This window comes from Physella acuta, unplaced genomic scaffold (genome assembly GCF_028476545.2).
Source record: "Physella acuta isolate Inbredline_101_S28 unplaced genomic scaffold, ASM2847654v3 ptg000664l, whole genome shotgun sequence".
NCBI lineage: Eukaryota > Metazoa > Mollusca > Gastropoda > Physidae > Physella > Physella acuta.
This window is the reverse complement of record NW_026732183.1, coordinates 1-117,506: the sequence shown is the minus strand read 5'-3', so window position 1 is coordinate 117,506 and position 117,506 is coordinate 1. Positions and strand designations below refer to the sequence as shown.

Genomic DNA, 117,506 nt, shown 5'->3' with positions numbered 1-117,506 from the left:
TTTGGTAGAACAACACCTCACGCAGTTTGGTGCTCAGCGTTAGCTGTATGAGTCTTCGGCTATTAATCATCCTCTAAAGAAATAATTCACTTCGGAGAATGGGGGAATGGGGGTCCGGTGGTGTATTGTTAATGTTCCAAATGTAAAACATGATAAATGCAATCCTCAGTAAATGTAAGAGATAAATCAATGAAATGTATATTTTACGGTGTTGGTATTGTGAGGGGAGGGGGGAGGGGATGACACCATTTGCCAATAACAATTAATAATCTTGTCGAGTGAATCACGAAGTATTGTACTTGCAAACATAATGTGTTGATTTTTTATTTATTTTGGACGTCATACGAAAATGTTTTATCAATTTGGAGGGAAAAGACAATCACATCCACAGAAACGAGTTTATCAGAATAGCTGGAATGTTACTAATTGGCATACACAAAAAAAAAGTAGTGTGTAACCGACTTCATGCTGAAATAACCAGAAAGACTGCATGTAGGCAAACGTAAGAATGTAGGTTAGAGATGTGTATGTGGCACCTTTCCCACTATTTCATAACTCCGTAGCACAGCGACCTGAGCGCTACCTGGGTTCACACAGTGAAGAAGTGGAGACTGTTGTTTGCGTGTGAGTAAACTTCAGCCTCAATATTAACCACAGTCGACATCTATTTTTGTGGCACAGACGTAGGGCCGAACGTTTTTTTTTGCAAGGGTGTAGAGTTAAGACATGCAAGCAAAAGTAAGAATCTAGACCGGTGTGCTGCTCCGCCACTTTAAATTGGACTGTGTGTAGTACAGAGACATCTTAATTAGCTGATTACTCTGTTTACTATGTGTATGCAGAAAACTGGCTCGAGGGTTTCAGCTATTGCCAGGTGCACCACGCTTGTTTTATATGCCGGAACGTTCGCGTTCTTTGTGCACATTTCCTTTTAGGCTATTGGAAGCATCATTTTCTTTTAGGCTATTGTAACTTTCATTTTCTTTTAGGGTACTGTAATCGTCATTTTCGTTTAAACTATTTTAAACATCGTTTTCTTTTAGACTATTGCAACTATCATAGACTATTGTAATCATCATTTTCTTTTAGGCTATTGTAACTTTCATTTTCTTTTAGGGTACTGTAATCGTCATTTTCGTTTAAACTATTTTAAACATCGTTTTCTTTTAGACTATTGCAACTATCATAGACTATTGTAATCATCATTTTCTTTTAGGCTATTGTAACTTTCATTTTCTTTTAGGGTACTGTAATCGTCATTTTCGTATAAACTATTTTAAACATCGTTTTCTTTTAGACTATTGCAACTATCATAGACTATTGTAATCATCATTTTCTTTTAGGCTATTGTAACTTTCATTTTCTTTTAGGGTACTGTAATCGTCATTTTCGTATAAACTATTTTAAACATCGTTTTCTTTTAGACTATTGCAACTATCATAGACTATTGTAATCATCATTTTTTTAGGGTATTGTAACCATCATTTTCTTTTAGACTATTTTAAACATTTTCTTTCAGACTATTTTAAACATCATTTTTTAGACTGAAACATTTTTTTTTTAAACTTTGAAACTACAGCACGGAAGAAATAATGCTTAGTCACTTAGTGTATTGTTTAAAAGCCTAAAGCCATGAATACGACATATATCGTAAACCATTAAAACCGATGAAACTTTTGTAAAATGTAGATCTACTAAGCAATGAGTGTCAAACAGCTTTGACGTTCTTAAACAATTTAATGAACAAATGAAACTAAGGCTAGAGATGTGGCAAGAGGATAAAAAATAAAACAGTCCACGAAGGTTAACGTCAAGTTAAAAACACATTTTTCTTAACAACACCACCCTTCTATTCCTATCTTCGCAACATAAGAGTTATCAGCTCCTTGCCGACAATGAGGCGCTGTAAAAAAAAAAAAAAATCGCTGGTATTTTCTTAAAATCAGTGCAAAAAAAACTGCATAAATAGGATGGATAAAAAAAAAGCAGCCTGCAGTCATTGGGTTTTCCCAGAGTCGAAGCCCCACAAAGTAGGTCAACTGTCTCCGCGTACCACGCAACAATCATTTCCAGTATTGATGTCAAAGAAATAATCAGTCATGTGACTAGACGGGAGAGATCTTGCCATCTGTAAAAATCGATTCTCGAACAGCAAAAGGGGCCAACTGACCTAATCTAGGATCTCAGCGAGAGGAAAGTAAAAAAAAAAGTTCTATTGTGTGCGAATGTCTGGGGAACAAGTTGCGAGAAACATTGCTGATACATCTGTTCTTCAAAGCTCTTCAAATATAAATCAGCATTTTTTTTTTGGTCGTTTAAAAAAAAATTGTGCTCCGGCTTTAGAATTATTTTTTTCAGTCCAAGATCTAGTCGGGTTGTCAATACACGTAAAAGACGGTATTGCCGAGGTAAGGAAGGTATGGGGTGTTGGTTTAGAACACGGTCGTCTCACGGCCTGAGCTTGTATTCGAGTAGGTATACAAGTCAACCCAGCTTTGGTGTTGGAAGAAAAGCAAAAGGCGGCTGGGCGCTGTATTGGTCACACTTTATACGCCGTGACTACAGAAACGAAGGGGCATCTTCCGCATCTTACCCAATGACCGTCCGAAACGGTTAGTAACGTGTTGATGGATATTTATTTTTCAAACGAAATAAAGCACAATCTTCGCAAATAATAAAGTCAATAGCTAAAAGGAAAATAATTGATTCTTCATTATTTATCCAGCCTCCAGAGCAGAGTTTGGAAATAAACCTTTTCAATATAAATCGGTGAGGAGGGGGGGAGGGGTAGAAAAACCGAATGGGTAAAAAAATGTAAAAGAGATGCGAGAAAAAAACTTACCTAAAAGAGTTCTTTTAGCTACCTCCGATGGGCAGTCGTTGTAGTGTCGAGACGCCCACACAGTACCGAGGATTAGCAGGGATATTTCTACAAGGCCGACCACTGAAAAACAGTATCAGCACATCAAAACTATGTTACGGGAAACTACATCGGTTAATGTCATTTATTTGTAGCAACAAAAGTTCTCAAAACGATTCCTGTAGTTACTTTCATAGTAGTAATATTTATAAAAGTTATAGGACAGATAACAAAAGGTTATAATAAAAATGTCGCCAAAACAGTATTCAATCATGTTTTGTGTGTCTGACAGTATTACTGCTAGGTCCATGGTTAGGATTAGGGTTAGGTTCATTCGTGAAGTTACGTCATTTTAAAATACATTGTATTCTTCCCCTATCCCAGGGGTCGGCAACCTGCGGCTCGCGAGCCGCATGCGGCTCTTTTGATATCAAGATGCGGCTCTCCAGCTCCTTGCACATATACTAATAATCTTAATCAAAAAATAAAATATTTGAAATAAAAAACATGTTAGTGGCTCTTTAAAACCAGGGAAATTTTGAAAATTGTAACGTTTGGCTCTTCCGCTTCAAAAGGTTGCCGACCCCTGCCCTATCCAAATCGTGACAAAAAGTCAGAAACTCTATCTATATTAATGGCATCACACTTCAACTTTTGACTTCAACCTATACACTGAGCTGAGTAACTGCTAGATATATTGATCAATTCTTCGTGCTATTAACAAACTGCCCTTAAAAAAGTGAAACTATTGCAAAATATCAGTTTAAAACATTTTATATAACGCAAAAATGCTTCGTCACAGTATCTGCTCCCCCCCCCCTTCCATCATTCCCCTACCCGTCGGACATAGTCACAAAAGTTAAATCCCCCCCCCCTCCCTTTTGGAGTGTCACGTCACTTAAGGAGAATCCTTGGTGTCAGAATTAAATATAACAAAAATAAATACGGCATCAAGTAATTGCTTTATTTGCTTAAACAGTGTGTGTGTGTGGGGGGGGGGGGGGGGGAATTAATTACCAACGTGTAAATATGAAATGCGTTACTTCCCACCTGTCTAAATGTATATGACGTGCGATTTTAAGCTACTTAACCATAGTAACACCTGCTAATTATTTCAACTAATGCCAGTAATCAAACTTCTCTTCATTATTTAACAAACAGGTGCCATTGTTTAAAAAAATGGATCAGCCCACCATACACTTAAACTGATTAAGAATGTTCCATCAATTAATGTACACGCAGTACTCCACATTGGTGGAGGCTGGCATTGTTTTAATGAGCTCTATGACAACGTGCCGGCCGTGCATCAAACGCTGACTTAAACACAGTCATTAAAGCTCGCTGGTTTCATTGTGTGCGATGACCCTGCCATCGATTGGTGTGGGATCCTGTAGTTAAGAGGGGGAGAGTGGGGTGGAAGGCATGGAAAATTCAACGTGCCTAGCTCGGTTTACAACAGATTGCTGTAAAACTATTGCTTTTATTGTGGCATGTACATCTTTTTTCTCTATAATCTAGTTTAATAAATGCTGTTTACCTATGCTTATAATATTAATGATAATTATATGAGCAGAGATAATTAAAAAAACAGTATAACTTGATATAACATGAATATGCAAATCTCCCCTTCACACTAAACCAGCAGGAAATGATGCTTGATGTTAACCTACAGATGTTTTTGTATTTATTTATACAGAAACCTACTCAACCAAACGTCATTTCCATAATTTTCTTTTAAAGCAATCAATACATTTATTTTTCCAGCTGTCGAGAGCAGTTATGTTTTATAACTACAGACATAAATAACCCACTTACATATCCTATACACAACGGTATTTATTACAAAAGCAGAGGAGGCAGTCCGACTTTTTCGTTTTGTTTCGTTTTGTTTCGTTTCGTTTTGTTTCGTTTTGTTTTTGTCCACAAATCGCATCCCATCACCAGACGTTATATTCATACCGATATCAGCGATGCCTGAACCGTGAATCTGATGTGGCAGGGCGGATCAGTTTTAATCTTTTCCACAAATTGAACTTCTCTGGAATCGAACTCGATCTGCCCGCTTCGTTAAGTTCCATCAGTGTGACGCATTCGTGTCAAAGATGTTACATTATGATCATTCTAACGCAACTCCTATCGATCGATCACATATATTTTGAGGCGTTAACATAACAAAGCTTCAAATGGCTTGTTTTAATATATATATATATATATATATATATATATATATATATATATATATATATATATATATATATATATATATATAATATATATATATATATATGTTACACCGTTTCTTTTCGATAACACTGCCTCAAGGAGAACGCGTTAAACTCTTTATTTCGCCATATATACGTGTCAAAAACAGAGCAGCTAAAGCCACTACTACCATAATGACCAGTTTTCTCATAACCCTGTGGACGTGAATAGCATCTGACCACTGGAGAAATGGATTTCTATTAACGTTAGCTCGAGGAAGTGAGTAGGGGGGATAAAAATGTGTGTCATCTGTGGAATATTAAAGAGAAAAGATCGGCAGGGTGTACACAAACTACTGAGGCAGTTATGAAAGAGATAATACAGAGAATATACAGAAAAATATTTTTTTACATGTGTCGTGGTATGTGTTAAAACACCAACTATTCTGCTTGGTTTAAACTGCACTACTCTACATACAAAGGCAGTTGTAAAAGACATCATACTTTTAATAAAATAATAATAGTGCAGGCGCACACTTTAATATAAGTCAAAACTCTACTTATATTAAAACTTGGTTACACAACAGAAATTTGACAAAACTAAAAAAAAAAAATGTAACTGGTGTGAAAAATAAATGCCGGGTTCCAGATAGTGACTGCTGTTTATTTTATTTTTTTTAAGTTTCATTTTACCGAAAATAGTGTTGTCTTGTAGCCCTGACGATCTAATGGCAGACCTACACGGTGAGGCTTTTAACCAGTTCGACCAGCTCTAGAGCTCACCGAACACAGTGTTATCTAATAAACAAGACCAACGTAGGCCTAATAAGTGAGACGTCTAACCAGTCTGTCCAGCAGTAGAGCTGTTGTCTATAGCACTGTCGAGCTCAAAACTGCTCAGTCTTTACAGTAACGGTTTTCTGTATATTTGATGCGAGCTGTTGTTACAATAACTATTTTATGTTTTTTGTCGCTAGAATGATTGTAACAATAACTATTTTCTGTATATTTATTGCTAGGGTGATTGTAACAATAACTATTTTCTGTATATTTGTTGCTAGGGTGTTTGTAACAATAACTATTTTCTGTATATTTGTTGCTAGGGTTGTGTGAAACAACACGCATCTATACTGCTTGGTATGAACGGCACTACTCCACACAGAAATACTCAGAGATTTAGCGAATCATAAATATGACGAAGTACTTGTTGCCATCTTCCTGTTGTTTAAGCATGAGTATTGGTGCAGTTGTCCATTTAATTCGGCTAGAAAATGCTGTCTATAGATCTACATAAAATAAGTAGGGGGGGGGGTGAAAGCGAACACTAGTCGTTAGGATATGGGGAAGAAAACACACGTACACCATTAATTGGGATGTGAAGAAGAAAAAAAACCAGTATCAATAGCTGGGATTGGGATATGAGGAAGAAAGCGCAGCTTCAAGAATCATTTTTTTAAAGCATCGCCATTTCAGAACGGTGAATGGAATCAATGTTGAAACAGCGTTGGATAAATAACCAACCACGTAAAACTAACAGTGAAACAACGTTACTCATCCCGAGAGTATTGCTGGCTATAATTTAAAATCTTTCATTTTCTTTTTTAAAACGTTACAAAACAAAACTTATATTAAATTATTTTAAGCGTCCTTTATAAATGTTAACGCCCTGTCTTATCAGAGATCAAGTATTAACATCCTCCCACTTCATGTATTTTCTTTAAAATCGCATAAATGCAATAGGTTTGACCTTAGCATACCCTACAGAAATAAAAAAAAAAAATGGGTTTTTAAAAAAAGTGTCTAAATGCTAACATAATATGCCATATTATTGTAAGAAAGCAATCGATCTGTCAATAAAAGGTTATTGGCAGCTTGCATCAATCATTCTGTTTGGGTGCATTATTAACTTAGACAGTCGGTCAAAAAGTCAATATCTGCCGGTGGATATTATAAACCTCCAGCTCTTTATTTCCGAGCATGAGTTCTGTGAAAACTAATAATATTTTTTTTTATTCCTACATAGCTACGTCTTATTTAAGATTAGTATTATGATACGGCATATAACGTTTTAAAATTTTAAATTAGATCTATATCTGATAAATTGAAAAACGATCTAAAAACTATATCTGAAAACGGGTTCAGTATTTTAAACAATATTATATAAGAATTTTTTTTTATCGCTACAAGTGAATGTAACAGAATGAACTTTTTAATTAAGAGACACTGATGACATCTAAGCCAATATTCAGTTGCTCCAGTAACGTCAGACAGCGACTGCACTAAAAACCACTCGCGATATTAAAAAAAAAAAATAAACCTAGGGGGAACGTGTTGAAATGGATGATGATGATGTGTCTACACAGCCCCTGATACACTCACCCCTGCAATACGTCTCATCTAGAACTCACTTCGTGACCCCCGAGACGAGGTATATCTCCCCACTTAGGAGTAAACGTTTCTACGTGACTAGCCATTCATCAAACGGCACACCGAAAAAAAATTCCTCTAAGTTGCCCAATTCCACTCATTGATACGTCCCTCGGTCCAGCTTAAGAGGGTAAGGGCAAGGACACTAAGGACGGTGCCTTCAGTAATTGAAATAAAACTGCTCGGACCTACGCAAATAAAAACGTAATATTATTACGGTGTCTGTAATTACTACTATCTTTGCTCTTTAAGCCGCTTTGATAGAATTACTACTCACATGGGTATTAACATCCTGCCATACCTTTATAAAGTACACTATCTTTGTATTTTGAGTTGAGTGGCTATGACTGGACCAAAGTATGGAATTTACATGACTGACAGGAGTCTACTCACAATGTGAGGTCATTGTCTATTTCATGCTTCGGTTTTGTCAGTAAGTTTTAAAACTAAGCACGCGGTTTATTTAATAAATAAACGAAGTGCTATTCGTGTTAATATAATTTTAGCTTTGTTGTGTTTACTATAACATAACTAATTGTACAAAGAATAAATGATGCACAAAGTGGTAGTTCGATTCTCAACATTAATTTTTTTTTTTAAAAACAAAACGTTTTAGAACTCGGGTCTATACGTCTACACCGTCTTCATAAATTAAAACTGAAATTACATCTGGATGTTTTAGACGATCACTGCTCTAAACTAACAGCTTTAACGCAGATTAAGAGTTAAAGTAACAAGCGAAGCCCAGGTGTTGCAGTCACCTTCCCCCACCACCCCTCCCCGCACGTAACTGTCCAGTGTAGGCGTGCAGTATCACAGAAGAAACTCCAACATATTAGCACTCACGTGTGAAGAGAAAAAAAACCATTGGGAAGTGTAACGAGCTTGTGTTCCCTGCCCCGTTAATACTTCACAAGTGATGACACGGTCTAACACTATTTAAATAACCGGAAGCGCCGAAACGCTTCAGTTTGTCACTGGAATTTTCTCGAGTCTGAAGCAAGGACTTGTAAAGGTGTCGATGTTATTTGCTGGGGGGAGGGGGTGGGGTAATCTAATAGAGATATACGTGCATGTAAACCCCTCGACCGCAATACCGAAGGCATATGCATTTAGATAAATTTCGTTTTTATAAATCGAAAAGTAGCACTCTAGCTTGTTTCTGTTTGTATTACGAAATACTAGTATTTTATTTGTAGAAGTTGAATTGTAACTACAGTACCGAAACTTAAAAGGGATTTATTTTACAAGGTGACTTTAATGTGGCAAATTGTACAATAAACGTCAACCGCCTAACAAATAACATTTAGGCCTACAAATGATGTTTCCACTCGAGATTTCTAGGAAATTAAAGCACGGTAAACTGTGCTGAAGAAGGCCTTCAGTCGAAACTTCAGTAGAGTTAGTTGTCATTGTCTTAACACAGAGTCTTTTCACATTTTTAAAAAATATTATATTAACCGGAACGGCGTGGTCAGACGGTAAAGCACTCGACAGATAGCCCGAAAGTCATAGTTTGGATTCTGGGCTCGAGTTAATAGGGCTTCCTATGAGTCCATCAAATTCTCGTGGGTAAGACAGAAAAAAGTGCGCTCTACTTCATCTGCCCTATTGACCACCAGATCCAAAAGGTTAACATTAATTCATTATTTACTAAAACTAAAAGGAGATGTTTTTTACAATAATTACTTAACAGGTTTGTAATACATAGAAAAAGTGTGTAAGTGGCTTGACACAGTAGATACACTAGATATTACAAATATCAGTAACGAATAATTCGCAAAGTGGTATCCCAATTAATAAGGAGAACCCCTGGCCTAGGTTGAGGACTGAGAAGAACTTACCACATCTGCCGTAGAGGAGGTACTCAATGCTAGATCGCGGAGCGTGGGTTAGTATACTCCCTCTAGTGCTGACGAAGGCGATCGAGCACTCCAGCACCAGGCTCACCGAAATAAGAACTAAGTAGCCCAGGATCAAATCCCTCAGGTTTGCAGCACACTCCTCTGTTGAGGTGAAGTCGCCCACACCTCGAGCTACACCTAGAGCCACCAACCTGAAATAAAAACAATACACGTGTTACAACAAGAAGGGACGTCATTGCACAAAACAAACATTTTCCTTTTTCATTTATGGTATGTGTACCCCGACTATAAAAAAAAATATGTGGGGGTTTTAAAGAGTATCGGAAGTGAATTTAAACCAGTGCAACTTGTGTGTGTTGAAGAACGAATACTTGTACTATAGAACCGTATGTAAAAAAAAAATTAAAAAAAAAAGCAATTCGACAGGCATCGGACCGTAGGGGTTGTTCTTAATTGAACTCATCCGTCAAAATGGGATTTGGGGGGGGGGGGGGGAGAGAGAGAGAGAGAGAGAGAGAGAGAGAGAAAGAGAGAATGAAGCAAACTTTATTTTTTTTTTAATTCAACTTAAAATGCCGAAATTTGCTTGTAATTCCTGAGCTACATAGTCTAAAAAGCTAAATTTTATATTTTAAAAAAAACGGATGTGAAATGTTCTATTGTTCACACAATCGTATCCTTAAAGTTAAAGGAACTTTATAGGAACTGCACTTATATCCAGTTCGCTATTTCGCGGGTAGCACATTACGCTGTGCCAAAAATTTCATTATTCGGCGTGCGTTAAGAAAATTAGTAGTATCTCCTTTTGGCCCACCCTAAGGGCGAACATGTGCTTTCCATTTTAAAGGTAGATATCGTAGGAAGGAAACATTGAGTATTTATTTCGGGGTGGATAGTATTTGAAATATGCCTTTAATTTCAGGCATGTTTGTTTGGGGGGGGGGGGGGGGCACTGTCCCCCGAAGCATGTTTACACTGACCCCATACCTAACTATAAGAGTATTACGCCATAATATATACTATCGACTATACAAGTGAAGACCAATAGGTTGATTTTCAAGTTAGTTAATGGTTGGGGGGGGGGGGGGGGGAGAAAATACTTCCTTTCAGAGAAACGGGCCTCTAACATTTTGTAAGGACTGTCCTTCATACAAACAGACCGAAAGCAAAATGGGTTTTTTAAATGTATCAAATGAATTAAGTTATTCAGCAATAAGTATATTGTGAAAAGTAACACAGAAAGCTATAAGTTAACCTAATGCAAGAAAACAACATCTAATTACTCCTCTGACTGGACATGGAAGAAAAATAACACGCTGAACAAAAGGTAAATGTTCAGAACAATTCATCGTTGTCTTCTTCTTTCTACAAGTAACATGGGGGGGGGGGATGGTTTCCCAAACTACAAGAACAACAGCGTTGACTAACCGCAAAGTGGTCTCGTTTTAACTTGAAGAACTAAAGAATACAGAACCTATATTTAGTCTCTTCGGGTCACCAGTTCAAAAACTGTTAAGCTTTTGCCATTAAGTGTTCTGGTTTTATGTGAAACATGAGCTTTAGCATCCTATAGCATAACCAAAGTAAATACGATCAGACGTAAGCTGGGATGAGGGGGTGGATCAGATTTATTAATATTAGATAGGTAAACGATACTGGGGCAGAAAAATAAATTCGTCGTGAAATCAAATACGAGCTTTTATTGATTTAACTATCAATGTCAGCTTACAATACAAATAAGATTCATCAACCTCTTAAAGTTGAGGCATCACAGCCCTACTGAAGAAGATGGTTGATATGATATCAAAGAGCAGCAGTAATTTAACTCTACTGTGTACGTAATTTCACAACGGTTTAACAATTTTAAAAAGAATATTTAGGACTGTTTGCTGTTGTTTTATTTTGGTTTTTTTTTTTTTGCTCAGCCAAAGAAGTTCGTATTAATGCGTTGGCAAAGAATGTTTGACGATTTATCGTTTTACTGATCTAGTATCGCTCGGTAATCTTCTCTAATCCCTAAAGGTATAACGGCACGATATTGGTGCTTTTATAACAAAACCCAAAATGCATGTAGATCTCCACCCAGTCTTTATAAAAAGTCAACTATGGACAGTGCTAACTAGAGGTTTATTGCCTGAACCAACGACTCGATGCGATGAATGAAGAAATGTTACCAAAAAAAAAGAGGTGAAAGAGTCTTCAATTAAATAATATAAACACAATAGAGTACACACTTATCCACGCAGTTGTAGACCTTTATTTTTATAATCAATTGGTTGGCCAGGAAGTAAATGCCAGCGACAGTTCGAGCATACACTCATGTGAATGTGAACTGGAGCTAGGTAAGTCGGCACCAGCACTTAGTGCATAGACCTTAGTGAGTCAGGCTGTAACTGTGAAAATAGGCGTGCATGTTAGTAAACAGGATCTTTGATAGAAGGGCCTATACATGTTCTTGCCTGTAAAGAGACGGGTCTCAACGGTAACATAACTATAATAGGTATAAGTGAATTTGTAAATAAAAGCCAGAAGGATGATTTCGGGGCAATTTTTTTCTACTAATAGGTTATATATAGCTACTTATGGCCTAACTGCAATCATTACGCTAACAGCGATACCGACAAAAAAAATCTTGACATTTAACTGCCATGCCACTTTATAATAAAAACCGACAAACTGACCGATAATAAACGTGTTAAAACAAACGGTAGAAATTTTAATCGCGAAAAATGGTCCGTTAATGTCTGCATCAGATCCCAAGAGACATCATCTTTCTTTCATTCTCCCCTAGTGCTGAAACAAGGTGAATTATTTAGAAACTGGAAATCCAAGATAGGAGGAGACAGTGTCAACTTCAGCGTGACGTGGTACCAATTAAACGTGCTACTTCTATTCACATAGTCGTTGTTATCGTAATGCTATTCTCGTGCCAGTTAACTTTTGATCTCCAAGATGTTTACGACAATTCTAAAACCACACCTTGTAATTAAAGTCTACGTAAATAGCATTTTGGTTATTTTTTGTGAGGGGGGGGGGGGGAGAATCAGGGAGAGATCAATATACGTTGTCGCACAAGAGACGTGGCTTTTAGATCAAGATTTATGTGTACAAAGATAAATCAAGTGGAGGGGGAAGTGTGCGTATAAGAAGTGTAGATCGTGTTTTAACTTTTTTTTTTCTTCTCCCAATGCCACAGCACCCGCTCTATGCTTTGAGTGCAATGCATGCTTTAACACTGTTGTTGTTCCTTTGATAAAAGAGAGTACGATTTCAAGATATGCAAACTCGCACAACCCTGATACTGCAACAGTTTATTTAGCTACAAAATATATATTTTCCTATGTGTATCTACCATCTACAACAGGGGTCTCCAAACTACGGCCCACGGGCCGAATGCGGCCCGCGAGGTCCTCTCATCCGGCCCTCGGAGATCTTTTTGTACACAGAAAAAAATGTTTGTGGTAGGTGGCTGAGGAAAATTGCCACGCAAATGAGATGCATGGAAGAAACTCTGCCCCCCGAACTTATATTTGATAGTTAATGCGGCCCTCGGGCTGAAAAGTTTGGAGACCCCTGATCTACAATATGTCTACCAAAATGAATATCACATTTTCTGAAGCCTGTTTAGATGGCACCCCCTTCCTTCCATTGTTTCCAAGGTGCACGAATTGTTTGTCTGCGGTGAACTATCAAGGTTAATTTTTGCATGTCAGAAAACAGAGATATTCAAGTTCGTTATTTAAAGCCCTAACAATCGGTAGTTTACATTTTTTCAATGTCAAACTATATGAGTTAAATTATGAAAAGTCAACGTATTATCGATACATTTTCCCTGTTCTTTTGTAAGCGTGTTCATGACAGCATGTGGTTAGACAGTATTTTGTGTTTTAAAACAATAAACTTGAAATGTATGGTGTCGTGTGTAAACTACTGTACTAAACAACCACATGTAAACTGAGAGTGTGTCTTTCACCAGCTTTATCATTTGACTCTAGTTTACGTAGAAACGTTTTAATTTAAATGCTTAGTGTGTAGACTCGATAGTTCTCACGTTTAATCGAAAGTGTGAATACCAGGCGTTATCCAAAGGGTAACTGTTCGTCAGTAGATAAACACAGTAAGAAACACACCCTTGTTGATACCCATTCATATAAACAAATAAAATAAAAAATTGTTTCGTTTTCCTAGATTATTAACTTTTACCATTTCATTATACTACTTTTGTCTTTCGTTGTGTGTGTGTGTGTGTGTGTGTGTGTTTCGTGTGGTCTCCAAACTCACACATAACCCGACGGGAGTGGTTAGGGAGGCGCTAAGATTGTAGGGCTTTTTAACGGGAGGTCAAAATGACAAAATGTTCGGAAACCTCCGCTCTTACCGTAAGATTAGCGCTAAAATATTGTGAAATATGATACAACGCTTGTAAATTTCGTTAAATGTAGACTAATCGTCCGATTTAAAAGCTAAAACTTTTTAACTTCTTTTAAAACCTGGAACAAAACAAAAAATAAACCTCAAGAAAGGTTTAGATATAGAAAATCTAGGACTATGTTTACTGTTTAGGGAAAGAGCGATGTCTAGGGTAATGTTACACTGGTGTTGTTATCGGCGACTTGGCAAGTCTTGGTTTTAAAAGAAATGTACCATTATGTACCGTCGTATTTCCATTGTTGTCTCAGAAGGTCTGTCGCTACCAACGACACAACCTTAATGGACGTTAACTCAGCCGTGAAATTAGTATTAAGCCTTTATGGTACAGGCTGGTAGATACATCAGCGGTGAAGTGGACAATTTGACTATACACTGCTGAACGGTAACATGTGTGATGACTTAAAGTTCAAGAATAAAGTGTGAGTAGTCTGATTTATGATTAGTAAGGCTGATGTTAAAGAAAAAAATATTTTTTCTCTAAAAATGTTTCACCTAGCCTGCGTTTTAGAATGAACTAACATAAAATCACATTTTGAATGAGTTTAAGCTATTATTGTTTATTTTTTTAAAGAAAACAGATGATGCCATTAACACTCAAGCATGCTAAATAAGGAGATTGGAAAGAACCTTATACAGCAGCTGGCATTGCGGCTTGCATAATTTAAAAGCCCGGAAGACGGCACGGACGGCATTTAAGTAATTAGACAAACTATCAACATTTTTTTTTATACGGGAAGTATAAAAAATATTATGGGCTATATTATTTAAGTAATTACGGTTTGATTTTTTAAACAGAATGTCGGTTTTTATTGATTCGCGTTTTCATTTAGTTTGTATTGCCCAAATCGATACGTTAACCCTTAGAGATAGGGTTAGTGGGTACATTCTTAGGGAAACAACGGTTCTCTATTGGGGTAAAGAATAGAAAACGTAATCGATGATAACGATTCAAATTATCCTGTTGCGTTGGTCGCGTTCCAGCTTGCCTTTTAACGAGAAAGTGGCCTGATTGTGTGTTAGGTTTGAGGGTGGGGCATCGTGGTCAGTGATCACTTAATGAGCATTAGCCAGATAGTTTTTGAAAAGAAGTTTAAAGGATCTCAAGGTGTTAAGAGCAACTATTAGCGAAAAAAAGTCTTTAAATTAAGATTTAAATAACTACGTTTAAATGTATTTTTAAAAACGTGCAGATTAAACCCATTAATAAACAATGATCTTCGGGCACAACATAGAAGATCAAACAAAGCCTAAGTAACATAGATAAAAAATTATGACCAAACTCCTTAGCTAGCAGTGGTTTAGTAAAAGGGCAGTGTAATGACTATTCAAACACGACATTGATGAAGTCAATAATTACACTCGTAATTATTTTCTCAATCATACGCCAAAGAAATCAATGAGTCGACATATTTAAAGAGCAAATGAGTGCATAAGCACGCAGCATCCATTGTGCACTCTAACCTGCCTATATAATGTCAATGATCAGCGTCCGCTTCCGGCTTGTCTAATACCGACTAAGCTTAGGGCAACGCAAAATTTCGCAAGACAGGGAATGCAATCTCATCAAGACACACCATACAATAAATCAACAGAAATTGTATCGACGTGAACCCCTGTGATTTCGGAGAACACAATTTTGCTTAGCTGTACCGCTGGTTAACTAACAGGTTGATTTCAAGGCATCGTTCATATAAATCATCATACGGTAAACATCTAATTCAGTAAACTGAATTCTATGTATGAAATTATAATTATAATGCTTTTTCGGCGTGTATAAATATAATCAGAGATTGTACTTCGTGCTGATTTCCCAAAGTAAAAGTGTACACAGAATGATCTGGATGAGCCGCGATGAAGCCGGTATGTGCACGTGTGTGTAGTGGCTTGAAGTGTCAGGGCGTGCCAACTCCCAAAGGGTCCGGTTGTCGAAGGAAGTGTAAGCGTGATGTGTCTCGGTATTGATTTCAACCAATGAGTGGTGAGTCCAAAACGACGCTCTGGGGACAAGGTCTAAAACTTTTTTTTTTGAGTCTTCTATATCAGGATTGCGCAATCTGCGCTGAGCAAACACGCCACAAAGAAGAGAAACACGGTCCTTCTTGAGATGTAATTGTAAGGGGGTCATCCATAAATGACGTCACACTCGTAGGGGGGTCCGTAATTTTGTGACGATGTGTGATGAGGGGGAGGGGGGATCGGATGTTTCGACGTCACACTTTTGCATTATAAAAAAGCAATTTTAGAAAACGAATTTTTAATAAATTGTAATCGGAATTGATTAAAATACTCTATTTTGACAGAGTTCAGACAAGATTTTGGAAAAATATCGATGTTTTAAGAAAAATTCAACTGCAATTTTGAGGGGGGGGGGGGTTGTAGAATGAGGTGTGACATCATTATACAATATTTTTAACATTTCTTTGTTAATGTTTTGGTTCTTAAGTATATTAAGTATTGTAAATTACTAAAAAAAATTGATGTATAAATATTGTAATAAACTATAGCTATTGGTGATTGAGAAACCAAATAATCATACAAGATGAATATTTAAATCTGACCAATGGAGAGCATGAATTTTTTTACATCAAATCAGGCTTTGGTTAATTTCTGGCTTGAACTATCATTTCTTTTAAACTAACTTTACAGATGTATGGGTATGATTAGTTGACTTGTGCTCACCATCTCACATTAAACAGGACCCCTTTCATACCTAAGGATCTATAGGGAAGATGTAGTAGAGTTCACATGTTTCTTGACTCAGTATATGAAGGGATGCTGTGGTCTAGCCACATTTAATACCCCTTTACTTTAGTCAGGTACCCATCAGAGCTGAGTGGACTCAGGGACGTCCTACAGTCTTGAGTCCAGACCGAGATCTGAACTCAAGACCTCTGGGCTAGGAATTGAGCGCTCTACCACTAACCATGCTGTTACATCCCTACACGGTTAGGGGCACCTAACTAAAAATTGCTGGCCCCAGTGTCAAAGTGCTTTCTTATCTACAGTCAACATGGTCTGTATAGAACATATGGGGCCTAGAATGGAAACTGGATAGTTTTTAGACAGGTGACCCAGGTCAACCTGATTCCACACCCTGATTTTCTAAGGAAAAAGTGGATATTTGTTAGTTTATGATGCTTATCAAAATTAATATGGTTGAGGAATGCTGTTTAAATTGAAACAAATTCTTCTATGTTGGAAATAAATCTTCACAGTAGATTCATTGGACCTAGATTTCTAGCTGAAATTTTAATGGAAAAAACAACCTTAAAAATCAACATAGCAACCCTGCTGTAAGAGCAAGCTGTTGCCAGAGGTGCAGACTGAGTCAGAAAAATCAATGTAAATACTGATAGGCTTATATGGCCTATATGTCACATACATTGTAAGCAGTGCAGTGGAGCGGAGATGCTTTGGAAGTTAGGCCTGATTCAATAAGCCAGGCGTCACACAAACTCACTGATTATTAATAGCGTGAATAAAGTTGCATCTGTTAAGTTAAGCCCAGTATTCAACACTTTAAACGTTGTCGTTAATACAAACAGAATTAACAGAAAATAAAACAGATCTATTTCACTACTTACCAGGTCATGTGCATAAAAATCAAAAATATCATAGGCACTACTAAATCATCAGATCCAATGGACCATCTCCTGCCGCACACAACTATTCCAGGCATTTTCTTGAATTTTTCTGAATTCCCACAGAAGATTAATATGTCAATAAACACATTTTAAAATGTTAAAAGCTAGACCTACATTTTAAATCAGAATCTATAGGCCTAGGGCCTACTATATCATAATCTCTACTAGACTAGCTCTAGATTCTGGACTAGATCTAGAACTCTAGGCCTGACACTGACAGCAATCAAGTTAGATTATACTGAAGACTAAGGCCTAAGGAAAGGTGGTCTGCATTTCCTGGTTACTTTTCTTTATATTTGGAGAATGCATTGCTTTGTTTGGCTTTATCAATCATTAGCAACAACCTAAGACCTACTTTATATAATATAAAATAGTCTAGACTAGTCCTAGATATTAGTAGATAGATCTATATAATATAGGGGCCTATAGATCTAGAATCTAGATTAATATAGAATAGATCTAGTTTTTAGATTCAGATCTACTGATCTAGACTAGCTAGTAGAATCTAGTAGTAAGTAAGTAGTATGCTAACAATTTGAATTAGAATTAGGCTATGGGCTATAGACTTCTACTAGACTTTTAAGTAAAATGAAAAAGTAAATATTTTATTAGGCCCTAGATCTAGATCTAGTCCTAATATTAAAATAATTTAGGCCTGGGAACAGGGCATTACCCCCCCCCCCCCCCCCCCAACTTAAGCATTTCTTTACTTAAACAATTAGTATTAAACAAAACTTGACCAACTGTAACTTGTGTAACTTTAAGACTTAAGAAATAGATCTAGACTCTAGATCAACTTAAAACGTGTTTAAACTGAGCACTCACATATATTTGCCTAATCACGCACAAAAGAATTAGTTTTGTACGCAGCTCACATCACTAGGCCTACAGCCGCAAATAAACGCGAGAGAGCGTAGGGACGGAAAAATAGGCGAGTAGATCTAACTATGAAGTGAACAGAGAATCTGATGTCATCCATTATTTGATTTTAAATAATAAAGCTCCATGTTTGTAACTCTCAAGAAAAATGAAACAACACAATCTAGAAACAAAATTATAGTTGAAATTTTCACAAAATAAGCGGCGGCTGCATCTCTAGTTCTGTTTCCGTGTGGTTCGGTTATATTTAGCCTCGAGCAAGTGGTTGTCTGCTAGCCTAGGCTACATTTCACCGTGTTGATTTCAAGGTTTATTCATTTAGGCCTATGATGTTTCCCCGTGTAAAAAGCAATGATTGGTTCCCCGAAAAAGTTCCTAATCACTTGTCCGCAGTCATTGGCTACTAAATTTAGCTGTAAGAGTCAAGGCACAGTGCAAGGGAACCAACCTACGCGAAAAATTGTAAACATCCAGCTTGTATGAGCCGGATGAAGAAATCTTCTCGGTTAAATGATACCTTTTGTGTAAGCCAATGGCGTAAGTTTTTAAATGATATTACAACCAATGAAACAAGGCTAACATTCTAACAGGAAATTCAAAAGTGTTTACAGTAACATAATGGAGGGCGAGGAGGTTAGTTTGAGTAGGCCTAATATTTTAAGAGTTAAGAGTCATTATTTGATTTGAGGTTAATTTATATGAAAATTCATTGACAATAACAAATGGATGTTCGTCTAAAGCCTCAACATAATACATACGAATTTAAAACTAATTAGATCTAGATTTGATTAGAAGAAAACCCATGACGCCGAGATGGGAGCCACCTACCCTGCTACCACTTACCACTCACTGCTACTTCAGTAGGCCTACTTCAACCTACTTGTCTGTTTTCCAATCTAGATCTAGTAACTTATAGATCTAGATTAGATCTACAATAAATCTATTATTTATCAACTAAAACTAGACTACTTGGATCTATCTAGTACTACACTTGACTTACCAGTACTTGACTTCTTATTGTAAAATTGTAGGCCTACAGCCTACAACTACACAGTTTAACAGGAAGAGTGGCAGACTGTTTCTTCTGCTAGACTTAGACTCTAGACTACTCTGAGTCTCCTAGAGTAGATTCTAGTGATTCTAGATTATAGTTCTCATCATCATTGATGACTGATATGGCACATTGACTGTGACTTCAGCCTGCTTTTCTTTCTGGATTTGCTGGCTTACAATGGGCGCAAAGGCCTTTTTCCACCCAAGAACAATCTGCATGACAGCTGTTTTAGAGCTTTTCTCCTAGAAGGGTTTCTGTCCCCAGTTATTTCATTTGGCCAATTCTAGCCGGAAAAAGATACGGATGCGCAATGGAGAGAAACTACGACTTGCCTTCCCGGCAATGTTTTCGATGGTACTGCGCATGTGTGTGTTTACAACCGCAAAATCCTAATCCTAGCCCTAACCTTAGCCATAACCCTAGCCCAGCTATACGGTCACTGTGTATGCGCTGAACTGAACTATCTTTGGCCAACCAAGTGGAGACGCTGGGGCGAAAAATCTTTTTCCGAGTAGTCACTTCGATTTCATTTTGCCAGCTAATGGAGCTTCATCTGCATGAGGGTCTGGGCTACATAGCACTAGTTGGGGCGGTCCTATGATTTTTATCTCATGTTTCATCTTTCTTATAGCTACTTAGATCTATATAATACATTTTAATAAAACATTTTATTTCTAACAGAGGAAACCTTTATCTACCAGAAGCAATACTAGCAAACTGCCACTGCCAGGTTCTCGCTTAAAGAGGGCCCGTAGTCCAGATAATGAGGTACATGCTGTCATTTTAATTATGATATTTAATTTCTTATTGTTGTTTTAAATTAAAATATTACACTACTTAATGAGTATTTAAAATATAATTCAGAACCATTACAGTTCCAGTATGCATCATAGAAATAGTTTGCTGTTAAAATGTAGGCTACATATCTAGTAATCTGGCATTCATTGTGGATTTTTTTTTTTTTCAGCCAGTTCTTTCTGGAAAAAAATCACGTATTGATAATGGCCCCAGTCAAAATTTACTCAATTCTAGCACCAGATCAATTTCTGCTTCTTCACTTTCTTCTGTATCAACAACCACATCTAGAATTAAAAAGACAGGATCTACTTCTAATTTAATGAAAAAACCTATTGGTGGCCCTATCACAAGTCGCAATATTCAAACAGTTGTACAGAAAAATAGAGCACAATCAAAAACTGTGTCGAGTACTGTGGCAAGGCCAAGTAAGTTACTCGTTCAATGTTTGTTTTTTTCACTCAGAAAAGAGTTATTTATTTTTTTAAATTGTGTTGTTAATCAACTTGATTCACTTTCCTGAAACTTGCTACAGGATAGTTTTTGTGTTGATAGAAGCAATCGAAAGAAAAGTAGATAAAATACTTTCTGGGGTGGGATCTCTTAAAAATCAGAATTATTTTGCTAAACAAAGACTACTGTTGCTAATATTAATGATAAGATATTTTTTACTCTAGGAACAGCCCAGTCTGTTGTAGCTGTAAAATCTAATACAGCAAACAACAACCTAGACTCGACAGTTGTTAGCACAGGTAAGGATGTATGATATGAATGTGTTTGTGGTGTTACGTTTAGTCGTGAATTAACATCAAGCTGCCATTATGTTTCTGAATTTTAAATATAATTTACAAACATTCGTACATATACAGGTGCTCCAAAGAAACGACCAGCATGGGACCTGAAAGGACGTCTCCAGGATATGGAAAATCATCTACAGCGTCAAGCAAAAGACAGCACTTCTTTGCAGGTATTACTCACTTAATTACTTTTTAGGCTTTTTTTTTTTATTTTTAATGAATTGATTTGATAATATAATTGACAAATAATTTATTAATATCTTGATGTGTTTCAGGGTCAGCTTTCTCAGTACAATGATCGTATAGCACAGCTGGAGTCCATAAATCAGAAATTGAGTGGAGATGTAGTTGAGAAGCAAGTTGCCAGTGAAACAGCTTTCAAAGATATACAAGATCTCAGGAACAAACTGAGGTTTGTCTTTTCATGAAGCAGGTCTATTGCACACTGTTTTGGTTAGTTATTTTAATACATGATAATTAACTTTTTACATTTTTTACTTGTTACCTAATCATTTTTCTATATTTACATTTGAGAAGGGGAAGAAAAATTACCTCTTTTTTTTTAAATCTCATACTTAGTCAAGCTGAACAGGAATTTGAAGTAACCAAAAGAAAACTGAAAAGGGAAATAGAGGATTTAGAGTTCCAAAAGTCATCATTGGAAAGACAAAAGTCTACTTTAGAAGGTGAACTTGCTGCATCAATAAAAGAACTTGGTGCTCTAAAGTGCACTTTGGCAGAACTGACTGCCTCTCAAGCCACATTAAGAGCAGAGTTTGATCACACCAAGGTAAATCATTAATAATCCACTCATTAGCTACATTAGTTTAAAATTATCTTCAGGAATGATTACATAATTAATAAATAAGTATTTAATCAAATACAAACATGTTTTTCAATACAGTACCTAGTTATACTTAATCTATGCCGATTATTTTTAAAAAATTCACTGTGTCTGTTTTAAAAGATTTCAGACTGCACAACACTTGCAAAAGTTGTTATCTTTAGTTTTATTTCATTTTTACAGCTCCAACTTGACAATGCATTTAGAGATATAAGTGATCGCAATGCAACAATTGCTGAAAAGTCAGAAGTGATTCGCTTAAAAGAACAAGCAATTGAAGTTTACCAACAAAAGGAGAGAGATCATGAGACTGAGAGGAGGAAACTGCACAACACTATTCAAGAGCTCAAAGTAAGTTCTGGGTTGTTGTTTTCTTTTTTTAACGATTTGTTCTTAACCTTCATAGTGGGTCATAGAGGAATATTAAATTGTTCCCTTGTTTAGAGATGCCTGTTTCTTTATATTATTTATATTTTAATTTGAAAAATTTTATGGGTGGAAGCTTCTTTTTTTTCACTGTTTCTGATATTGATCTCAAGCTAGTTCTTTATATCTAATACTTATAATTGTGAATGAGCAAATGGTATATAGCATTTTTATTTTACGCCATTTCAAATTGTCTTTTTAGGGCAACATTCGGGTGTTTTGTAGAGTACGGCCGCTGCTTGGGGACGAACAACTTGGCAACAATGGCATCATTAGTCACATGAACTTTCCTGATATGGATAAAAAAATGTTAGAACTCGAAAAATTGTCAGATATTTCTGTTAATGAGGTTAGTACATGGTATTGTACCTCAGACATTGTCACATTAACTACTATATTAGTGTAGTAAATATATAGAGAATGTACTGTATTTTTTGTATTATAGAGTGTACTGAATTCTACAAGAAATGGGAAAGGGGCAAGCAAATATGAGTTCTCATTTGATAAAGTTTTCCAACCAGAAACCTCACAAGCTGAAGTGTTTGAAGAAATATCACAATTGGTGCAGGTTGGTGGAACAACAAAATGACCTACTTTTTTTTTTTAAATTCAATTAATTATGCATAAATTATATGGTGACAATAATGATATAATGAAATACTGCAGCTGCCAGTGAACTATCATTAATATAAGGATTACATGTTAACCCTTTTAAAATCTTGCAGAGTGCTTTAGATGGCTACAATGTGTGCATATTTGCCTATGGCCAGACAGGATCTGGCAAAACATTCACCATGGAAGGATCACTCAATGATGAGTCTAAGCTGGGCATGATCCCTAGAACTGTGCAACAGATATTCACTACATGTAATGACCTGGTTAAGAAAGGATGGAGTGTGAGTATTCATTCTAAATCCTTTATTTGTTTTTTATGTTTATTTAAATGATACACTGTGCTAAACCATAAAACATTGATTTCCCATGACATCCACTACATTCAATGATTCAGCATAACTAACGATACATCCATTCATTTTGGCCTGCCTCTAATACACTTTTATATTGATGTTTTTAAAATTTGGCATTTAAATGGCAGAAAGAACATAACATTTCTGAATGTATACATAGACATATGACTACTGCTGTAAATACCCTCATTTTAACTTTCCAATATCTTTTCCCCCTCAGTATGTGATTCAAGTTTCCATGTTGGAAATCTACAATGAAACCATAAGAGATTTACTTGGTAAAGGAAAAGATGAGAAACTAGAAATCAAGTTACAAGGAAAGGGTGAAACAGATGTTTTTATCCCGAACTTGACTATAGTAGAAGTCAAATCTGAGGACAAGGTTGGTCACTCTATTACATCCCTTCTTTCTCTTTTTGACATACCATAATTATTTGAAATTACCTGAACAATAGTTATCTGCTAGAATAAAAAATTAAAAACTACTTTATGTAGAATTTGTACTCATGTGGAATAATAGTATTGAAAAGTTTGTTTTAGTTAATCTTTCATGCTTTTTTTAATATTGACCTAGGTTATGAAGCTTCTAATGAAAGCCTCCGAAAATAGAGCAGTTGCTGAAACTAAATGCAATGAAAGATCGTCGCGAAGTCACTCAGTGTTTCAGCTCAGATTAACTGGCACAAATAGCATTACAGGCGAATCTTGTAAAGGTTAGTTTACTTCATATTAAATCATTTTTAGGTTTAGTGTCCTATGCAAGCATTGTAACATGCAACATTTTAAAATGGTTGGTGTTAGTGAAAGTAAGGTCCAATAAATCTGTTACTGTTTTAGGTATGCTGAATTTGGTTGACCTTGCTGGAAGTGAAAGAATTAAAGATTCTGGTTCTGAGGGTCAAAGGTTGACTGAAGCACAGGCAATCAACAAGAGTCTTAGTAACCTTGGCAATGTTATAATGGCCTTAGGGAATAAGGTGAGATAATGTAACAGTCTAACTAATTCTCAGTCTTGTGCCTTAGGGTACATTGACCTGACGTTGCATAAAACATAATATTGACCGTTCTTAAAACTAACTTTTCTTTCTTTTAACAATTACTCATTATTATTGTTTCTATAGGACTAAAATGTTTTATTCTGTTTCTATTGTACCCCAGTTGTTTTTTTAAATCTAGTTTTTTTAACAGAGGCAACTACTAGTACTAGTATCATTATTCTTGCCCTAATCCCTTTCAGCCATACAGAGAAGGAAAAGTAGTTGATTTAACTACCTGCTTTATTATGTCCTATCTGGTGCAATTTAATATCTTACATTTAAAGTAATTACTGCTTTTTGTTGACATAGCCTATACATTTTCCATCCCTGCAGGACAAACATATCCCATATCGCAACTCGAAGTTGACTTACTTGTTACAAAACTCCCTTGGTGGTAACAGCAAAACCCTGATGTTTGTCAACGTCTCTCCTAAAGAAGAATGCTTTGCAGAAACTCTTAACTCATTGCGGTTTGCTACTAAGGTACTTATATTTTAACTTTATTTGAAAAACATTAATTAGGGGGGGGGGGGGGACGACAACTACTCTTGCTAATACATAATTTTTAGTTAACTGGATCATTTATTAAAACAAAATAAAACCAAATTGGTCTGTTGTGGCTAATCTATAACATGCAGCGATAATGTAACTTGTCAGATTTGTTTTGCTTTACTGAAATTATTTTTCTTCTCACATTGAGTAAGTGTTCTGTTTTTTGGGTGAGCTAATTAACAGTAGTTTAAAAATTTGATAAAAGATCTACATTTGTATCAATATTTTTTTCTTAGGTCAACCAATGTAATATAGGAACAGCACAGAAAAGAAAGTAAAGGAGAAAATGATCTCACCAGTACTGTTTTGAGGCAGCTTACAAATGTTATGATGCTGTATAGAGTTAATGAAATGATTACATTGGTTGTCAGTGTATTTTTTAAAACAAAACTAAAGATGCATTACACTCTAACTGAAATCTGTATATAGTATATTCTGTCCATAGGTTTTAAGTGTATTGACAGAACATGTAAGATATGACTGTTATGTTTAAGCACAGTAATAACTATGATACTGTAAAGTATTTTAGTTAAGATTTTCATAGTCGGACCACCCTGTGTCCATTATTAATTAGCTTATATTGTTTTAAAATTTTAAAATAATTTATATCCATGATGTATTATATTCTGCTTTAGTCACCAAATTTTGAGCAAAAAGAAAAATCAAACTGGTGCTTTATATTTAGTACATTTGAATAAATGATGTGTATGATAAAATATTTACTCAATAATAGTGATAAAAATAAACAAAACCTTATTTGCTGAATCACATATTAATATACTTTACTACTTATTTCATATCCATTTCATGTATGAGTGTTGGTTTTTAATGTTGTATTTTTATCGGACAAGCATTTAACAGCAATTCAATGTACATATGTATATAAACATTGTTCTCACTGTCTCTGCAGACTTGTTCTCTATTACTTTCTTTCACACTTCTTCTAATCTTACATATGACAGTCATGTGACCTTCAGGATTATCATAAACATCCATTAATGTAATCATTATTTTCTATATGACATTTATTATAATATACATTAGGCATTTTCAAAAGAAAGATTTTACTTTAATTAGGAATAGGATTACATTTCATTTTGAAAAATCTGGCAGTTTTAAGGAAGTAATTGACATTCAACTCGAATATTATTTGATTCATATTGTTAGTAGTATATTTAGGTAATTTCATATTTTAAACTTTGGAAACAAAAATGGTGTATGGTATAGACCTGAAACTATTGCATTAAAATTTAGAATATTAACTTTTTTGCCTTGATTATTTTAATGATAGTACTTTCACACCAAGCCAGTCAATCATTTATAGTTACAAAATCTATGGCTTCAACCCACATACAAAAAACTTCTTGAATTTGTTTTCTTCTATATTAAACTAAACACAAATCAGCTTTGATAAAATAAATGTTTATTTAAAAAGTAAATGAACACATCTCAAATTAAATGAATAAGCTTTGTTATCCTACAATAACTGGAGGATAGGTGGTATCAGAAGGCTGCTCAGATAAGGCACTCACATCATTGACTGGTATCTTAAATATTCTAAAATTGATTCCTTGAGCTCCTGAAATATCTAAAGTTCCTGCGTGAAAGAGCTGTGCTCTGGCACTGACAAAATACAGGGAGCCAACACCTTGGTTGTTAGTGGCGCCACTCAGGGCTATTCCATCTGGCCACTGGATGGTCTCCGAGTTCTGGATGAGTTGTCTTTCTGTTTGAAGTTTTAACTCCCCTTCACTCACGCCCTGGCTGACTGCATCTTTTACTGCATCCCATCTGGTGAAAGTTTAATGCACTGGTAAAAAAATCTTGTTTTGATATGGGATGTTTCCCTTTCAATTGCCCATATGCAATAGCAGCAGTTTTTTCTTTAAAATAAACAATAACTAGACACATTTCAAATTTTGCAAAATAAATAAATATATATAGTCATACCCATACCAATAATTTTTTTTTTAAAATGGCTATAGTGCTGGTTGTACTTTAATTTGTTTGTCTAATGCTATATTTGCATAGTCTAAATTTTTTATGAAGATATAATAGTCTATAGAGCAGAAAGAGTTAATCTGTTGGTATGACCACTGCATGTATTGCACAAACAGCACATTCTCTTTCCCTCCCATAATTATTGTATTCTCTAAACCTATAACACTAATTAAGGCAGCTATTTACATTTCATTATGTTAAATGGAATGTAAACAAAATCTTAACTCACACATAAACTGCATTCTTGGAGAGTGCTCCATAGTACAGCCCTTGTTTACCAAAAACCATAGCATCAGAGTTGTCCACCTTGCTACCAACAGTGCGAACATGATCGAGAAAATTTGCATTTTTATTTCTTAAGACCCATGTCGGAATCTGCCACAATTTTTTGGAACCAAGAGCAGAGTAATAGACGTAGTTGAAGGAAGGTGAAATAGCAATGCCATTGATACCAAAAGGCCACTGGTATAAGACGCCATTAATTGTTATGTTGCTGCGAAGGGGTGAAAAAGGTTTGGAGAAAATAGCTTCATAACAAAAATAAAAGTGATTTCATAATATTCTTTTATAATACTAGTATTCATGTTTTGTTTAGTAATACCTGTCTTCATCAGCTGACATTGAAATATCGTTAAAGCTCCATGTTTCATTAGTAGAGAAATCAAAAACAACAATCTGTTCAGCTGAAAGATGGGTTAGAATAAATCATAACAGTAGGGATTAACAGGGGGATAACTCCTTTAAAAAGTAATATAGGAAAATGTTTTAACTAATTATTTTCTTTATTACAGATTTAGCAGAAGGTTGTACAACAAATATAATATAAATAAATAATCCCTCAACCCTTATTGGTGCACCACAGATTTGTGCAGTGTTTTAGGGCAAAGTTTTGCATAGAGGGCACCCTCCCATTTCCATGCCTGACCACAGCCAGGTGCCTCTATCTAGGTGGCTATGTCGTGCTTACCTTTTGTATCTGAGATATAAGCATATCTAACACCTGTAACAACATAATCCAGCAGTGTCATACTTACCTTTTGTATCTGAGATATAAGCATATCTAACCCCTGTAGGATGGTCAAGATCAACATAGTCCAGCACTATATCATTCAGGAAGTTGGTGCTGCGTGAGACCACTGAATCTGGGAACTCGTGGCTCCTGACCAGAAGACCACCAGCTCTGGTATTGAAGACCACCAACTTAGGTGGACATAGATTTGATGGGTGGTCAGATGTTACGCCCACTCTCCCAACATCTATCACATAGAGATACCCTGTCCTAGAAAATAAAGAACCAAATATTTTGTCAAATTAATGGGTTTTCATGTAGGGCAGTGCAGTATCACACTTAGCTAATGTTTCTGTTTTGATTTAAAACGTGTGCCTTTAAATCTACATGATATTAATGATTGTAGCTTTAGAAACTTTTTGTTTGATTATGTATAATTTTACACACATTAATGAAACAAATATTATTTTTATACTAAATAACTTTGAGGCCTGCAGTACTTTACTTATGTGATTTGTAAGATTAAAATCAAATTCATTTGGAAATAAGCGTACTCATAATAAAAAAAAAATAATTAAATTTTAAAAAAAGCACACAAAAAGAAGCTAAGTCCAAAACTACTTATTTAACTAACTCTATTCCCTCCCTAAAAATGTATACAGGCTCATGATTTACTATTAACTATTATGACATGATTTTAGCACTCACTCACTCACTTCTTGGAATTATTGCACCCAACAAAAGCACAGTTGGCCTGGGTCAATAGCAATGCTCAAAAATTGCAGTTTCCTGACATTTTTGTAGCCACATTATTTATGAGTCTAATAATATCATTGACCCAACAAAAGCAGCAGAATTGACCTCTGTGAAAGTTATCTCACCTGGGGTCAATAGCTATGCTCATGGGCAGCTGAAGGGCATTGCAGTCTCCCAGCTTGTTGGTCTCCCAGTCAGGGAAAGGGCGCAGGATGCCAGTTTTGGAGTCAGGGGATAGGTGTTCCACTGTGTTCAGGCCTGAAGGAACCCCTAGAGAAAACCAGGTGATAATCAGACTGATGTGCCTACTCATTAAAACCGAATTCCATTAGAAAACAAGGGGCGGAAGTTTAAATGTCAAGTATGTCTATTTAAGAAATAGTCATTTATCATTTGTGAAATAAGGCTTAAAATAAGCTGTGAGGTAAAGCTTTATTAAATGCTGATTTATCATATTTATTTATATGGGTTGAAAACATAGCTTTGATATAGAAGGGAAATGCCTAGCTCTTTCTTTCAACTCAATTGACATCCTAAAGATGCACTGAAACTCGTAGCAGAAGAAAAAATCTCGATATTACTACACTAAAACTATCTATTTATTGTTGATTCAATTAAAGGGAGGAAACTTTAACCAAAAGAAAGAATGGCTGTGCTAGTAGTGTACTTTAATTAAATATTCATACATTTTTAAAATATGGATGGCACTGTCTAAAAAACATATGAACATCAATAATTTATTTTATCGAATTAATTATATTATAGGCCTATACTTTAGAGGCAAAACTGTGATGACGGCAATAAATGTGTTGTTGAATATATGGGAGATAACCCAAGTAACCACCCTTCATTGCACCTTATCAGTCTATGCTTCTGTACGTGCGTGTGTGCAGGATGGTTGTCGAATGTGAAATTAATTAAAACAATCACATTACCCATTTACTATTTCTTGAATTATTACTAAAGGGAGGCAATCTAAACAATTTACCTACCTTTTGCTTCCTTTAGTCTGGGCGCTGTAACAAAGACTTTGGTTTGGCTGTTGAAATCGTCGACCTGTATAGCAGACAGGTGACACAGCTTGGGATCGTAATCCCCTCGAGCTATGTATTCGTCTCGCATGCTGGTGTTCGGCCATACCCAGTCGATCGTAAGAAATTCAAACTCAACCTCACATCTGACCACCACGGTCTGTAGTAGAATCGTCCCCAGTAACACGGACAACAACATTGTCATTATCTCCCTTTAGTGAAGTTGTTTCTTTTTAAAAGGTGGTCACGAAGTCGTGGTATAGGAAGAAATAAAAATGTATTTATTAGTTTTTTATGCTAGTGGTTTATCAAATTGCATTGTCTGCCAAGCACTAAGTTAAATACTTGAGAAAAACAAAATAGAGCATGCTGCATTGAATCTATTAAGATCTATTGCTGAGCGTTATTTTAAAGTTGAGTTTTTAGCATTAAAATGTCTGGCTTTGATCTTCTATCGTTGATGGTAGATGCGTGCAACTTTACTATCCCATCATTCAATCAAGCACATTGTCTAATATTACCCCAGCATTTGTATCTATTACAAAGAATGGTTATAGCCTATATCTTTGTTATAAAGCAGTTTTAAATCAACATTGCTTGAGGCACTGAACAATTCTACCTACCTGTGCTGAATTAACTTCTAGGACTTAATAAGTGGATTTTCCCACATCTTGGTGTTTATGTTCTTTTATTTAATATTTTTATCTTATCTTTGTTTAATTTAGCTTAGTAATATTCACAAAACAATTTTCTTATCACTTGCTTTTTAAAAAAAAAACAACACCGGAAAATGGCATGGTGGTTCTCATGTTGGGACAGTCCGTATCTTAAACTTAAACGTCATAAATTTTAAAATGTTCACATTATTAGAACGACTTCCATCATGTATTAGATTTTTGGAATTTATAATGGTAGCTATTGTATTCAATGCCCCAGAAAATAAATTTTAAAATGTGATTAATAGAAATATTTCTTAGTGCAGTTCGCGGCACCAATGCTGCGCTAATGCTCTGAAGTGCTGCAGTTGGCGACCCATACTCCAGCAGGACAGATAACTCTGGAGAGCTGTGGTTGGTGGCCCAAACTCCAGCAGGACAGAGAACTCCGGAGAGTTGTAGTTGGCGACCCATACTCCAGCAGGACAGATAACTCTGGGGAGCTGCCGAGAAACGCATAATCCAGTTTTCAACTGAAAGTCACTGCTACCACTGCGTGAACGATGTCAAGTACGTTCATAACGTGAGAACCGTTTGAAGGTGACAAAGTGATTGTATCCCTTTTTGCTTCGTCATCCACAGCCTGAAGTGACTTAACAGTTTTAAGAGCGCTTCAACAACACTGATCCAGCTAATCAACAGCTCTCACTAGTCTTTCACTAAATGTGTATTAGAGTCAAATCATCCATGTACAGTTACCCTTCCAGACTTAAAGATCCTTGGGGTAGGTGAAGTAGATTTCATGTGTTTCTTAACCTCGGCAGAAGAAGTGATGTGTTCAGAACTAAGCCCAGACAACAAAAAAACATCCTTGTTAATCTAAATGTCAACCTTCCTCTCCCCCCCCCTCCCCCCATAAAGCTACAACTACAATGATTGATTTAATTTCTGTTGTCTTCCTCAAAAGCCGGGAGGGGAGAGGGGAAATGTTGGTTCATACTTTTGACCTGCATGATATAATGCTCTCTTCATAAGCTGAAATGAATAGCAGTCGTTCAGTTGCAGACACCTTGAAGATTTGTGTAAGGCACATCAGGGGAGATAATTTAAATAACAACAAACAAACATGTTACAACTTGATTGCTGCCAATATTTAATGGCATATATTTTGATTAATATGATTAGCAAAATAAGATGACGAAATCTTTTTACTAAGTTTACATATTATTTATTAGTACATTCATGATTGTATTCATTGGCATGATATAATTACTACAGCAATATGTACACTGTTTGATAGCTGAATTTTTTAAAAGTAGGTATTTTAATTTTATAAATATAATTTCAAGATATTTTTAAAAGTTGTGCAGCCAGATTACAGTGTATGGACAAACTTTTAAACATCAATAGATAAAAAATAAGGCACATTGTTCATCCTTATTTGAGTCAGTCTGTGTATACCACACTGTACTTAATTCAGTTTGACCTTTATTTTAAAACAATGAAGTGCACCATTTAATCCAAACCAACATTTTAAAACTTATGTTCTGAAGATCACAACATTTTAAAACTTATGTTCTGAAGATCACATTCCTTGTTTTTACTTTATGGGATTTTGTTACGGCTATTTCAATCCTTTAATAATTAAATTTGATTGTTAAAAATCACAATAAAATTACCACTACACTTCATTTGTATTTAAAAGTAAATAAAGTCTACAACTATTAACATTAGAAACTACACATTATACTTACTACAAGATTAAAATAGTTTTAAAAATAAAAATAGCATTTAAAGAAAATGATATGTTACATAGTTACAAAAGAGTGCTATCTACAATATCACAGATTTTTATTTTGTTTTTTGTTCTTACTATAGTACAACAAAACACTGTCTCATAACTTAAATGTAAAGGCTAAGCAATAAAGATGAGTAAAATCACTACCAGTTTTATATCTCATTATGTAATAAAAATGTAATTCTGACTTTGATAATTCAATATCTACACCTCACCAACACACTTATATTTTTTACATTTTAAAATCTTACTATTAAGCTGGCATTAACAAACACAGAATTATCTTCTTCTTTCAAATTCTTTGTGGATCCACTCAGAGTCTTCATAAAAATGTGGCTCGCCTAGTTTCAATGCTGTTCTTTTGTAGAAATAATAATAAAACACAGCAGCTGGAGAAGAAAGCAGAGAAATTTCGACATTACTAAATAGACATTAATGCACAGGTAACAATATGCACTTCCAATCACATAATTTCTTTATAAAATTACACAAGATGAGACTTACCTATCCTTTGGAAAGCAAAAAGAACATGATAGCCACTGTTACCCCAAATGTAGTAGTTTACATTGGACCAACGCAAATTCTGTAAGATAAATATTTCTGATTATAGTATAAGATAAAGTTAATATCTTTAAAGTTAAACTGTGTTTGTTGTTTTTAATTATTTCCTAACATTAAGTATTTAAGAAAATCAAGTAAACACACATTCTTTTTCATTCTCATATTAATTCTTCAAGCAAACACACACACAAATACTCACCATCGTCCATACATGAAGAGCAACACAAAGTGCAAAGTAAATAAAGGTAACTGTGATTGGTACTTTGAATTTTGACACTAGAATGTTCACAAGTCCAGCTTGGAAAATGAAGGTAGAAAAGAACAGCAAAAATATGACAATTACTGCAAAAATCAGACAGAAGTCTTGAATTCTGAAAAGAATAAAAAAAGTTTTAAATATAAGAGTGTAGAAGGATCATACATAAATTTTACAACACCAAAATAGGACATTTTTACCCGTCACATTACATAAATATTTCATGGACTACCTCAGTGTAGTGGTGTAGAGTACAAATTACAAAGGCTGGATGGGGAAGACAGAAGTTAGGACAGAGAGGATGTTGACATCCCTATGGGAATGTCCACCACTGTCATCAGGAAATTTTTAAAATGTAATTAAACATTATAAAAATAAAAGATAAAATTACTACAAACTTACAGAGATTTAAAAAATAAAAAAAGAAGTATGTCACTTACACATATAACACTAAGAGTATAACATTCTGAAATCGTAATAACTCTGTGAATGAATTCATAAAAATGTCTATCAGAAGAAGAAGATACTGCAGCAATAATATAGGTCTGTATCTTCCCACAAGCATCATTTTCAGTCCGTGCTGATTCTTTCACTGAGGCTACAACATCAACTAAATAGAAAAATGTGTATATTAGTGTATAGGCCTATAGATCTAATACATAACTATAAAATTTCAGAGTAAAGGTATAAAATGTACACAAAAATTTGGAAACGTAGATTATATCATTGTAGAAACAGCTGACATTTTAGATTTTGTTTAGAAGAATCAGAGTTTAACATATAGGCCAATGGTTACTCATAACACTGCTATTAAAACTAGCCTGCAACTTTGTGTGTTGTGGTGAAAATTAAAAACTTTGTAAGTTTGAAAAAGGGGAAATATTAACCCAATTATTACTAATTATTAATCAAGATGCTACATTATAATAACATACAGAGTCAAGTACACTATATAAATATGTGATTATAGCTATGGGGTAGTCCATAATTGACGTCACACTCGTAGGGGGGAGGGGGGGTCCGTAATTTTGTGAGTGTGTGATGAGGGGAAGGGGGGGTTCAGATGGTGCGACGTCACACTTGTGCATTATAAAAAAGTAATGTTAGAAAACAAATTTTAGACGTTATTTTGCGTTTTAGAAAACTGTTTTAATAAATTGTAATAGGAATGGATTAAAATACTCTATTTTGACAGAGTTCAGACAAGATTTTGGAAAAATATCGATGTTTAAAAAAAATTCAACTGCGATTTTGAGGGGGGTTGTAGGCTGAGGTGTGATGTCATTTTATGGGGGGGTCTGGCTTTTTGTGACGATGTGTGATGGAGGGGAGGGGGTAAAAAATCATCAAAAAAGCGTGACATCATTTATGGATGACCCCTATACAATGAGTATACTGCACTCAATACTCAATGCCAATGAGTGGCTACTCTCACCATGTGACAATGACCCTGTGCCTGTAGTGTGTAGTTTGAAATCTGAATATAGTTCAATATAGTAGGCCTATGTTCAAATTAACTATAAAACTAGATCTATATACTTAAGCCTACAGTGAAACAGTCATTATATGATCAATGCCGCAAGTGCTAAGTTTGCTGAGCCTCTGCTAGCGGTTGCTGCTTCACGCGAATCACGGATTTGATTATCACACTCACAGTGCTGAGTGCCAGATTCTAAGATTTTTACAAATATTAGGCTTATATTAAAAACCAGACGGAAAATTAGTCTAGTAGAGATCCAATTGTTTCAAATGGAAATGAAAATGCGGACACTTGGGTCCTAAAAGTTTCACATTATTCATTTGGTCAAACAGAAATTTGCTTTAATGTTCGTATAACAAGTAGCTTCCTGTCGCCATAATGTTTACTATCGTTACATGATTTGAAATCTCGCGTCGGACGATGCTTTAGTAGATCTAGATTCTAGATCTAGTTCCTAATATAATGAACCCATTAAAATCAATGTAATTATTATTTTCTATATCGTTGTTTTGATTTTAAGGTCTATTTAGATAATAATTAGATTTTAATCTATAAATTCAAATCAAAGAAACAGCTTTAAAATATTATTTTGCTTGTATTTTGTATTTTGCACAAATATGCCATGTTGGCAAAATTAAATTAAAATGTATAAGGGAGGCCTATCTTTTTTTAATTTTAGTGTAAGCTTGTTGTGGATGGATTATATTTTCTAAACAAAAAAAAACAAACTGCTAAAAACATATTATAGAAATTTCCTTTTGCAAATCTTATCAAAGCGTTAAAATATTACGTTTCTATTATGGGGTCGTCCATAAATGACGTCACATTCGTCGGGGGGGGGGCCGTAATTTTGTGACTATGTGTGATAAAGGGGATGGGGGGGGGGGGGGGTCAGATGGTGTGACGTCACACTTGTGCAATATAAAAAAGCAATGTTAGAAAACGAATTTCAGCCGTTATTTCGCGTTTTAGAAAACTGAATTAATAAATTGTAATTAGAATTTATTAAAATACTCTATGTTGACAGAGTTCAGACAAGATTTTGGAAAAAATATCGTGTTTTAAGAAAAATTCAACTGCAATTTTGAGGGGGGGGGGGGGGGTGTAGTCTGAGTTGTGACGTTATTTTAGGGGGGGGGGTCTGGCTTTTTGTGACGATGTGTGACGGAGGGGAGGGGAAGGTAAAAATTGTCCAAAAAGCGTGACATCATTTATGGCAATGCACCTTTATAATGAATATAATGTTGTGTAGTAAATATAATATGTAGGCCTACTAAAGTACAATCAGACCTACAGCTGGTACTAAATAAATTGCAAAATGAAAAATTCGGCCACTTCGGTTTTGGTGAAGTATTAATGCCATTTAAATAGGCTCTGCTGAAATTTCATTAGATCTAGACCTATTAAATGTTTATCTGGCAACCCTTATCCCGCGTAAACAAGCGCGAAGTGCCCTATACAATTTGTTAATATAATACCGGTATAATGCATTTATTATAACATACATTAATCTACCTTAGAAATTCGATAAAAGCAACCATTAAGTAGTACAACATGCCTTATTATAAACTAGATCTATGTAATTTCAAGCCATTCTAGATCTTTTAGACCCCCATAGACTGTCTACACTTCTACACTACTGTACTGGAATCTGATGACTAGACTAGAAAATAAAAAAATATGACTGCAACAGTAGAATCAAGATGTCTAGAGTTAGTTAGAGTAGGCCAGTAGGCCCTTCCTAGAGAAGGCTGCATACTGCCTCAGTCTCCTTACTAACTACACACTAGTACTAGATCTAGTACACACTCTTATAAGTCTAATTATTACTAATTAGGCCTAACTCCAATCAAGTCTTAAGTCTAATCCCACAGATCTAGATCTGTAAAGTCTAGACTCTAGTTAAGAGTTTACTCAGTTTAGTTTAGTTTTTTAGACTAATTAATTAATAATTATTAATAGATCTATTCTATAGGCCTACTATATAAAATTTAAATTATCCATGCCTAATATTGCCTAACTTCAAGTAACTTCCAAGCATCATAAACTGCAATGAATAAAAAAAACAGGCCCTAATAATAAATAGGCCTCAGTCAACTAAGTGTTATATCTTTCTCTTTCGACTCTAGATCTAGATCTATAAGTCTAAGGACCAACACAACCTTGTTAAAAACTTATTAGGCCTATTTTATAATTTTAATTTAGGCCTAATTTATTTAAAACAACTTTAAACAACCAATTTACTCAGAGCTGTAAGCAAAAAAAGTCTGCAGAGCTTGCAGCGGACACCAGACTGCTACTTGAAACTTGTCCTAATTAGTAATTTCACCAATTAGCAAAATCTTTGCTTTGCTCATCAGTGCTTTTTTTAGCCTGAAATTGGCTCTCTCCTTCCCACCCTTAATTAAGTAATTAGAGTTATTTTTTAAGGCTAAAGGATTTTTTAAAACCAGTAGTATTCCAAATACAAAAAATACATTGATCATTAATATATAATATGTATCATCATAGTATTAGTTCTTGTCTTTATGTCTGTTCAAATATTTAGATTTTAGACCTTTGTTAACTAGATCCAGACTAAATAAACTTGATCTGTATTCTAGTTGAACATAGGCCTGGATCTAGATTTTAATAAGTTAAAATTATTATGATAACAATATTCTTGGTTTTAACAAGCTTTAAGAAACCTATTATGTCCTTACATGAAATTGATAAGGATAGTCTAATTAATAATAATGGTAGACTTGTTGCATCTTAATGAACTTGACAATTGCATTTGATAATATATGTGCTTTGTATTACATAATATAGAGAGGGGGGAGGTCAGTAATAATTCTATATTTATTTCTCTTTTAGATCACATGCTTGATAGACAGTTAAAATGAGTGAATTCACTATTCACCATCATGTCAGTGAGCTCATAACACTTTTAGGGTAAGCTATTTAATTGTTTTTTTGGTCTCTCTTTTTTGATTGTTTCGGGTATAGGTTTAATTTACTTTTTACTCATTGATCACAATAACTTATTTTTGCTGTGTGATTTCCACTTTCATGTATTTCACTACATGTTTTACCATTGCAGGGTGAGGTCATCAGATCCTATTGGAGAAGAAGTCTACACTGAAAAACTGCTAAAAAGTAGAACACCTTACGTTACAACCCAGGTAACACAAATTTTTAATGGCTTCTGATTTTGTAAACTCAGGTAGAGCACAGCTATTTTTATATTGATTTTTTTTTTAAACTCCAGGTTTCCTCAAGCCAAGCTAAGAAAAAAATAGCAGAATCTTCTAACACACCAATTGAGTTTTTGGCTAAATATGATGAACTGAAAGGAAAAAAGTAAGTAACGGATGTTAAGTTCCCATTTTAGTTACATTCATTTTACTGTTCTTATTCTTTTGATTTCCTAAACAAAAATGTAAATTTGAAAATTTGTTAACATTATTTAACGCTTCAAAAACCTGTTAGAGTAAAATTATCTTCACTGTTTTTCAGTGTAAGGGACCTAGATCCTTTGGTTTATCTTTTGTCCAAGCTTTGTGAAGAAAAAGAGGTAAGAGAATGCTCAAATTACAGATGGCAATCTTATCTTTATTAGTTTTCTTAATAAATTTTTACAAGTAATGTGAAGGTTGCCTTCTAATAATTTTTTCATGTGTTAAAAATTAATTTAAAAAAAATTAATAAATAGAATTTAAATGATAATGTATGTTTATAAACTATGACAATGTTACTTTCTACAATCCTAGACCAAACAGTTTCTGTCTAAGAATGCGCATGAAAAGGCGGAGCAAGAAGGGATGACATTGATGCCACACAGTAAGGTCACAGGTCAATTGCCAACTGCTGGAACTAAAATGACAGAAGAAGAACTATCAGAGGTACATTTAAAATAGTTTCAACTGAATTACAATCAAAGATAGTTTCAAAAATATATCTTAAGAAATGGAAACGTAATGTTAAACTTTGTTTCCATGCAGATAAAAGATATATTGTTAAAGCAAGCAAAAGTTGTTGAGAATCCATCTTCAGATTTCTTAACTAAGGTCATGAGGGATAAACAAATCACCAGAAAAGGTGAGATAATATTATCGTTGAAGTTAAAGTTTGTGAACGATTATTGCTGAGCAAATTGTAACCATTGACTTATCATTTCAGTCAACATTCCTCAACAGCCAGACTGGTTATTTAAACGGCCCTACCTTACTCTAGATTTTATGACTATTGGAGACTCTACTGCAAATGAAGTAAGTATTACACATAAGGTAAACTGCTATTTTAATTAATGTGTAATCAACAACCTATTGTTGAAATGTAAAGAAAAATAATTGTGCATATGTAAAATACTTATACAGAATTTTTAAAACAAAGTATTGTTTTGTATTATGAGATATATACATGAAAATCTTCGGAAGGATTAAGATTTTCATTGGGTTGGTTACACCTCTTAACTGACTATTGATTTCTAATAGGTCCCTAATTCTAATAACCTAATCAGTTCTATTAAGTTTATGCACATTTGCATTGGCTAAAATATATGGTTGTGTTTATTTATGGTAATTTTGTATTAATATTACAGAACATAGTAGCTTTGGGAACAATGCCAACACATTATCAGGAGCAAGCTGTTTTGGATGATCTTCTGTTGTTGATGAGGGTAAAAAATATAGATTGCTTTTCTATAGAAAGATTAAAATCTATTTAAGCTTTATCATTCCTCTGTAATTCATTTGCTACATCTCAATTACTATTTTAGGGTATTGATGGTAAATATGTCATTCCAAGACCCCTGGCTGAAAGTTACGCTCCCAGAGAGTTTCTTATTGATCAAAGTTTAGGTAAAGTTGATTGTAATATACTCTTGTTTATTTATTTTTTTGTCAAGAAAAGTAAATTTTGATAATAAAAAAAGGTCTTATATTGCTTTTATACATTTGTAGTGTTTAAAAATTGTAATTTCATTTTATGATAGCTCTGAAAATAGTTTTTTTTGACTTTTTGAATCATGGTTAATCTGATTTTGTTTAAAATTTCAGATGCTTCAGTTCAAGAGCTTGTAAAGAGAATTTTGCCTCTTTGTTCAAACTACTCAACTGTTGTAATGTTTATCAAAGGTTTGAATTTATTTCTGTTTAAAACCCAATTATAATACTCAAGTTATGTATTGAATTATATATTTTATACTGTTTGTGAAAGATAAAAAAAAGTTTCTCTTTTTTTATTTTATCAGAAAAATCCTCTTTTGAATATGGTCTTGTAAATCATGCACTTAGTCAGGCTATGGAGACGCTTATTAAGGTTTGCATAATTTAAGTTAATTGTATTTCAGTTTTTAAAAAAAATACTTTTTGTTTTTAATTTCAACCATGTTCAAAAAATGAGATATTTTTTAAAATGTTGAATGTTATTGTTTACAGGATTACTTGGTTTTGGTAGCACAACTTGAGCAGCAAATGAAATTGGTAAATTTTAAAAATTTAACTTTTATTTTGATTAAGATGTAATTGAAAATTTCATTTTTTTAAAATACTTTAATAAAAACTATCCTTATTATAGTTGTTATTGATGAAATCTGTTATAAATTAGTCTAAGGTTTAAAAAGTTTCCAAACTTCTTAGGGCCAGTTGACACTACAGAAATTGTGTTTTTATCTTCAACCTACCATGAGAATACTTGAGATTCTTGCATCTATTGCAAACTCCATCAATCGGGTAATTATAATATTTCTAAAGTAGTAGGGATTTGTTAAATCAAGATTGCATAAATATATATATATTTATATGTTAATACATTTGATTGCATATGAACTATTTTTTAATAGAAATAATTTTTAAAATTATTTCAATGTCAGAGTAGATTTTCATCTATAATTAGCTAACGATCTTTTACCACAAATAATTGACATGTCGCATACCATCTTGTACCAATGTTACATTACAGGGCAAGTGTATTGGTGGTGCTGTTTTGAGTTTGCTGCATGAAAAAACTGCTTCAATGATTGGGTAAAGCAGATTGAAAACTTTATTAAAATTCACATTTACATTAATAAATGGCTGCAGGGATCAGTAGTGAGTACTGCTTGATGTGTGTTACATACATTATAATTTCTATATGAATATTTTCAGAGATGGCAAGAGCTCAGAGCTATGTCTCTATTTAACCCAGACAGTGAGTATAATGTTCATTTTTTTAATCAATAAATGAAAACTGCTTTTAAAATGACAAAAAGTTTACATTAATGTTTATCATTTTTTTGTTAACATATCAATAAAGAAAAAAATATATGTAATTGATACTTTGTCTATTCAGGCATGTGTACCTTACATGGAAATAGTAGAGAAATGGATCTATAGAGGTATAATCCTTGACCCATATTCAGAGGTAGGTTGTGTCTTTTGTTTAATTCTCCTAATGTTTTACTATATAATGTTAAATGCAGTTTCCTACCAATGTATTTTTAGCTATTTAATTCTTCAGGATTCTTATTGAAACTAACCTTAGTAAAACAAAATGTAATGCGGCTACATAAACATTAAAAAAATATAGAGTGCACTGTTTATTAAATATTGTATGAAGTTGATATAATAACATGATTTTATCTAAAAAGCATAATTTAATCCACAGTGCACTTGATTTTATTTGTCTTGTATAGAATTTTTAGCTAGTAAGTTTTTGATGAGTAGCTGTTTTTCCATTTTCAGTTCCTTGTAGAAGAAAACCAGACCATAAACAAAGAGAAACTTCAAGAAGATTACAATGATGCATATCCTTAATCTTATAGTCATTTTAATGAAATAAAATAGTTTTTCGACATAGTTAATATTTTTGTAATTTATTGACATTAATTATGAAAATATTTTATACTTCCAACAAACATAAGTAAAATTAACATGCTGCTTAACTATTTCTTTACCTGCTTTTAAGATTTTCTCATTGTGATTAAGTCTAGTGATGTTTTCCTTAACTGGTTCACCTATTGGGAGAAACACTACTCAGTGTTTCAGGAGAGAATTCCAGTGTTTTTAGAGCAGGTTGCAGACAAAATTCTCAACACAGGGAAATATCTAAATGTTGTCAGACAATGTGGTTAGTATAAACTTAATTTGGACATTATGGTATAGTTTTACTAACAACAACTTTTACATGACCTGTTATTACAAAAATTTTCATTTTTTTTTAAAGTCACAATTTAAAATAATTAATTTTTTTTTTTAAATAAGGTCGAGATGTGAAGTGTCCTTTTGCTGAAGAATTAGTGTATACAGTAAAGGAAAGAAGATACTACGATCAAATAGAACGGGCCTATAGCTATGCAAGTCGCTTGTTACTGACACTTCTTTTGGAGGAAAAAGAGCTGATGGCTAGGCTAAAGTATGATTTTTCAATATTTGTTATCCATTAATTTTTCCATCAGTATTTAATTCTAGATTAGTGTTCACTTTGCATATAAGAATTATTAATATACTACTTTTAAATGAATCTCTTTTATTGGTTTTCTATTTTTATAAAAATAGGTCAATAAAGCATTACTTCCTGCTGGATAAAGGTGATTTCATCGTACAGTTTATGGACATGACAGAGGTTGAGATGAACCTTAACATTGATGATATCCTACCTTCTAGACTGGAATCACTGTTAGAGCTGGCTCTTAGAACTAGCACTGCTAATGTTGACACTTTTAAAGATGACCTAAGGTCAGTTAGCTTAGAACTAGCACTGCTAATGTACACACTTTTAAAGATGGCCTAAGGTCAGTTATCTTAGAACTAGCACTGCTAATGTACACACTTTTAAAGATGGCCTAAGGTCAGTTATCTTAGAAGTAGCACTGCTAATGTAGACACTTTTAAAGATGACCTAAGGTCAGTTAGCTTAGAACTAGCACTGCTAATGTAGACACTTTTAAAGATGACCTAAGGTCAGTTATCTTAGAACTAGCACTGCTAATGTAGACACTTTTAAAGATGACCTAAGGTCAGTTAGCTTAAACATAGAAATGCTAATGTAAATACTTGTAAAGATTATCTCTGGTAATTATTTCACACAAGCTATTCTTTAAATTTTTTAATAATGTTAATTATTGCATTAAGTGATTTCAAAAATGTTTTTTTTTTCACCTTTTATTTCAGAGTTGACCTGCTCCCATTTGATTTAACAACACAACTTTTACAGATTTTAGCTATAGACTCTAAGACAGAAAAAGGTTTGTTTTATACTCTTCTGGTTTTATCAATGTTTTAAGTGTATTGTTTTTAAAAAGTGAGGTTACCAAAGATTATGAAATTATTTTTGTGTTGATCCAAGATCTGGATCATCACTGATACATGATTTTTATGTTTAGCATGGATACAGAAAATGTTTTCTTAAACCTACTTTTCTGTTTATCCTACTGTTTCATTTCTTTAAAATCTAGTCATCAATAAAAAATAGTTAAAGATTTAATTCAAAAAAATTGTTTTTACTTTCAGAATATCGTAGAGATCCAACTGAAATTCACTTATCTGGAATAGAGTCCTTTTCTTTTGATTATGTAGTGAAATGGCCAATGTCACTTGTTTTAAGTAGAAAAGTAAGACCATGTTGTTTTTTTTTTTTTAATTTATTTGAAATTTCTTTAAAATATTTAGCAGATAATATACAGGTTTTTACTTACGAATAATTATTTTTCTTACAGGCACTTACAAGATATCAAATTCTTTTTAGACACCTTTTTTACTGTAAACACGTGGAGAGACAGCTTTGCAAGTAAGTGTTATTTTAATCAATGTTCAATGAGGCAATAATAATAAAATAAAGCCATTGACAAAAATAAATAAAAATATTTAAAAAATGTTTAAGTATTCAAGTATTAATGCATGTAAATACTTTTAATAATGTAAACAATCATTTATGATTTTCTTTTCATGCAGTGTATGGATAGGAAACAAGCAGACAAAGTTGTACACCATCAGCAGGTCACATTGTTATTCTTCCGCCTTTGCCTTGAGGCAGCGCATGCTAAATTTTATTCAGAATTTTGAGTACTACATGATGTTTGAAGTCATTGAACCAAACTGGCACACATTTCAGCAAAACATGTCTAAAGTAAGTTATAATCATGTCCTTGAATGTTGCGTTGCATGAAGTTATATTTTGATATCATGGCATAATTTTTTGCTTGTACAAGTGAACTAATTTTTCAAAAACTTGGCTACTAATTTTAAAAAAAGACCAAATCATACTAAAGCTTGTTTGTCTAGTGTCTATGAACCCGTTTCATTTTTCATGCTAAACCAGCATTAATTTAAAAATAAACTTTAATAATTTGCTATGATGGTTCTGCCATTTTAAGAACCAAAAAAAAACCTGTAATTGTGCCCTCAGGTATCTAATGTTGATGATGTTCTGGCTTTACATGGAGACTTCCTGGACTCATGCCTCAAAGACTGTATGTTGACATCTACAGAATTGTTGAGAATAGTTCATAAACTACAAGTTGTTTGTATTCTGTTTTCAAACTACCTCCAGGTAATTGTTTTAGAATTATCAGTTAACATATTTTACCAATCCATTTATTAATCTATTTATTTTTCATTCTTGATGGAGTTTTATTTTAAAATCTATTTTGATCTAAAAAGTGTATCAGATTGAAAGTTTTAAAGTGTGTTTACAGCATCTAAAGCTAATTATGAACTTTGTCTTGTTAGAGAGTTAGCCAAACTATAACTGTAGAGAGTGAAATGGAAAGACTTCGTGACAGCTCACTGCAGTCTTCCAAAAGCAATCGAGAGAGGAAGGAAGATTTCCAGATGAAAAAAACTGCAGCAAAGGTATGTTTTTTATTTGTAGTGAGAATGTTTCCAGTGATTGAATTGTTTTTTTTTTTAATTAATTAATTAATTTACTTTTGAGACAAGGTTACATTAATATTTTGATATTTTATTCTTTTTTAAAAATTGGGAAGTTGTTTCATTAAGGCTTATTTACTTTTTGGTATCAAGAAGCTCATCAAATCCTATAACAACTTGTGTAATCCAAATCTGTGCACAAAATAGTGAAGAAAAATTGTAATAACTGATTTGTTTGTTTTTTTGTAGATTGTATCTGAACATATTGACAAAGTGTTGGCAGATGCAAGTTTTGAGGAGGCCATCTTAGGATTTGACAAAGACTTTTCTAGACTGCTTCTAGAGTTATTAGATAAAATAATGGATGAAAATAATAAAACATATGAGCACAAACTTTTCAACATTATTTACAGGTAAGAAGTGTGTGAAAACTTTGTTTTTACTACAATATATGTTAGTTCAGTATATATAAACAAACTTTTTTTTAAATTAATTAAAAAGAGGTTTAATAGTTGAGATTGTGACACAATAACTTGCAATTAATTTTACATTGTTACTGATTCTTATTTTTCATGTAACATTTTTTTCTAGGCTTGATTTCAATGGATTTTACACAGAGAAATTGGAAGCAATGTCTGCAGAGAGAGCTCTAAAAGATCACTCTTTTATTTCTGAATCAAGTGCTCATTCAAGTGGTAAGTGTTATGTGCTCACACAGAACTTATAAACTTTATCTTAATGCCTCGTCATGTTAAAAAAAATGTTTACTGATGTACTAAATCATTTTTCTAATAAATTTAAAACAGAAACACCAATTTATGTACTTGGTTGTGAAAGTTATTCTGATAATAAATTATGTTATTATTTTGTTCATTCCAGCTTCTAGTGGGTCTTTACCAACCTCTTTCACTACCCAACATCCTGAGGGAGCAAGGTATGTTCCAGGACAATACAAAGGAAGGAAAGGTTCAGTACCAGGTTCAGAGAAATAAAGATGTTAGTTTGGTTGGACACTGCAGAGGTGGATGGCAGGAGAGCATCAAGACAATCTGTGATATGGCTTGCCTTTATTTTAACTTCATTGTTTGTTATGAATCTCTATTCAGTCTGACTTGCTTAAAGTCAGTGACAGCTTGTGCCTATTTGTCAGTGCAAGATTTTTTAAAAATATGTAAACATTGTTTTTAACTATACTATAAATAAATATTTGTTTGACAAAAATGTGTTTATATTTGTTTATAGTTAGTTTTAGTATGATCAGTGGTGCATCTTTTCCGGAATATTTGGGATTCAAGAATCAATATTTTTTCCCTTTCCGGATTCGCAAGATTTGATTTGCCTATTGATATGTGGTTTGTAAATTTTCGGTGCTGTTGCACCTCAATCCATTTTGGTGGATGGTGTATTTGGTGTCATCCCCCTCCCACCCCTTTTTGTTGAGTGGCGTCAACTTAAATTGATCCACCTAGAAAAAGCGTTGAGGGGCCTTATTCAAACAGTAATTATATCAAGTGGAAAATTTCGTGTCAACCCCTATCTTAGAAGTCAATTCAGTTATTACAATTCTCAACAAAAGCTTTTTCCTCAGGCAAATATTACAATGTTTAATTGGTGTCACAACCCCCCCCCCCCCCCCCCTCCTTAATAGCTTTAAACTGTGCACAGATAATACTAACGATGTTTATCTAGAGTAGGTAATGATTCAAAACATTCATAAAAACGAATTAATAGTTTAATTTTATAATTTTATTAATCCGAATACTGAACATCTTTCTAAAATTGTATGGCATTCATATATTTCATTAAGAAACAAAAAAATCTTTAAATACACTACAATAACACAATGAGTTTAATAAATATATTACTTAAAATAAATATATATATATATCACAAAAGAGTTGACAATCTTCATTATTGTATTTATAATTTACACAAATGTATTGATACACAATTACATAAACCAATGAGTAAATAAAATAACTGCACTCAAAGTAACTTATTGCTTAATACTTGTATGGTTCTAATATTGAAATTTATAATATAAATTAATACTTTGAATACTAGCACATTTGCTGCCAATTCAATAACAGTATTTATTATCCAGGGACAATTATAGTTGCCATCAAAATTATGAAATCATAAATATTAGTATCACATAAATCTTTTTTATAACTATAACAATATACATTAATCAGAGCTACAAGGTTTGTACAACTGATTCTATTTCATAGAGGTGGTTTTTAAAATTGTCACAACAACTAAAATATGCTAGATTTGCTTTTTTTACTTAATATTCAATAGTTATTATATACAGTTAACTTTTTTTTTCATTATCTTTTAGGGTTTAATTTCAAAATTTTAGCACACAAATAAAGATTGTAGTTTTCTCTTTTAGTAAGGTCTAATAGTTGCTGCTAGACCACGTAGGGCCCATCTTGATGACGGCACACCCTCTCTTCTCACATCCATCTCAAGGACAACTTCCTGTCTAGTCAGGCGTGAGTGGTAGACTGGGCACTGGTAGGTTTCTGATGCACGAGTGCTGTCCAGCAATGCAGGCTTGTCATTGATTGGCCAGCATGTGATGTGGACAACAGGAAGTGCTGCACAGCCAGAGCGGGGAGGTAAATCTTGCAGCTCCCCAGTTGTCTTCTCCCAGGCACAGCCCCACAGATAGATTCCCCACACAAACATGCCTTCTTGTGGTGGGTCTCTTAGCTGCAGGGTACAGAAGTATTTCATATCTTAAGGCTAATATAGAATAATATAATTTAAACAAACTGTTATGGTATTTGTAGAGTTTTCAACTAAGCAATAGAAATCAAATTCAGAAAAATTTGAAAAAGCTTTCTCATTCGTAAACAATTCTTTGTTTTATCAAAATACCCCAAAACCAAAGAAAACATTACAGTTTTAAATTTAAACTAGAACTACACACTATCGTTTGAAAGAAAAAATACACCTTTACTAAAGCTTTATATATTTTTTGTTACATTCACTGTCTGAATTGAATGTCTGAACAACCCTTTGGCAAAGATATACATACATGATCTTTGTCCCTTGAAGTCACTTCTGTTTGGAATGTGAAAAGCTCAAAGTTTCCTAGTTTGTCATTGCCGAAGTTTCTAATACTGTCTTGTTTCATTAGTGAGAGCAAGCCCCTGGGGTTAAAGAAAGCACCAAGCCAGTAGGCTGGCATCTTGTCACGACCCTGTAGCACAACAAAGTGAAAAGCAATTAATTTTTAAGTATGGCCTATAACTTTTGTCAAGTCCGCAAAATTTTATTTTTACTAAAGGACAGCTAGTTTTTTAATTAAAGAGTTGCTCTGTGAACTAATAAAATATTTAAAATGCAAGCTTTATGAAACTTTTATAATATAAATTAAAAAGACAATATTCTTCATACCAGTGACAAGATTTTCTCAAAGTGGTAACATCTGTTTTGTAGTTCCACAAGCCACTGGCCCATACCGTATGTCAGAGGCGGGGCAGAGTAACCTGACATCCTACACCAGGCTTCTGGAATTCTCAGGTGATAGATGTCATCTGCCACTTCTAAGGTGTACTGAGACATTTGGTCACCCAGGACATCACTCTCTGATGCATTTTTAATGGTCTGGTGGATTGGTTGGAAGACAGTTCTCAACATTAATTGCATTTTTTTTTACAAAATTTGACTAAAAGAATACTATTGTTATTGAGAATCACAATACCTGCAAACTGGACCTAATCTCATTTAGAAGCTTGTACATAATCTCAATTTCTTTCATGATGAAGTTGTTGAATGTGGTAAATCCTCCAACTTTTTTCACCTTCTCTATGATATACTCCTATTTAAGGAAATAAGTTGATATTTGTTCAAAAATAGGAGTGATAACACAACAATTGGTAAGACTAGTAAGTTATTAGAGTTACTGTTATAGATTAAACCTCCTGAGTAGATGGCATTTCAAAATTTGTGTAGGTTTGAGAGCTGGTATTACTGGTATGTTAAGTATATATTTGCATACCTTGTTGTAGGCCTTGGGAACTTTTTGTAGCATGGTGTGACATATCTCCCATAATTCCATGTCTTTCCTCAACTTGTAGGTAGCATAACTGGCAGTACTAAACACACCCTGGTCAACAACTAGTGGGTTGTTACTCTGGCTGCTGATATTGGCCAAAGCTGGACCTATTCGATTTAACAATATCTTCAATTAAAGTATACAATATTATATTCAATTATATAAACTGCATTTCATTAGTCTGAAGACTAAAAATATTAACTAGTGGGTTTAAAGATAGATACTTAGATTGGCCATTATTTTTTTTTTAAAATACAAAATACATAAATATAATATAATTTTGAGATAAATCTACTAATGTGGTTTATTTATTCACCAATAATTTTTTTTAAATTTGCGATATTGTTTTTAACAATGAAAAATTCACAAATTGTTTCTCTTTAACAGGGCGCAGGACTTTTATTATTAAGAATCATCTTAATCTTTAAACCATATTGGCAGCTGTAAGGATGTGAGGGCATTCTAAAATCAAGATAATTATTCTTTATATCACCATACTACACTCAATAAAAAACATACTTTTCAGCAATGCTTTTTCTTTATAAAAAAAGGATTTTTATAAAACATGTAAGAGTAATAACACTTATTATATAATTGTTATTAAGCGTGCATAAACTCACATCAGACACTTTTTAGAGATTTTAATATAAACCTCATTTTTTAAATTGAATTTTACTTTTTTAAATGAACACTCACAAAATCTGCTTTTTGGTGCAAATTAGTTAATAAAGCACTCAAAAATGTGAATGCATAATTCAGTTTGTTGTGTAATGATTGTTTTTAAATTGTGTAAAGAAGAGTCACTTTAATTCTGGTAATGAAATAAAAATGAAGCAGAAAATAGTTATCTCATTTTTAAAGTTAAGCCTTGTTTTAACAATTCAGAAATCTTGGAAAACATTAAATTTTGCAACTCAAAAATTGTGAAATTAATTCAAACAGTTATCACATGAATGTCCAAACTTTTAATATCTCAGCACTTAAAACCAAAATTCACCTGTTTGTAACACAAATTCTTTATTATTCTCAACTACCGTTTTAGAGGTAGGTAAACGTGCTATAGAAAATGTAAATTAAAATTAACAGCAATTGAGAAAGCCTACAATAAGCAGAAGATTCCATAGCTCTTTTATGTTAGTCTAAATACTTTTTCTTTTTTAAATAAAATAATTATAAAATAAAAACCTACATTTCTAACAAACTTTAAAAGTAAAACTGCACACATTAAGAAAATGAATTTAAAAAGTAGAAATTTGGAATAAATAATTCATTGATGAATTTTGGATAAAAATAGTAAAATAAAACACTTCCATTAATTCTTACCTGAGAAAGGTGTTGGTGGTCTAGGAAACAGTTTATGTGACAAAGTTGGAGTAGCAGGCATTGAGTCAAATATTTTATTTAGCCTAGTAAAAATGTACTGGTCATCACCCAGTAGAGTCTGAAATTTTCAGAAAAAGGCAGTGACTCAGAGGAATAAATGCTTGATTAAACATGTAATTTTTGTTTAAAATTTCTTTTTTTAAAAATGTAATCTAGATACAAAAATATTTTAAGTTGTGGGCTATTATTTGCTGACCTCAATATTAGGATGTAGGTGACAAGCTTCTGGAACTTCAAGGAAATGTTGAGTGATTCCATCCATGGATTGGATTAAAGTGTTGAGACGGACATTGGGGTTGAAGAAAGCGGCTGGTGCTTTGTACTTCACTGTTTGTAAACAAAATTTTGATAATTTAGTTCCACGCTTCACCTCCTACTAATTTTTTATTAATGTTTATTTTAAATAATGTAAAATTCAGAATAAATGAGGTCTATTAAAGTACTATGATATTGTATAAAATTTTAAAATTCTTTTGTTTGAACTTACATCTTGCAACTTCAAAATCTTTTTTAACAGCATTAGGTGTACACCAGTACTCAACTAGTGCACTCAAGCTTTGCTGGTCAAATGCATCTGTTATGTGAGTTCCATAGATTATCTAAAACATGAGAACATAACATGATTTTCAAATATGATGATAAATAGCTAACTTAAAAATATTTGGGAATATATAAAATTAAAAAACTGTTACAGCAAATATTTTTTTAACAATTAAAGTTAAAACTATTTTCAGATATAAAGCATATAAGCACACAACAAACCTCAGATAACATAAATCTGATTCCCGTCCATGATGTTGTTCGAGGAGCCATGGACCCATCTGCCGCCATTGTGAATAATAAATCACGAAATTCACCAACAGTAAAGTTGACAGCTTCCTGCACAGAGGAACATTACAATAATTAAGTGGAGGATTTTGGAAGCTACAAACATAGGAGCAAATTTAAATGAAAATAATGTCCACAAAGTATTTACAATAGATAACCGCAGAGACTTATTAAGTTTTTAATATTAAGTCTTGAACAGGCCAAACGTAATAAAATAAATTTCCAAAAATATTTTGGGAAAAAATAAACAAATAAAATATCAGTACCTGAAGTTCACGGAATCCAATGTTAGAAAATTCATGAGGCAAGTTCCATCCACCAGAACCAAATCTGGTCCTCAAGTGAATGGCAGCATGAACATAGCACAAGTTGTGCAACATTGCCGGCCAATCTGGCCTGCTGGACTGTCTTAAAATATCTGGCTCCATCCATGTCATATTGCGAATTAGACAATCTTTCATTACCTAATTTTATTGAAATAGTTTTGTATAATTGAAGCATTCACTTTAAGTAAAGTAACATACTAGTATGATTGCATAATTATAGAGGCATCTTGTTTATTTAAGTAAAGTATTTATAAACAAAACTAGAATTATTAAAATTCACTTTAAGACAATTTAAAATAAAAGAATATTCAAATTTTGACAAACATTAAAATGATGAGTTCCTCTCACCTTTGGTGAATCAATATAAACCCTGATTGTGTTCTGTAAGAGTCTGACTGGTATGTTGGAAGAGCTGACATGGGAGGAAATCCAAAGTCTAAAGTTGGGATCACACTGTTGGATGCTCTCATTCAGTATTGACTCTAGTGAGCTCAGTAGTCGAGGGCAGTTATGAGCATTGTGTAGAAGAATCCACATGCCCTATGATTAGCATTCAATTATCATTATGAAAATAATTAGAGATGAATTTTACAATTGCTTTAAATAATTAAAAATTACTTTTGTGTCCATTTAATTTGATTTGTTTCCATTTTATTTGATAACAAGTTTAATTATCAACTAAGCTAAGTAGGCTGTTGTCTCATTCAAGCTGTGCTTTTTTGGGAAATATTTTCGTGCTCTGGTGTCAATTAGTTTATGAAAATATTTTAGAATGCAGGAGCATTTAATTTTCTTTTTATGAAACATACAATGTTTTGGGGACAAACATAAATTATTTTATATACAATAAAATAAATAACTCTTAATTTATCATATGCTCCTATATAGACAGTATTGCAGAAGAGGGAGGGAAAGTGTAATACGCCCTAATGTTATTTATACTTTTTTTAGCTAAATGTATAAAGTTATAACTACAAAACATGCTTAAATTTGATTTTGGCTTACCTTTGGCTGAAGGAGCATAACTTACCTCAGTCATTCCTTTAAGAATATGTTTCTTAACAACCTTCTCATCTGAGGTGCTGTTGTCTGTGAGCATGAGTGACTGGAACCGGAGCTGTTTCTTGCTGGCAAACTCCTGAAAGGTTTTTGTGGTCAGCTCTGATTCAGTGCTAAACAAGATCAGGATGGGTAGATTTGGTGTGCTCTGTCTTACAACGGTGGGCAGGTCTATGGAGATGTCTGCATTGTACCTTGGAAAGAAATTTTTTTTTTAAAAGGTTAAGTACCATGTTGTTTTATATCAGTTCAGTTTAATATAGACTAAACTAATAAAATTTGTGCAGTATGAGTAAGTTGTCTTAAATAAAATATAAACAAATCATTTAAGCACTTGAATGTTTATCAGTATAACAAAAAAACTGATAATAATCTCACAAATTAAGGACAACTAAAAGTTCGATAATGTTTTGACCCAAGGTCTTCATCAGTACATTAAAGTGTGGTTAGATACAAAGCAAAAGATAAATCAGTGACAAAATCTTTTATTTGTCTTGACACTTCTTGACTAAAGAATATACAAATGAAAAATTCATCAAAGCCTTACTTTTTGCCAAGAACACAGCTAACGAAGTAGGAACTGGCTTGCAGCAAACGATCATTCCTTACAGCCCTGACAATACACAGCCTCTGTATGGCTTTGAGCACGTCATCCATTTTGTCTGGGAGTGGAACATTTTCAGGCTGTTCACTCTCACATAAGTTTCTCCACTGAGTTTCCCTCCCATCCTTAGGCATTCTGTCAAACATGTCCCTGAACCACTCAAAATGATTTGCTAAAACCTGAGGAGGTAAGGACAGCAGCTTTTAAATTAAAAAGAAAATATTTAAACACAAGTAAATAGTTAATAAATAATATAATTTTATTTTTATCTTTTCCTAAAACAAATTTTTGCAAAATTTTTGGTCATATTTTAATTTTGATCAAATAAAATATTCACATAAATTAAAATGTAGCCTACTTGTAAGTTGTGAAACTGCTCATCCGCCATCCAATCAAAAGGTTTCTTGGACTGCATGACATGCGGATCAGGTGTGGCATTGGTTGCTATGGCTGACATTACTACAGAGCTGAAGTTAGGGGAGATAACATATTCCCTCTCACCAGGATTTAAGTTACCAAGAGAATCCTCAACCTAAATTTGGGAATATAATTGAATAAGTCTAAACATATGTATTCATTTTCTTTCAAATACTCAGTTTTATTTTTATTTCTCAATTTATTTTTAGTTAACTAAATAATTTTCTAATTTTAAATTCACCATAACCCAATGATTGCTATATACTATATATAGTGAGCCTAGACTACCCAGAATGTACCTCAATGGCAAGAAGAAGAGCATAAACTTGTCTGTCTCTCTCTAATATTCCTCTGGCAGTTGTTGAAAAAGCACTGTAAGTTAATCTGTCAATAACAGCTTTCATTGCAGATCTGAAAATCATACACACTTTTTAATGGCCGAAAAGTGGATTAAAAATATGTATCAAAATTGAGACAAATTATTAGGTTTGTGTCAATATGATAGATTTAAACAGTATTTCTGTATGTGGGTTCTTTATCATTAAAAATTGTGAATCTTACTACTAAAAATATTAGACCACTTTCTTTCTTAAATGTAAATGTATATTATTTTAAAATCTGTTAGTTTTTTTTGTGTGTTATTTTACTAGTAGACAGTCATGATATTTCTTTAATTGATTAGTTTTAGATAAATTAAAAACAAGCCCAGAATTTGTTTTATTTTACCTTACAGGTTTTACAACATTTCTTTGATACATTCAGTTTTAGTTTTTAAAATGAAAAACTAAAGATGTAATAATTTTGCTATACCTTTCAGAATGTGCTATAGCAGCTAGGTAGAGTGATAAAAACTGCTTAAAAGAAGTCTGGTAAAGTATGTTTATGTCTCTCAAATATTGCGTAGTGTCAAAGCACACAGCTGCCCTTTGAGCTATAGCTCTGAAACCTTCTCTGGCTTTTAAAATGGAATCTTCACCAGCTTGAACACGAGCTTGACTAAAAAAAAAGATATATTTTGGTTTTTTATCAAAAGGAATATAAATGTATAAAAGTATAAAAACTTAAGTCCAAAATATTTTTAAACTATAATATTTACAATGCTATTACTAAGTGTAAATAAATAAATAAATAGATAAATAAATAAATAAATAAATAAATTATTTATTTATCTATTTATTTATTTATTTACACATTTACTGTCTACATAATCAAATTCAAAAGTAACCTTTCTAGTGTTTCTTCATATTGTTTCTTCAGTTCTGCAATTTTCTTGGTGGCCTGTAGATCATTCATCAGCCTAACATCACAAGAAAGTTGCTCTTTCATTTGCTCTTCAAGTCTTTGAATTGTTCCAAGGTTTTCTTGTTTTTCCTAGCAAAAAAAATGTGTTTTTAAGCCAGCAGTTTTGTTGCAATTTTAAATATTTTGTTACTGCTCATATATATGATTTGTGTATTGCATCTTTCTGTTGGACTGTTTTTCCCATAACTGTATTATCCATTAGCACCCCTCCCTTTTTAAAAACATCTATAAGTATGTCCATAATCACCATTACTTTTTTTTTAGAAGTAATGATTCATCTAAATTATAAAAGGAAATAAAATTTGAAAAAATGGTTAATATCCTAACCATTATACATTTGCATCAAAATAAAAATAATAATATTAAATAAGACCAGATATAAACAAATACAATAATTTATGTGAAATATTAATTTTAAAATGATTTTTTTTGGGTTTAAATTTTTAAAAATTTAAAAAGGATTTACCTCTCTCAGAGCAGTTTGTTCATTTTCCAGCCTTGATTTTTCCTGTTTCATAAAAGCATCCAACAACTCCTCCTCAACATCAGCTCGTGACTGCTGGTAGAAGGTGACAGCTGTGCAAGCTGCAAGGTGCAGTGGGCAGGTGTGGGGTTCACTTGTTGTGTGTAGAAACAAGCGGAATCTTGGGTCACATTCTACCTCATGGTCAGTTACCTGAAAAAGGGGAGGGAATATTTTCTAAACATTTTATCTAGTCTTAGAGGGTAATATTTCTAAGACATCTGTTAATTTTAGTATTTTACTCTCAGTTACATATTATTGTATTAAATTATTTGTTTATAATAAGATGTATTTATTAAAAAATGTTTAACAACATCATTCTTCTACATTTTTAATATTTATTAAATATTTTTAAAGATGAAAAAATTTTTTATAAAACAGCATTTAAAGTATAAGTGAATTCTCACAACTATTTTAAATCTTGATTTGCCATTAATAAATGCTGTGCAGTTTTGTATTGTGTCGATGAATCTCCTGTCTTTCTCCAGAGCTAGTAAATCACAATCTGTCACTAGTAAAGCAGTTCCATCAGACAAACAGTTCTCTAGTTGTGAGCGGATTTCCTGATTTGGATAATAAAAAATTAATAAATATATTTAACAACATACATAAATAGCCCAATTTTCATTAGGATAACATCACCCATAACTCTTCAATAAATGATCCAAAACTTAATTCTTTTATATTGAGAAATTAAAAAAAAATGTATTCCAATAATTTAAAAGGAAATCCCATGGATCAACTACTCACATGATATTTGACCTCCACTAAGCTCTTCCCTGTGTAATACAACTTGAGCCAATCAATGACACGTGACGTGGGGTCACATATGAGTGGCCAGGCAGTGACACTTTCATCTTGCATCAGGAAACAAGCATTTTCCAACATCAATCTTGTTGTTGGCAGCTGCTTCTGCTGCAGCCCAATAATATCAAGCTGGCAATAAGGAAGTTTTAAAAATTAAATATTGTAATAAATCTAAAACATTTTAATTGTAATTTAGGATTTAAATTAAATGGGTTACTATTTAGGAAATATGAGAAAAAAGTAGGATGGTAACATGCAGATCAAAAGTAGCTCAATCTAAAAATAATAACACAGGAATAAAGAATGACTAACACTTACAGGAGTGTGCAAAAATTCAATGAGCTCCATGTTTCTAAACAGCTGTTGTTTATGAAGTGGTAGACCATGATGCTCACAAACTTGCATAAAGAATTCGCCCATTCTGCGCCTTCAGAAAAAAATGAAATTATTAATAATCACTTCAAGCAAAGTGATTTTCCTTTGATTATAAAGTGTCTTACTTACTCAATTTAAAATTAGATAAATAATAACTCAAGATAAAGTGCTCATCATATCATAATCTTTTTAGTTCTCGAAAGTTCAAAATAAAAATTTTTCTACATTTTCTAAAACAAATTAGTTACTCTAAAACTAGAGACCTGTTACTCAACTACAGAGAAAAGTATTGTTCACACTAACTATCTCTGTACCTGGTGTCTATATTGACAGGTGCACAGTAAGTGAGAGCCCCAGCTGCACCAATACAATTGGCCAAAAGAAGTTCATTGCTGTCATTGTCTTTCACTTCCTGTCTCCATTTGCTCTCTTGAGATTTCAGACTACAAAAGGTAAAATAATTTGACATTACAATGTTTTACTGATTACAAATTAAAAATTTTGAATTAAGTATTTTAATTTATTATTATATTTGCATATGTGATCATTCAAAAACCAAACGAACCTATCAACAAGCTCTATAGCTGACTTCAGGCGTTCATTCATAGAATGCAACTCTGTTTGTAGAGAATGTTTCTCAATCACAGCTTGATCAAACTGGGCTTGGAGCTGGCTGACCTCCTGCTGAATTCTGGGAAGGTCAGCTTCAGACAGATCTTCATCATCTTCATCTGCTTGCTTAGTGTTTTCTTCTTCTTTGGACTAGCCAGCAGATCAAAAAAAGGTAAGCTAAACAACTATACTCCCTGATGTGTTATTGATTTCAAACTTTAAAATTCCTTTACAATAAAAAAGTTTTATTATTGAATAAAACTTATATTATTATTTCAAAATTTCAAATTAATTAGAGTTTTAAATATTATCCAACTAAGATTCTTACCATCAAGTAAACACATTGATTTAATTGTAAAAAAAATATTTCATTCATTTATACAATTATCTATGTATTTAATTGCAGAATGTAAAGTGTAAAATGTGTAAGTACAAAAGTAAACAGAATAATGTATACCTGTACATCATAAAATGTTTTTTTATTCTTTTTTTAAAAAAAAACAACAAAGGTTTGTTAGATTAAAACTTAAAATTTAATTGATGATGTATTTTATATCTCTAAAGTGCTGGTGTGTGCTAAAGTAATTTATGGTATGAGATTAAATTAGGCAACCATTTAATTAAAAATACTGAAATAAGTGGGAAGTTCAAATAACAACTTGCGGAAAGTCAAATAATTAAACTGCAAATAAAGGCGAAAAATGAAATGCATACAAATTAAATAATTAACATAAAAATGTGAACAAAGTATAGATACATTACAGACTTTCTCTAAGTCAAAATTTTTAAAAATCAAATGAATTCACAAGCAGTAATTCACATCTTCTAAAAATATTATAGAAATGGGTTTCAAGATCTAGTGTGCAATCTTTGATATTATAACACACACAAAAGTTTAAAACAGGCATTTTTCATTAAAGCTTCATTGATAAACTGGAAATCATGAAATTATGAAAGTAATTAAATAAAAATATTTTTCAAGTACAAAAATGTCAACATGTGTTAAAGCAAAATAGCTATAAGAAAGAAATACCTGAAGTTTTAGAGAAGGATTTCTCTGTAAAAAGAATTAGTATGGTATACAAGGATAACATTTGTTTAATGCATATTTTATCTAAGGAAGCATTGCTTATACATTTGTGTGTGGGCTTGCATTTGTTTCTGTTTGTAGGCTGTATTAAAACACGTGGTTCACTTTGGGTTATTTTTCTGTCTTCAATTAACTGAGCATGATGCTGATTATTCTTACTATAAAAATGTAAATTTCTCAATTAAGGTGTAATTATTCTTTAAATGAAGGAAGTCTGTTTCAAACATTGTATAGTTAGTTGATTATTTATTAGCTTATTTTCCTAAAAATATGTGAACATTTAAAAAATATTCTGAAGCTGATTAAGAATTGTGCAAAAAATACATATTTTCAAATATTAGTTATATATTTCAATAAACATGCCTACCATTAATAAAAGGATGAAAAATTATAGGTTATTAAATTCTAATATGTAAACATTGGCATGCAACATTAATTAACTAAAATATTGATTTTTTTATAGAGATATTAAATTTCACATTCTTTACACGTAGTCTTTGTTTTGAATATTTGTTACATGGTAATTAATTCTTCTTCTAATTTAAATTTAATATATTTGGTGAGATTATGTAGATCTAAGGCTAAAAAAGTTCAAAAATTAAAGAAATAATTTAAAAAATAGTTAAAGAAATAAAATGAAGATACATTATTTTATCAGAAAATAACTGAAAAATTGCTATGAAAATATTTAGTCTACAGTTTAGCCAATGTTAGCTAGCATTACCTTCAGTAATCTCATCTTTATCTTTAAGTTGCATTCAGGAAATAAAGATATACAACATAAACTTTCATATAGAAATAGAATTAGGTAAATAAACGAAATAATAATTTGCCATTATTATACTTAAGTATATATTAAAGATAACTAACATTAGGACTTAACAAAATATTTAATCTGATCAGACAAACATAGAATAACTAAAAAAATATTTTTAGGTTTGATTTTTGCTTACAAAATTTCCTTTTTAATTCAATCAATAAAATTGGAAAACACATAGGCTACTCAATACTTGTTTAGTACAAAGTTAGTTTTAAAATGTGCATTACTTCAAAATAAATGCTTAAATAATATTATTGCTTTTATTTTGTGCTAGAATACTATAATTTTTCAAAGCTTTGAATATAGATTATATTTAGGCCCACTCTTTACATTATATTTTTTAAAGAACACAGCATACTTGAAAATTAGTCATTCAAAATTACACAGGTGCATTTATAGTAGATATTTTTATTTATAATTTGTGCATGATAAAATAAAAGTAATCAATGATAAGACTACATACCTCTTCTTCCTGAAGCTTCTGCTGTCTCTCATTTTCTTCAATCTCCCTCTCTAGTTCATGCATTCTCTCCAGGGATGATTTTAGAGGTCCACAGAGTCTTGAGTACTCAACAATGGCAATAGTGTAGTGCACCAGAGTGGCACAGTCCTCACTGGCATACTTGGCACCCGCAATTGTCAGGCCAGATCTGGCTCCAGGAGATGATGACCTTTGTTTGATTGCTAAAAATTGCTTTTCTAGAAAAGGATATAGATTTAGATTAGAAGATGTAACATTCTTTTAAGCAATGATTAATAATGTGTACATTGTGGTAAAGGCAAAATTATATTATGTTTAAAAACTTGCATAAAGTTATTTTAAAAGTACTGTTATCACAAACAAATTAGGTTTTAAGAAAGCAGCAGTCAAGATTATTCAAACTAGAGCAGAGAAGTCTGTTGGACTTAAAATCAGCATGAAATATTTATATCTGAAAAATTATCTTAACTTGTTGTGTTTTGTATTTCTTTGATTGTCCCCCTTTAAAAACTCAAATTACAAATTTTGTTGATTATTGTAACACTACCTCAGTACGGAGAAAGTGTAATAATCACCCACTGAGGTGTAGTGTGTTTACGGGCTGACCCTGAGAGACAACAAAATCAAAGATGCTGCTTGTTTCTGGATCGGCTTATATAGAATTGCAATTTCCAGTACCATTGCAAGTACATGGATCTATCTATAGCCCTCAATTAGGGCTCTATACAACTCATTATTCAATCCCCATGTCAGTAGCTGTCCTGGTCACAGCAGCTTGGAGTTTGAATGCCATGGGCACATGTGTTCCCGAGGTCACATGACATGGGAAACAAGGGGAAACATTGATTACCAAAGATCATAAAAAAAAATAACATCAGCAATTGCTGTCCCACAGGGGCCGCAACCAAAACAAAGTGTAAATTATCCCCCCTGACTTGTAACCCATGCTATGTGTTACAATTATAATATTAGATTTCTTTTTGGGAATTATTACCAAAAATTATTACCTTGTGCATTGTCAAGCAGACTACCTTCTCCAGTGACTCCTAACTGTCCTTCTTTACTGCATGCCAAATAACTTTCAACAGCTGAATTAAATAAAAGTGATTTTAATAACAGCTGGTGTTTATTAAAAATATTGCATTCTAAAATCTTTGAAAAATGTGTACATCCTGCAATAAATTGAAATGGATACAATACTAACCAGCTAATACATCATTGGGCAAGCCATCCTCCCAGGAAAGGTTGTGCAGCATGTCCACAAATTTGACAGAGTCTGACATTGTCTGCTGCATACTTTTCCATTGTGCCTTGTCAAATTTGTCACCAGCTTCTTTAGGTTTTGCTAGAGTAGAAAAAATAAAAAGACAGAAAATAATAATATGTTCATAGATGACATTTTTTTTTAGCATTTGATAAAACAGTAAAAAAAATTAAAAAGTAAAACATTTGCAAGAAATTTAAACTTTTAAAAATATAACTTTTAACATGATTTAACCTCTATTAAAAAAAGCACTAGGCCTACAACTTCTGACAAACTTTTGCCACTTTTTTGTTTTACATAAATTAGAGGATATTTACTTAATTCTACCTATTTTAAGAATAACTTTTTTTTAAAACGTTTGCCATCAGCTTCTTACCTTTTTTGACAATAGGTTTGGTCCCACCGGAGCTTGTGGACATGCGTGAGGACATGTCATCTTTGCCACTGTTGGCTTCTCTGTTGGACTCAGATATCCGTTGGGATGGCAGTTTTTTACCAATGAGAACCATCACCATCTCAATGATCTGCCCTACAAGGATAGGTGGGTTGGAGAAGGCTCTCACATGTTCAATAACACCTCGATCCACCTTGTTTCTCCAGAAATTTACCTGCAAGAAATTAAGACATATCTTGATAATCTTAAGTCTTTTAAAAATAATATTTTCATTTAAAGGAACTGTAACAAAATAGGATGCACAGATTTGTACAATTCAGACGTATGCAATATTATTCTCTCATCATGAGTTCTATTCTTTCAATAAAAAATAAATTAAATCTGTAAACTTTATTTTGAACTAAGCAAAGAAAACAATCACTCCTTTAATGTTGAATTTTAAACATTAAATTATATTTTATTGATAACTAATAAGAATATGGGTTAACCAAGATAAATCAAGATCAATGAATAGCTGAAAATTTGACCTGCTGTTTTGCATATGCCAAGCTGCCACGGCACTGTTCAACTTGAGACTGCGCCAGTGTTAATTCATCTTTAGCTTGAACCTGGCGAGTTTTCAAATTCGCTTCCCTCATCCGATCAAACTCAGCATCATATTCATCATATTCTTCTGAAATTATATCAGAAACAAAAATTCATTAGCAGCATACATACACTTAAATAAAGTTAATTTAAAATTAGTTTCCAGCAAACAAAGAAAAGCCTCTGGGATGACACACAGTTTTCATCAGCTCACCTTCTTTTAACAACTCATCTTCTTCTTCCTCCTCCACATCCATCTCAGTCAACTGTAGATAAGCATCCAGGGACTTGCTCAAACCAACTTTAGCTTTCAGTTTCTCTAAAGTTGTTGCCTTGAGTGTTAACTTCTTGAGCAGCTCAGAAGTGCTTTTTTGGGCTCCTTCAAATTTCTGATTCAATGTCTTAATTGCTTTCTTCATAACTTTAGCATCAACTCTTGTTTTATCTAAGGTTGTTATCACTTTTCTAAAAAAAAGTACAATAGATGTAATTCACTAGCAAAAGTAAGTTTTTTAATACAAATCAATCTATCAATAAAACAACAAATTTAAATAGCCTAACAGAAATATATTTATAATTCAATTTGCCATCTTGTTGCAAGTTAAACTTGTATAAGCTATCTTTATTTATTAGCATCTATAATTAGTTTTCTTTTAGTAATTTTCAAGTTGTTGAAAAGAAACAACCAGATAAATTAAAAAAAAAAACACCTCTTTATTACAACAGCAGTAACGATAAAAGTTTCAAGATTAATGGGATGGCCAGGGGGTAGAGTGCTTGACTGCCAACCTGAACTCCTTGAGTTCAGATCCTGGGCTCAAGTATGTAGTATGTCCATTAATCCACCCAGCTCCAATGTAAATTTTAGAGAAAAGTAAAGGTAGATGGGTATAATGCTGACCACACTATCCCTTCATACGCTGAAGTCACAGAAAAAGCTCTAGTTCATCTGCTGTGTGCACCACCAGGTTTAATAGGGTGACTTTTATTTCTATTTCACTCGTTGACTAGAAATAGATATTATTTTTACACTAAGGTTTTGTAAATATCTAGAATTCCCTAAAAAAATTACTTGAGTTGTTCCACTCTCCTTGTTCTGTCATCAGATTTGAGGGAATACAAAAATCTAAAAGTTTCCATAAACCTTCTGTAGGTTGTAGGCCCAATGTAAACTTCATTTTTTGCTTTACTTGAATCTCTGTGATTCAATCTGCAAAACAAATACCATCATCATATTTCCATTATATGTTTTATTTTATTATACAATATAGTAATAGTTAACTCATTAAAGTAAATATTCTTCACCTAGGCTCTATATGAAAAGTTTTTAAAAAAATTAAACAACAAAGAAGCAGAAAGTTGGCAATTGAATAAAACACTTTAGGCATCATACATTATTAAACAGGGTAATTATTGGTTAAAGGAGACAAAACTATATTATCAGGAAATGAAAAATTGACACCATTAAGTGTGAATAACAAAGTTATGATAAATTATTTGCAGGCACTACCTGATTCTTTCTTGTAAGATAACTTTAGAATATGGTATGTTGGGAACATTGTCTGTTTGATATTTAAGCTGGTCCTTCTTCTTCTCATGTACTTTGATGGTTGTCATGGAGATGGTTGTGCTGACATCACCAGCCCATGGCATCTGCTTGCAGTCACGCAGTACAAAACTGTGGATGTTGGCCAAGCTTGTTGTGATGCTTTCTCTGAAAAAGACAATAGAACACAACACTTAGTCGTGTCTACAGCTTAAACCTAGTTGCTCAGTGGTTAGGCTATTAACCTGACATGTAAAACTACAATACTCTAGATTAAATTAACCCCTTTACCGTGGAAATTTTTTTTATTTTTTTTGGAAACTATTTTTTTTTTTCATTATTTGATTTGTTATGTTGTCCTGACAAAATAAAACATCATTTTGAGTGAAAATGAGTTGACATTTAGAATTTATGAGGTAAATATAAAGAAGGTAATTCAAAAGCACAGTACCAACATCACGTGATGACCTATTTTTATCATACGCTGTTGAATTGGCTGTTAGATTAGCCTCCCTCTACATTGTTATTGATTTCCAATGCTATTTTCGTATTTTCGTATCAAAATGAGTTAACTCGCGACGCACGGCACACAGACGACTTTTTTATCTGAAGACGAGTTAACTCGTGATGTACGGTTAAGCCCAAGATTTTATATGACGAGTTAACTCGTGACACACGGTAAAGGGGTTAATGAGTTTTCTGTAAAATACTGTAATAACAGTTCTTTTTATTTAATTAAATTGATGATAAGTTGATCAGCATACAAATTACATTTTGACCAAAAAGCATTAAAAGATTTTTTAAAATATTTACTTTAATTTTAAAGTTTGATAAAAAATGATTTAAAACTAAAGATGAAAGTATAAGAGAAATAGAACTCTATAAGCCTCAGATCTTCAAATGATTTAAAACTAAAGATGAAAGTATAAGAGAAATAGAACTCTATATGCCTCAGATCTTCAAATGATTTTAAACTAAAGATGAAAGTATAAGAGGAATAGAACTCTATTTGCCTCAGATCTTCAAAATCCTCAGTCAGCTGGTGTTTTGTAAGGAAATAGGAAGCTTCTCCTAGAAGAGTTTCCTGTGGCCAGTCACAGAACCAATTCATCTGGCAGCCAGTCAGTAGTCCAGGAAAGTTTCTGAAAATTTTAGAACATTCTTGCTTATATTTAACATAAATATAATGCTCTCTGTAAATATTGATCAATCACTGCTTTTTAAAATAATTTTAAAAAAAAATTAAGTATTCAACAAATTTGTTAATGAAATCATACATTGCAGCTGTTCTGAGCAGTTCATGGTTGGGGTCAAGACAGATTAAAATATGCAGGTTGCTTTTGACCCTTGAGACGAAGAATTTCATTGGATCAACAGTTGAGCTGGAAACCTCTCTCTTCATGGCTGGGTGGATGGCCTGCAGTAGCCCTTCCATTTCATCATTGGAAAACAAATGTGGATACTCCCCACTGATCATCAGGCTGTTGATGGCATCAAGGTGGACTGGGTCTTCTAAGTCCCTTGACTGAGAATCATCAATAAATTATATACATCTCAAAAATTTTATTTTATTTATTTTAAGCTACAGAGTAGGACAAAATATAAGTAAAATTTATTTTTAAAACTAAACAAAATGCTTCAGTAATCTAAAATTTGAGCTTTACATGAAATATTGAGTTTAAAAAAAATAATTAATGAATGCTCCCTTACTGTAAACATTAGTGAGATGACTTTTCCTTCTGATCCACTCAGTCTAATAGCTGAGCGGAGGCCATCAAAGAAGCTTGTTTGTTTTGTGGTGTCCATTTTGTGAATAGGAATATCTGCTACATGCAACGCCAGCCGACATAGTGTGGTAAGATTAGATCCTACTGCACCAACTAGTAAAATGTTGCCTCTGAAATGTTCACAAAAAAGGCTTTCAAAGTAAGATTAATGTGTAGATAATCTAATACGTGTTTCATCTTGTAATTGAATTGTTTTTAATTTAAATTTAATTAAATTTAACAATTTTATAAAATAAATGATTTATTTTCTGAGATATGTTGTAAAAATTGGCCATTTAAAATTTTGACTGTTTAACAGATAAATGAAAAATTAACTTAATGAAGCTAGAAACAAAGTAAAAATTGAATCTCAGTTTACCCATGAGAGAAGCTAAGTATTCGATGCAGTCTTACAACATGGGAGATAATAAAGTCAGACAGCATAATGTTTAGTCTGACATTTCCAAACTCTTCATTGTAGCGGGTCAAATGTGTATTGAGACAGCTGTGAAGGTCACTCATTTTTTCAACAGGCTGGAGTGACACCTAGAAATACGAACAAAAGTTTTATTGTATTACTAAATTAATTAAATGCATATTTATTTTCTTTTGGCTTTCTGGGATGTAAAGCATGTTAAGAATATTAAATGTCGCTTAAAATATTTATTTACAATAAAAATATTTCTTACTAAACACATGTGCTTAATGTTCAACAGGCTAAATAATGGAACCAATGATGGTATTTATAACATTTCAGTAGCAACTACAACATTTAAATGCGTACACACTGATAAATTCAAATCAACATTTAAAAAAAAATGTTACTTTGATATGTTTTGATCCTATTGATGTCACTGGTCTTTGAAACCCTCGAGCATCAATTGGGAAAGTAACAAAATGCTCATGAAGATTTACTGTCTTTTCCTTCCATGTCTGAAATCATATTTTAATGATTTAAAAGAAGAATTAACACAAAAATATTAATCAATCAATATATTATGAGAAAATTAAAGAAGTTTTAATATACATTATTATAGTCTTTAAAAAGGATAGTACTCAATGTCGTCTTAAAAATCTTTTGTATTTTTGTTTTTATTTTTTAATTTAAATTGTTCATTGAATCCCATAATGTTTATTACCTCCTCCAAAGAAGAATTCAGTTTGTCATCAAACCAGTTCAGGTCAGAAGTTCGACTGATCCTATCTCTGACAGTCCTAATCAGTTCATGACGCCAGAAAGAAATCACCATAATTTCATCTGCTTTACTTTCATCTGCCAGTTTTCTCAGACTCTTTCAATGGTAAACATGAAGTTTAAGTAAATCATGTCACTCAGACTCTTTCAATGGTAAACATTAAGTTTAAGTAACTCATGGCACTCAGACTCTTTCAATGGTAAACATTAAGTTTAAGTAACTCATGGTACTCAGACTCTTTCAATGGTAAACATTAAGTTTAAGAAAATCTTGGCACTCAGACTCTTTCAATGGTAAACATTAAGTTTAAGAAAATCTTGGCACTCAGACTCTTTCAATGGTAAACATTAAGTTTAAGTAACTCATGGCACTCAGACTCTTTCAATGGTAAACATTAAGTTTAAGAAAATCATGGTACATTTTTCAAAAAGTAAACTAGAAATACTTTGCTGTTTTTTTGTTTTCACTATTAAAATAAGTATTTTATATGATTTTAAAATAATTTAAAACAAAAAGCCTACATACCTGGAAACAGTGAGTGATGTCTTTTAGAGTGAACAGATAGTGACAACGGCCATCCATGGGAGTTGGTTTGAGAACAGCTTGGATTGATGTCATCATATCACATGAGACTGAGACCAAGGCGTTGTGGAGATCAGGGTCTATTCCTGTTGAGTCACGTTTACTGGTGTTTGCCTGTTGGTATATTTATTCAAACATTAGACAGAAGGTAGTGAACATTAAGTTAGCAATTTTAAAGCTATAGCATTTAAAAAAGGAATCTGGCATTGTAAAAACAAAAACAGTTTAAGTATCATTAGTTAAATGAAGCTATGAAACCAATAATAGATTTAGTCTTAAACCTGAATATGTCCATGTAGTACATTTTGGCCATTGTTTTTACCTGAAGTACATCGCTTGTAATGGTAGTAAAGGATTGTCATAGAAATGTTGATGACACCATATCTTACCTTTAGAATTCCATGAACAATAGTTTTAAGACCATTATCATGGGGAGCAGGAATGCTGAACACAGCAAAATGGCGCTAAAAAGATAATTGTAAACCAAAAACATTTTTTTTTACTTTTTTTAATTAAATGGTTTTTATAATAATCATAAAGATATTTTTAAAATTAATGTTTTACATTCAGGTAGTTCTAAATTAATATGAGTATAGAATTAAATAAACATTTTTATCATAAAAAAAATATTTAAAAAATACTAACCAATAGCCTAGCAGAGAGAGACCTGTTAAAAGCTGATGGGTAATCACTGAAAGCCATGGCTGAGATGACTGACATATCCTCCACTGTATGCCACTCAAAAGGTTTCTGCAGGGTAAATAACTGCTTTTGATCCAAGAGTTGCCTCAGAAGTTCATTGCATCTTTGTATGCCATTTTTGTCAGCAGATGGAAGGTTGAGGTCATCAATGAAAACTTTGAGCTTCTTGTTATCTTTTGCTCCAAACACAAAACCTAATGAGTAAAACAAAGTAGAAGTGTTAGAAATACTTGAGTAATAGGTCACTTAAGTATGTAACTCTTTTCTTATAGAAAATGACTTTTATTTTTTTAATTTAAATTTAATATTGTTAAACCCATAAAGGAAAGTGATTTAGCATTATTAATCAGATATTTGATTAAGTTTATCCTGTACTTACCTTGCCTATGATAAATGTTAGAGTCAATAAACTGCTGGAGCTGTAATGCTACTGAAGCTCCAGAAAACACCAAGTGCTTGCAGACAGATATCTGGGGATCTAAAAAAACACATTGATGTTTTAAAAAATTACTTAAAAGTTTTCAAAAAAAAATTTGTAATAAGTAAATAATACATATGAAAAATCATTAGAATTCATAATTAATTTTATATTTTAATTACCTTGACTGTTGATGAAGTCATTAATTAGAGCAGTTTTTCCTGATCCATGAGGACCAACTAGTAGCACATTCATTCCTGAAGCAGCTGAAAACTCCATAAGGATACGGGTTCGAATCTATAAAAAAGAATCAACAAACTCAGATAAATGAGGATATATAAAAAATTGTTAACTAAATATTTTCTACACAAAAAAAAAACCAGAAAAAAACTTACAGTGTCTACTGTATCAACAAAAACTTCCCCCAGCACATCCTGGTTGTCTGCATAGACAGCTTCTGGCACTCTGGGTTACATTATGAAACAATTATTTATGTACATTTGTAAAAAATAGTTTCTTAAATCATAGACAGCTTCTGGCACTCTGGGTTACATTATGAAACAATTATTTATGTAAACTTGTAAAAAATTGTTTCTTAAATTATGGACAGCTTCTGGCACTCTGGGTGACATTATGAAACAATTATTTATGTAAACTTGTTAAAAATTGTTTCTTAAGTTAAAAACACTGGTCAATAATTTGATATCTAAATAAGTTTTGGAGAAATATGATCTGTATTAAATAAAAGATGCCCAAAAATTTATAATTTACATTATGCCTCTTGGTAAGATTTTTTTAAAGAAGAGTTATCTTACTTAGAGTGCCATGGATCCCACTCTCCAGACTCATCCACATAGTAGTCAAACACACTAATATCTCTGTCATCATCTGGTAACCTGCAAGAGTTGTAAACCCATTCTTTATAAATTGTTTTAAAAAAGATATTTTGGTTGTAATAATTTAATGTTTATTATATAAAACTGTAACTATTGTAATGAATGAATTCTTGAATACTTTTATTATACAAAACTGTAACTATTATAATGAATGAATTCTTAAATACTTTTATTATATAAAACTGTAACAATAGTAATGAATGAATTCTTGAATACTTACGCAGTTGACAATGTTGTCAACAAATCACTGAAGAGTTTGCGGTCATTGGAGTCAAGAAGACCACCAAAAGTCCATATCAGACAGAAGAGATACAGCCTTTCAATGTGGAGCTCACCAGACACTTCAATGTTGTCTGCCAGCATGGCAGACAAAAGACCAAGACAAGTTTTCAGCATGCCAACTTCACTAAGCTGGAGACGAGGCCTGTGTAAAAATAGCTCTCAAATTATTTTTTTTTTGCAATATAAGTTTGTTTAATAAGTTACAAGGTTAAATGTAAGAGATGAATCACAAGATAATAAATAAAATTTGTATTTAAATATATACTACTTACAATATATGACCTTATTCTAATAATACATTTTATTACAATGATCATGTTAAATAAAATTGTCTACATCATAATAACATTCTTAAGTTCTTACTTAGCCTCTGAATGAACAAAGTTCATAATAGGATCCAATGTCTTCTGGAAAGACTTCTGCAACACCTAAAACAAATACATCACTTTGTTAGTGTTTGTTTGTTTGATAGCACAATCACCAAACAATTATTTACAAATAATATGGAATTGATTGGCTGATTAAAATAAATAATAATTAACAAGCTTATATTTTAAGAGAAACTAAAAGCTTTATTTTTTTATTGAAATTCATTGAAACAGATATGCAGTTTAGTAGCAAATGCAATGCTAGTTTTAAAAAAAAAAATTGAATTAAAATACATTTATATAGCTTTCTAACATATGAGGAAAAACATTCTTTGCCATCAATGCAAAAGCAAATTTTACATTTAATTAAATAAAAATAGTTTTCTTCTGCTGAGAGCAATAAAACAAGTGGAAAGATTTTTAAAAATAAACTTAAAATTTTGCATGATGTAAGCCTGATGAAATGTGAGGGGGAAAATCTAAAGTAAAACCTTGTTTTCATAAAGTGATAGGCTTGAGTTTCTATTTGTTAAATCACTTAACGTTTTTTGAAACATCCTTTTATTAAATAATTCAGAATGTCAGTTTAATATGTTTGTATAGAAATGTTTTCAACAGACAATAACTACTTTTTTTTAAAAACATGCTAACAGAGATATATATATTCTGCAAATTCACATGATATTACAAATTGCATTACCAATACTTTTACTTATTTATTTTAGACTTCATAAACATTTTAATAATATAATTTTACATTTCCTTAAACAGCAACGTTGCTTTAATGTCCTGAGTAGGGGATATAAATAACAGACATGCCTAGGGATTAAATACTCAATAAAAAATAAATCTTAATTTAAAAAAACTTAAAACAAGTAGATACAAACAGGATCTTTTAAAATGCAAATAAAATAGCTCTTGTAGATGGTGTTTCTTATTTTGTTCATTACAAACATAATTCAAATTTTTAATAAATTGTTAGTAGATGACAAGTTTTAGTACAAGCAACTACTACAGCCAGTGGTTAACTAATGGTCTACATGTTGTTGAGTCATGTGCATATTGTAGACTACAACAGTTAATATTCATTACTTCTATTATTTCCTCAGTGTTTGCCTTCTGATGGTGCACAACAGTAGAATAAAACAAGTTTGGTAATAGAAATTCATCAAACCAAATAGTAGGCCTACACAATATTTTTAGTATTATGAGAAATAATGTATGTTAATTTTAATATTATTATTTTTCACAAAAAATGAAATGTTAAGTAGAATATAAAAAAAAAATGTATATTAAAATATTATAAAACATTTTTAGCTTTAAGATTTAAGAAAACTGGCAATGATAATTTAGAAAGATTATACATACATGTACTTCTAGCTGTGATCTGGTATCCAGCCAGGCCTTAGCAATAGGTTTCCAGCCTACAACATCTCTATCTATGTAGAGGATACCCTAAAGTAAAAATACAATCAAATTTTAATTATACTTGGCTTAGATGTAAAATAATTTTTACCTCTGATCATATAGGTTATATCCTAAAGTAAAATATAAATCAATGTTTAATTAAAGTATGTGTATGAATAATAATTATAAATATAGTTTCTAAGAAAACTGTAACTCAAAATTTTTTATTTAGTTAAGTTGTGGTAAAATGTTTAAAATACTAGTGTAAAACTTCTAAATAAAGAACTTTTTGAAGGGCAACAATTTAAAAAACTTACACAACTTGAGACAGTATTGGGTGAGGCATGGTTCAAGTCATCAGTTTCAAACAACAGCATAATGTTGTCATTCAAAAACAGCTTATCTCCATTTTTTAAATGTAATACCTGAAAAAATATTATTGTACATCAGAAAAATATTTTTTTAAAAAGCTGTTGCTAATCGACTTATTATTTTCAAAGATAGACTTAAGTGTTCTAAATTTTGTTTTAAAACACTTGTTTAAAATAAAAATTCAAACCAACCTTGTCACCAGATAAAATACTATTGAAATTATCAGCCCAGTTTTGGCTCAGGCATCCATCCAAACACATCCAGGTGGTGCTGATGTTCTGAGAGAGGAAGTAAATAATTATTAAGATAATAATTAAGATATTGCTTTAATAAAATCAGAATTTTAAACGCAGTTAGAATAGCACAGGATGTTTGAAAAAAAATTTAAGTAAAAAAAAGTAACTGAAATTACCACTTAAATCATAATTTAAATAAAACCAGCTGTAAAGCAACAATTCATGGGGCATATTTTCTTCTGAAATGTTTTCTAAAATAGGCTTGAAGTTTGTCATTTCATAATTGTTTTTTATATTTAGTCTTACTAACCAGGGATTGTAATACATAGAAAAACAACTCATTTAAGAACAAATTAGATGCTTTAATTTGTAACAAAAACAGCCCCCATGAAGAATTGATAGATACTAACTCTGTTTGCTTTTCTGATAGCATGTGTGAAGATCCCATCAATCCAGTCGTTATTGTTGCCTAGACAACCAAAGATGAGAGCTGTGTCATCAACAACCATTGGGTTGATATGTAACAGCTTGTGCATGCTTTCACCTTCTGTGGATTTGGTATTCTCTTCTAAGCTTTCATTGCGCAGACATAATGCGTCAACCATTGTTTGAATGCAGGTTGATTTCCCAGAGCCTGGAGGTCCTGCTACTATTACACCTATTAAAATTGTATGTGAGAAAAAAGCATTTTATATTTTGAACTTAAAAGTAAAAAAGAAATTGCTTACAGACAAGCTACATTGCATAACCAAGCTTTAAGAAATATAGTTGATTAGTTACAAAACTAGCAATTTAGAGCAATTTTTTTAGCAGTTTTTAAATTGAATTTAATTAAAACAACTAATTTATGCTACAAATAGATTACACAATAAGCAAATACACATTTAATTTATGTCATTTACTCTAAGCTTATGAACCTCATGCTTTTTATTTTTTTTAAATATCTTAGAGAATTGATTACAAGAAATAAAATTTAAAACATGCAAAAAAACAAAAAAGATATTACCTTTTAAACAAAACAAATACATAAATATTTTAATTTAAAAAAAAAAGACAGACATTAAATTCTCCCATACACAACAAACATTTAGTGTCATTAGCTCTTACCATTGTAAACCTGGGACAGTGTGTACAACTGGTTGCATTTAGTGATCCAAGGTTTGTGGGGAACTAACCCAGACTCCACAGCAGCTTTCTCTAGAGCTGGCTCCAGGTCAGTGGCTTGTTTCATTTGTGAACCCTGGGCTTGTTTTGCTGAACTTGTATTACGCCCTTTGGCAGAGGATTTACCATCTGCACTGGGCAGATTAGTGAAACAGTCTTTCAGGATGTTTTTAAACAAAACTTGATTCTGAAATACAAAAAACAAAAAAAGGAAAATATTTTTAAAAATTCTTTTTTTTCAGCAATATTTTCTTATAATTTAATTTAAAACTTAACTAAGTGCATATAAAAGTTAAGTAAAAAAAAAACTACAACATATGAAACAAATTAACAACATAAAAAAACAAATTTTAATAATATGCATGATTACTACTTATTAAAGTATTTCACAATAAAAACTTTTGTGAAAACTTCTGTTCAAATAATGATGATATTTTGGATTCAATAAAAAACAAACCTCAGTCATTAACCTGGGACCCATAATTTCTTCAATTGTTTCACAGACAATTGAATGCTCCTGCTTTGCCTGAACTGTCAATGGGTTAAGTGAGCCAGATTTTCTAAGACCGCCAAGCTGGCCAGGCTTGTTTACAGCTATTGGTGTAATAGTGTGATTCAAAAACATGAAGTGATTTAAAGAAACAACAGAAATGTGATATTAAAAAAGTGTCATCCAAATAATAATAAAATGCAGACAACAAATGTGACACGTTGAAGAAAAATGTGAGAAACAATATATAAAAACGTGTGATTTAATTTTTTTAAAACCGCTAAAAAAACATTAACAATCAGGCAGATTCTTGCTGCTTGAAGATTTGAAGAGAAAAAAACTAATTTAATCTTTATTTACCATTGCCTACTGTTCTGCCAGTTGGGACTTCAGAACTTTGACTTTCTGATCTAGAAGCATCATCTTTCAAGTTGTTTTTCTCAGTGTTCTTCTCATCCTTGTCTTTGCGTCTTTTTAAGGAAGCTTTTTTCAGTGCACCAATGAAAGCTTGTGTAGTGAAGTTATGATGGACTTGACTAGGTCTGAAAATTGCCCATTGAGATTAGCTTTCAGTTTAAAACTTAAATATAAAATTTCTAAAGAAAATGTTTTAGATAGGAATGTCTTTATATTTCTGCCTAATATTAAGTATCAGAAAATGTAATTAGTATTGACTAGGTCACTTTATAAATTTAAAAAATTCATCAAATGTAAACTGAAGTACTTGCTGTAAAAAATTGTTTTTTAAAAAAAAGAAACTTAACTCTATAAAGTTACATACATGTTAAAGGTAAATAAGCTAATGAAGAGAGATACAGCATTTAGAAAACATAATATTAAAAAAAACAATAACAAAAAGGAAGATAACTTACAGCTGGTCTTTGACTAATTCTGCAAGCATCTTCAGCCTGTTAGCTAGTACAGCTGGCGCCCTGAATCCCAGGGCAGCACATTTAGCTTTAAGGACCATCCCAATGTCTGGCTGCACCAGTGAAATGGTGCGGAACAGCTCTGTTACATCACTGGGGAGTTCAGCGGCTGGCAGTTCTGACACATCAATGCTCATGAAAAGTCCAACTGATTTCTTAATCAAAATCTGCAACATTTAAAATTCCAGACACGTTTATATTTGTTTGTGTACAAGTTTGATAATTTGTCCATACTTTGTTATCGTTAAATAAAGCTAACTTTACCTCTGTGCCATCCACTAGTTGCATGTATGTTTGTTTTGATCTCAAAGCCTGTACTATAGACTGCACATGATCAACAAGAACAGATAACCCTTGAGGGTTTAGGCTTTGGACACCTTTTAAAAAGCCCCAACACCCATCCTGAAAGTTGGTCAAATTGTTTTTTAAAAATGCATTGTTTTCTGTGCTTAAGAAATAACTATATTATAGCCATGTTTTATATTGTCTAATGTGTTATTGCTAAATAAAAACTGAATTTATATGACTTTAGACTGAGATAAAAGATTGAATATAAGTTCCTACAAAACAAATATTTTAATTTTAAAAATTATTAAAAATAAAACATGAGATAATTAGACATGTAAAACAAAAACGATGAATTGGATAATGAACATCCATGTTAGTCATTTAGTTAAAAGTAAAGACTAAATAAGATTGTGTTTAAATTTTTAGTTACCATGGCCAAGCCTTGAGCAATCTTTCCAATACTTGATGGACTCTGTTCATTAGACACTTGAAACAAGCCTAAGAAGTTGCCAAGAATATTGGCTAAACCCTTTCAAACAAAAAAGTTCATTTTTAATTTAGTTAATATTTACATATTGCCAAATGTGCTAAAATTTTTTAGTTATTAATCTATTTATTTTCATCAACATCTGATTAACATTCATTCCATAGATAATTACTTTGACAGTTTCTGTTTTTCCAACACCAGAAGAGCCTATCAGAATGGATCCCATCATTTGCTTCAGTGCTAAAGACATTGTGAGAAAGCATTTTTCTGTCACTGGAGTTGGTGACACACCAGGATCTGTGCCATAAAACTCTTTACCATGTTCAAAATGGGAGTCAAGGATCCATATTCGAGGAGAAGGTTTGGTATCAGTAACTGAAACAAAAGGTTTATAGTTTTATGTTAAATAAATTATAAAACGATATTTCTAAAAACAAAATAAACACAATGCCATGCAACTGAAAAAGTGATTTTAAATTTTGAAGAGCTTCTCAATAAGAAAAGAAATGATTTTCATTTGCTAGATTTTTTATTTTTAAAATGTATATACTAGACTAAATGTTATTTTTTACTTGTTTTACTATTATTTGAATTTCAGTTATGATTTTATAAGGAATTGTAGTAAATTAAAAATGTTCCTTGTGATAGAAATCTTATTATTTTTTTGAAATACTATGTTTACACAATTAAAAAATACATCTGACACCTGTCAAAATAGCTTGGAACAAACTTGATACATTTAATAATTATTCACATTCAAAATGAAAAGTAGGTGACAGAAAAACTTTTTTTTTTAAAACTGGAAATTAAATAATAAAAACTCTGTTTGAAGTATGAAAAAAACAAATCGTGCTACTTCTAGCAGGATATTTAAAAAAAAACTTTGCATAGTTGGTGAAATGAGCATATAAACTAAAAATAATATCTAAACAACAGTTGAAAAACTACAATTAACAAAAATTATGCAGGTCTCTAGCTCAATAATTGCTACAAAGTAATTTGTTTCACATATTATTACCAGATTCTTTAACAGTATCATCATTATCATCTGGAGTGGCTATTTAAATAATATGTAATTGGTAACCAGAATAAATGCAATGTTTTATGTACAAATAATTAAGGATAAATAAAATTATCAGTTTTTAACAATTTTACAAAAAAATTTTTTTTTAATTTGAAGGTTTTACAATAAGCTACAATTTTAAATTTCAATATTTTTAAGATGAAAACACATTTCTAAAAGTAATTGAAAGGTCAGAAAATAATCTTGTTATCATATCTTCATTTGTCAAAATAAATGCCTAGTGTTTTGTAAAATGTGTATTTGAATGTGTTATAGTGTAAGTTATGAGACATTCAGTTAATGTTAAATAATGAAAAAGCCATTCATGCACTCACCTGCCTGGGACCTCTCTGTGGAAGCAGAGGATGGCAAATGCTGGACTGTGAAAAAAAAATATCGTTTAGACTTTTAGTAAATACATTAGAGTTATCACATTTTGATTTCTTTCTCAGCATAGAAAAAATTATCTTTTATCTATTAAAAAATTGTGAAATTAATCCCTCACTAAGTTAACTAGTGCCTTACAAGACAACCAAAGACAAAAGCTGTTCTGATTAGGTTAATTTTATTTAAAATAAAACTAGACAAACCAGAAGATGGATCTGGCTGGAGATAACATCGAACACTTCGCCTCCATTCAAAGTCTGTTGTATCCCTCAGCTTTCTGTGGCAAAGATTTTCCAGTATGTCTTTGAGATATGTAGATTGCTGTGGAACAGAAAATAAAGTTAATAAAACTTTAAAAAACTTAAATAAATAATAAGAAGAATAATGCACAAAAATAAAAAGCACATCAACATAGATATACAAAATGCTTACTGTGATCATAGCCTCTAGACGAACTCTATGTTTTGGTTTCATTTGTTCATCAGAACTTCGCCAGGACCCCCTCTGCAGCACAGTGGCAAGTTTACTTGTTGCCAGATTGTATTTCCTGATAGCTCCCTGCAAAGACTTCCTGTCATACTTTAAATCAGCTATGGCTATCTCACATTCTGCACTCCAGTGGAAGAGCATGCCAGTTCTACACACTTGCGAGGGATACTAAAAAATTTAAAAAAAAATATATATCAAAACCTGAATTATTTTCAAAAAACATTTGCAACCATGCTCAATAAAACTAGCTGTTTACTTTTAGTGGCCATTCTTCTAATCCAATCCCATTTTTGCAGTCTGTAATGACAGCCTGGTTGAGAGAATGCAAAGTGTCACCAACAGAATCTCTTAGCTTACCAATCCATGTCTCAACACCATCTGTAATTGTCACCTGATTTGACAAAAACATTAGAATTATTACAGATAATGACTTCATGGGTATTGTAATTACAATAAATTTAATAAACTTTAAATATGATTTTACAAGGCAAGCACATGCCAAACAGTAAGAGTAAAACAATAATCAAGAGCTTAACTATAAAGTATAAGCTAATATTAAAAACATATTCAACTGATTTAACAAAATAATTTAAGAATGGATTAAAAAACTATTTAAAAAGTTATACAAGCAGAAGTTTCTTTTACGAGCATTTGCACTAAAACTTAAGACTGACTTACTTTTTCTGTGAGGTTTAGAACTTCTCCATCAGAGCTGTGCACAGCTACAGCATCCATTATAATGACTTCATCAACCAGACCCTCAGAGGGCAGCATGCTGGGTACGTGCTGGATCACACTAGGGTTGATGTTCTAAAACATGGTTACACTTTTTAAAATATGTATATATATGAGAAAGTGCTGTTTAAAATGTGGAAGTAGTTATGGGGCAGCTACATTTTTAGTTTTGTTCATTTAGCAAACAAAATGTAAAAAAAATATTTTTTTTAAATCATAGAATTTTAAGCTGACTTTAAGAATTTTAATAGGGAAACTATATTTATAATTATCTTCTCATAAATAAGAAAATGTAATTTTTAAAAAAGATAACTTAAAATTACATAAACTTGATGCAGCCTTTTATCAATTTTCGGAGGAGTGTTGCTGCGTGTGAGAGCAGACAATGTACTAGAGGCCCGATCTCTGTCTCTAGGTGACCCAGTCCGACCAGTGTTGCGCCTTTTGCTGCGAGTCTGATGTGTACCCTTATTATCTTTCACTTCAGTATCATGGTCACTGTCTTCTACATCAACTTCATGGGTTTTTTCAAGCTTGACGTCTGAGATTGCACTGAAGATCGACCTGGACAGTCACACAGATAATTAGCATAAAGCTGTTATCAAACGTTTTAATAATATACACAAACCATTTATATTAGAGATTAATTGTCCTGTAAGTAATCTTTAAAATACATTTTTTATCTTCTGTTTTTAATAGTAATTATTTCAATAAAAATTATTTAATAATAATTATTATTTAAATAATAAGAACTGAATAATAATCACATTTAAATAAGATGTACTGAATAATGATTATCATTTAAGTAATAATTATTTAATAATAATTTTTTAATAACAATTAATACCTGAGATGAGGTCGAACAGATTCCAGGTCATTGGGACGGCTGAGCAGAGCCAGTAAAACAGCATCAGATACAAAATAAAATCTGGGAAACATGCGTCTTTTGTTGTCCAAATAACCAATCAGACTTTTAAAGCAAATCTCCAGCTCCTCATGAATGTGGCGCAGTACAACAGCTTTAGGCACCTCACCACCATAGCAGCACTAAAGGAAAATACAAAGATGTTATAATTTAAGAAGGATTTTGACTCAATATAAATTTGTATTTCTAATAGAGAAATGTAGTCACCTGAAGCACATTGCGTGTATCAAATGCTCTTTTCATCATCTTAGTCCAGCCTTTGTCTATCCTGGCAAACCTTTTTGCTTCTTGTGGTAATTCCTAAAAGTAAAACAAAAACAAATTTTTAGTGTTTGATCTATATTAAGAGTCAGAACTTAAGAAATATTATATTTTAAAAACTAACCATCATTCTGCCTTGACTGTTAATAAATTATTAAAGACAAATTCCAAATTTCATTACATATCTTAAACCTACCCTGACTGCTGATGAATTATTAAAGACAGCTTCCAAATTTTATTACAGATCTTTGCTGATGAATTATTAAAGACAGCTTCCAAATTTTATTACAGATCTTTGCTGATGAATTATTAAAGACAGCTTCCAAATTTTATTACAGATCTTTGCTGATGAATTATTAAAGACAGCTTCCAAATTTTATTACAGATCATAAACCTACCCTGACTGCTAGTGAATTACTGAAGACAGCTACCAAATTTTATTACAGATCATAAACCTACCCTGACTGCTAGTGAATTACTGAAGACAGCTTCCAGATACTGCCACAGATCTTGGACTTCCAGCCACAATTCCAACACTTCTGCTACTTCCTTCAGCTTTTCAGCCCATGAAGCTGCCTCATCTCTTAGTGGCCCAATATATCTGTACATGGCATTCAAATAAGTTTTTAGTGTGGTCAAATTAACCAATGTGAACACAGTTAAATCAGAACTAGAAAATAATGTTTAATTTCCATGTTACATTTTTAAAGCATTTGTTTCAACAATACAAATTGCAGAAATAAAGTCTGTTAATATATTTTGAAGTCTGAATTTCAAACCTTAATGTAAGTAGCATTTCCAGTAATGTAAAACTAAAAATGTTAAAATAATTTTAAATCTGGATTTCAAACCTTGATGTAAGCATCATTGCCAGTAAAGCTTCAGCATCTTCTAATTGCTCCAACAAACGTTCTGTAAAAGCTTTGTCTAAAAACATTGGGCCCCTCTTCTTATAGTGCTCAAAGTTCAACACCTAAAATTTAACAGATAAAAAAAAATCAAAGATTTTTAAAACTCAAATAAAAGGATAGATAATGTACTAATAACTTACAGTATATGGGCTAATCATGCTTGATTAAAAAGTTAAACATATTAAAAGTTAGATTTTATCTGTTTTAAAAATAAAATTTCACCCCCTCCCCCCTCACCTGTTCAGTCCACTCCTCCTCAGTGACTCTCATCTTAATCTCAAGCTCCAGCTCTCTGCTGGCTCCTCTACATATCTCTTCCACTTCTGATCTGTGTCTGTAAACACAATTGGTGTGTTGTTAGCAAGTTAAGATTTAAAGGGTACTTTTTCTAGAGCGGCAGTAGTACTACAGTATCAATTTTGTTTCTTCTGATAGTATGTACATCAGGGTTAGGGTTAGAGTCATGATAATGACTAGGATGGTGGTACCAGCATAAAATTAATTTGCTATTAGCAGAGAGCAGAGAAGTAGATACAGACATATCAACATACAAAAATGTTAAATAAAGTTCTTTTTTTTTCAAGGGTAGGCCATATTTGTCTTAAAAATCACAATAATCTTTATAATAAACCTGACAGTAAATACAACTAACTTGATTAGTCCAATGTCCAAAAGATGGCAAAGTTTAAAGACATTGCCTTCCAGCTGAAAGGAGCTGTGTGTTACATGCATGACTTGTAGCCAGTGTCGGTTGCGGATTTCCTGAAAAATACAACAGAAATAAAAATTTAATTTTTTATGCCAATCAATAAAGTTAGGAAGAATGACAATTTTATCATGCTATAAATTTATAAGTATCAAGAATTAATCTGCATGTATTAACAGTACATATTGATAATGCTTTGACTAAGTAAATAATACTGATTTCAGTATACTGATTTCAGAGAAATTATTTTAGTCAAAAAAATGGTTCTAAAGTTTCCTTATTTAAAATTTACTGTAAGTCTCTCTTTTCTGGCTTAAGAAAAAGTTTTTTTTTATTCCTTGGAGATATATAATAACTTTTTGTGACAGTTTAAAGGCATTCTCAAAAGTGTTAAACTGACCTCAAGAACTAAATTAAGTAGTTAAAAATTGTTACATAGAAAATGAATTCTAAATTTATAACACCGATTGTTTATTAGAGGAATATATCAATGATTACATGACAACAGATTTAATATGATTTAATTCTACAGCAATAGTCCTATAACTTTAATGGTGTAATTGCCTATTTATATTCTTCAAGCTTATAATTATATTTTACAAATTTTTGCTGAGTCTGAAATAAAAACAACTATACAGCTAAACAAATCTATGTACAACAGTTAAAAGTTTAAAGGACAAAACAAACAAAAACGTCAAGCTATCAAAATACTTGAAATAAATGTGTTTGTGATAATATAAATGATTTACATTATATCATGCATCATGCATAGTAAATCAAACGATAACAATCACAGATTATTTCTACCAGCTTTTTCCAATAAAAGCCCTGTGAATTAATACCTTCTTAAGACATTTTAAATGTGCTTTTGCAAGGACGAATAGAAAAATCAATGTTAAAATATCAGTATTAATCTTCTGGCAAGTAGCCAGATGTGTAAAGGCAGGGTTTGTTCATATCCTGCTGTGAAAAAAGACACAAGATGCTCCCAACCAAAACTGAAGCATTTGCAAACTACTTAATCTAATGGTATTGTTTAACATAGCATAATAAATAACAGGAAAACATTTTAACTGAGAAGATGGTGCTAAATAAACATTGCAGACTATTTACAAAATAATGTCACAATAGTTTTTTTCCATTCACATACTCACATTTAGGTTAAAACGATTGGAACCCTGTTAAAAAATAGCACACTTTTAAAAGGACAAGATGCAACACTCAACAAATGAACCAAAATCACACAGTTCAGAAGATTGTATTATGTTTGAAGTTTTTTAATCATTTAGTTCAATATCTGATTTTTAAAGTAGATCAACCAACATTAATAAGCTTTTCTAAGAAAAGAAATTCTTTAGTGATGTTAGCCAAGCCTAAACATAACTAAATGTTTCTTCTGGTTTCCCAACACTGTCTGAATAAAGACCTTTGCTATTTACACAGGAGAAAGATAGAATTTATTGCACAGAATATTGCTATTTATACAAGAGAAAAAGAGAATTCGTTACACTAATCGTTGACAGGACTGAAATGACAGGTCAATCAGAATTTGTCTTAAAGTTCTAGTTATCTTCAACCATACCATTAGATTCCAATTTAGGAGACCTTTAAAACGTTTATTATTTTTAAAAATAAATTACTTTAATTTTTTTTAAATGTGTACACACAATTGCTGGAATAATTTTAAAATCTACAATTAATTTTAAAGAAAAGGACATCAACTAGAAGATAAAACCAGGGACAAAGAAAGAGAATCTTATTGAAGTATCTAATTTAAAAAAAAATACCTTGGAAGCTAACTTCTGCAGCAATGGGAAAACCTCTAAGTAGTTCTGAAGTTTTGTTCTCAAGTCATTGTAAGCTTCCCAGTCCTTTAACTTACTGGGCAGGGCCAAACATTCATCCCAATAGCCTTCAACCTGGAGGTCACATTACATGCATTCAACTCATTTTATTTTGGGTTTAAAATAATTAAAAAATGAAAGTCAATAAATTAACCACTTCATTTTAAATGATTTGTTCACATTTGCAGAAAGTATTTTTATTTTTTGTTCTCCAACTTTGTTAACAAATTAACATAAAAGCTTAAAGAAGTTAAAACCAGAAGCTACTAAAACTTTCTTTCAATAAAAGATTACTTCAGATGATGAGGCCTCAAGATCCACTTCTGCCCATAACGTATCTCTAAATTTGTTGTCAAACTTGATAAATTTTTGGAATAATCCATAAAGTTGACTAAGGAGATCAAGTTCCTGTAAAATTAAAAAAGATTTAGATTTTATTTTAGGAAAATCAAAAGCATTCTAGTTATAATTGAATGTTAAAAACAACATGAAAATATTTCTTTAAACCTATATAATTATTTTTCTAGGTAAAGCTTTGCAACTTTTTATTTATTGTCGTATTTTTAAAAAACTCCACATTAAAAAAAATACAATTAAACGTTTAACTTATTGTTATATTTATGATAACTAGCCACAGTAATCATAAATATCAATTTATCTTTAAATCTATTGCAATTATTTTGTAATTTATGATTAATCTCCAGTACTTCTCCTGTTTTATCCAGTTCTGGGAATGGCTTGCATGAAATGCTAAAGAGCTTTGATACAGAGTCCAGAGTTTTGCGCTTGGTATCATATATTGTGTATCTGTACTGGAAGTCTTGCAGCCTTGACACAGCTTCTGATGGCTGAATGCCAGGCACAGCAGGGCCTTGGGCATCAAAGGCATTGCGGAACTGAATCACTTCCACAACAAAAGTCTAGAGTGTGAAATTATAGATTATAAAAAGATATTTAGGCAAGCTGTTTTTCTGACTTGTTATATTCAAAGAGATAATAATAACTGTTTTGTAGAGATAAATAGGCCTACCCGTTTTAAAATAAAATAAATTATTTATTGTGCTTTTATTTACCTTGACTTGCTTGTCTAGCTCTTGCTCAAAAGCACCTCGTCTTTCTTTAAGAAGAACATCTCTCACTTGATCTGCTATCTCTAGAAGTTCAGCCCATTTTTCTCTCAGATGGTCAACTTCTTCAACTTCTTCTCTAGGTAACCGGAGGTCAAATTCTCTGGAAAACAAAATTGTATGTAATATAATTATAGTCTTATGAAAATATAAAATATAAAAATATCTTTTTATGAGACTTTTGAATTTAAAAGCTTTAACTTATAAAGATAATGTTAAACTTGAAACATCAGATTCTTTGTCAAAAGAAATGAAACAAAAATTACCTTAGTTTTGAATACATTGTTTCAATAGGTAAATAAATGCCATCAATTTTATTTTCCATGTCTCTGAGTTCTTCCAACAAATGTAGGGCAGAGTTCAGCTGATCCAGTGTCTGCACATGCTGCTCAAGCCTCTGTCTAACATTACTCCTGTACAACACCACGCTGTCCAGATTTTTCTATTGAAATAAAGCACAGCTAAATAAATACATTTCTGTTTCAACTATTTTATTAGCTGGTATTTCACCACAATAATGAACATTAGGTCTTAAAAATGTATAACTTTCTTACAATAAAATACAGAGTTTATAAGAACAAATAATAAATAAAATTACAAAAACAAAACAACAGAAATATATAAACAAATATTACCTTGGCTTCCTCATGTACAACAGAGGCAAATTTCGTTTTCCATGCAATAGAAAAGCCATGAAGGCTGTCTTTAATGGGATCAGAAAACAAACTGATAGGGCCAATAGGAAGAACAGATGGAATTCCCAAAACTTTCTGCTCCAAGTAAACATAGCGCTCCACCTGTCCAGTAAAAAAACCAGAGGAATTCTTTTTAAATTTTACATAATTAATGAGCAACTGAAAGACACTTTCAATAAATTAAAAATTTTGATAAGATTTTTTAAAATTTGTTTTAGACAATATTAAAAATAATTAGAGAACTTTGCAGAACTTAAAAATTAATTAGCACCTCTCTTTTGATTGCCACCATCCCTGGTTCAGCGGCTATGAACTCATTGAAATTGCCATGCATGTCATCCTTCCAAAGGAAATTGTAGTAACTGAAGTGGAACAGGTGTCGATTCACCTGGCTTCCAAGTTCTAAAAAAGACAAAATATTTCATTTGCTTTTGCAAAAAAAAAAAAATTTTAAGAAAAATTAACACACAAAACAAAAAACTTGGTTAAACAGAGTATACATGATTTATAATCTGATTGGCTTTTAACTGGTGGTAGCACATAAGACTGTGCAGTGCATTTACATGAAGATTACCTTCAATTACAGAAGTGAGTTGAGAATAGAGCTCTTGTACATTGGAGTCACTGATTACTTTTTTACCAAAAGAGTCCTCTCCTGATTCATTCATCCATGAAACATCTGAAATAAAACAACATTAATTTTATTTCTATTCTACAATGTTAGTGATATGGGCTTAATAAATCTGAAGGTACAGAATCTTTTTAAAAAGTCAAATTCCTAAATCAGTTAACATGTTCTTTACCATTGTTAGCTTCAAGAATAGCATTGGCTGTTTGTGTAATGGCATTTTGTACAACATCTAGCGTTGGCTCCACTATGATGTTGGGAATGGAGAACTTTACACTGACTTCAAATCTTGACAGAAAGAATGAAAGATAAACATTTTCTTTTTTTCCCAGGAAAAACGTAGAACTATTTTTTTAATGTCACTTTGTTTTCTCAAATATATAACAGAAACAAAAACTAACAAAAATTCTTCAGTTGTGGTAAAGTCAAATGACTACAGTTTAAGCTTACTGTAGAAGTGTTTTGATGAAAGTTGTCTCTCCAGGAGACCATGTCATTGTTGAAAGGTTTGTTACAGCACTTCCTGGTCTGTCTGATGCCTGGGATTGTCTCCCTCCACTAAGTACTGAGTTTGCTCGACTGTTGTCAGGACTGTTCAATCAACAATTATATGCAATAAACCACATATTTTCAAGAAATAATGTATACTTCAGGTAATTAAAAAATAAAAAGTCTAAAAACCTCACCTGAAAAAATGGCTGGACACCCCTCTGGGTGAGGGAGAGCTGCAGTCACTGTCTGACTCAAGATTAGAGTTGGGAGAGTAAGCCCTGATTACCTCCCCTGTGCATCCTGCTGCATCAGCTAACAGAGCCAAGGATTTGGTTGTTACACTTAAGACTGCTTGATAAACCTGGTCCTTAAAATGATCTGTGAAGGAATATAATTCATGACTTATATATTGCATTATTTTAATTTTAGGCACTGAAGTACTAAATGTCGTAAAAATTAAAACAAAATATACATTAAACTTGCAAGATATGACTTATTTTTCCATTTTTTCATTGATCAATCCAATATAGCCTAACGTAATTGATTTTCACAAATTAACTTAAACACATAATATGATAATAATAGACATGTTATTCTATTAAACATAGAAAAGTTACAAATATTCAATTTATAACTGTTACCCAATAACAATAAACAATATATTTAGTAGCTAATTAATACTATTTTACCTATTAATTCTAACAGATTGTTTTCTTCTGTGGCTGCATCTTGTTTTTCTTTTTCAAGATCATCTTCCGCAAGAATCATCTGCAGTTTCTTCTCTTTTAGAACTTGCTTATTCTCTTGCTAATTTTGAATACAAAATTCTATTAACACAAAATTGAGACTAAGATAAATTTAAATGTAAAAAAAAAAATAATGAAAAAAGAGCTTACTAAGATGATATTCGTTTACAAGCAGATTCCAGGTTTTTGAATAAATATACTTTTAAAGTTAAATACAGAAATATTATAAGTTGAATAATTATAAATTGTGGAGACAGATTTAACTGTATCATACTTTAAAGTAATAATACAAAATAAAAATCATTAGAGATTTATAAATAAAGGTTGCTGCATCACATTCCAAAATATGGACAACAACAGAAATCAATGCAAAGTGTATTGACAAAAATATTATGAATGAATGATAATCTACAAAGCTATAGTGACAAAACACACACAATATAGATCAATTCAACATCAGTAAGTAACTCAAATAAAGCTAAGTCAGCCTAAATTAATATGAGAAATGCAATACAAAAAAAGCTTTATCTTAATTTTTATTCCAAAATGTTTTGAAAGGAAAATTAGACAATTTTGCAACTATAATTAGGTACTAGAATACCCGTCATCCGTTGGATAACTGTGGGTTTCGGGGGTCATCCATCAAAAAACATCACGTCTGTCACTCAGAGGCATAGCGACCCTTCCTGGCGCCCGGGGACAAACTTTTCGATTTTAACCCCCCCTCCCAAGATTTCAATTTTCAACCTCCCCCCCTCAAACTTTTGATGTGCACCCCCACCCACTCAAACTTTCGATTTGAACCCCCCCCCCTCAACCTTTCAATTTATTTTTCCAAACCATTTTGGCGCCCCAACATATGTCCCCCCGCCCCCCCCTTCCCCCCTCCACCTCCCCTCCCCCCCCCCCCCCCGCCTCCCCTCCCGCCCCCCCCCCCCTCCTCGCTACGCTACTGCAGTGTCACTTATCGTCAAAAAAAAACAGACCCCACTTTCAAAAATTTGTTTTTTATCTTTTAAAAACACCGAAAACACCGATTTCGGACTATCCCTTCATATACTGACTTCATAGGTGACCTACTCAACTCTACTTCACCTGCCCAGTGTCCCGCCAAGTCTCAGACAACATGTTTTTATCGTTTAAAAAACGATTCCAGCCGAGCATGTCTCTGACCACACTATCCTTTCATATGCTTAGGACAAAGAAACAGACAAACTCTACTTCACCAGCCCTGTATCCTGCCAAGTTCAGATAGGCAACTTTATTATTTACATCTAAAAAAAAAAAATTGAAAAAAAAAATCATTGACGAATTGGTCTAGAACCTGTGCCACCCACATGAGAGCCGACCTCACTACCAAGTTAGCTATTTACTCGTGACATTACAAGTGAAGTTTTATACTATACTTTGAGTCTCCTTACGCGCATAGATCTACATCTAACTCTAGTAGTAGTAACTTTCAAATTAAATTTTATCTTAAATTAGCCAAACAAAAATTTATATAAAATAAAGAAGGTCTGAAATTATCTAGATCTAGATAGAATTATCTAGATCTAGTCTAGATTCTACGACTCTTTTGCTTAAGTCTTCTTATGTTTAGTTTTTCTTGCTAGACCTAGAATCTAGATCTAATCATTAGCTACGCTTATAGGCCCGGAGCGAGCATTTCAAAATTACCATATTCCAAACAAAGATTTATATAAAATAATAAAGGTCTAAAATAGTTTAGTATATAGAAAATCATTATCTAAATCTAGATAGAAAATTATCTATATTTTAGATCTACGACTGAGCTATATCTAGAGTTTACGTCTATAATTTTGCACACTTAGCGGTATAGAAGCCGCGTATGAATCTTAAGTTATGCAAATAGGCCCCGCATCCAGCATTTCCTAATTAGCATATTTCATAGCTATACAAAAAAAGATTTATATAAAATAATAAAGGTCTAAAATAGTTTAGTATATAGAAACTCATTATTATCTAAATCTAGATAGAATTATCTATATTCTAGATCTACGACTGGTTTGCTAAAGTTTCGTTTTTTTTATTGTATTTATAACTAATAAATCTTGGATTTGACCTAGATTTTTAGATTCTAGATTCTAGATCTAGATCTATAAATAACTTTCCTTCGACAGCTGATCTTTAGACCTAGAGAAATTTATTGTAAAACTAAATGAAAAAGACAGTTGAAAATTGATATAAGTGTTGGAACGTAATAAATACAGCAAACGGACGTATTGTTAAAGTTAAAGCCGACAGAAAATTAGCTTTAGAACGCGTTAAACATTGGAATGGGAACACAATCTTCTTCGATAGGCCGCCATTATCGATGTAAAAAAATAAACACATCATGTGACGTCACTGTTTCCGTCGAGTCTAGTGGCTTTTCAAATCTTTTTTAAAAAAATGGGTTAATCTGCATATGAATAAATCAATTAATTAATTAACGTCTTTAAATAAATTTGTGATCAACAGTCTGTCTGCATTAAAAAATTATTCTCTACCTGCATACCATTTTACAGCTTTCCAGATAGAGTCGAACATATCACAATTTTCGATCAGGCAAACAAATAAATATTCAAACATGTAAACAAAGTTGAGTTTTAGTAGTATAAATAGATAATAATGTAAAAACAAGCATGTTAAAATAACTTTTTAAAAATATGCTAGGTTGATTACATAACTTGTAATTATTTTAAAATGTATGTAACATATATATATATATACATATATATATATATATATATATATATATATATATATATATATATATATATATATATATATATATATATATATATATATATATATATATATATATATATATATATATATATATATATATATATATATATATATATATATATATATATATATATATATATATTCATGCTATTCAGAAAAAAAAATTTATATGGCTTTAGCAACAGAGTGAAATAAAAACAATTAGCAGTGATTAGGTAATTTTAAAATTTACCTTGCGCTTGTGCTTTAATAAAGATTTAAGAAACATGTGTTTAAGAAAATACATGCAAGTGTTAAATGGGTGAAAAGAAAAAAAAAAGTTGTGCAATTTTATTACCCATACACACTGTTATAGCTTGTTTTGCCATATAAGGCAAACCCAAACCTTAACTATTTCACCCACAGCATAATTTAATCTTAAACTAGTTCTTAACCTTATTATAGTATTAAAGTTTAAGGAGTGCAGTATTATTGTGTGTTACACTATATAAATATGTAAATAGGATAAACTGATTTTTGAAAAATCTGAAAATTATTTATACCTGTATGAGAATGTGAGCTACATTTTAGTACACGTATTCTACTTAAGTCCTAAGAAACACATATTACTAATTTGTATTTACAGATAATGAGAAGACAGTGCAACTTAATTAAATATATATATATATTGTGAATATTATACAATGTGCAAAATTAAAGATTTTTACAGTGCACACAAACATGTTGTGGAGCTTTGGATACAAATTAATTAGTCGCTGACAAGTCTTTTTAATTTTAGTGAGTCAAACTGAACACATTTACCACACTATAAAGATGTGTGTTGAATGCAAATAAATGCTGATACTTTGTTGAAAAATACAGCTTTATTTCATGCACATTTTTTAATCCAATATTTTAGGATTTATCCATATGTTCTCATTTGACCACAAAAAATTCTTATTAGGAAACTAATACCATTATATGAAACATCACAATTTAAATACAAATAAAGATTTTTCAAATCTAAAATACCTTTTTTGTAGTAAGGAGACTAGTAATGGTTTGTAATCCATCTAAAACTGTTGCCACATAACCCTGCAGTATTTTCGATCTTTCTTTTATACTCTCCATGATCTGAGTGTAGAACTCTTCAACTTGCTAAAGTAGTAAACAAATAACTTATTTATAGATATTTCTAAAATAATTCAATGTAGCTAAAATTACTGTTCTAAATTTTGTTTGATTTATTGTTTATCTTACAGTTTTTCTGAAACATTTTCTGTTGAGATATTAGGTATTATGCTAGTTGTAAACAGTGTTGGAAATTTTGTTTGTCCTTTTTTGTACATACCTACTATAGTAAAAATAAGTAGATCAACATGTTAAAATAGTAACCTAATTTCTTTTATTTCATTTTTCCAACAAACCAAAAACCTAATTCTAGAGAAAATTTTGGCTAGCTATGAAACTTGCTGAAGGTATTATTTAGCAAGTTGATAATGAGATTTCTGTATTTAAATAAATGAGTTAATAAGAACACACCCAAGTTTGAGAGAAAGCCATGTCTGCATCATACAAACAGAAGTTCTGGATTGTGTGGATTGTTCCAATAACTTTCTCCATCATCACGTGATTGACCTTTTGACTCAAAAGTTTAAGTCTGTCTAGCGCTGAGTGAATTTGGTGGAGGAATGCATCTGTGCAAAAAGAGGAAAAACAGATGGTTAAATAAAAATTTTAAATATTAAATTAATTGGTATTTAACCCATTATAGCAATAACTATAAACTATATTTAAGAAAAAATTTAAACATTACTAGAAAGAAACAAATTTATTTTATGAAAAAGAAAAGCCAATTTTGTAGAAGTAGTATTTGAAATGTGTGTTGTCATTAACTGTGGTTCTGGTTGTAAATGAAAAAATAAATCAACTATGATACATGAACAACCCTATGTTTATAATGTTGCATGAGTGACAAAGCTGAATTTAAAAAATCTGATACTAAAAAGATTTAAAACCTGCACTAACATATGTTTGAAGTTCATATACATATTTTTGATGGTTGAACTCACCTATGTTCATGCTGTTCCATGCCAGTGATGAGAGACCAGGCTGAAGTTGATGCTGCACATACAGGACATGAGGGGTAAACAGCTTCACAAGTGGAGCTGGAATGGCCTTGCACACATCTCTACATTTTTAACATACAAAAAAAAATTTCAGACTAACAAATTTTTTTTAAATTAAAAAAATTAAAAGTGACATATGGAAAAACTAAAATGTATTTGATGATATATATTTTTTTTAAATTTACCGTAATGCTCATATCCATATCATTTAACAGTGAATTATTAAGACCAATTGTAAATTCTAAAGTAAATACTTGACAGAAGATACACATTAAAAGTTCTGACTTGAAGTCACGCAGCACAAGCTCCAGATGACTTTTGTATCCTTTGAAGCGCTCCTCCTGTTGCATGACTGCCAGGGCTGAATCTGGGACTTGAATGTCCAGTCTGGTCATCCACTTGGCCTCATGAATCAGTTCAAGGACTCTGGTAGCATGGTTGATTAGAAAGGTTTTGATCATTCCATATATTTAGAGAAAGTTAATTTAGTAAAATAAAGATGATAAAAAATGTAAAAAAAAATAACAAGACTTTCCATTTTAAAATCAGGTCAAAATTAAAAAGAAATGTTTTGTAAAAAAAAATTAAATTACTACTACCTGTCATCTGCATTGACAATGACCTCCCCTGTTGCAGGGTGAAGAACAAAGAGAGTTGCTTTGAGGCCACTTCTGGCTTGCTCTATGCTATTTTTCCACTGAGTGTACCACAAGCTTTCAAATGTCACCAGAGCAGTGGCAAGTTTGTTGTACATCCTGACCTGGGAGCACATTAAAGAAAAAAAAAACATTTCACAGAGCCAAACATTTGAGTCCTTACTAAGACAAATGTATTTTAACGTTAATGGTACTTAGTATTGCTTAAGGAATGTTATGACAAATTAAAGCCTTCTTTAGATAAACACATCTTTCATTGTTAAAAAAATCAAAGCCTTCTTTCTTCAGATAAACGCATGTGTAATTGTTTTAAAAGTACTAACCAAACGGCCATAGTCAGCCAATGAAGTGACTGCTTTAATATCTCTGAAGATTTTCATTGGATCTTCTATCCTCTTAAGAAGTTGTCTAGACCAGTAAATGGCACCAGCAACAGGGGGTGCATTTCTCACCATAATTGGTTTCTCCTGAAATTTATTTTTCAACTAATTTTTAATACTTTTTGTAATTAACATCAACTCATAATTGATTTTCTCCTGAATTTTATTTTAAAATTAATTTTTAATTATGCTTCTAATTAGCCAAACACATAATTAATCTCTCCAGAAATTTTTGTTGAATTGAATACAACTATTTATAGTAGCATACCTTATTCTTTTCATAAATATTTTGCACTTCATCAAGATCAGCTTCATACCATGCAAAGATCTCAACATATTTATCAGAAACTGTTCCCCTCACCTCAGAACGTGTGGCTATAGGGCTGAATCTGGCAAAAAACATTATTGATTTCAGATAATCAGTAATTAAATTAATATTGGACTTTTTCATATCATTTTGGGAAAATTGTCACTATAAGAATAAACTGCATATTTTTAAAACTATGAATGAAGTGTATACTTGGTAAATAGCTTGACTTATTTTGTTTTGTAAAATATTTGGACAAGTAATGGGACTTGGGTAATTTTTACCCATGGCTCCCAATGACAACCAAGATTGCTGGCCTTTAAATGTAAAACCAATCAGAATAAAGTCTAAGGCTTTAATGATTAATAAAATAAATAACAATGAAAAGCTTCATCTACAGTGACAGACTTATGAATGAAATAGTAAGTATGAATATCATAACTTTAAAAATGTTTTTGTTGATTTTGTATCCCAACTCACTTTGTGATTATGTCCAATCCTTGATGAGTTTTCATCTTTCTCAAAAAGATAACATGCAGGTACGCTGTGAGGAAGTTTTCAAGGTCTTGAACAACAGATTGGAATGAATGAAAGTGCGAATCGAATCGATCTTTGTCCTTGAAATAAAAGTATTACAAAAATAAATCCAAAGACTATTTTAAATAATTACAAGAAATGTAACAATTACTTTCCTTTAAAATATTCAAAAAGTGTGTTATGGAAGATTTTAGATTTGAGTTGTTTGAACACTACTGCTTTCAAATAAGTTGTTTTGCTTTGAAGTTGTGCCAAAAATTACTTTTTGCACTAGTATCAACAAGAGAGTCAAGTAATAGAGAAGGGAGAGAACTGACTTTTGATTCAACATCTAGCACTGTCTTTGTTGAGACATGGTCTCTTAGTATCCCATTCATTTTTGTGACATGCTCATCTACAATTGTTGACACATTTGGACCCTCCACTTCTGGAGAATCAGGGTAATAAATCCCTAAAATGAGAGTTAAAGAAATACAGTTAGATAAAGGAAAAAAAAATCACAATTTAAAAAAATATAATTTCTTATAATATTTGATTACAGAAATCAATTACTAGATTACTACATATTAGAATGTGTTAATCAAATTAAAAAATGCTAATTTCTTTATTCCTATTGATAATGAATTTGAGAATCAACATTTACTCAAGATAGCCAACTCCTCCGCTGTTAGCCCCTTGGGTTTACTCTCTTCTGTGTCTACATTCACTCTGGAATAAACCTTATGGGCTGCAGCTTCCTCTATGGTGTTGTCTGGACTGTCAGTGGGCAGGTGTTCATCACCCTCAGCAATGACCTGAAGAGATCTGTCTGTCTCAGGGAGTGAAACTTTGATGTCAGGAATTTCTGAATCACCAAATTCATCCTCCTCTTTCTCTAGTTCAACTAAAAACCAGAAAAGATGATTTTTTAAAAAGATTGCATTGGGCTGTTACTAATTATAAAAATGTATCATTATTATATTTAAAAAAACAGCATACAATTATTTTTTTTATTTTAGACAAAAGGTGTATTGACTCATCATCATCATTGCTTGAGAAACATTGTGAACCATGAGGTAACAACCACACATCAGCTGTGAATTAATTTGTGTGGTGGTTCCTTGAGCTAGGTTCACAATGATTCTTTGAGCATCTATAAATAAGTTTAAACTGTTGAGAACTAAACTATACCAGCAGGTAAGTCTTTAGGTTTTTTCTGTTTGTGATCTGGCTCTGATGATTCCTCATTGTAAATGAGATCCTCCTTCCTTGGACGAGGTAAACCAACCAAACCTTTGCTCAATCTAAGCAGTAAAAAAAATAATATTTTTGGATAAACTAATCTTAAAAATTAAATAAAAAATAAAGGTGAAGTTTCTGTTACAAAACAGTATGATTAAAATATTTACAGAAAAACACACTAGATCTAGTTGTGCCATGTGGATACCTTTTAAAATATTTAATCAAAACATTTTAAAATACAAATTTGAAAGAACAAAACTTAAAATAATTTACTTGTTAAATTGTGCCATTGTATGGATGACTTCCAGGACTTGTCTTACTCTTCCACAAAATGAATCTAAATGTGCCATTATCACTTCCTCATCAGCCATTGGTGAAAAATTGCTCCCCATATCAACACTTTTTTTAGGTGATAAAGTCGGAGGTTGATTGCCCTTTTGACCAGGAATGCTTGTCTTTCTTCTTTATGATAAAAAATGTATACAGAACCATTGAACCTTTAATCAAATAACAGAAGTATTTCTATGTCATATCATAAATATCTTTCTAAAACTGATTCAGCCATACTGTAATAAAATTGGCCACATACTTGTGTGGACTAGGTGCTGTACTGTAGCTGCTGAGAGATGATGGATGGGATATGGACTGAGTGGCACCCAGAGTTTCTCTCAGTGAGCGCAGAGCCTCACGGTAGGATACCTGGAGTTGTAAACAAGCCCGTAACCTGGCAAGCAGGGTCTCCTCTGACAGCTGTTCAGTTTGAGAATCTCTGACTTTAGATTTTGTCTGTTCACAAATGTTAGAACTATATCAATATTTATGTTCATTATTACTTAACTATCTTTCTATGTGAAAGCAAAAAAATTTGCTTGTATTTCATTAAGCAATACATTACCTAAAGAGTAAAGCTTATTGATTATGTAAGAAAAAGAATATATGTAATACATATAATTAATTAAATACTTCATAAATTAATTAAATAGAATGAATTTTTTTTTAAATAATATATAATGAAAACTAATAAGAACCTTAAGCTTGTTTTCCCCATGCTTATTGAGTAGTTTAAACAGGGTATCACTTGAATGTGAGATATCCTTTTTTGTGATCTCTTCAGTAATTCTTTGCCAGAGTTCATCTTTGTCTTCCAAGATGTTGTGTGTCAGCTGTTTAATATAGTCCTTGCATGCTTGTACAAGTTGATTAGTCACCTGTCAATACATTTTTGAGTCGTTCACATAATAGATACTTACAAATTATATAAGTAAAAGCTTATAACTAAGTATTTCTTTAAACATATTTTTCTTTTAACATTTACCTTTGTTAGAATAACCACAAGGAAACCTGTTCTGGTATAAAATCTTGAAATAGAATCCATCTGTTTGATGGTACCAATAATACCAGGAATTGCAGTGTTGATAATACTGCTGGGAGATGCTTCTTGATACATCAGGTCAAAGTACCTCTTCAGTGAATCCAAATACTTTACTTTATCTTTTGTGTCATTCAGATTATCTGTAATGCTTCAGTATTTTACATAATATGTTAGTTTCTTTTCAAATAATATGCTATTCTATTATTAAAATTAGGAATATGTTAAAATAATTTTCTTCCAGATTAAAATTTGTTAAATTGGAAAGAGCTAAGGTTATAACCTTAGAAGGTTAATACATAAAAAAGACGTTCTTCTCAAAAATGCCACACACACTTTTTAAATATTTTAATACTGGTGGAAATATTGTAGATAAGGCATGATAAAATATAAACTGTAAAAAGTATAGTAATAACATTAGCCTATGTATAATGAGTTTTACCTGGAGTCTGTCATTTTCCATTTTTTAAGTAGACGAGATTTTGCGGTGATCAGCACTGCAAGTACAGCTTTGCACTCCTTTCCTTTCAATTGCTCTGTGATGCTTGTAAGCAGACGTTGACGCCTCTTCCATCTTTCTACTTCTGACAAAGGACCAGCATTTGGATCCAAATATCTTTAGCAAACAAAAATCAAGATATTGAAAGACATTATGTCATTCCTAAATTCAAATGATTAAAAACCTATTAATAGGAAACAGCAGAGTTTGCTATTTCTAGTCTGTATTACTTATTATTAGTTTAAGTAATTACACAGATTTCTTGGACTTTCTTATTGTCACACAATCTCTGCCTCAAAAGATATTTTATAATACTAGTTAATTTTATACATTTTACTCTGTACTCAAAGCTGAAAGTGGAACTTATTGAGATAGATAATGCTAAAAGCCGAAAAAATTAAAAAAATGAATTTCACCTTTCATCTGCAGAATCATTTAAAATTGCTTCAATTGTATTGATCCAGTCACTAACTAAGTTTTCATATTGAGCAATTAAGTTGGGATCAAGGGCAGCAGCTCTTTGTTGCTTGAAATCATTAAGGATAATATTTTCTGGTTGTTTTAACATCTGGGAAAAAATACATAGAAATACATTTAAAAATCCATATAAGAGTAATAAGTTTTAAAATATTAAATAACCCTGCATAACTGTTAATTAAAAACATCTGATTTGAATGAATAGCATGTAATAGTAGCATACTCATTGTATAACTACAAGAATCTAGATAATTTATGAGTACTAGCAGGTTGTATCAAAGCTAATCTTTTTTTCTAATATATTTTCCCTGGCTGTAGTTTTAGCCTAAACCCTATGGTCAAGAATAGCATAGTGATGCCAGCCAAAATAAGCTTCAAATATCCAGTCAGTTTTAAGAGAAATCCAGTTTTTTTATAAAATTTATACTTAATGTATTTTAATTTTTTAGCCTAAACAATTTATTTTAAGTATATTTTATTCTGCAGTAAATCTACAAACCCATTGTCTTGAGTGGGTCATAGAGGCAGCAGTTTCATTTAATGCTGTGACAAACTTGTCCATATTATGCATTAAGGTAGTCTGGCTCTCTTCATCACACTGACCCCAGTCTTTTTGAGCTCTGATGAGTGGTATGTAAATGTCTGATAACAGTGAATTAAGGGTTTCTATTGTGTTGTGCTTTAGTTCACCACAAAATATATCTCTTTCCATTTTCGTTGGATCAACATCTTTCTCCGTGCTTTTGCGAAGGAAATACAGAACAGTAACTTTCTCCAACTGCACATCTTTAAGTGTTGCCAAATTTCCTGTACAGTGAATTTCTCTTGCATTGTCCAACGAATCTGATTTTTCACAATAGAAAAAGAGACGGCATGGGCCGCCTGCCTTGAGAAACTTATTTACTTTACTTAGCGTGTTCTCTTCGCACATAAACTCTTCTAAATGTGTCGGATTCTCCAAGTTTCCAAGTTTGAAACTTTCTTGGATCCTGGATGCAACCCACCAATGCCTTTCGTCCATTTTTCTTATAATCTTTCGTTAATGCTAAACCATATATATTTGAGTTAGACAATTATTACTTTCATTTTAAAATATTTTTTCATATAAATTCACTGTTGATAATTGCTAAATATTCTAATATCAAAAGAAAGTGGGCTGTAGAGGCATTCGACAGCCATGTTTGTTGTTATTGGTTACGGCAGGAAAGGGCTATAACTCGAAAAGCTAACAAGTTATCTAAAAATGTTTCGCATTCTAAAATTACATGAATTGAAAATTATCAATACAATAAATGTAAACGTCCTAGTATTTGCACGCGTGAATGCAAAATCGACGAATAAAAGCTGGTGTAGAAAAATTAAATACCTGCTAGCTAAAATAGTTAGATTAATAGTTCTTGAAAAGAAAATAATGATCAAAAACTGGATCAAATCTCGTACAATATTAAATTTACTTTTTTAAAAATAATTTTATTTTTATGAATCCAAATATTTCTCACATAAAATTGCTTTTTTTTGCCAAATGGTTTACATATTCTTTAGCAAATGTAAAAAAAAAAGTTTTCAAAAATCAGTTGTAAGTTGTTTTTTTAGAACTAATAATATGTACACGCCGACCCGCTATTCAGTTTTTTTATTTTCTACTTTTTAGTAATTTATAATTTGTGAATTCCACACTACCAATGCTGCAACTGAAAATATTTTGCTTTAAAACACTATCAGTAGTTCATGAAGGACGATAGCGATATGGTTTGTTGCACATGCCTGAAGAGCAAGGGGGGGGGGGAGGGGAAAGAGGAGGGTTAAATAGTTGTCTTGCTACACAGTGGTATCCTATATGAGAATTTTCATATATATATAGATAGATAGATAGATAGATATGCTTCTTTTGTTACTGTTATCCATATATTCCTATAGCCCTTTTGTCTCATCAATACAATACTGTTGATACAACAGTGGTTAGTGTTAGCTCTACAAGTATGTGGGTATGAATTAGCAGTAGGTTTCATACAAATTCACAAAATGCATTAAAAGCATTGTTTAAAATATTTTGAGTTTTTTCAATGCATGAAAATCGTTTTTTTTATGTATACTAGTTTAATACCAGTTTGTTTATCCAAAACTTTATGATTGATCTTTAGGAACAACCTGTTTGAGCCATTTTGAATTGTGTGATGTTGGAACTATTAGAGAGATTTCTGGGCCTAGATTACAATTCCGTTATTAAGTCCACTGAGTTTGTTAGAAGGTAGCTTGCCCTACACACTAACAAATGTTCACAAGGACAACAGTTTGGATGACTACATTAATCTGTGCCAAATTAAAAAACCCAAAAAGAATGATAAAAACTGGAAGACGAATCATAAACGTTTAAGCAAAGTAAATATTTAATATACTCAAGCAATTAAGTATAATTTGCAATTATAAAATATGACATAATTTCTCAGTGTCAAAAATATACATAAACATTCCTATACATGAACATTTAAAAAAAAAAACAATGTCTGCATAACAGATATGAAGAAGATAAAAAAAATTCTTAAAATATCATTCTTAATACACTTGTGTCAAATCAGGGATAGCTCACAATTCCACAATAAGTTTTCTTGATGATAATAGTCTAGCTTTTTTCAAATAAACTTAAATAATTTTTTAATATTGCTATATTTATACACCTCAGCTAAAAAATGAAAATATAAGTAAAAAAGTTTGCATAATTTTTACATAAGAAATATACAAACAATTTTACTCCCTTTTGAAAAAAAGTGGTTTAAAACAACAGCTATATTGATAACTCTTCACCTAATTTTATGTACTAAAACTACTATAAAATGCCTTGACATTCTTGAAATAAAAACATAGTGTTGTTTTCACCCTGTAACATAAAAAAAAATCTTTTTTTTTATATTTAGGGACTTTGAATCTCAGTGTGGTATACATTGTGTATTTTATGATTAAAAGTCAGTGCAACAAAATAAAATGTTATGATTTTTACTTATAAGGAAAAAAAATACAGCAAAGATAAAATAACACTCGTTCTGGAATAAACCAATGTCATAAATGTCGCTAATGTCTTTCCTTCACTGAATTTTCAGGGAAATAGGATATTTCAGAATTAATATAAAACTGGTACAATTTTATAAGGAGGTTACAAAGTGAGAAAATAAAAAATCTTACTCAAAATAATCTTCATACATAATGCAGATGTTTCATGAATAACATGTAGAGTAGATCTTTGAGAAATTGAGATTTTATAACATCTTAGGGTCACATTTCCAATTGATATCTTTCAACAGAAAAGTATGAGGATGTTTTACTAAAATGTAGTATACTTAATTACAAACCACTTGATCATGGTGAATATTATAGTGAATATTGATATGTTAATCAGTACAACAGTGAACAGAAAAAAGTAAGTTGCCATGTGTGAGTATTTTGACCTAAGGATTATTCATAACAGCAGTATGAAATAGTGGATACAAAGGTTGACTCTGATATCACTGCTATGAACTCCTGAGCTGAGACTAGAATACACAAATACTTGACACACCCAGAGAGCAAAATAAACATTTTTTAAAATGTACCATTGTTAGAATTATTGTTATATATCTTCCTTTGTTTTCATTTCTTCTAATCCAACTATTAATGTGTTTTTGTTTGTTTCCTAGGGTAGAAAAGAGTATAATAGTATTCCCACACCTCCCATCATTTGATTCTTCTCTTGCATAATCAAACCAAGTTGGTAAGGGAAGCAATGAACATTAAACTCTCAAGGACCTAATACAGAAAACATTTATCTGGCACAACAAAAACAAACTAGAAACATGTATGTGTATTGATTGCACAACAGGACTTATGATAATTGTATGGTTACTGGGTGTTTTTAACTATTGTCTATTTTAAACAGAAGTTATTAAAAAATAAATCCCAAATGCAGCTTTCAATATTTGAAACTCTTGCTAGTTATGTGGAATATACTTTTGCTTTCAGAACAAGTGAGCATTTAAAAAAAAAAAGCTTTTAATTGAAGTTGAAGAAAATTTAGAGTATGATAAATTAAAAAAAAAAAAAAAGATATTTTTAAAAATGTAACAACCAGTTTTAACCCAAAATAAATTGAACAGTAAAGTCATTAAGTTAAGAATTAATAATACTGATGTGAGGCTTAAAACAGATTAAATGCACACCAGTTAACATGTATTCATTCATAAATATGTTCATAAGTATTGCCACTGTGTATTTTTAATTTTTTTTTTTTATGTACAAGAAAACTGTACCTAAATTTCCCTTTTCTTTGAAAAATATTATTTATAATTAAATGAAAACTGAATGTTGTGATTAAAATTAGATAGGGTTATTATTAAAAATCAGATAGGGTATAGTTTTTATTTCAAAACCTGATTAATAGTTTGAACTCTAAATACACTTTCTATATTAAAATAAATGTAAATATAAATACATGATACATGAATAAAAGGGTGCAGGTAAGGTGTTGGGTATATATAAGCAGAATACACTTTATCAAACTGCCCTTCAAAAGGCAGAGGTGTATGAACATGCCCAAGTTATTAATACACATTGAAATGATAATATTGCAACACACTTAAAAAAAATAAAGTATTAATCGATACCTACATCAAAACATCCTCAAAACTAAAACATTATTATAAGTAAAAGTATAATGAGATGTGCTTACATAATAATACTCTAGTTATGTAGTTGTGGCAGGCATTAAAAAATTAATGCAAAAAAAATCTGTCCCATAAAACATTTATATTGATTTTCTAAGTATATGCTAGATCTTGTGAGTTAAATTAAAAAAAAGGCAAAGAAAAATAATGTGAATGGCCACTTAAAATATATATTCTATGTTTATTTTCACAAAAACTAATTTTAAAAATGTTCTGAGATCCTGGGAGAAAACAATTGCATTATCTACCCTGCAGACAACCTTAGTGAGAGTAAACATTATTGCTGTGGGTTTTTCACAACATACTTTGAATTTGAAATACTTCAAAAGAAGATATGCCAGGGAAAAAAACCCACAAGCTGTAAAATAAAAACATTTCAAATGAAAATGTATCAAGAAAATGCTATAACACTGGCCTTTGATGACATAAATGAAATAAATTTAACATGATGTGAAGGAAAGAGGCTTGATTCTATTAAACTCAAGATCATATATTCTACCAACAAAAACATATGTCCTGAAAAATAAAAAACTTTTCATTATGATGTAAAACTTTATATTTCATGAGTCATTTCACTGTGGGTTTAATTGTATAAAAATGTATACAGCATCCACAAAGACCTAATTTTTTCACAATCACTATGTATAAAAATAAATGTATAACAGTTATAAAATTGACACACAAGTTGAATAGCACCACACAAAGTAGACGAATATTAGTGTAAATTACAGATCAATTATATCTTGTAAAAACTGTCGCTAGCATTCATCTCAGTTGAACAATTATACAAGAATAGTGTGATAGTCACTAAATTAATAAGTAAATAAACTGTAAGAAACAACAGTTACTTTACTAAGGGCAGTCAGGACAAATTGTTAAACTGGCAGGTGGACTGATAACAATTTAGAAATATTTCTTATATTATATTCTATAGAATGTATGTGGGTTTTTACAGTGGTGAATATTGCCTTTTAATGAATATCCTATAATAGAAATTTATAAAAATTAAAGTTTGTATCATTAACATAGAGCTAAAATCTTTCTGGTTTTATCCTGCTTAAAAATGATGTGGTTAAATTACATCACTGTAGACTAATATTACACTGATTGTATTAAATGGCCTCTGAAAATAAGACATTAATACTGATACAAAATGTAATATCAAGACATCTAGCAAAACTAACACATGTCTTGTGATTTAAACTTGATCTAGTTTTTTTTTAAATTTACTTTTAGAAACCTATCTGATAAATACAATATATAATACCAAGACAGCATGCCTAGCACAACTGATATATCTTGTGATTTTTTTAAAAACTATAAATCAAATTTAGTTTACTTTTTGAGAGACAAATCTTAATTATCAAAAAAGTTAAAAAAAACGTTCTGAATGACTTTTATAAAGGGTAGTGGGTGGATCATCAATGTAACAAAAAAATAAATAGTTTGGGCGCCAGCTATAGAAGAAAGCAGTCACAAACTGAGCAGGTCATCCACAGACATAGTGCGTGAGAAAGCCTCATAACAAGCAGAGCCAGCCATATATTTCTGTACGCCATCCTCTAAGTCATCTTCTTTGAGGTCTGTACCAAAGGATGGCATTTTTTTAATACGATTCTCTGCCAGCCTACATTAGTACAAGAACAAAAAGTTATTAGAAATACTACACTAAAGTAGTCAGAGAAAAAGCAAAAGAAATGAAGATTTTTATGTTAATTAATATCTCTCACAAATTCTTGTTATTTCATCCTCTCTATTCCTATTATTTAAGCAAATCAATAATCTTAGCCAAGAATAGTAAACTATAATATAAAATAGTGGAAAATTAATTGTTTATCCATTTTTGTAGCAACACAAGAAGTAATAGTGTGGCATCACTGTGCCCAGCTAACTACTCAAGTCAGTGACTCATTCAGTGGGAGTGGACATAAGGACATCCAACAAAAAAAAAGGCTGGTAGACTGAACCGGATATTTTCAGGACAGCAATCACTTACCACACCATCCTGCATTTCTTTGCAATAAATGTAGAAAGTAAGTAGAAAGTATTTTGTTTATTTTACACTTCTACAAAGAACTAACCTTGAAAACATTTCATCTATGTCATCATCTGTGTCATCAAAACTTTGCTGAAAATACAAAGTGCACTAGTCAAATAGAGATAAAAGGATGACTATCTTAATATTAAACAAACATCTAAATACATGTTAATCAATGTTTATACAAAGTTATAGTTTTTTTTCAAAATTTTGATGATTGAAATTATGAAAAAATGGCTTCAGATGTTTATCTAACATAGTTACCATAACAATGCAAAGAAAATGTATCTGCTTAATGGAATTAAAAAAGAAAAAACTTGAATATTTACCCAGTTTTTTCTATGCCCAATGCTCTGGCTCTTAAGGGGAGAAATATCTACACAAAACAAAATTACAAATAAATTATCCTGGAACAAGAAATATAATAACTATTATGAATGCTTATGATATAAGGACAACATAAAATGTGTACCAGACTGGTTATCCTAAAACTGTTTCTCCAATATACTTGTAATTTATTATTAAAAATTAAGCATCCATATATGACTATCGAGTTCCAATGTAGTTTCTGCACATTAATGCTTCAAGATACCCCTTTTAAAATCCAGAATTATATTATTTTAAAATCCATAAAGAAGCTCATCATAAGATATTGCCCAGCTTAAAAATTAAACATTTCAAACTAGTTCACAAGTAAAAACTGCTAACTATTTAAAAAAAAATCAAACCTGTAGAAATTTCAGGTGTCATTGGTGGTGAGGGCGTGGAAGTGAATGAAATAAGTGGAGCTGAATTGATGCTTGAATCATTACTTTTCTTGAAAACGATTTCTTGAGACTGAATCTAAAACAATAAAACCAAATGGATTATTTCGGTTAATCTGACATTACTTACTCATGATTTGCTATTTTAATTTGTTGTGGCTTTAATCATTCATCCAATTTTTCAAAGAAATACAATTTTAAAAATACCTTTTCTTTCTTTGCAGCATCTTTCATGGCTTTCTTTAGTTTTTTATTTGCTTGCCATTTTTCTTGAGCTATAGTGAAAGCTTGAGAAACTGTGAGTGTGACAGCCTGTGCCTGAAGTTAAACAAATGCAAGATAATTATTTTTTCTTAATCCTTTTACTAATGACTTTTAACTAACATAAAATTGCGATTTGAAAAAAATAGGATTAACACATACAATTTTTATTTTTGCACACAAAAATGCATGGCATTCCATAGTTTCATTTGTGGTGTTCCTTGCAATGTAGGCAAAAACGTGGTCATGGTTTTTGTCAGCAGTGCAGAATGATATTCTAATTTAAAAAAACAAATCGTGAAATGTGACATTAGCAACATTTTTAAAACTATCATTTCTGGATAACTGTAAAGAACATAACCTAGTATCGACAAGCACATCTTATGAACCTCTCATTCCTATGAACCACCCCATATCACCAAATTTGGTTCTACAAAAATGGGGCTTTGAAATTGAATAATTTAAAAAAAAAACATCTTTATAAAAAATAAATGGCTTTGTGATCTTTATTTGAAACAACGGTTAAGTAAATCTTAAAAGAAAATTTTGAAATGTGCAATGTTGTCAAAATTACAACCATTCACAATAGAAAACTGTATTTTAAAAATAAGAAAAAATTCAAATAATACCACCCCTTTCCACATGTAACAATACAAAGCCCCTTATGCCCCTTCATGTGATGTAATGCATGCATAATCCATAATAAGTAAGGTATTAATACTATTTAAAAAATACTAGATCTAGTATTAAATAATATCTAGCATACTTATGTTCTTGTAAGTATTAATATTTTAAAGCAATATTACCTGTAGATTGAGATATCAAACATAACCTGCTTCGTTGTCATGTCTACTGTGCGGATGCCTTTGGGAGACACAGTTAAAGCTGTTTTTCTTAGTTTTTTCCCAGCTGATTTGGCCTATATAAATTTGGAAAAAAAAAAATTTAGGTAGTGATCAGTGAAATATTTGTGGACATTTTAACAGAAATTTAAAAATAAAAGTAATATTTGACGTAGAACTGAATTCTAATTATTAGATACTGTACAAAAGTAACGGAGCTAAAAAAAAAATATGTATGAACTGATCATCCATAGGATAAAATTAACTTATTTAGAATGATACAGAAAAAGGCATCTATTAAGCTATATATTATAATTAAAGAATGAACCTTTAAAACTAAATTTAAATAAAATTAACTGCATGAAATCTATTCTATTACAATGTTTTCATTTTCAGCATTATCCACTAATTCTAATTAATTAATCTCAACAAAAAGAGATTACTAATACAATAATTACTCATTAAATAGTAGAAAGTCCCTGAGATATTTAGCAGTATATAATAATCTAACAATTCTTACCATAGCTGTGATAGTATGTACTGCTTTAGCGCTGATGCCATCTCCATATGTCTGGTCTGAATGGAGCTCTTCTACAAGAGTTGATCCTATATACTTTAAGTAAAATGTCACCCCTTCTACAACTGGCTCACTAACATCACCCCATCCTTCAGGAATTTCTAAAAAAAAATTTGAAAAAAATAAATATGGTGATTTACATTTCCATTCTGATCATGAATTGATTTTCAATTTACAAATAATAAAATAACAAGGTTATAGACTAAAGCTGTAGTGTTGTATAGGTGCTAATTATACTATTTTTGTGTTAGACTATAATTCGCCTCGCCCACTACTAACACATTTTTATGCCAATTATGAATTTAATCAATTAGGGTCTAATTTAAATTGATTTTTAATCAGTCAGAAATCCTTCCATCAATAACTCACTCAGGTAATCTATCGTCGAGGCTAGTAATGTGCGAAAACGTTGCCTCATTGTTAGGGCTTTAGTAAAAGTATATTGTGATATATTTGTGTCACATATTAAAGATAACTGAATAATAAACCAAAATCAATGGCTAAATATATCAATATAGGCAAGAAATTAACTTTAAACAAAAGTGTTTGCGAGCAAGATTTACTATATAAACAGCGGCCATCTGTAAGTTTCCCATGAATCACTAACTATAATTTTACAAAAAAATAAATTAAACAAGATGGCTGCTAAAGTAAATGAGCTTGGTTGCATCTGATAAAAACATCAATAGTCTTTACTTTTTACTGAAAAGTTTTAATTTAATTGTTGAAGAAAGGTACATTAATCATTATTAATGAAACTTTGAAACATTTTTGTAACTTTCAAAACATAAATTTTCCTAAAACTGTGAAATAATTAAAAACATTTAATGAGTCACCTTTTTTCACATTACTAGTCTCGGCTGATTTTACGTACCTAAAATGATAGATTAATATTAATAATAATTTAATAATACCCTCAATCAATAATCAATATTGTTGACAAGGAAGGATGAAAATTTGTCGAGTTTTTGTCATTTTTGCTTTCATAGTGACAGTAAAAAAATATTAAATAAACAAAGCTTTAGGCTAATATTAAATAAACAAAAAAAATTAATAAGAATCAATGCTAGATCTAGAAATCTAGACAAGTGAGTGGCAAATAAATGCAGATAACTTGAAAATAATTTTTTTTTTATTTTTTGTGTTTTTAGAACTTATATTTTTAACTTAAAGGTGAAGACCTAGACTCTAGACTATGATCTAGCACTCTAAACTTAGTTTAGTAGGCTATTCTTTGGGAACTCAGTTTTTAAGAGGAAATTTAGATAGCCCATTAACTTTAATTTGTATCTTTTTCTTACTCGAATGCTTTATTTTCCCTTGATCTTTAGTTACGTTTGGTGACTTCCTCACAACACGAAGCAAGGCGTCCATTTTGGATTCCATAACATTGATAATGACCTTTGACCTTAATATCTCACACAACACACCATAAGAGGGGGACCTAGTTAGGCCTAGCCCTAAATGTAAAGTCGTTTAGTAAAAGGGGGGGGGGGGAGAATTAACATACAGTAAATTTGAGCGAGTGAATAATTTCAATAACATTTCATTACCCAGATATAGATCTACTATTTAACTAAAATATTACACATATAGCAGTATGTGCGTAAAAACTGTTCTTTGTTTAAAAATAAAATAAAAATTACGAAATCTTGCTATCAAGTACAATTAATCGAGTTGTTTTAAAAGCTATTTATTATATTTCTAATATAATTTTAATTAATTAATCTAGGTATAAGGCATATTCTCAATACTGTGTTATGTATAGTTTTTGCATACCATATTTGGAACTTTTTTCAAATTCTATTTTCAAAGCCGCATGATCAAGATTATCTGTGAATCTTTAAAGGATGAGTAATCAGTTGAATGGCACAGGTATTTTTGTTTATCTTCATTCATTGCTACCGTATCCGCCCCTGTCTCGCCCACACCCTCAGTCCCTTATTTGGTTTACACAGCGGCTTGGGTGGTGTCCATAAAAATATATCCACCCATTGTTTATTTAAATTAATACCGACATGGATCCTTGTCTCTTCACATCAGACTAACTCATTGCTCTTTAGTCCAAACAGTTCATACGCAGTGGAGTAAACGTATATGCCTAATAGCCCTGTGCCATATTATACTTCGGGCGTCTTATAATTAAAATACACTACATAATCTTTGAAACAATCCCGAATATATATATATATATATATATATATATATATATATATATATATATATATATATATATAATAGGATCTAGACTTCGCTTACTGTACGGTAAAGAATAAATAAAATATATCTAACTACTATAGTATATTATTATAATTTGCTCCAACCACGCACCACCTTTTAAACTCGAATGAGGCATCACGATTTTACCTTTTGAACTCTTTTTCCATCCTCTTATCCTATTGCAAGGCTGCTAAGAAATTAAAGCAATGACTAATTTTATTAAGCAACTATAATCACCGCCATACATCAAATGAGAGATGAACATTTGCAACTTGTTGGTAGTGCAGTTAGACATTTTTTCTCCGGGGGTGGGGGGGGGGGGGGTGAAAAGGTGAAACTTTGGAGAAGGGTGAAAAAGGTTAAAATTTTCTAGGGGGGGGGGGGGGGTGGGGGGGGGGGGCGACGGACACTGGTTAAAGTATATATTTCCTATAGGCCTATAAATTATAGATTTTTCTTCTTTCGTTCATTAAGGGTGGGGGGGGGGGGCTTCGGAGGGGGCACTGCTGTTAAGGAACCCTGCTTATAACTTTAAATTGTAGTATTTATAGTCTATAATATTGCTCTTTCAAACAGGGGGGGGGCGGCTGAAGAGATGCCTGGAAGAAACTCTGATTGGACTAAAAATCGCACGTCGTCTTTTATGGATGTCAGTAACACTAACAATCCACGCTTTTTTGCTATTTTTCTTATGCTCCGACTTCCTTAAGGGGATATAATCAAGCAAGACTGAGATTAACGAAAATATTATTGGAGTTTTTTCCCTTGGTATACTTTTTTTTTAAAGAAAATTAATATTTTACTTCAGCTTTATTTCTATGACAATTACATATTTTGTAAATACATTTTAAAAAACCAATAAAGTGTCGTCACAACCTTTTTCTTTGAAATTGAACAAAACAAAAATGATTTTAAAAAGAAATAAAACGAACAATTGATTTAAAAATAGCTTTCGGTTGTTTTTTTAAAGTGAAACTGAAACAGATGTTTAGGCTAGCCGATTATCATCACTTGAATATTTAGATTTAAATATTCTTCCGTAATTAAAAAAATACGTTTTAAAAATAGTATTTGGCCTAACAACAATTATTTTTATTGACACATTTTAAAAGATTTCCATTCACCTAACATTTAAAAAAAATATCGCTTTTGACACTTTTGTAATAGGAAATTTCCGTTATTTGGCATACTAAATCTGTTTGATATCTTCAATTACAATAAGACGGTCGATCTAGATCTAAAATCAATACTTGCAAATCAAGACACTTTTTATGAGGTTAAAAGTATAATTTGACCCTTATTCGCCTATGGTCTAGATCTATACTATAAAACCAACCATTCTTTGGTACTATAAATAGAAAAATAAAATTCCGGCTTTTCTAAGAAATATCCACACGGTTTTTAAAAGGTTGATCTAGTAGGCACAGCAAACACATACTTGGACACGCTTGGACTTATAAATGTAATTAAGTAGCCATACGTTAGTTAAAGTAAGAATAAAAATGTAGTTTAAGTGTGATGTGTAGAAGTGAATTATACTATTATAGTGTAACATATATTTGGTGTAAACTATTTATCATATAGGCCTACTTGATCTAATTATTTCTAATATAATCTTATACACTCAATAAATAGCAAAGTAATACTAAGTTATAAATAGTCTTGTCACTTCACTACTGATATGGAATTTATAGATCTAGCAGAAAGCTAGCTCGAGTCATACTTATTTTTGGGGTGTGGGGAAATTGCGAGACGCGAAAAGCGAAATGGCGAGGCGGGAAAATGCGAGAAGATCATGCGAGACATACCTGCGGAATCAAGGGTAAATAGCGAGAAACTTTTTGCGAAAAAAAAGTTTTTTTTCATGCTTATTTCATCTTTATTTATTTAAATTATTTTTTTTTTTTGTTTTAAAATAAACTAGCATGTAGCCATACCCTTTAACACGAGTGTTGTATGTTGTTATTTTTTATCTAGATTTTATTATATATATATATAGATAGATAGATACTAAGAAGATAGATAGATCTATATCTAGATCTATTAAAAAATCCTAACATCGTTGCTGTGCTACTGTCATCGCCCGCTCTCGTTAGCGAGAGGAAAATCCCGTTTCAGTCGGCATTAATTTTAAAAATCTAGCCCGCTCATGTTTATACATTGTGAATTGGTATAATTTTGTCAGCAGGAGAGATTTTCTGCAAGTGTAAAAGTATAAACAATTCTAAAAAGTGTAGGCCTAATTTATTTTTTTATTAAGTAATTTTAATTACAAACAAAATTTACAAACAAAATCTTCTGAAACAGTCCTAGCATTAATCAAACACACCTCGTCACACCATCTTTCACACATAGTACATCCAACCCACCAGTTCATTAGACTCCCATTTATACTGTGCTAACACAGAACACGAATATGAACACAATGGGAAAAAAAATGTGCGTCTGTAGATAATCTGAATAAAGTCCGCTATCGACAAAACTACCATTTAAAAGCTAAAAGAGGTCATTCATAAATGACGTCACGCTTTTTTGACGATTTTTACCCCCTCCCCTCCGTCACACATTTTCACAAAAATCCAGACCCCCCCCCCCTTCCTAGTAAAATGACGTCACACCTCAGTCTACAACCCCCCTCAAAATTGCAGTTGAATTTTTTTTAAAACATCGATATTTTCCTAAAATCTTGTCTAATTTCTGTCAAAATAGAGTATTTTAATCAATTCCTATTACAATTTATGAAAACAGTTTTCTAAAACGCGAAAAACGTCTAAAATTCTTTTTCTAACATAGCTTTTTAGTGTGACGTCACACATTTCTATGCAACAATACAAAATATGTTTGCGGCGGCACGGCGATCTTCAAAGACGGTAAATCAGGCGGCTTCGGCGTTCCACACAAAAGAAAGAAGTTGATCTATCGTCGGCGGTATTTCCGTCGGTTTCGAACAAGGTGGTATTCTAAGTCGACACAAAAGATGGGGGGAGGGGGGAGTTGACAAATCATCAGTATGTCTAGCGACGGAAAAATCGGAAGTTTTAACAATGTAAACGAAACGTCTTTGACGTCTGGACCAAATACCACTGAAAATCGGGTGCGTGTAAATTTTTCGCAGAAATCTTCGCATTTCAACACCACCCAGCGTAAGTATCGGGTTGTGGTAAAATGCGAGAAAAAAAGTCACGTGACTGACAGTTTTCGCGCCCTTCTCGCATTTTCCCGCCTCGCCATTTCGCTTTTCGCGTCTCGCAATTTCCCCACACCCTTATTTTTGTATTTCAAAATGTCTTTATGGTAGCTATAATTTACTATAAATAGACATACAAGATTCTAGATAAGTAGTCTAGTTTAGCTCGAATTAAATATTAAGTAGAATGAAAATAATCGTTTGAGTAATTTTTATATTTCCCCATCGATCTATTATACTTATAGTATAGAGATGACTAGATCTAGATCTAGATCTATACAATACTACTACTAGGCCTAGATCTATACATTATACAACGCCAACGGAAATTCTGTAACACGGGACTGACGTGTTACATTCACTAACACGCATATTGCTGTATATTTAGGGGGGGGGGGCTGACGTATTACATTAACACGCATATTGCTGTATATTGCGCAACAATTTAAGAACATTTATATGAATTATTTGATTTAAAAATATAGTTATGGCTTTATATAAATGTTTTGACCCAAACCAATAGCCATATGCTGCTTAATTTACACTGGGTAACTATGGAACATACTTTTCCTGGCTTATATTTTATATATTTATTCTATAACAGTGATACAACATTGTTTTCTATTAACGTTTTGTAGCACATATGTCGAAATGTGATTATTTTTAATATTATGTAACATGTAAACCTATGTAACATGTAAACCTATGTAACATGTAAACATATGTAACATGTAAACATATGTAACATGTAAAACTATGTAACATGTAAAAACTTATGTAACATGTAAACCTATCTAACATGTAAACATATGTAACATGTAAACCTATGTAACATGTAAAAACTTATGTAACATGTAAACCTATGTAACATGTAAAAACTTATGTAACATGTAAACCTATCTAACATGTAAACATATGTAACATGTAAACCTATGTAACATGTAAACCTATGTAACATGTAAACATATGTAACATGTAAACCTATGTAACATGTAAACCTATGTAACATGTAAACTTATGTAACATGTAAACATATGTAACATGTAAACCTATGTAACATGTAAACCTATGTAACATGTAAACATATGTAACATGTAAAACTATGTAACACGTAAAAACTTATGTAACATGTAAACCTATCTAACATGTAAAAACCTATGTAACATGTAAACCTATCTAACATGTAAAAACCTATGTAACATGTAAACATATGTAACATGTAAACCTATGTAACATGTAAAAACTTATGTAACATGTAAACCTATCTAACATGTAAACATATGTAACATGTAAACCTATGTAACATGTAAACCTATGTAACATGTAAACCTATCTAACATGTAAAAACCTATGTAACATGTAAACCTATGTAACATGTAAAAATCTATGTAACGTGTAAACCAATATAACATTTAACCCTGACCCTGTAAACCTGACTATGTAACATGCCATTGTAAATTAGACCCTAACACTATGTTCCTGCTTAGAGTCCCCAGCGACCGCTACAAAACTATCCATGAAGTTCTGACAAAGCTGTAAATCTACACCGCTCGGAGATCTCTGTAACAACAGTAAACGCCTAGTGAGTACAGTTTGTTCCACTCTCCTCCACCTACCCAATCTACACAAATATTAATACCTGTTTTATTCTAATGTTAATGCAATGTCAGTGTATTAAAGTGAACTGCTGTTGCAAGGGTTCATCTAATCGTTAATCCTGTAAAAATACTGATTTGTATCAAGACAATTGCGAGATAGTAGGCCTTATTATATGATTTTTAAAGTTGTAATCCTAATGATACTACGGATATAAACAGTAGCTTATATTAGAGCTGGACTGCTTACCCGTAAGTCTCGAGTTCGAATCCGGGTTTCAAGTCAGTAGACCGTCCCTGAGTCCACCTAACTCACGTTAGGGAAAGTAAAGGCGGCTGGGCATAGTGCTGACCACACTATCTCTTCATATGCCGAGGTCACAGAAACAAGTGAACTCTACTTCACTTGCCCTATAGACCGTCAGGTTTGAAAGGGAACTTTACCTTAAATGGTGTGTTATGTGACTCCGTTCTAGCCTAGTCAACTTCTCTAAAAAAATTGGCGATAATTATAAAAATAAAATCTGCTAACAGGCCTAAAACCTAAATATTTATTTACTTGCATAATTTCTTACTACATCAAAGTGTCTAAGAAGAGTGGCCTACGTGTCTGAATAAAGCCAAAATATTTTGTTCTCGACGTCATTTACCAACAAGAAATCGATGTGTTTTAAAGTACTTATTTAAACCGGTAATCGTTTTAGTTTATAATCACAACGATTAAGGTCAAAAGCTGGAGCTGTGTCGTGTGAGTCATTTTCGTGAAAGTGTAGCACACTATTTTTTTTTATTTGTGTAGGTTTGAGTCATCTCCGTTGAGGTTATTTTTAGCAAAGCGAAAATTTACACCAGGGGTCTCCAAACTTTTCAGTCCGAGGGCCGCATTAACTATCAAATTTCAGTTCGGGGGCCAGTTTCTTCCAGGCATGTCGTGATTTTCTGAGCAAGTTCCTCAGCCATCACCAACAAACGTTTTTTTTTTCCGTGGACAAAAAGATCTCCGCGGGCCGGATGAGAGGACCTCGCGGGCCGCATCCGGCCCGCGGGCCGTAGTTTGGAGACCCCTGATTTACACGCTCGCTTCTTAGATCCTCTGCGGTGCTTCTTCCAGACTTTTTTCTCCGGGGGGGCACTTGAAATCTTCGGGGGGGGGGGGGGGGCGGTAAACTTTCTTCGGGGGGGCGGACACTGTTCAAAGTATATAGAAGAGATGCATGATAGAAACTCTGATCCTGTGTTATGTGCCTATTTGAGAAAGGGAGCTCATGTACTTATTTCTTAGATCGCGATCTTTACCTTAATGAAAGGGAGGTAATGTATTTATATATTAGATCACGTGTTCTTTACCTTAATGAGAAGGGAGCTAATGTATTTTTTTAAACAAACGTAAAAATATAAAACATCAGATACCCTACGATTAAAACTACAACTATACCATTAAATTGTGTCGTTTTAGCCGTCGTACCACAAAGATGCCATGCCTTGAAGATTTCGAAGATTACATGCAAGTCACAATAATATTCGAGCGGCCAAAGTATAAATCGATGTCGATTTACCGAATGGAATTGCCAAGAGATGCACCCCTGTCGGAGTTGAAGTATATTTTGCAACCAAAGGTAATCAGACAATGTTTTATCTTTATCTAAGCGTAAAACACTGCTATTTTGTTGTTTTTAAATAACAGACTTAAAAACCTTTTCACGCTTTCTTTTTGTATACATTTATCATACAATGAACGCTGATATATATATATATATATATATATATATATATATATATATATATATATATATATATATATATATATATATTATATATATATATATATATATATATATATATATATATATATATATATATATATATATATTATATATATATATATATATATATATATATATATATATATATATATATATATATATATATATATATATATATAAACATATATACATATATATATATATACATATATATATATATATTTATATATATATATATATATATATATATATATATATATATATATATATATATATATATATATATATATATATATATATATATATATATACATATATATATATACATATATACATATATACATATATACATATATACATATATATATATATACATATATATATACATATATACATATATACATATATACATATATATATATATATATATTACAGTTGAAAACAGAAACAACAAGACAAGTATGGCAGTACAAGGGTACTGAACTTGACAACGACTCTACCCTATGGAACAGTGAAGTCCGAGAAAACGACAAAATAGTTGTTAAGGTTCTTACGTGATGGTATATGACTGGGTTTTTTATCACTGTGATGGTGTGTACCGCAGAGCTTAAAGTATACGGGAAATTAATTGCTTTGTTAACTATTTTACCTATGTACATTTTTTTTTAAAAATGCCTTTTTGAAAATAAATATTTCACAATTTTATTGAGTTTTTAAAGCGCTATCATATAATTTGCATTGTCAAGAAATTGGTTCAATTGAAGTGATTAAGATTGTATCCACTCTAAAAAAAACGCAAGTGATTTTTATAACCATAGGCAGAGGCGTAGCGACCCTTCCCGGCGCCCGGGGGACAAACTTTTCGATTTGCACCACCCCCCTCAAGATTTCGATGTGCACCCCCCCCCCCCCCCTCAAACTCGATTTGCACCCCCCCCCCCTCAAGATTTTTATTTGCAACCCCACCCCCCCTCAAACTTTCGATTTGCACCCCCCCCCTCAAACTTTCAATTTGCACCCCCCCTCAACCTTTCAATTTATTTTTCCAACCCATTTTGGCGCCCCCTAAGGTCGGCGCCCAGGGACATATGTCCCCCCCCCCCCTCGCATCGCTACTGGCCATAGGCTTTCATTTTTTAAACGTGTAGTTTACATAGTCATTCTAATGACAATGTAATAATCATTACATTTCTACCCATTCGTAAAGTCAATTAGTTATTACAAAGATTTTGAAATACATTAGCCTAAATTAACTAAATACTGTCAAATAACACATAAACAGATATAGCGAAAAGACTAATATGAAGGGTTTAAACCAGTGGTTCTAATCCTTTTTTGGAAGTACCGAACCCCACCAGCTTCAAGTGCACATTCACCGAACCCTTCTTACTAGGAAACAAAATATGATTTTTTAAAAATTCAAAACTTAAGTATATATTTGACTGGTGTACAAAATGAACCGTGGATCAACATCCCTGTGTTCAAAGAACGAAACCATAAAAATGATTTCCACAAAAAAAAAAAATGAATATTCACTTCAAATCAATGTGACTTCTGCTGATGTCTTTCAAACACCAGTTCAGAAATGAGCGGTTTCGCCTTGGTAAGTTTCACTCTCGTGACATTTTCGCAACAAATTATGTTCCTTTTCTTCGTTTTAATGTCCAGCATCCTCGAACATGATTACGATATGAAAATCTCCAGCGCTTTCTTAACCATAACAGGGTACCTTACCATATGTTGACACCAAAACGTTGAGAGCAATGTTGTTCTGAAGAGTTGCTGCTAAACCTGGCTCAGCTGAATTTTAATCATTTTTCCAGGATTTCACCATTCTCATCCTCTCATGTCTCAACACTTAACGTGATCGTTATCGCACAAAATTTTGTTGACTTTGAAGAAGTCATCCAAAAGTCATCTTAAGTTGTTGTTGTTAGAGCTATACAAAATTTTCCCCAAACACGTCTTCTTTCACACAGCGCAGAAATACGTAATTTTTTTTTTAGCTTAAAGGCTGACTTTAAGAAGGCTGAAAATTAGATCTGCAACTACTTGAGTCAATATATTTTTGCACTTGTCCTCTATTCAGTCGCTGAAGGTGTCATTTGAAAGAGTAATTTGAAAAAACTTCAGCAGCTTTCCCTAGCATGATATTCGCCATCTTCAACACAGCTGATTTTATGTTTCACCAATGGCGTGTAATAGGCCCTACCCGGCGATCAGGTATCAACTTCGTAAGATGCTTAGGGGAATCGGTTTGCTGATGGGTATAAAGCCAGTCGAGAACAGGCCGAGCAACCTTTGCATCGAATCTGGCTATGTTTCATCTTGAATTCAGCGAACGTTGTGTTCTTGTATTTTTCCATCTCCATGCAGCTTTACCATTACGACAGTCACGAGTCATTACTAGGCCACGATATAGGGGGAAAAAAGTATAATCGTCACAGTACGACCAACTAATTTTATCACCGCACTAGCAAAATCCGATCGCAAATCAAATGAGTCGGGTGAGTGTCTTGACCTCCGCCAAACCACTGAGACTGTTCGATGGAACCCAAGTTAAAAATCAGTTGTCTCCCGTTGGAATTAAATACTTTAGCGTCCGGGCTCACGGGTTCCCAGACTTTTTCGATTGGCAACCCCTTTTTAAAAAAATAAAAGCCGTCTGCGACCCCCATAAAATTACGAAATAATATTTTGTTTGGGTTTAAAGCCTACAAGTTGCGACCCCGAAAAGAACCCTTCTCACCCCCCCCCCCCGATTGATAACCTTTGCTAGCTGGTGACTAATGGTTTCATATGATCAGTCAAACTACAACTCGAATTATTGACCAGTATTGTACATGACTTGGTCGCTCGTTCACTACCGTTTCAATGTTGTCTTAACTCGATATTCTATGCTGTAATTGTGTTTACGCTAGTGAGTTCAAATTGTTTTCTTGGAAAATAAAAATTCAATATAAAACTGTCTATGTTTACCTGATTGATTTTGTAAACTTGTATGTAAAATACTTATGTATGTGTGTGTGTGTGTGCGTGTGTGTGTGTGTGTGTGTGTGTGTCGATATTACCATGTTACACAATGTAAAACAAAACATTCATTTTATTATTGACGGCAGTGTTTCTTTCAGACAATTGAAATGTGGATGGCAGAATTACACTGGTTAAAGTATATATTTTATTATACAACTTATTATTTTTCGGAGGTAGGGGAGCGGTGGACTTGCTTCGAAGAGATGTCTGAAGGAAACTGAGAGACAGTAGATTTGGGATTATATTATATTTGTCACACCTTTAACGTTAACCAAAACCAGGGGTCTCCAAACTTTTCAGTCCGAGGGCCGCATTAAATATCAAATTTCAGTTCGGGGGCCAGTTTCTTCCAGGCATGTCTTTGATTTTTCTGGGCAAAGTTCCTCAGCCATCATCAACAAACTGTTTTTTCCGTGCACAAAAAGATCTCCGCGGGCCGGATGAGAGGACATCGCGGGCCGCATACGGCCCGTGGGCCGTAGTTTGGAGACCCCTGACCAAAACGATAAAACGATTAATGCTTAATTTATAAAACTGCGTGACAATTTGACACTATCACATATTTTATGAAGTGGCGGGAATAAAACATGTAACCATTTCTCGAGCAGCGCAGTTTGGGGGTAACATCAAAATTCAAATTCGAAAGAAAGACAAACTTGGTACACATTAAACAATGCTTTATCGAGTTGGTCAATTGTCCTGACAATGTCTAAACTTTGAGGGTGTGACGACACTTCGGAAACCTTCACTCTTATAAATTATAATTACATCGTTTTACGTGGGTAGCGACCAACACTTAATTCAGTTTGTTGAAAACATCTCAGGAATATATCAACATAGATTCTCACCAAACTCTTGTCAAGGATCAACTTAAAACAAAAAGTCTGCATAAGGCTCTCGATTTTTTTTTGCCCCCTTCCAACACTAGCCCCAATTACAAGGTCTACATTCAATGAATTTGTGTTTTGACAACAAAATAATCAATATGCTAAAAT

The 117,506-nt window shown here is 32.2% G+C and overlaps 7 protein-coding genes and 1 long non-coding RNA gene across 14 annotated transcripts; 3 read left to right on the top strand and 5 right to left on the bottom strand.

The window, feature by feature from the left end:
• Positions 1 to 18,875: 18,875 nt before the first annotated feature.
• On the top strand, positions 18,876 to 25,774 carry LOC131948889 (carboxy-terminal kinesin 2). The gene is made up of 16 exons (XM_059310601.1): positions 18,876 to 18,940; positions 20,043 to 20,129; positions 20,329 to 20,584; positions 20,834 to 20,908; positions 21,026 to 21,123; positions 21,229 to 21,365; positions 21,533 to 21,743; positions 21,981 to 22,148; positions 22,426 to 22,572; positions 22,669 to 22,791; positions 22,949 to 23,119; positions 23,412 to 23,573; positions 23,766 to 23,904; positions 24,029 to 24,168; positions 24,562 to 24,711; positions 25,017 to 25,774. Exons 1-16 carry the CDS (start codon positions 18,926 to 18,928, stop codon positions 25,056 to 25,058), a joined length of 2,121 nt encoding a protein of 706 aa, XP_059166584.1. The 5' UTR covers positions 18,876 to 18,925; the 3' UTR covers positions 25,059 to 25,774.
• Positions 25,775 to 26,188: 414 nt separating this feature from the next.
• On the bottom strand, positions 26,189 to 29,825 carry LOC131948876 (major royal jelly protein 1). The gene is made up of 6 exons (XM_059310577.1): positions 29,539 to 29,825; positions 28,672 to 28,816; positions 27,816 to 28,060; positions 27,383 to 27,464; positions 27,011 to 27,274; positions 26,189 to 26,571 (listed from the first exon to the last, which is right to left on the bottom strand). The coding sequence occupies exons 1-6, from the start codon at positions 29,780 to 29,782 to the stop codon at positions 26,253 to 26,255; spliced, it is 1,299 nt and encodes a 432-aa protein (XP_059166560.1). The 5' UTR covers positions 29,783 to 29,825; the 3' UTR covers positions 26,189 to 26,252.
• A 1,619-nt stretch (positions 29,826 to 31,444) lies between these two features.
• Positions 31,445 to 34,830, bottom strand: LOC131948892 (transmembrane protein 138). 4 transcript variants are annotated; one of them, XM_059310609.1, is made up of 5 exons: positions 34,640 to 34,830; positions 33,289 to 33,458; positions 32,792 to 32,963; positions 32,536 to 32,614; positions 31,445 to 32,420 (listed from the first exon to the last, which is right to left on the bottom strand). In XM_059310609.1, exons 2-5 carry the CDS (start codon positions 33,414 to 33,416, stop codon positions 32,311 to 32,313), a joined length of 489 nt encoding a protein of 162 aa, XP_059166592.1. In that variant the 5' UTR covers positions 33,417 to 33,458; positions 34,640 to 34,830; the 3' UTR covers positions 31,445 to 32,310. The 4 variants fall into 4 exon arrangements, with proteins under 4 accessions (XP_059166592.1, XP_059166591.1, XP_059166590.1 ...); XM_059310608.1 differs by having other exon boundaries at positions 34,388 to 34,829; XM_059310607.1 differs by having other exon boundaries at positions 34,398 to 34,828.
• LOC131948891 (gamma-tubulin complex component 2) lies at positions 34,756 to 45,365 on the top strand. Of its 3 annotated transcripts, none has more exons than XM_059310605.1 (30): positions 34,756 to 34,810; positions 37,185 to 37,262; positions 37,411 to 37,492; positions 37,579 to 37,670; positions 37,827 to 37,884; positions 38,081 to 38,212; positions 38,312 to 38,408; positions 38,490 to 38,578; positions 38,911 to 38,988; positions 39,088 to 39,169; positions 39,368 to 39,445; positions 39,562 to 39,629; positions 39,749 to 39,793; positions 39,950 to 40,042; positions 40,272 to 40,333; positions 40,457 to 40,499; positions 40,641 to 40,712; positions 41,015 to 41,094; positions 41,305 to 41,417; positions 41,552 to 41,702; positions 41,846 to 42,025; positions 42,461 to 42,534; positions 42,800 to 42,900; positions 43,006 to 43,076; positions 43,241 to 43,415; positions 43,695 to 43,838; positions 44,018 to 44,140; positions 44,408 to 44,571; positions 44,750 to 44,853; positions 45,038 to 45,365. In XM_059310605.1, the coding sequence occupies exons 2-30, from the start codon at positions 37,210 to 37,212 to the stop codon at positions 45,148 to 45,150; spliced, it is 2,817 nt and encodes a 938-aa protein (XP_059166588.1). In that variant the 5' UTR covers positions 34,756 to 34,810; positions 37,185 to 37,209; the 3' UTR covers positions 45,151 to 45,365. The 3 variants fall into 3 exon arrangements, with proteins under 3 accessions (XP_059166588.1, XP_059166589.1, XP_059166586.1); XM_059310606.1 differs by lacking the exon at positions 34,756 to 34,810 and adding an exon at positions 35,749 to 35,808 and having other exon boundaries at positions 41,033 to 41,094; XM_059310603.1 differs by lacking the exon at positions 34,756 to 34,810 and adding an exon at positions 35,749 to 35,808.
• Positions 45,366 to 45,919: 554 nt separating this feature from the next.
• Positions 45,920 to 84,279, bottom strand: LOC131948888 (dynein axonemal heavy chain 8-like). Its single transcript, XM_059310600.1, has 79 exons — positions 84,173 to 84,279; positions 83,944 to 84,048; positions 83,641 to 83,771; positions 83,310 to 83,471; positions 82,941 to 83,116; positions 82,621 to 82,777; positions 82,255 to 82,467; positions 81,842 to 81,955; positions 81,491 to 81,622; positions 79,650 to 79,759; positions 79,235 to 79,331; positions 78,938 to 79,059; positions 78,546 to 78,687; positions 78,033 to 78,125; positions 77,748 to 77,947; positions 77,224 to 77,464; positions 76,844 to 76,975; positions 76,422 to 76,556; positions 76,109 to 76,333; positions 75,880 to 75,997; positions 75,625 to 75,669; positions 74,399 to 74,601; positions 74,170 to 74,268; positions 73,716 to 73,853; positions 73,395 to 73,618; positions 72,883 to 73,064; positions 72,490 to 72,626; positions 71,976 to 72,219; positions 71,279 to 71,526; positions 70,824 to 70,910; positions 70,578 to 70,685; positions 70,222 to 70,308; positions 68,849 to 68,913; positions 68,424 to 68,627; positions 68,123 to 68,203; positions 67,703 to 67,772; positions 67,490 to 67,604; positions 67,269 to 67,367; positions 66,833 to 67,083; positions 66,577 to 66,651; positions 66,131 to 66,301; positions 65,549 to 65,701; positions 65,235 to 65,342; positions 64,789 to 64,955; positions 64,354 to 64,540; positions 63,921 to 64,168; positions 63,657 to 63,785; positions 62,608 to 62,811; positions 62,170 to 62,307; positions 61,312 to 61,562; positions 61,040 to 61,185; positions 60,495 to 60,726; positions 60,059 to 60,199; positions 59,862 to 59,942; positions 58,837 to 59,072; positions 56,417 to 56,613; positions 56,166 to 56,294; positions 55,795 to 55,903; positions 55,420 to 55,605; positions 55,077 to 55,232; positions 54,613 to 54,822; positions 54,070 to 54,215; positions 53,655 to 53,840; positions 53,144 to 53,255; positions 52,786 to 52,959; positions 52,371 to 52,606; positions 51,795 to 52,017; positions 51,113 to 51,304; positions 50,705 to 50,902; positions 50,373 to 50,489; positions 50,098 to 50,209; positions 49,807 to 49,937; positions 49,551 to 49,668; positions 49,225 to 49,284; positions 48,171 to 48,334; positions 47,874 to 47,990; positions 47,567 to 47,776; positions 47,205 to 47,369; positions 45,920 to 46,876 (listed from the first exon to the last, which is right to left on the bottom strand). The coding sequence occupies exons 2-79, from the start codon at positions 84,035 to 84,037 to the stop codon at positions 46,550 to 46,552; spliced, it is 12,123 nt and encodes a 4,040-aa protein (XP_059166583.1). The 5' UTR covers positions 84,038 to 84,048; positions 84,173 to 84,279; the 3' UTR covers positions 45,920 to 46,549.
• LOC131948890 (uncharacterized) lies at positions 84,153 to 96,718 on the bottom strand. The gene is made up of 23 exons (XM_059310602.1): positions 96,040 to 96,718; positions 95,480 to 95,631; positions 95,007 to 95,180; positions 94,511 to 94,715; positions 94,224 to 94,403; positions 93,785 to 93,981; positions 93,469 to 93,657; positions 93,145 to 93,257; positions 92,618 to 92,857; positions 92,292 to 92,425; positions 91,918 to 92,054; positions 91,399 to 91,519; positions 91,074 to 91,217; positions 90,694 to 90,854; positions 90,380 to 90,520; positions 90,038 to 90,156; positions 89,508 to 89,662; positions 88,998 to 89,123; positions 88,219 to 88,230; positions 85,179 to 85,296; positions 84,684 to 84,867; positions 84,448 to 84,588; positions 84,153 to 84,285 (listed from the first exon to the last, which is right to left on the bottom strand). The coding sequence occupies exons 1-23, from the start codon at positions 96,559 to 96,561 to the stop codon at positions 84,153 to 84,155; spliced, it is 3,798 nt and encodes a 1,265-aa protein (XP_059166585.1). The 5' UTR covers positions 96,562 to 96,718.
• Positions 96,719 to 97,905: 1,187 nt separating this feature from the next.
• LOC131948894 (low density lipoprotein receptor adapter protein 1-A) lies at positions 97,906 to 106,140 on the bottom strand. The gene is made up of 9 exons (XM_059310613.1): positions 106,015 to 106,140; positions 104,657 to 104,814; positions 104,101 to 104,213; positions 103,457 to 103,571; positions 103,241 to 103,351; positions 102,998 to 103,112; positions 102,599 to 102,645; positions 102,313 to 102,359; positions 97,906 to 101,858 (listed from the first exon to the last, which is right to left on the bottom strand). The coding sequence occupies exons 1-9, from the start codon at positions 106,097 to 106,099 to the stop codon at positions 101,705 to 101,707; spliced, it is 945 nt and encodes a 314-aa protein (XP_059166596.1). The 5' UTR covers positions 106,100 to 106,140; the 3' UTR covers positions 97,906 to 101,704.
• Positions 106,141 to 108,324: 2,184 nt separating this feature from the next.
• Positions 108,325 to 114,183, top strand: LOC131948882 (uncharacterized). 2 transcript variants are annotated; one of them, XR_009388086.1, is made up of 4 exons: positions 108,325 to 108,395; positions 111,608 to 111,702; positions 113,172 to 113,331; positions 113,914 to 114,183. It is a non-coding gene; the product is annotated as an uncharacterized LOC131948882 (long non-coding RNA). The 2 variants fall into 2 exon arrangements; XR_009388085.1 differs by having other exon boundaries at positions 108,338 to 108,423.
• The last annotated feature ends 3,323 nt before the right edge of the window (positions 114,184 to 117,506 follow it).

Excerpts from the sequence above, each read along its gene's own strand:
- LOC131948891 (XM_059310605.1), top strand. The coding sequence starts at position 37,210 with ATGAGTGAATTCACTATTCACCATCATGTCAGTGAGCTCATAACACTT. Across the intron at positions 38,579-38,910 it reads GAGACTCTACTGCAAATGAA|AACATAGTAGCTTTGGGAAC; the intron begins GTAAGTATTACA and ends TTAATATTACAG. Across the intron at positions 38,989-39,087 it reads ATCTTCTGTTGTTGATGAGG|GGTATTGATGGTAAATATGT; the intron begins GTAAAAAATATA and ends TTACTATTTTAG.
- LOC131948890 (XM_059310602.1), bottom strand. The coding sequence starts at position 96,561 with ATGGACGAAAGGCATTGGTGGGTTGCATCCAGGATCCAAGAAAGTTTC. Across the intron at positions 95,181-95,479 it reads AATGATTCTGCAGATGAAAG|ATATTTGGATCCAAATGCTG; the intron begins GTGAAATTCATT and ends TGTTTGCTAAAG. Across the intron at positions 84,868-85,178 it reads CAATCTGTTAGAATTAATAG|ATCATTTTAAGGACCAGGTT; the intron begins GTAAAATAGTAT and ends ATTCCTTCACAG.
- LOC131948876 (XM_059310577.1), bottom strand. The coding sequence starts at position 29,782 with ATGACAATGTTGTTGTCCGTGTTACTGGGGACGATTCTACTACAGACC. Across the intron at positions 27,465-27,815 it reads TTATATCTCAGATACAAAAG|CTGAACAGATTGTTGTTTTT; the intron begins GTAAGTATGACA and ends CCCATCTTTCAG. Across the intron at positions 27,275-27,382 it reads ATGTCAGCTGATGAAGACAG|CAACATAACAATTAATGGCG; the intron begins GTATTACTAAAC and ends ACCCCTTCGCAG.
- LOC131948892 (XM_059310609.1), bottom strand. The coding sequence starts at position 33,416 with ATGATGCTTGTGGGAAGATACAGACCTATATTATTGCTGCAGTATCTT. Across the intron at positions 32,615-32,791 it reads CTCTTCATGTATGGACGATG|AATTTGCGTTGGTCCAATGT; the intron begins GTGAGTATTTGT and ends TTTATCTTACAG. Across the intron at positions 32,421-32,535 it reads TTTTGCTTTCCAAAGGATAG|CTGCTGTGTTTTATTATTAT; the intron begins GTAAGTCTCATC and ends TTTCTTCTCCAG.
- LOC131948894 (XM_059310613.1), bottom strand. The coding sequence starts at position 106,099 with ATGGAATCCAAAATGGACGCCTTGCTTCGTGTTGTGAGGAAGTCACCA. Across the intron at positions 103,572-104,100 it reads TTTGATATCTCAATCTACAG|AATATCATTCTGCACTGCTG; the intron begins GTAATATTGCTT and ends TTTTTAAATTAG. Across the intron at positions 101,859-102,312 it reads ATAGATGAAATGTTTTCAAG|GCTGGCAGAGAATCGTATTA; the intron begins GTTAGTTCTTTG and ends GTACTAATGTAG.
- LOC131948889 (XM_059310601.1), top strand. Across the intron at positions 23,120-23,411 it reads TGGTTAAGAAAGGATGGAGT|TATGTGATTCAAGTTTCCAT; the intron begins GTGAGTATTCAT and ends TTTCCCCCTCAG. Across the intron at positions 23,574-23,765 it reads AAGTCAAATCTGAGGACAAG|GTTATGAAGCTTCTAATGAA; the intron begins GTTGGTCACTCT and ends ATATTGACCTAG.
- LOC131948888 (XM_059310600.1), bottom strand. The coding sequence starts at position 84,037 with ATGAATGAATCAGGAGAGGACTCTTTTGGTAAAAAAGTAATCAGTGAC. Across the intron at positions 78,688-78,937 it reads GCAATGATGCTTACATCAAG|ATATATTGGGCCACTAAGAG; the intron begins GTTTGAAATCCA and ends TGCCATGTACAG. Across the intron at positions 75,998-76,108 it reads GTCTAGAGGCTATGATCACA|CAATCTACATATCTCAAAGA; the intron begins GTAAGCATTTTG and ends TCTGTTCCACAG.